Raw genomic sequence first — 140820 nt, 5'->3', positions numbered from 1 at the left:
ACAGTTTATTTCGTTTTGATGTCCCCAGGGGCCATAAACATCATCCGTTCAAATTCATATACAGTGTGTCTATAAAAAACGTTTCAAGACATTGGGATACGGATCCTCACACCAAAAGAAAGAAAATCGTTTATGTGGCTTCACCTCATAGAGAAGATAAAGAAGATATTGTGGGATCACCTCTTCAACATGTTGTCAGCACGTTGACAATATAAACTCCAGGGATAGGGTGGGATCAAAAAGAAATTCATCAAACGGTTCCAGTGTCACGACCCATTTACTGAAAATAGTTCCCTCATGTCAATCAGCTCAGGAGTTGATAGCATCAACTGCTACAAAGCATAATGAAAAAGGCTCAGCTTGCAAGAAAATCATAAATAGGCAAGCCTATAATTACCATAAACCGTGCAGAATAAAAGAAAGTGGTGACCTTGGGAGCTGTGAAAGCACCAGCAAAGATTAAAGAAGAATCTGCCACCATCAGTCAGTACTCGATATTCCACATTAAATCCAAGCATTAATTTGAATCATACTTTGGATTACAAATAGATCTACACCCACTAGCGCTGTTTGATGACGAAAGCGTGATGTGGAAGAGTCGAAAATCTGAACTATTCATGCTGTTCACTCCAATCAATGTGATAGTTGAAATGCTACTTGGGATGCTGTTGCTCGTAGTGTTGAAGAGGATCCAAATGTGTCGATTCGTCACCGTGCACAGCAATTGGCGATCTGTCCATCAAATCTATGGAAGATTTTACTAACGGATACAATAATTTTTGCCTATATCTTACAAGATTCAGCTGCAGCAAGAATTGAAACGATTTGAAATATTTTTTCAGGTCAAGTTTTTGTCAGGTGAGTTATTGACGGAATGCGTCCCCAGCTGCTGGACAGGGTGTTTGAAAATTGGACTGCTATACTAGGCTTCCTACGGGGACGTAATAATGTTTAGAAATTATTTTTAAACACTAATGTCATTACACTGTGGGATTATATTTAGGAGCGAAAAATATATTACACCATGAAAGGTAATTTGAAAAATGATGAATGTGTCGAACAGGATACCTGTCAGAAGTGTTACGGGTATTCAAGGCATGATAGTCTCCGCACGGTCTCCATCCATTTTCTCCTTTTGATGCCAGATGCAGGGGTGAACCCCACGGACTGTCTGATGGACGTGCTGTACCACATTTTACGATGTCGGTGAATTGAATCTTCGCAATGTTGAGCTTTTCCGGGACCACCCGTCGTGATTGGCAGAATACAGGAGATCCTGGAGTTGTGGGTATGTGATGTCCTTCTGGTGCTTCACTTCTGGAGGCAATCCTGGAGGGCGAGTGATTTCAGAAAATTCAAGTAAGATTTTAGATAGGGGAGAAGTAGTGACTAAGGAATTTACACTACTTTGAGTCGTAACGGAAAGTCGTTCTCCTGTAATAAGTCTAGTTTCGGCATCATGAAATTGCAACAAACGACATTCAAGAAGCAAATGATAGTAAATGAGGAAGTCAGAGGCAATGAAAACTGACATCAGCAACTGTGAACTGCCACGCAAAACGACGGCGAAGACCTAGGTCCAGTGTCATAGAACAGGTAACGTAAGACTTGATGGTACTACCGTTGGTGGCACTTAGTTCAAAGTCTAGATGCACGACGGTCTCGTAGAAAACGCTTTGGATAACATGATACTTCAGAGACAGTGTCGATCAAGATCTGGAGTTTAGACTTTCGATCCGAGACGAAAATTCTGCGGCTGGGTGCTTGACAGTCAGTTTCCCGTGTATGAGCAGGTAGAAGTACATTTCAACGCGTTTTACTTGTATGAATCAGAAAGACTAGCATCCATACAAAATTTGGGTAATACAAGGGACCCCAATGCTGAAAATATACCCCTTGTAAAGCCTACAATATTTAGTGGTAAACAGCATGAGAATGTTTCAGAATTTCTAAAAAAGTACGAACTAGCAGCTAAATGCAATCGATGGTCAGATCGAACTAAACTAGATTTATTTGGAACTTACACAACAGGAGTAGCATATAAATGGTACTCTGATTTTATGGATACTCAGCCCACCAGTTCTTGGGATGATCTCAAAAGTAACTTTGAAAAATCATTTGGCCAAGCTGGATTCAAATTTGACCTTCAAACTACCCTTGACAACAGGATTCAGAATGAAAATGAAACACCCTTACAATTTTTCTTTGAAGTTCGTAGCTTGTGTAGACAAATAGATCAATCCATGGACGATGAAAAAATAATCAGTTACACTATTAAAGGCTTACGTCCTAACTACTTTGATGAAATTGTTAGGATGGAAAGTTCCAATTTGCAGGAATTCCAAGAAAGACTAACTAAATTACAAGCCATGCAAGCCCTCGAGCAACAAAACACTAGAAAATACAATTTGCACTATGGATTTGATTATGTACAAAGCGTTAACCCTGTTGAAAATTGTACCAGCACAATACAAATTCCCAAACCAAAGAGTGTACATTTTGACACAAATTCAACTCAACAACAAGCTAAAACACCTGAACTACTAAACGCAATAACTGATTTAACAAAAGCTGTAAATGATTTGAAAGTGAATTATAAAACTAGCAGAGATCCATCACCCAGGATGGATATATCTCAGGTTAAGCATGATTCTTCGGCTCGACATTATAGTCGATCACCCAGAAGAAACACTGGTCAGGCATATTACAGGCGAAACTCACCTTCTCCAGGACGGCATTATAACAGAAGAGAATACTATCCAAGCTATAACCAAAAACAACCACATTATTATCAGAGAAACTACACGTCCAACTACTACAAACACCAGGCGAGACGATTCAATTGTGACATTTGTAAAATGGATAATCACTCAACTCAAAACTGCTATTTTAATAAAAGAAATCCATCTGCTACAAGTTTTACGGTCCGTAACCAGGACTCAAACAGATCGAGGCCCAGAAGCAACAGTTATGACCGAAATCGGAACAAATCCCCAAGCCAACCTAATAAAAAAAACTAGGTTGTTGGCGGGACGCCCGGAACGAATCTCTTAACCAGGCATCTCGCCATTGGCATAATAAGTCCTACGACAAAATGTATACACAGAACAGCAATAATCATGTTTTTAATGATGATTCGTCTCCATACCATGGTGAAACATTATGTTATGAAAATAAAAATAACTACCATCAAGTCTTATTTCCTGGTAAAACATACAATGAAACATTTCCCACATTAGATGAATCATTCAAGTCAAAGCGTAAACAAAACTACACAAGTCGACAACTAGAAGACTTGGCAACACTGGTTGAATCAAACAAAATGGCAACACTGCCGTGCGTAACACGAGATGACATTGTATACAACACGCATTCGCACAATTCCATGAGTCCGCAAGGTCGACAGTGCAGCGACTCACTGATTACCTCCCCACTTGAGATAACACCTTCTTCAGTATCCGTGCATGATGTAAACAAACAAGAAAATGATATAGGTAATATTTCGGAAACTACATTAACAAATGAACAATTACTGTTAACTCAAGAACAGGAAGTTAACTTTCAAAATCAGTCTTCAGTAATAAAATCAGATAATGTATCAACCCACAAACTTCTATCACTAGATGAAGCAAGTATATTATCTCAAATTATAGATAACAGTAATGAAAAGGCAAAAGCCGAAACCTTAAACCTAAGGAACCTAATTAAAACAAATCAAAGAGAATCTAAATCTGTTCTAGTAGAAGTTTATGACATATTATTTGGGACCAAAGAAAATGCAGCTTGCTCTACATTAAACTTTAATGTACTAATAGATGGGCTAAGCGGCAATTTGCAATGTCACATTGACACAGGCACCAATTATTCATTCATTAATGCAAACTTAGTAGGCAACAGAACTATGCAAACAGATAATTTGCCCAAAATAGTATCAGCAAACAATCAGCCAATAGACATATTAGGTCGAACTTCCTTAGTTATAATCATAGATGATAAACCCTACACCGCATCATTTTTAGTAGTACATAACCTAGCACTCGACTTAATAATTGGAAATAAATTTCTACTGGAACACAACATGGAGATTTCCTTCAAACATAAGGAAATTCGTATTTACAACAGCAAAAGAAACATTTATGATATCATTCCTATGTCCACGTCTTGGATACTAAATTTGGGTAAGAAACATATTCTTTCGTCCATTATTGACTCGTCCAATACAGAAGAAATAACTGAAGTTAGAACAGACAAAGAATATTTTGTAAAGCCCAGACAACATTTAAAAGTAATTGATTTACCAAATAGTATAAACACATTTGAATTTGAACAGAATTTGGATCTTCAAAATAGACGAAAATTACATGTATACATTGGCACTGACTTTCATACTGACACAAAATGTATTCAAGTTTACAATTCAGGAAGCTCTTGCAAAAAGATTAGGGAAAATGCTTTATTAGGATATTTGAAAACTGGTTTAAACCCAGCAACGCAAAACCCCAATCATCTTCAGCTACAAGTGCAAGTATACGGAGTAACTATGTAAACAGAACGTTGTCTCAGCCTCAAAACCCAGACAAAACTCAAGTAACTGACAAAAACGGCGACAAGTTAAACATCAATCCTAACTTAACCGTAGACCAGCATAATCAAGTAGCCAATGTTTTAAACAAATACAAACACATGTTTACGAACAAAACAGAGGATCTCACACAATCCACATGGCCTCCTGTAAGATTAAAACTTAAAGAAGACGCAAAACCTTGTTATATCCCTCCCTACAGACAACCCTTATGTGAAAAACAAGCTCTTCAGGAAGAAATAGATAAACTGCTTAAAGCTGGAGTTTTAGAGGAAGCAACTGAATACACAGACTTCCAATCTCCTATATTTTTAGTCACGAACAAAGATAAAACTAGAAGATTAATATCTGACTTACGTCAAATAAATTCAAGAATAGCACAAGAACAATTCCCTTGGTTTCAATCGACAAAGTACTAGCGTCTTTATCTGGCATGCAGTACTTTACCAAAATTGATGTAAAAAATTAATTTTTTCAAATCAAAGTAGATCCTAGAGACAGACATATTTTGACTGTTGCATCTGAAATAGGAAAATATCAGTATAGAGTATTACCTCAAGGATTGTGCAACAGCACAGCAATATTTCAAAAAGTATTAAACAAAATATTATCAAAACATTTGTTCTCAAAAGTTTTGAGCTACTCTACATTGACGATCTGGCAATTCTCGGAAATTCATTTCAATCACAGCTAGATAACTTGGAAACGATTCTACGAGAGTTGGACAAGTTCAACATAAAACTGAATACAAACAAGTCAGAGTTCATGTCTGAAAATATTGAAATCTTAGGCCATGAAATAACAAAACACGGAATTAAACCACTTCAAAGGAACATAGACGCAATCTCCAAAATTGAAAGGCCTAAAACAATCAAACAAGTTCGATCAGCGCTGGGCGCATTTAATTTCTTTAGATCACATATTCAAAATTTTGCCGAAATAGCTGTACCGTTCACTAACCTCATTAAAGAGTACAACAAAAATAAACAGTTTAAATTGTCGCAATAATGTGAAAACGCCTTCAATAAACTGAAAACCATAGTAACCACAGCACCTCTTCTCGCTCACTTTAATCCTAACTTGGAAACTAGAATTTACACAGATGCAAGCAATTTTGCAATTGGCGCTGTTCTTTGTAACTACGACCCAGAAACCAAAAAAGAAAATCCTGTCCAGTACTTCAGCAGAAAACTTAAACCTACACAGCTTTCCTTGAGTGTAAGTGAGAAGGAATTTTACGCATTAGTAACTGCATTAAACCGATGGAGAGAATATTGCCTTGGGAGAAAAATTCATATTTATACAGACCACTCAGCACTACAGTTTTACAAAAACTTCAAAGGTTCCTCCAGTAGATTAACAAGATTAGCTCTTCATATTGCCGATTATGATTTGGAAATTAACCACAAGACAGGAAAAACACTCACACTACTAGACTTTCTTAGCAGAAATCCTATTTCCACAGAAGAGAAGAATGAACCGGATACAATAGAAATTGAAACCCTGAATGCATTAATTCATGTCGACTTAGCAGAGCTCCAAAGAAAAGATGACAAGATTAACAAACTTATAATTGAAATTGAGAAAAGCAAGAAATAAATTTAAAAAATTCAAAATCCTAAATAACATTCTTTACAGAACAAAGGAAGGGGTAAATATAAATTATGCAGTAGTACTCCCTCCACAGCTGAGAGCAGAAGTACTTAAAAACTTCCATGATGACCTTATGTCAGGAGGACATCTAAATGCCGACAAGACGTACAGAAAAATGAAAGATAAATATTATTGGTACAAAATGAGGAATGACATTGAACAATATATAAGATCATGTGATAGCTGCCAAAAGCGAAAAACTCCTAACCTAAAACCTGCTGGTTACCTACAACCCATTGCCCCAACCCTCAACCCTTTCACTAGAATACAAGCAGACATAATTGGACCTCTTTGCCCCAGTAATAAATATAAATATATTCTTTGCATTACTTGTGTCTCCACAAGAATGGCTTTTGTATTTCCTTTAACATCAGCTGATGCACCCTCGGTAGCCAAATATTTGTTAAAACTCATTCTTACTTACGGTGTATTCAACATTTTACAAACCGACAGAGGCACGACATTTACAGCGCAAGTAATTAACAATTTGCATACAGCTTTAGGCATGTGCCAGATTTTCTCATCAAGTTATTCGCCTAACGTGAATGGCTTAGTTGAATCCTTTAATAAAACTTTAATTAACATAATTTCACACTATGTAACGCAAAAACCTTCACAATGGTCAAGTTACCTGCAACAAGCAGTCTTTGCATACAATAACACTCCTCATAGTTCCCATAATTATAAGCCTAGTTACCTGTTTGGATTTGAGCCGAAAATGCCAAGTGACACACTTTTAGTTCTCCCAAACACAGAAAAAGATATTTTAGATAGTTTAAAAATTATAGAAGATGTGCGAAAAACAGTTCCTAACTTGATAAGAAAAGAACAAGCTAAACAAAAGCATTATTATGATAAATATAGAAGGGATTTAGAATTTAAGTTAGGAGACGAAGTTCTTGTTTGGTTTCCGAAGAACTTAAGGGACAATACAACAAAGTTTTCTTATAAATATAAAGGTCCATTCATGATAATAAGAAAATGAACTCCAGTATCCTACGAAATAGAAATGCTCAAGAATGGCAAATTAGTTAGAGATAATATACATGTACAGAGATTAAAACTATATCATAGGCGTGATCACATTGAGTAAGATTAAAACAACTGTGCTAAAAGTAAGTAAAGAATGTGATAAACAACAGTATTTCAGTGACACCGAATTCATTTAGAGCCTAAATAACTGTTTATTTTTTCCTTTGTAACGATTTCTTAGAGAAACAGTCAATACACGTTAAATATTAATACAATAATATAAACAACCTTGAACTAAAATATAAGTTTTTCCTTGTTATAAGATAAGCAACTTAAGTTTGTAAAACACAACCACACTTCACGCACGACCGAAAACGGAGACTCATGTAAATAATTGTAAATAAAGTGGCCACTGTAGAATAGGAAATATATTTAAGAACACATTATCGTATTTTAATCATTATCTCTAGTGAACTCAGTGTGCTTCGTTATATTAAACAAAACGTGATTACCATGTCAATATGTTGAGACTTAACCATGCAATGTATAAACGACAACTTACATGACAAATACATTCCCGATAGTGACGCCTTAAGCATTAGTTCAATGCAATATTGTAAATAAATACTTGGCCAAGACAATCATTATATACATGAGGATATTCATGACCTCACATTATGAACACTAACAAAACTAGTTTGACTAGACAAAAAAAAAAACCTCTTAAAATAAGAGAATTTTCTCACCATATTATGTTATTAGCCTGATCAACTAATAATCGTAATTATTTGGCTAGGGAAATTATTCTCTAAGACAAGAAACCACTATGAAGACTGAGCTCAGCAATTAAATAATACCAATATGAGACTAGTAAAGTCATAAGTCATATAAACTTATAACTTATACATATAAGTTTAAGTTTACTTATATGTAGTTATATGTAGTTATATATGTAGTTAACTTTATATGTAACTAATACATATAACTTAAGTCAAAAAGGATAAACTAATTTGTATATATATATATATATAGAGAATTATAGAACACTATAAACTTATTAAAATAAAGAAGTAATAGATAAGAATGTTAGCTAGGAATAAAGGGTTTTAACACTCATAAAACAAATAATTTTGTAGTTTAAACATATGTGTATAACAATAAGAACAAGGAACAATTATCAGCAATTCGTGTCACTGAAACTACTCTCAAATGTCAAAATAGTTCAAATCATATTAGTTATTAGCTCACTCATTATTCTTAATAAAAGGGGAAAATGACCAGCACATAAGTAGTAAAGCAGCAGGATTTTTTCTTTGTTTTGTAATTACAGCTCAGCTCAACAGAGACAACGCCAACGAGTGACGAGTCCACAACGCGCCGTCATCAGAACCTGACCTCCTGTCATCTGCTCTACTACGGCGGCGACCCCACGTCATCTGCTGAGTCTGACCAACGCTGCACAACAACACACTGCACCACCTGATCTCTACCCGCTGACCTAGAAACTCAACCACAATGAACTCTTACACAATGGGACTGTGTATTTTAATCATCTCAGTCTTGTCACTATCATCAGCTGACATACCTATACATATAATCTCCGGTGTGCAATTCACAGAAATCCCAACTAACATACCCTACCACTCAACTACACAGCTCCTTTATAAATTCCCTTATCACACTAAATCTTCTTACGAAATTCCAACTTCAACTACAAGAAAGACAACCTGCCAAAATTCCTTCTTCAATTCAAACAAATTCTGTACCAACCAAAACTATCTTCAAGAAATCCAAAATCAAATCAACTCAATTTTTAATACCAACGAATTGAATCTCGATCCTAAATTCAAATTACAATCTTACAACACCACATCCCGACCACGAAGAGCGCTTGACTTCATTGGATCTGCATTATCGTGGTGCTGTAATACAGCCACCATGACTAATCTGAAAGATTAATCTAAAAACGAAGAACAAGTAGATAACAAAATGAATGACCTGCTTGACTATGTGAAAGAAGAACATACAGATATTACACTGGCCGAAGAAAAAATGAATAATTTTTCAAGTAATATAGATCATGTGTTAAAACAGCTGCATGATTCCCTAAACAAATACGAGAGGACCATCCAAGAAGATATTAATATTACAAGCACAACAATCGATGAAAAGATTCTCCAAAACAACCTCGAAATTATGTCCTACATCTACTTGACCGCACACTACTCATCTCTCTACAAGGTGGAACAAGACTGCCAACACAACTACATACCGGAAGATCTCCTTAATATGCAAACCCTCCAATCAGACTTAAAAAAACTCTCATCAAAACTAAAACCATTCAATCTAACAATTGCCCTTCCTTCTTCCAAACTATTCCAAATTTATGGTCTACCTATTGCCAAATGTTATTTCGAACAAAATAACCTTATATTACAAATCAAAATCCCACTGATTCCTTCCAATACTTCATACAACGTATACTCCTACAACCCTTTACCATTAAAGTGGGAGAACAACATCTGCAAATTGGTGGAACACAACTTCATCACAATAAAATCTTCTTCAGCACCCACAGTTATTGTCGACACAGATGACAACCCTCATTGTAACTATCGTTCTTCTAATTTATGCCTCATCCCACGTTATTCATCCATTTCCTCGCCAGCCTCAAAATGTGCAAAATATCTAATTAATGACACCAACATTTCTAAACTTAAGCATCACTGTGAATTTCATTGCACCCCTGCACCGGAACATCCTATTGTCACCGAGTTAAACGTAAATAAATTCCTGATAACTAATTATAACCATCATTTACACATAGTTTGTAATAATCATGAGATGACAACAACCCTGCCAGAAATTAAGTTTGGCACGCTTGAAATTGAACTGCCTTGCAATTGTAAATTATTGGACGGATCTGACATAATAATTTCTTCTATAGTTCCATGTGACTCCAGAGACTTTTCTTCTCCTTCAGCCTTTCATCTTGTACCGCTTCCTTGGACAAACCTAAATCACCTAAAAATTGATCCTTTCACATCTGATAGAACAGAATTTCTAAACATCAGTTCTTTTTTATTACCTGCCTGGAATATTTCTGTCCCTACTTTCTCTACAAATAAATTAGAAAGAGTATCACTGTTCAAACATATTAATTTAACAAATACTTGGGCTGACATTGTCGATGATAAAAGAATCATGTTATATATACTAATAGTTTGGTGCATAATTTTAACATTACTGCTACTTATAGCTCTCTACAAAATTCATATTCTTACAATCAAACAAGACCTTCAACCACCTAGATTGCCACCTAGACTTCGTCCAGCACCCTCAGCTGCATTTATTCAAAATTCTTCCTTTTAAATTTTGCACCACGCCAAACCCAGTTTGTCGTTTTTAAGCAGGGGGGTGTAACTACAACATATTCTTCCACAGATCTCAGTAATCCTATCCATGACTTCCCGTCCGTCTATACATTTCCTGTCCCACGGTGGTGTAACGTTCAGCTGCCGATGCATCAATCGTGGAGAGAGACAGAAGACAATCTGCAAGCTATGTACTTTTTGACATCTGCACATCAAGTCCACGTGGACTGTCTTAACCAATCAGAGAAGATTAACCAACGATCACACCCTCTGATTGGCTGTCTCTATAGGCGGACAGGGGGACGTCTATTCCACCAAAAACCCAGGAAAGGCAGTCTCCAGGAAGTCTTCGGTCGGGTCACCGCGTTCGGGAGTCGAAGTTTTCGGTCGCGAGTGATTCGCGAGGTGAAGTGATATTTTAACCATGGCCTGTTGCCTTTAAAGGCAGATTAAAAATTATTTTGTGAAGTGTCCAGTGCATCAACCCAAAAGTATGTCAATTTTATAATTATTTAATCTAAAAATGTAAGTCCTGCTCGCTTACTCAGGGATAATTAATTTAAGGCTTTAGAAGTTAGATTTTCAAACTTTGTTTTAATTCTATTCAATTTACTTCCTTATTTTTGAAGGTTATTTAATATTTTATTTTTTTGTTTTACATTTTTAATTCATATTAACTCCAATTACCAATTTATTTGTTAGGATAAAGTATAATTTTACCTTATTCATTTGTCTATTCACTGTGCTGGTTCATTTCCCCTTGTTTAACTGTATTCGATTTATATGTATTATCATTGTATTTTGTTTGATTGACTTTAGCTTCTCCTCTTTTTAATAAATTGTAAATTAATTTAGTAACTCTAGTTTTATTCACAGTCCCGGCCCTCACGCAATAGCCAAGCGAGTACTTTAACTAATCTTCTATTTACTTTTCTTACAAAAAAACAACAAAATGAGTTACAACTGCAAGTCTTACTTCAAGGCTTTTCAAATCGACACAAATACAGTTTTATTGTAAAATTATCTGATTTAAATGCATACCATTTAAATGCCTGTAATCAGATGAGAGAATTAGATGGTTACGTGGTATTAACAAGAAATTTTCTATATTAAGTCTGCCAGAATTTTTCTTTACGCGTGTAAACAAGCAGAACTGAATTATATATTCAGTTTTAATTGACTACTTGATTCCCGTACATAGGACGGGCTAACAGCTAGTCTTACTAATATTATAAATGTGAAAGTTTGTGTGTTTGTTTGTTTGAAGTTCAATCACGCATTAACTACTGGAAGGATTGGGCTGAAATTTGGCATGATGACAGCTCACATTCCCGATTAACATATAGGCATATTCTTATCTCAAAAATCCTTTCGGGCTCCGCCCCAGTGGCTCTGTAATTCCCCATGTTAACCTTATGAGTATTCATAATTTAAAGGTAAGTACCTGGGGACCGAGCTTTGCTCGGGGAAAATTATTAGTTTACTCTGAAAAGTATTACAGATACATTAATCCACTCCCAAACTCCAAACTGCTAACCTTCACTACTTACTTCACCACTCCCTACGTCGTGGACCTGTTTGCCCTCCTTCCCTATACTATTTAAGAATTGCAGACACATAAATGCCACAGACAGTTCCCACACTCTGCACTGCTAGCATTACTACTTCCTACACCATTTCCTATGTCATGGACATGTTTTACTCCCTTCTCGTAGCATTTTAGGATTGTAGATACCTTTTAATGTAATTCCCATAAACAGTTCCCAGACTCCAGACTGCTCACCTTTACTACTTCCTTCACCACATCCTACGTCGCGGACCTGTTTCTGTCCCTTCCAATGGCATTTTAGGATTGCAGATACCCTAATCTAATCGTCATTAACAGTTACAACACTCCGGGCTGCTTGCCTTTACTACTTCCTTCACCACTTCCTACGTCGCAGACCTGTTTCCCTCCATTCCCATAGCATTTTAGGATTGAAGATACCTTAATCTAATCGTCAAAAACAGTTCCCACACTCCGGACTGCTCACCTTTACTACTTCCTTCACCACTTCCTACGTCGTGAACCTGTTTCCCTCCCATCCCATAGCATTTCAGCATTGCAGATTCCTTGATCTAATCGTCATAAACAGTTTTCAAACTCCAGACTGCTCGCCTTTACTACTTTCTTCATCACTTCCTACGTCGTGGACCTGTTTGCCCTCCTTCACTATACCATTTTAGAATTGCAGATACATAAATGCCACAGACAGTTCCCACACTCTGCACTGCTAGCATTACTACTTCCTACACAATTTCCTACGTCATGGACCTGTTTTCCTCCCTTCTCATAGCATTTTAGGATTGTAGATACCTTAATGTAATTCCCATAAACAGTTCCCAGACTCCAGACTGCTCACCTTTACTACTTCCTTCACCACTTCCTACGTCGCGGACCTGTTTCCCTCCATTCCCATAGCATTTTAGGATCCTAGATTCCTTAATCTAATCGTCATAAACAGTTTTCACACTCCAGATTGCTCGCCTTTACTACTTCCTTTACCACTTCCTACGTCACGGACCTGTTTCCCTCCATTCCCATAGCATTTTAGGATTGCAGATTCCTTAATCTAATCGTGATAAACAGTTTTCACACTCCAGACTTCTCGCCTTTACTACTTCCTTCATCACTTCCTATGTCGCGGACCTGATTCCCTCCCTTCCCATAGCATTTTAGGATTGTAGATAACTTGATCTAATCGTTATTAACAGTTCCCACACTCCAGACTGCTCACCTTTACTACGTCCTTCACCACTTTCTAAGTCGTGAACCTGTTTCTCTCCCTTCCCATAGCATTTTAGTAGCATTGCAGATTCCTTAATCTAATCGTTATTAACAGTTCCCACACTCCAGACTGCTCACCTTTACTACTTCCTTCACCACTTTCTAAGTCGTGAACCTGTTTCCCTCCATTCCCATAGCATTTTAGGATTGCAGATTCCTTAATCTATTCGTCATAAACAGTTTTCACACTCCAGACTGCTCGCCTTTACTACTTCCTTCATCACTTCCTACGTCGCGGACCTGTTTCCCTCCATTCCTATAGCATTTTAGGATTCTAGATTCCTTAATCTAATCGTCATAAACAGTTTTCACACTCCAGACTGCTCGCCTTTACTACTTCCTTTACCACTTCCTACGTCGCGGACCTCTTTCCATCCCTTCCCATAGGATTTTAGGATTGCAGATTCCTTAATCTAATCGTCATAAACAGTTTCCACACTCCAGACTGCTCGCATTTACTACTTCCTTCACCACTTCCTACGTCGCGGACCTGATTCCCTCCCCTCCCATAGCATTTTAGGATTGTAGATAACTTGATCTAATCGTTATTAACAATTCCCACACTCCGGACTGCTCGCCTTTACTACTTCCTTCACCACTTCCTACGTCGCGGACCTGTTTCCCTCCATTCCCATAACATTTCAGGATTGTAGATTCCTTAACCTAATCGTCATAAACAGTTTTCACACTCCAGACTGCTCGCCTTTACTACTTCCTTCACCACTTCCTACGTCGTGGACCTCTTCCCTTCCCTTCCCATAGCATTTTAGGATTGCAGATTCCTTAATCTAATCGTCATAAACAGTTCCAACACTCCGGATAGCTCGCCTTGACTACTACCTTTACCACTTCCTACGTCGCGGACCTGTTTCCCTCCATTCCCATAGCATTTTAAGATTGTAGATTCCTTAATCTAATCGTCATAAACAGTTTCCACACTCCAGACTGCTCGCCTTTACTACTTCCTTCACCACTTCCTACGTCGCGGACCTGATTCTTTCCCTTCCCATAGCATTTTAGGGTTGTAGATTCCTTAATTTAATCGTCATAAACAGTTCCCACACTCCAGACTGCTCACCCTTACTACTCCCTTCACCACTCCCTATGTCGTAGACCTATTTGCCCTCCTTCCCTATACTATTTTAGAATTGCAGATACATAAATGCCACAGACGGTTCCCACACTCTGCACTGCTAGCCTTACAACTTCCTTCCCCATTTCCTACGTCATGGACCTGTTTTCCTCCCTTCCCATTAGATTTTAGGATTGTAGATTCCTTAATTTAATCGTCATAAACAGTTCCCACACTACAGACTGCTCGCCTTTACTACTTCCTTCACCACTTCCTATGTCGTGGACCTGTTTTCCTCCCTTTCCATAGCATTTAAGGATTGCAGATACCGTAATCTAATCGTCATAAACAGATCTCACGCTCCACACTGCTCCCCTTGACTATAGAATCGAGTAATCTTCAGTATAATCTTTGCTCAATAGTAACTGATGTTTTTTTCCTTTTGTACTGTATTTTGTTTTGCTAGTATACTGTGGATAGACAAATTACAAGTCTTTTGTTTACTTTTTCCTTGTTATTTAATTCAGCCAACATGGTTACCTAGCAACTCATAAGACTAATGTTAAAAAAATGTGATTTTCAGTTTCATTTTTCTACGTAATTAGATTTTTGTTGGCATTTCTAATTGCAGTAAACTCATTTTTAGGCCAGAAATAAACTATATACAACATTTGAAGAAAATCGTCGGAGCCGTTTTCGAGAACTTTCTGCAAGCAAGCAAGCAAGCAAGCAAGCATACATACAAGCAAACATTGCTCGTATTAGAGTATAGGATTAAAGAATTTAGTCAGCTGTTTCAACTAAAAAAGTTGGTTCTATGATATGAAAGCGTTAAGAAGTTATACAATTTACCAACAGGGTGCAGCACTATTATTTTTTGCATTTATGAAAACTGCTAATTTAAACTAAGCAGCAACAAAAAACTGTGATACGCAATGAAAACTGTCAAAGTAGGATTGTTTACAGTTTTTTTGTATGTTTATGTTTTTAACTTCTTGAAGAATTTGTGATATTTTGCGAATTTTTTATAATTTTTTGCTCTAATGTCTTGTTGAATTGTTAAAACATGATGGCTATGGTAGATGTGTAATACTATAGTAAACTGTAAATTTAAAGCAGAAGCAAGTTTTATCAAACTGTGTTCTCCCCCATTGCAAACGCAAAGCTTGAGTATAACTGCAATAAGAATTTTATACTTATATGCCAACCCCGTACGAAAAACGGGTACTCTACTAGTACAATAATAAATTAGTGTTTTTATTTTTGAATACATTAAATATAGTTTAAGGTGTAAGTTACATGTTATATTTAACCTAAGCTTTTTGTTTAGTAATAAGGAAATACTTCCTCTAAAATAATGTAGATACTACACTTTAAATGTTGTAAATACGTTCACCGAAACCCTAAAAAGTAACCAAGTAAAGTGACCAATTAATTGAATGTAGTGCTTAAACACATGCCAATGGATAATAACACAGCCGAGTGATCTTTCATTTGTAACGAGTCTTTGTCCTAGGGGGTTAAATATTTGCTATTTGGCCGCGCACCGATTGTTGAGGTAAGCAAGCGGCGGCGGTGAAGCTAGCGAGCGCCCTTTGACCCGGCTTATCAGTGCCGATAAGCCTGGGATATCCTAGATTTTCAGGATAGCCTAGGACGGACATTCTAGTGGTGGATCCCGTGCAGTGAGGAAGTTAGTGTGGGTGCCTTGTGGAGACGACTGGTGTACTGGTGTATGTTGATGGTGACATCGGAGTACAGTGATACGAGTGACAGTGAGTGTCGGTGTTAGTTGGGTGTTGTGACCCACTTGTGGTGAGTGGACGACTTTTATTATATTTTGTTTTAAGAATTGATAGTTGACACTAAAAACATTCATCTCTGATTTGGTTGCGAGAGAGTTGTAACCGTGCTGGTTAAAGCCTGATGGTAGTTGGTATTTACAGGTGTCAGGGTATAATCCTGTAAGTATATTCCTGACGGTTCTGGGCAGGTGCTAAAGTGCAAATAATATATTTTATTGAATGTAGTAGATATTATTTTGCGTTGTACCAAGAGTTAGTTTTACATTACTAATAACTCTGAGGCCCGACAAACCTAGGCTGCACGATTTAGAGTGCGTAGTTGGAAGCACGTGGCCAATAGGCTAGTAGCTAATATTATTAGCCTATTCAGAAGCCCAGCTAAGTAATATAAAGTTGGTAGTAGCAGTAGCAGTAGCAGTAGTAGGGTTGTTATTGTTTAATCATTTGATTATTTTAATTTAACCTGAACAGCTTGTTTAGTAATCCAACACGTTATCTTGGTAGCTTGGATAGCGGAGTACCGGCTATCAGATAATATAATTATCTAGTGTTTGGAACGTATTTAATATTTGTTTATCTGCTACTAAGTAGCTCAATAATTTAATAGTAGTGCAATTGACATCGAGTTTAGCTTGGTATTTATCGAGACCAGCTACTAGAGGTGTAGTCACTCTGCATATAGTATACTTGTATATTATTATATGGTATTATTATTGAGTGAACTGTTATGGTGGTTAGCTTGGGCATGAGAATTTTGTATTGGATTATAGTGGCCTAGTAGACCCCGCCTGGTGATAACTCGCGTTGTGGTTTTTCTTGGCAAGTCGTCGTGTAACTCACTGTGTTTTAGGCACTCTGGGCTTAACTATTGGATAGTTAGGACAAAGCCCGAGTTGCGTAGTCAGCAACGACCCCCTAGGAGAGTGGAGAATCGGCGTAAGCCTGGTGGTGATTATTGCACGTTTGTTTTGGTGACTTGTTTTTGACTTGTTCACAGTGCCCGTGTATGAGCCAGTCCTATACCGGTTAGACCCGGCTTTTGGCCTAGTGGTTTCCCTGACCTTGTCGCAGACCCTGGAACTTTACCCAGCCATTGTAGGCCGAGCTATCCCCGGCAAACGTTTGCGACTGCACTTACTTGTATTATTTTTCCAGTGCGAGAAAGTAGCGTCGCAAGATGGCGCCCGAACAGGGACTGAGGTTGGCAGTGGTGCTGAGAACTGGTTTAACGGCGCCCGAACAAAATAATTTTATTTGTGCAGATTTGCTGCGGACTTGTCAGAAATAATTTTTAACACCTCAAAAATACTCATTTTTAGCTTTTTACACAAAAACTAAAAATTAATTGTAAAACTCCACCATAAGAACTATACCCCAGGCCTAAACTGTGGTGAGAGGTCAGTGAGGAGCCTGACCACATTATACCACGGGAGGTGGAGGTGGGTCGGTGCTGTCAGGACGCTACTTTACGCCAGTCTATGTAGCTCCGCCATGTGAACTGTACTGCAGGTCTACACTGTGGTACGAGGTCAGTGAGGAGCCTGACCACATCAGACCACGGGAGGTGGGGTTGGGTTGGTGCTGTCAGGACTCTACTTTACGCCAGTCTATGTAGCTCCGCCATGTGATTTGTACCGAAGGTCTACACTGTGGTACGAGGTCAGTGAGGAGCCTGACCACATAAACACTGGAGGTGGGGGTGGGTCGGTGCTGTCAGGACGCTACTTAACGCCAGTCTATGTAGCTCCGGCATGTGATTTGTACCGCAGGTCTACACTGTTGTAGGAGGTCAGTGAGGAGCCTGACCACATCAAACCACGGGAGGTGGGGGTGGGTCGGTGCTGTCAGGACGCTACTTACAGTAACGCCAGTCTATGTAGCTCCGCCATGTGAACTGTACTGCAGGTCTACACTGTGGTAGGAGGTCAGTGAGGAGCCTGACCACATCAAACCACGGGAGGTGGGGGTGGGTCGGTGCTGTCAGGACGCTAGTTGCAGTAACGCCAGTCTATGTAGCTCCGCCATGTGAACTGTACTGCAGGTCTACACTGTGGTAGGTGGTCAGTGAGGAGCCTGACCACATCACAACACGGGTGGTGGGGGTGGTTCGGTGCGGTCAGGACTCTACTTTACGCCAGTCTATGTAGCTATGTCATGTGATCTGTACCGCAGGTCTACACTGTGGTAGGAGGTCAGTGAGGAGCCTGACCACATCACACCACGGAAGGTTGGGGGTGGTTCGGTGCGGTCAGGACTCTACTTAACGCCAGTCTATGTAGCTCCGCCATGTGATCTGTACCACAGGTCTACACTGTGGTAGGAGGTCAGTGAGGAGCCTGACCACATCACACCACGGAAGGTGGGGGTGGTTCGGTGCGGTCTGGACTCTACTTTACGCCAGTCTATGTAGCTCCGCCATGTGATCTGTACCGCAGGTCTACACTGTGGTAGGAGGTCAGTAAGGAGCCTGACCACATCACACCCGGGGAGGTGGGGGTGGGTCGGTGCTGTCAGGACTCTACTTTACGCCAGTCCCAGTCTATGTAGCTCCGCCATGTGAACTGTACTGCAGGTCTACACTGTGGTAGGAGGTCAGTGAGGAGCCTGACCACATCACACCACGGAAGGTGGGGGTGGGTCGGTGCTGTCAGGACTCTACTTTACGCCAGTCTATGTAGCTCCGTCATGTGCTTTGTACCGCAGGTCTACACTGTGGTAAGAGGTTATTGAGGAGCCTCACCACATCACACCACGGGAGGTGGGGGTGGGTCGGTGCTGTCAGCGTCAGGACGATACTTAACGCTAGTCTATGTAGCTCCGCCATGAGAACTGTACTGCAGGTCTACACTGTGGTAGGAGGTCAGTGAGGAGCCTCACCACATCACACCACGGGAGGTGGGGGTGGGTCGGTGCTGTCAGGACTCTACCTTACGCCAGTCTATGTAGCTCCGCCATGTGATCCGTACCGCAGGTCTACACCGTGGTAGGAGGTCAGTGAGGAGCCTGACCACATCACACCACGGGAGGTGGGGGTGGGTCGGTGCTGTCAGGACGCTACTTTACGCCAGTCTATGTAGCTCCGCCATGTGAACTGTACAGCAGGTCTACACTGTGGTAGAAGGTCAGTGAGGAGCCTGACCACATCACACCACGGGAGGTGGAGGTGGGTCGGTGCTGTCAGGACGCTAATTTACGCCAGTCTATGTAGCTCCGCCATGTGAACTGTACATCAGGTCTACACTGTGGTAGAAGGTCAGTGAGGAGCCTGACCACATCACACCAGGGGAGGTGGGGGTGGGTCGGCGCTGCCAGGACTCTACTTTACGCCAGTCTATGTAGCTCCGCCATGTGAACTGTACCACAGGTCTACACTGTGGTAGGAGGTCAGTGAGGAGCCTGACCACATCACACCACGGGAGGTGGAGGTGGGTCGGTGCTGTCAGGACGCTACTTAACGCTAGTCTATGTAGCTCCGCCATGTGATCTGTACCGCAGGTCTACACTGTGGTAGGAGGTCAGTGAGGAGCCTGACATCACACCACGGGAGGTGGGGGTGGGTCGGTGCTGGCAGGACTCTACTTTACGCCAGTCTATGTAGCTCCGCCATGTGAACTGTACCACAGGTCTACACTGTGGTAGGAGGTCAGTGAGGAGCCTGACCACATCACACCACGGGAGGTGGAGGTGGGTCGGTGCTGTCAGGACGCTACTTAACGCCAGTTTATTTAGCTCCGCCATGTGAACTGTACCGCAGGTCTACACTGTGGTAAGAGGTCAGTGAGGAGCCTGACCACATCACACCAGGGGAGGTGGGCTTAGGTCGGTGCTGTCGGGACGCTACTTAACGCCAGTTTATTTAGCTCCGCCATGTGAACTGTACCGCAGGTCTACACTGTGGTACGAGGTCAGTGAGGAGCCTGACCACATGACACCAGGGGAGGTGGGGGTGGGTCGGTGCTGTCGGGACGCTACTTAACGCCAGTCTATGTAGCTCCGCCATGTGAATTGTACTGCAGGTCTACACTGTGGTACGAGGTCAGTGAGGAGCCTGACCACATCACACCACGGGAGGTGGGGGTGGGTCGGTGCTATCAGGACGCTATTTTACGCCAGTCTATGTAGCTCCGACATGTGAACTGTACCGCAGTTCTACACTGTGGTAAGAGGTCAGTGAGGAGCCTGACCACATCACACCACGGGAGGTGGGGGTGGGTCGGTGCTGTCAAGACGCTACTTAACGCCAGTCTATGTAGCTCCGCCATGTGAACTGTACCACAGGTCTACACTGTGGTAGGAGGTCAGTGAGGAGCCTGACCACATCACACCACGGGAGGTGGGGGTGGGTCGGTGCTGTCAAGACGCTACTTAACGCCAGTCTATGTAGCTCCGACATGTGAACTGTACCACAGGTCTACACTGTGGTAGGAGGTCAGTGAGGAGCCTGACCACATCACACCACGGGAGGTGGGGGTGGGTCGGTGCTGTTGGGACGCTACTTTACGCCAGTCTATGTAGCTCCGACATGTGAACTGTACCACAGGTCTACACTGTGGTAGGAGGTCAGTGAGGAGCCTGACCACATCACACCAGGGGAGGTGGGGGTGGGTTGGTGCTTTCAGGACGCTACTTTACGCCAGTCTATGTAGCTCCGACATGTGAACTGTACCACAGGTCTACACTGTGGTAGGAGGTCAGTGAGGAGCCTGACCACATCACACCAGGGGAGGTGGGGGTGGGTCGGTGCTGTCAGGACTCTACTTTACGCCAGTCCCAGTCTATGTAGCTCCGCCATGTGAACTGTACTGCAGGTCTACACTGTGGTAGGAGGTCAGTGAGGAGCCTGACCACATCACACCACGGGAGGTGGGGGTGGGTCGGTGCTGTCGGGACGCTACTTTACGCCAGTCTATGTAGCTCCGCCATGTGAACTGTACTGCAGGTCTACACTGTGGTAGGAGGTCAGTGAAGAGCCTGACCACATCACACCACGGGAGGTGGAGGTGGGTCGGTGCTGTCAGGACGCTACTTTACGCCAGTCTATGTAGCTCCGACATGTGAACTGTACCACAGGTCTACACTGTGGTAGGAGGTCAGTGAGGAGCCTGACCACATCACACCAGGGGAGGTGGGGGTGGGTCGGTGCTGTCGGGACGCTATTTTACGCCAGTCTATGTAGCTCCGCCATGTGAATTGTACCGTGTGTAGTAATGGTCGCATCCGTTCGCGTGTTTGTTAATATATATTTTTTGATAATGTTTTATCTTATGATATAATTATCAATATAATACTGGTATATATTTAGTCTATAATAAAATTTGCTCAACTGGTTGAAGGGGCTACAGCGATTTAGTGAGAGAAATTGCGAATTCCTTATAAAATTATTAATTTACACTTAATATTTTACCTGAGACTATAATAAATAAATTTCCTAATATTGCCAATTATTGTCATCTAATTGAAATTTATAACTTTTAAGAAAACATAAGACATTTGATGTAAATTGAATGCACGATAGAAAAATGTAAACAATAAAAATTAATTACTAAATAGTTTTCAAATTTGAATTACGAAATATGATTATAATACCATACATTTTTGCATTAAGGATACGTCTTTCAACATAACTTTACAACTATAACATTAATAATCCATTGTTACCTAATTTCATTCGTTAGGCCTGTTCTTTAAGATGTCAAACAGTGCTATACCGAGTGATATTTATAGTAGGATAAGTTAAGAATGCTTAATAGTATTACAACAAAATGAAAACAAATAATCCATCATACTTAAATTGTAAAACATAAACTCTCCAAGTACTGGCCAGATTCTGTAGAAGTGGCGCTCTACAGGGTAAGATTAGTTACAAACATTACACCTTACGACATTTCAAGTAGTAGGCCTACTACTTGAAATGTCCATATCATGTGTTTGATGCTTTCGTCAACACCTGGTTAGTTGCATTATGCATCATTAGTATGAGAATAACTCTTTGACGCAGAACCAAGCAAGTGGCGACTCTCTTGCGAAATAAATATTTTGTATATTAGGAGGGAAAGTATTTGAGAATACCCTTACAACAAAATTGAAAGTAACTAACTTGTCACCAACTCACATATAAACAGCCATATACAGTAAGTGGTTCTTAATTGTTTATTCAATACTAGAATGAATATCAATGTAAGCTGTTACTATACTAAGAAACCAAATTTAATTTTACACCCAATAGTTTACACTGTATACTTTAGTAAAATTTATTGTAGTTAAATGTACATATTTTCATATATTACTTTGGAGAAGATTTTACTTTAAGGATAGCAACTTGCAATATAAATTAGAGAGGTTAAGTCCCACTCTACTGTACAATGTTTCATAGGAAGACATTTTCGACTACATGGAAATCACTCATTAACTGGGTTAATCTTATCTGTTTTCTATTAAAGGACAATGGCAAATTTGTTCAATGACAAGTTATCTACCTTAAATTCGCACGAGCTATTTTAATGTGCAAGATTAAAATCGCAGAAGAATGACGGAAAACTATAACTCTAGTTTGGATTATTACATAAATGAGGTGAGTGCAGTTGTTTTCTTATTATTATATATATCACTAGCTGTTGTACCCGTGCTAAGGAAAAATAATCGTACAACATAAAGCTCACCGTAGTAAAGAAAAAAAAACAGTTTATATTGATTTCTCTTATAATTGATATGTTTTACCGTAGCTACTGAGATTTGTTTAAAGTTCAATCTTTACCTGCAGATCAGTGTGTATATATCACAATAATAAGCAAAAATAAACTAATGGAAAACTTGTATTACCTTGTGTTAGAAATCCAACCACTATTATTGTTAATCAGGGCACAAATTTCATTAATTTAAATATAAATCAACAACATAATACATAACAGTTATTATTTTTAATCGTTCCATAGTTCAAAACGTGTATGTATTTGCATTTTACATCATTATTTAAAGCATTGAGTAAAGAAACATAGTTGCGTTACAGATATTTAATTGATTTTAGAAACAAAAGTGAAATGCGTGCAGCTTAGTTTTGTGATATTCTCCATAGTTATCAATTCAATTATCAATTATCAATCATTGAGATGGGGACGCCACCTATTGAAATTAAAGCAGTGTTGTAAAAACACAACTACTAAGGAGATTTCTGTAAATGTAAAAAAGCGAATGTGAAGTAGACGATAGAAGAAAATATAAGTAGTAGTTACCTCTGGACGGAATAAAATTAGGTAGGCCTATAGTTGAAATTTAGTTTGTAAATTGAATTAAAATACAAATAAAAGTGCAAACATTTTTGAGTCAGTTAAATTTTTAAAACTCTACCAGTACATAGGCCTACATCTGTTAGTTTTTAAAACCTATTAATCCTGATCCAAACAACTGATTTTGTTTATCAGCTCAAATTTGTAAACAAAAAGCTACCACATCAAAATTATTCCAAAAAATGTATACATTGTAATAATCCTTCAGTTTCCATTAAAATAAGTATATTTTTATAAATATTTTAATCAAACTCTTCTCATTATCATACAACTTTAGAATCTTGGGAGCATAACCTGTACCCCTTAACCTCTGCTGTTTGAACTGTCAAATTATAGTGTTTACAGCTGACTTCAATTAGGCTAATATTTTTTACTATTTACATTCTTCCAAAATGTAAACATTGAAACTTTGGAATCCCATGGGGCGTAGCCCAAGGTAAATATATAATAACAGGGATAGGCCTATATGTTAACCAGGGATATAAGCTACCTTCATACACAATTTTATTTCAATCGGTTCTGTGATTCTTGCGTTATAAAGTAACAGACAGACACACACACAAACACACACCATCTCATTTTAGCGAATTTCCCATATAGGGAATAAGCTATTACCGAATTACTCATAGTAAGACCTGGACGCGGGACCGATTTTTTTTTCGTTTTGAGGTCCCTAGAGGCCAAAAACACCATCCATTCAAATTCATATATATATAATATATATGTATAAATAAATAAATATATATATATATATTCACATATATATATTTTTTACATATTATGTGTGTGTGTGTGTGTGTGTCCGTTAGCACGATAACTCGAGCAAAAATGATCCGATTTTGATGAAATTTGGTACAAACGTGTAAACCTACGTTTATTCGAACGAGTTCGCGATGCAGCATGATCGGACCATGGCAACGATGGTTTACGGGGGGGTTTTTATGGGGTAAAAATAGGTTTTCCCCATTTTTGACCCAAAAAACATAAAATTTAGCAATTTATTTCCAAACCATGTTGTAGAGCTTAAAAAAACAAATAATTTAGTATATTGAAGCGTTGTTATGCGCCTAATGGTTACGGAGACAATTCCAAAAAATTGTAAATTTAAATTGTTGTTCTTGATGTTATTCTTATGGAGAATAAGTAAACTGTTGTAGTTTGCTTGTTTAGAAACATATTTTGATCAAATTTGGAAAATGTTTTTATTTCTTACTAACTATTAGCATTTTACAAAAAAAAAACCCGTTTTCCCCTCCCTGATGCAGCAAATCTAAGTACTTGTTAAACCAATTCTATTTAAATCGAGGATAAATGTTATATTTTTAAGTAGACATTTCAGTGTAAATCCATTCAGTCAAATGGAAATTCGCTTAGTCTGCAGGTTTGCTGCGGCGGGGGTATTTATATATTAGTATAGTTTATACTACAACACAGGTTGTTTTGATGACTGTAGTTACAAGCTTTAAATCCCCTGGACTTGTGATTGGTAATTTAATATTTTGTTTTACAAGATTCTTTTTTTTTCATAAGAATAACACAGGACCTAATTGCTTGCGCTGGCTACCTAAAAGCTTTATAAAACTTTATAAGCAAAGAAGGGTAAGTTACTACTGTACGTCTATGACAAGCTTTAGGTTAGAGACAATGCGATAGTCATTATTATCCTCATTATTGTAAATATTAGAATTAGTAATTGATGTATAGTATAGTATATTTGTATTGACCTGGCTGGCCCAATAAAATGATTTAGCTGCTGAATTTACTTGTCTTGGCCTACGTGTTTGCTTTTTAAAAGTCTACTTACTATCGTATTATTATGTTTGTAAAGTAATAGTGTATTAAAGTAACCGAATTTAGCTTCGTTTAAATTAATAATTTGTAATTCTACAAAGAAAATTATTTAGTGAACTCTTGTGTATATTTTACGAATAATGTATGGAAGAATTTTTGAAATAATTTGTAGTACATGCAAAGCAGCAATAGTTCATGGAATTGTTACTCTTCCCTCAAATATTGGTATACATTTAAATGGATATTATATGGATTCACGTTAGGTTTGGAAGGACTAGTTTAAACTTTAAAAACATGGTATAACATGGCGGTAATGAACACTCTTAATTTATCAGGCAAAGTTTGTGAGTCTTTGGTCCATTCTTCTTTATGTCAAATTATACTGTACTCAATGGAGCTTTTAATATTGAAATAAAAAAAACTTCATACTTGGTTAAGCTCGCATCTCAAAATGTCAAGCAGAATGTAATGTTTAATTTGTTTCTGAATTCGTTGCTAAGCTAGAAAACTCGCATTCATCAAAAACCGACGTAGTAATGAAAAGAATTAATCTCCGTTACACGACAACATCTGTGTACCTTTCACATTTTATACAGATTATTTGTATAAGTGTTCCTTTTAGTCTTTTCTTTTAAAAACCCAATGGACTAATACATCTCATAAATATTTATTACCATTATAATAAGCTCACAAAAGTAACCCACTAATTAATAAAACTGTTATTGTCATTTAAAGTGCTAATTACGTTGTCTCCCATCGATATCCTGGAGGGGAATAGGTATATTGCAGGCCTACCTAGACTGCATGTTTTTTTAATATTCAATCGAAACCACGATTCGTTTTTTTTAACCCTCATTATCCTAAATCTACGTATTTTAGTACATATTATTAGGCTACTAGACTTAAATTTAGCTATGTAATAGCTATTTACCTTACAAGTGTAGTAAGAGCGTTTTTACATCACACACTTGCGTAACGTGTAATGTACAAGATTTTACCTGACCCGACAATATACAGGAGGTTACGAACAATATTTTTCATTATCCATTTCACTCATCTTCTAATAGTAAAGGCGGGTTACACACCGGTGTCGCGGATATGATGTCGCCGATATTTTTCGTGTCCGCGACATGCCCCTCGAAAACCAACCTATGTTATCTTATGGAGCTTTACACACCAGTGTCGCGGACACGTTGTCTGCGACTCGTGTCGCAGACGCGTGTCTCGAGCGAACCAACCGGTCGGTGTTTGGACAGACATGTCTCGTGTCTCTTGGGCCCGCGCATGCGCATAACACGTTTCTAGTAGTTTCGGCGCTGTCACTTGGTCTTGGTACTTCTGTTTTGTTTTGTGAGTTGAGTGGTGGGTTTACTCGAGTGGTGGTTATATTATACTAGAGTCAATGTGAATTGACTGGACAACTGATTATCCTTCCAATAAGGATTGGTCCAGAACTCTCTTCTCACATTTACTGTTCGTCGTCGTCTTCGTCTCCGTAGCATCAGCAGCAACAACACACCATCTTCTTCAGAGGATGACATTATTAAAACTGATGAAAAACTGAACTGATTCCCTCTCATGTCGCCAGCACGTGTCCCTTCTCCCATGGTTGCATTTTATTACGTGTCGCAGACATCATGTCCGCGACATCAGAAATATCGGCGACATAATATCCGCGACTCCGGTGTGTAACCCGCCTAACGTTCATTTACAAACAAACGCTAGGTTAGGAAAATACTTTAAAGCATAACAATAACATTCAAGCGAACAGCTGATTTCTAGCGTTGAACGTCGTTGGCTCCATAGAGGTATAATTTTTAAGTTAAGCACTCAATGTTATTTAAATGGGTTTCATTACATCACCGAGTGAGTTTTTTTTCAGCTTTACATCACTCGAGAAGCTTGAATGTTATTGTTATGCTTTAAAGTATTTTCCTAACCTAGCGTTTGTTTGTAAATGAACGTTACTGTTAGAAGATGAGTGAAATGGATAATGAAAAATATTTTTCCTACAGTCACCCGACAAAGTTGGCTTCCTTGTACTGTTTATAGTACAGAAAGCTGCTAATTGCTGCATATTTATACTTTGCCGTACGGTTTATACTTTGCCGTACGGTTTATACTTTGCCGCATATCAGGATTCCAACGAAACAACACAAAACAGCGTGGTTCCATTATGCACGTAATCCTTTTACGCTTGGAAATAGGTTGGCAACACTTAAAGATAATTATACTATGAGCAGCTGATTGACTATTATAACTACGATTTAACCTGCCATTTCGTGTTTATAGTTTCGGTATTTCTGAACTTTCTGGACTTTTCTTTTAAACGTTTTTAAAACCTTCCTACGATCTTAATAAACAAGAAAATACCTTTTAAGCATTTTTCTTTAGGCGCGGAAACCACTTCAAATTACAAAAACATATGGAACTATATTCTCAAAACGCGGAGCACATTTCTTGCCGAGGAAAAATAGCGGAGTGATATGGACCGCGAGTACTACTTTCTCTAGGGCACCATTTGACCATTTGTGTTGCCAGCTGAACCTAAAAACGTGTTGCATAGTGTTTGAAAGACTAATTATTTATATGCTTTATAGTGACTGTAGGAAAAATATAATGTGTAACACGAGTGAAAAAGGCCTTTGCTGCACTCGAGATCATTCCACACTCGCCTGCGGCTCGTGCGTAAACATTGCTCTCGTGTGCAGCAAAGTGCCACTTTCACCACTAGTTACACAAATAACTAGTTCGTAACCTCCTGTATATTGTCGGGTCAGGTAAAATCTTGTACGTTACACGTTACGCAAGTGCGTGATGTAAAAACGCTCTTACTACACTTGTAAGGTAAATAGCTATTAACTACTACATGTACGGATTTATGTTCCGTGCATGTACTAATGTTTGGATTACATGTAAATATTATTAATTTTACATAATATTGCCAGATGGTAGGAGATCATAGTTTTGGAAACACTCATTTTACCAAGACATTGTTTGAATACCAGCTAATAACACAGATAGAAGCTTGATTCGTATTCAGGTTGGCATCAAACAGAGTGTGTTAGTTTAATAAATAATGGTAGTTAGTTATTTTTGTTAACAGTTACAATATGCACCATAAAGAGTCAATTTTCATTAACTGTTTCGTCTCTTGTTTACTATCTACTGACCGTGATTAAACGTTCAATTAAAGAAAAAGGTGTTATTAAATAACAATTCATATTTTAAACCATTATAATGAAAGTTGTTTAGCAACACTCCGTATCCTCTTTAGTTACCATTTGTCACTTCGCTAATTCATAAGCTTTAAAACGGCATCTAAATCGTAAAAATCAGAAGTAGGGTGGGCGGAAAAGGGTTGTAACATAGAAAACCCTCATTGAGTGGAGCGAGCGAAGCTCTTATACTAAACTCCTGCTTTTGTTTTACAAATATTCCTCCTGACTGGCTAAAGCGATCTGCAAGTATTTGAGCACAGTCAGTAACCAACCATGGGAAGGTATAAATCTGAAATGGTACAAATCGGACCACAGGGATTTTCCCTACGTGAATTTACACTTTTAGAAATTTAACATGGGCCTTATGGGTTAATTGGTTGCCATGAGGGTATTTGCAAGATAACAATAAAAAGGTAGAACAAAAGTTATAACATGTCTTTTGTGTTTATCAAAAAATCATCGAAACTATTTCTATTGTTAAGAAATAGAGAACAAAAGGAAAGAACAGCAACAACAAAAGGGAAGTTGGATTAATACCATTGAGCATTATTTGCTACAAAATGTATAACCAATTAGGATTTTGAGCCATTGGCGTTTAATACTACAAGTAGATATTTCATTTACATGAACCAGAATACAATTTACTTTGAATACTGCACATAGGTGTTTCATTTATGTGAACCAAATATATAATTAACTTTGGATACAGCAATTAGACATTGCATTGACGTGAACCAGATGCAGTATTGACTTTAGATACTGCAAGTATAGATGTCCCATTTACAAGAAACAGAGGCATTGACTTTGGATACTACTTACCGTATATAGATATTTAGATTATAAATTATTCTTTTACTTGTGAGAAGAATTACTTAAAAAATGTATATAATGAGATTTTAGGATTGTAAAAATGTCTATACATTGCAGCATTTTATACAGTATACACCAGCGTTTCCCAAACTTGTTGGTCTGGCAAACCACCACCTTGGAATTGTTTCCGTGGCCCAGTTATTACATACAGACAATAGGTAGACTATGCCCACAACTGTAGCATAGATTGCATAGAACAAATTGTAAATATCATAACATGTTTTTGGTAGTTCAAAACAAGTAGTTCATTACAGTACTAAGTTCAAAACTGCTTCGAAAATAAATAATCCTAAATGGCATCCACTTTCTATTTACTAAGAATTAGTAAAGTTTCAGTTTAGTAAAGTTAGCATGGGAATATTATTATAAAAGCCTATATAAATCCGATATGTCATACCTTGTTGTATTCTAAAGACGTAGTAAAAGCTCACTGCCTTCCTCAAATTAAGTGTAGTACGACATGGAGGGTGCTCTAAAAAACAAAGCGCGCGCCTTGAGCTAATGACTTCCCCCAATCCAGCGATGGATGTTGAGGAGGGAGTAGAGGGGGGGGAGAGTAGCCAGAAACTCCATCATAGTACAGGTCATCAGACTAGATTGATTGTCAACTCACAAACATGCATTCATATACAATTTCAAAACAATATACATTATACATAGATCACGTATCACTTTAGCATAATACTTAAGATTAAACCAATATATGCCATCCCAAAATATTTTGACACGTCTACATCAAGTACTTTAAAAATAAACTATACAGTATACTATATAGTGCTATATCTATATACTATAAACACTAACCATATAATAAATATATAAAATAACGTTACATTCGGTGGGTTGGCTCTTCCAACCGACCGATTTTTCATAATTTTGGCCATAATTCATAATTAAGTATGGACGCACAGATTTGCCATTAAGCATCGGCATTCATTTCTCTTACGTATATTTCGAGTTATGCACAAAAGCAACTGCCTCCTTGTACATTTATTATGGGTGTTAAATTTGGTTTTTAATTTCCGAGCTCGTTTGGCTCTTCTACCTCAAACTCAAACTAAAATATCTTTATTTTTGACAGTCGTTACAAACTGCATAATAGCGTCAACAAAATTTCTCTTATAAATAAAAACAATCTAACCCGACCGATTTTCATAATTTTGGTCTTAAAATAAAGCTATGAAAGCACATATTTGTCATCAAGCATCATCATTCATTTATCAACTGTATTACCTACTCGACCAAAATACATAAATTTGATTTTTTCAAATTATTACTTCAATTCGAGAATTTTTTTAGCCGTTCTCATGTATGTTTTGGTCTAAGAACATTCAGTGAAATACCAGCTCACTGTATTTGAGCAATTGATTATTCGCACGTAGCCTATCTGAATCACAAACATTGTTTTAGGACTTATTTGTTATAACCTTAAACCAAATCTGTAATGGTCCAAGGCCCCACTAGAAAAAAACAGGCCATGCTGCAGCGCGGGCAGTGCAACGCTACGTCACAGTGGTGGATAGCTGTACTTAAGTTGCCAGATGTAAATATAAAATTGTAAACATGTATTAAACAAATATAACCTGTGGAATGTTTCGTTAGTATTTTGGTGATGTCGTTGTGTCTTGCGCTACTCAGTTTTTTTGGTACGATGAAATATTGTGTATAGTAAAAAATAAAACATGCCGTACTGTTGTTGCGTCCCAGGTTGTCGGAGCAATTACTACAAGGACAGAGAAAATGTGCCAGTGCCCATTTTTTCATTCCCAAAAGACCAAACTAAAGCAAATGCCTGGACAAGTGCAATACACCGTAGTGATTTTAAACCAAGTTCGAGTTCAAGAGTTCGACGAAAGGTTCATTGTAAAAGAAGACTCTGTGGTTCGGCCTGACGGGACGGTATTGTGTGTTCCTCGAAACCGTCTAAAGCTCACAGAAGATGCAGTACCGTCAATATTGTACAATGAGCCAATTTACATGTCAGAAACATTACACTTACCTACACAAACTCCAACACAGTGGGTAATTGAAGGGGGACAAAGAGTTTTAAGCCAACAGGAAGAAGAGCAGTCAAAGGACATTATCGAAAGCTTCATAAGTTTAAAAACATATTTGAAAAGTAATTGCGTCCCTATTGTAAAAAACGTTAAGTGCAATATTTTTGACGATTTTCTCAATGTATTTAATGTAAAATATATCAATGTACATGTTCCAAAGATTGAGGTTTCCCTAGTAATAAAGAAAGACTTGTCGTTTGTTGTAACTAAAAACGACTTTGTAATTAACAATATCACTAACACTTGTCCTGTAATCTTTTCTGAACCAAACAAAATTAGTCGTATTTCTGAACTTGATGCCTTATGTGAGTGGTTGTTTGAAAAAGACTCTTCTGTAATAATTACTACAACCGACAAAATTCAGCATATAAATGAAATTATGGATGAACTAAGTGAATCAAGTAATGATGAAGTAGTTTCGAGAAAACTTACTTTTTATAAAGAACAAATAAATCTAGTTTTCCAAAAACAAATTAGGTATTGTGCTAGAACTCTAATATGGTTTGCAACTATTTTCTTTTGTTTCCCAGCTGCATACAAAAGTATAAGGAACTCTAATTTTTTAACTATGCCTCATCCAAGATACCTAAAAACGTTTACATCAAATGTTGGAAACGGGTGTTCGACTTTTGATCCTGCTCATGTTAACTATTTGAAAACTAAATTCAAATATTTGGAGGATCACGAAAAAATAGTTAACCTCCTTGCTGATGAAGTTTACGTTAGACCCGAACTCAGTTATCAGGGTGGTAAATTAGAAGGGGTAGTACACGAGTCATCCAAAGAAAGGGATTCATCTGTACAGCTAGCGACAACTATACAAACATTTATGATCACTAGTTTATTTTCTAGAACAAAAGATGTAGTAGGTTTATTCCCATGTAAGGACCTTGATGGAAAATATTTGCATAAATTAATTTTGCAAATAAATATTAAAAATGCTAACCACTATAGGATACAAAGTTTTAAGCATAATAACAGATAACAACTCATTAAATCGTAATGCTTTTGCTAAACTAAATGGTGGAACATTAATGGCAAGTTTTATCAATCCTTATGATAACACAGGCAAACAAAAAGTGTTTCTTCCTTTTGATTCTGTGCATCTATTCAAATCGATTAGAAATAATTGGTTAAATCAAACGGATTGTAAGCAAACATTTATATTTCCTAAATTTGAAAACTTTGACGAAATGTGTACTGCAAGTGTATCTGACCTCAAATCACTTCACAAACAAGAAGAAAATAGTGTAATAAAGCTAGCCCCTGCTTTAAATAAAAAAGTGCTGCATCCTACATCCGTTGAACGACAAAAAGTAGACCTATGTGTGAAGTTTTTTGACGAGAAAAATGTTGCAGCATTAAAGTATGTTAAATCTAAATATAATGTAAATAACGAGGGTACTATATTATTCTTAGAACTAGTTATTAAATGGTGGAAAATTATGAACGTTTCTCATGTGTTTAAGGGTGATCGTTTTAATGATCCTTTTTGTCAGCCCATAAGAACTCTAAATGATGAAAACTTTCTATTTCTTCGGCGGTTTGTTTTGTGGCTTAGTAAGTGGAATGAATTTAAAATACAGGGTGAAAGAAATCATAAAAAAAGTAAAAGAAATGGGAAGCTGACTGCGGAGACACAACTAGCTCTACAACATACAACTTCCACTATAATAGAGATTATTGAATATCTGAAGAAAGACTGGAGTGTGGACTACATACTATTAAGTAAATTTCAGAATGATCCCCTAGAAGAAAGATTTGGCCAATATAGACAGATGAGTGGAGGTTGCTACCATGTTACCGTTCAACAAATCTTAGGTTCAGAAAAAAAACTTAAAACCGTTAGTATTATTGAGTTGTTTTCGGCCTCTAAAAAAGAAATAAAAATTTCAGACCTGCATATAAATATTGATAGCATAAATTCTAATCCAGAAATGGAAGAAATCGATTGCAACGAATATTCTGAATTTGAAGATATTTATGAAGACATTAGATTTATGGACGTTAGTGACAACGATTTAGTGTGTCTCACCTATATTGGTGGATATGTGTGCTATAAACTGTTAAAAGTGAACAAATGTAAAATATGTGAAGTAACATTACTAAACAGGAATAAAGACACAATCGTTTCAAATATCAATAATGAATATTTGAGAATCGTTGACAGAGGTAGCCTTAAGTACCCATCAGATGATATTGTGAACATTTTAGCCGTAGGTTTGAAATTGTTTAAGATGATTATAAGTGAAAGGTATGAATATGCCTTCGTAAGTTCAAAATGTCAACGAAAACTTTTAGTACATTTAATTTCAGATGCAGTTGATTTATTCTTTTTAAATAACATAACGACGGTGTGTGCTTTTTACAATTTTCCACTTATGAACAAATGTATTACCATTTTTTGTAATATTCTTTTGAATAACTATTGTAAATGTTCTAGAGAAAAGTTATCAGTAAAAAAGTCAAACAAAAAACGAAAGCTTGACAAATTAACACAATAAGATCGTAAACCTACATGTGTTTAATAAAATACTTAAAATCTTATCACTGTTTAAATTCATTTACCTACATTTAGTACACTAATTCTGTATTTTTAAGGAGAGATGATTTATCAGAATTAGGTGGATAACTCATTACACCATTTTAGTATATTTACATATTTTTCAAACTACTCTAAGCCTAATGCGAAGAACTAATTGCAACATCAGTGTTCCAATTATAGGTAAAAGAGCGATACGGCGTAAACATAACCTACACGCAATGTTTATTGTGCTTTTGAAGCCTACAGACGACGCGTACCGTCAAAATCTGTCAAACAGCCAGCTTATTTACCTAAAACATATGGGATATGAGAGTGAATCCATCCACTAATGTGACGTCATGAATTCTGCAGCATGGCCTGTTTTTTCTAGTGGGGCCTTGAATGGTCACACGCATGTATTATTACGTCATCTTTTTTTTGCCATTTGTATATAATTGCAATGTGAAATGTAAAATGGTGTTTGCCGTATACAAATAAATAAATCTGTTAAATACTCTACTTAAGAAAGTATGTTTGATCTTTTACTATTGATACAACTTCTGTATCCAATAGTTAATGGTTTTATCTATGACTGTATTTATTCGATCAGTCGTCGTTTCCAAATTGCGACTTAAATGTAAACCTAAATCTCTGTGGCATTTGATCAGCTGTCATCATACGATGTTTTTCTTTGTACGTACTGTGTTTATGTCGTGGCTTGATTTTTATATATGCTACGATTCATGGTTGTTTACATTTACGTTGTTATTTTGTAACCACCATGGCAACCCATAAGACCAGAAAATGTTAAAATTCAAAAAAAATTTAAGTGACTTTAAAATTATATAGGCACTATCAGAGTACCCGTACTTCGTACGGGGTTAAATTGCTTATTGCAGTTATACTCAATCTTTGCGTTTCCAATGGGGGAGGACACAGTTTGATAAAATTTGCTTCTTTTAATTTACAGTATACTATAGCTATCTACCAATTACCCATCTACCATAGCCATAATCTAGCAATTCACTAAGACAATAGAAAAAAATAAATTATCAAAAATTCGCAAAATATCACTAATTTATAGGAAATTAAAAACATAACTGTAAACAATCCTACTTTGACAGTTATCATTGCGAATCACAGTTCTTTGTTGCCGCTTAGTTCAAATTAGCTGTTTTCATAATTGCAAAAAAATAATAGTACTGCACCCTGTTGGTAAATCTTATAACTTTTTAGTGTTTTTCATGTCATAGAACCAACTTTTTTAGTTAAAACAGCTGACTAAATTCTTTAATTCCCTTTAAATATGAATACTCATAAGGTTAACATGGGGAACTACAGAGCCACTGGGGCGGAGCCCGAAAGGATTTTTGAGATAAGAATATGCCAATATGTTAATCGGGAGTGTGAGCTATCATCATGCCAAATTTCAGCCCAATCCGTCCAGTAGTTATTGCGTGATTGAACTTCAAACAAATAAACAAACACACAAACTTTCACATTTATAATACTAGTAAGATTATAAAAAAATTTACCTAACCCGCCATGTTAAACTTCCCTATCCCAAGCGTGATGTATACAACTTCCTTACTTATCGAGTGATGTAAAGTATCAAAAACTCACTCGGTGATGTAATGAAACCCATTTAAATAACATTGAGTGGTTAACTTAAAAAATATACCTCTATGGAACCAACGACGTTCAACGCTAGAAATCAGCTGTGCTCTTGAATTTTATTGTTATGTTTTGAAGAATTTTCCTAGCCTAGCTTTTGTTTGTAAATGAACGTTACTGTTAGAAGATGAGTGAAATGGATAACATATATTCGTCTGTATTGTTGGTCCTGTATATTGTCGGGTCAGGTAAAATCTTGTACGTTACACGTTACGCAAGAGCGTGTTTACATCACTTAGGTAAATTATGCAACTCGCTTCCGCTCGTTGCACAACCTTCACCTGCGTGATGTAAAAACGCTCTTACTACACTTGAAGGTAAATAGCTATAAATTTGTTACGTCTAAACCATCCATACATTTGACAAAACAACCTTGGTAAGTTTGGCTAAAATATGTTCAGCCGTTATGGAGAAGTGTTATAAAGATTTCATTGAAGTTGATCCCAAAGAGCTTCGCTTCGCTTTGCTCAATAAACAACATTTTAATGATATAATGTTAAGTTACGTTGTTAGTTACGATTTTATATGTTTTAAGGACCTCTTTGAACACTATGTTTAAAGTATTAATATACGATTTTTGTTTTGATGCCTTTGTGTTTACACAGGCATAGTTTTCATTGAAAAAGCGCACCCTTGACAAAGCCACAAAAACTGAATGTGTTAAAAGAAACGGGGTCTGGCACGTAAATCCTTCCCTTCGTTAGCGTCTGTCCGTGTGACTTAAAGTCATGGCAAAGGTAACTTGCGTAGTATGAGAATTTGACCGGAGTCAGCCGACTTGGCTTTCATAGTGTAGGTGCCCAAGTGAGCTACATAATAGAGTTATTTTTAGCATGGGTTTATGAGGTAACGAACGTAAAGGAATGAATGAGTTAAAAAAAACTTTAATGGATAAAACAGAGCGTTCTACTTCCCTTGGTAAAGAACCGAATGAAAAACTGATATAAACCGTTTCCTGTCGGTAACAAACTCGACGTAACAACATAACCATTAAAACCTGTAATAAAGAAAAGATAAGAGGTGATGTTTGAAGATGGAATTCTTAAATATAAATAGGCTAGAATGGATGCTAGGTATACTAAAATGAAGGCTATGTCATAAATAATAAATATAAAAGCTAAAGTATCCATGGGGGAAGGCTACTTACTTTTGAGTTGTTCTGGTTTGAACATCTTTAAAGTGTATAATCAGATTTTATCTCCGGAGTTATTTCTCGTAGAAAGCACATACTAAGAATGATGGTCGTCATGTAAAAATAAATCACTTGGATTTGAGGGTTAAATATTCGATTGTTTTGATTAAAGTTATTCAAATGTTTCAGCTGATCGAACAACGTAGCATAAATAAACATTAAAGACTAAACTACTTGCAGAATGATATAATAGATCGTTAAAAAACAAAAAAAAACTAATGAAAAATGAGTGATATAATCGACTATTTGATACTGAAGTTGCATTAATAGTCAAAGGTGATATGTATATTTTTCCAGAGTGGTTGGTAAACAAATCTTTAAAATGACACCTTATTTATGGAAATTGGTGAAGATTAAGGAAGTTATCGCGTACCGACAAAAAAGTACTTTAGAAATTATATAGATATTTTCTATTTAAATAACATTTATTTTAATAAGTACTTAGGTTTGCTGCTGCAGGGAAGGTTCGTGAGGTTCGTTTTGTTTGCTGAAATGTTGATAGCGTAGTATGAAGTAAACAAAATTGCCAAATTTTATTAGGATATATCCATAAACAAGCAATCTACAACAGTTTATATTCTCCATAAGAATAACGGGAATTTTAAATTTAAAATTTTGGAACTATTTCAGTAACCGTTAGGTATATACAACGTATGATACAATCTATACCTACAATACAATCTATGATACAAACACGTTTCACATACTAAATTGTTTCTTTTTTTAAGCTCTACAAAATGTTATCAAACGAAATTGCAACATTTTATGTTTTTAAGGTCAACAATGAGAAATCCCAATTTTTACCCTATTATACCCTCCATAAACCCACGTTGCCTTAGTCTGACCTTACTGGTTCGCTAACTTATTTCAATAAACGTAGGTTTAAATGTTTAAACCAAATTTAATCATAATCTGACAATTTTTATCGAGTTATCGCGATAACGAAAACACATAAGCCTATACAGTATATGAATTTGAACGGTGTTCTTGGCTTCTGGGGACTTCAAAACGAAAAAGCAATAATAATAGGGTAATAGCGTATTCCCTGTATGGTAAATTGGCTAAAAGTGTTTTTACTATGGCCAATCCGAATTTCAAACATTGTTCTTGGTTAGAAGTACTTTTAGTGTATTGTTAATACAATAACATGGACCTAATAGAGGAAAGTGTTAAATAGATAACACGTAATTTATTTTTCGTTATTTTTGCTGTATACGTCAATCCTTTATGTCAATTATGATATACATACTAAACTATTGTGCATTGTTGTTTGGTAGGATACAAATAAATATAAAAAACAATTTCAAAATGTAATATTTCAAACCGATTTCAAACAATAACCATGCAGTACAGTATAAGATAATATTTAGAGATTGGCGATGTACCAGTAAGCTTTGAAATTTCAATGAGGAGTATACGTGTAAATTAAAAGTCTGCAGTTTGATACTGAAAACATTTAATTCTGACCTCTTGGTAGAGTAGATTGAAACTGTAAAAGTGCTTTCATTACTGGCGTGTAAAGGATTGAAAGGCAAAGCGCTGGCCTCACCCTCGCCACACAAATGAGAAGTATTGCAGTGATTTGTACAGGTATACTTTACACGCACATACAGTACTATACGTTACTTGCCATGAATAGACAACTTTATACTTTACTTTTTTTAATACTTTTTAATACTTTATTGAGCGGAGAGAGCGATGCTCTTATACTACACTCCTGCTTTCGTTATACAAATACTCCTCCTGACTGGCTGAAGCGATCTGCACGAAACTGAGCACAGCCATAGTAACCAACCATGGGAAGGTATCTGAAATCGTACAAATCGGATCATAGGGCTTTTCCCTACGTGAATTTAAACTTATAGAAATTTAACATAGACCATATGGGTTAATTGGTTGCCATGACTGTATTTGCAAGAAACAACAAAAAGGTTAACTAAAGTTGTAACATGTGTTTATCAATAAATACTCGAAACTAGCACATTACGAAATAAAGAACAAAAGGGAAGTTGGATTGATACCGTTGAGCATTATTTGCTACAAAATGTATTACTAATAAAGATTATGAACCATTGGCTTTTGATATTACAAGTAGACATTTCATTTACATGAACCAGACCTACAATTTATTTTGAATATTGCACATAGGGATTCCATTTAAGTGAACCAAATATATAATTAACTTTGGATACAGCCATTAGACATTGCATTGACGTGAACCAGATGCAGTATTGACTTTAGATACTGCAAGTATAGATATCCCATTTACAAGAAACAGATACATTGATTTTGGATACTGCAAGTCAACATTTAATATTTATGAATACCCGATGAACTATTGACTTTAATACTGCAAGTAGACATCCGATATACGTGAACCAAATGTACCATTGACTTTACGTTTACATAGGTACTGCAAGTAGACATTCTATTTACTTGAACCAGATTTGTCATTGACTTAAGATACTGCAAGTAGACATTTAATTTATGAGAACCACATGAACCATTGACTTTATATACCTACTACAAGTGGACATCTCATTTACGTGCACCAAATGTACCATTGACTTTGGATACAGTAAGTAGATATCCCATTTACGTATAACATAACTAGCATTGACTTAAAACGTTTTGATTAATAAGCATGCTCCACTCAATGTTGCAGGCAGACAACTGCATTGTAAACCTAGTTCTGAAATAGCAACCATACGAATGTATGTAGGTATTTTAAGCCAAGTATGGATGGGGTTGAGTGTATGATTAGTAGAGCGATCTTTTAGTCTTGTTAGGGACTAAGGCCGACATATTCCATAGACACAGCATTAAATTAATAGCTTATCCAGCCAATGGCAACTAAGGGACCTAGATTTTAAAGTGGATTCCGAACCAGATGTTTTCCTTGTAATTAGCGAATTGGTCTAATTATCAGGATGGTACTGCGGATAGTCATAGTACTCACTAGTGCAACGTTAATCCACACCAGGGAGTATCTCATCCACAGTGCATGCCTATAGCTATCCACAATTCGTGACCTCCTAGTAGCTGGATTACAGGACGACGCCACCGTCCAGTCTAACCTAGAATAACATAGAATCGGCTAAAATCTAATTGTACTGCTTCATAATTAATTTTTACCTAACCCGCCATGTTAAACTTCCCTATCCCAAGCGTGATGTATACAACTTCCTTACTTCTCGAGTGATGTAAAGTATCAAAAACTCACTCGGTGATGTAAAGAAACCCATTTAAATAACATTGAGTGCTTAACTTAAATAAACGGTATCAGCATTCTGACACATACTTTCTCCCATAAGTTTGTCAACAACCTTTATCATGTGTAAGCGGTGAGAGTAAATATACGGAAATGGGATTTGTACAATTTTCTTCAGAATTTAAAGGACTATAACATACTAAATTGATATCAAAATCTTTCGAGCCAATTTTGGGAAAATCTGATTTTCCGTTATTTTATGGGGTTTTTAAGGGAAAATAACATAATTTACAATAACTTTTGAACCGTAATTTTTACAGAGATGGGATTTGTACCATTTTGTTCAGAATATAAAGGACTATAACATACTAAATTTTTATCAAAATCGCTCGGGCCATTTTTGGGAAAATCATATTTTTCCGTTATTTTATGGGGTTTTATGGGAAAATCCCCATTAAAAATAAAAATTTCTAAAAAATGAAAAAACTATCAAAATTGTAAGGACCTTAACATATTATGTTAAATCAAAACCGGATTTTTGTCTAAAATCCTATTTTTCGTTATTTTATGGGGTTTTTATGGGAAAATAACATAATTTACCGTAACTTTTGAACCGTAATTTTTACAGAAATGGGATTTGTACCATTTTGTTCAGAATTTAAAGGGCTACAACATACTAAATCTTTATCAAAATCGTTCGGGCCATTTTTGAGAAAATCCGATTTTTCCGGTTTTTTATGGGTTTTTATGGGAAAATCCCCATTAAAAATCAAAATTTCAAAAAAATGAAAAAAAAACGCCTGGAGATACCATGGATTAGAACCTACATACCAAATTTCATCGAAATCGGACCACAGGTGTAGTCTCTAGCTCTGTACACATCCAGACACACAGACACACAGACACACAGACACACACACCCACACACACACACACACACACACACACACACACACACACACACAGACATCACTTCGAAAACCACTTTTTTGGGTCCAGGGGGACCCAAAACGAATATATCCACTCAAAACTCAAACTCGAAAATTTTGACGAAAACAATACTTTCTCCATATACTATGGTATAGGGGGAGAAAGTAAAAATATAACTCTATGGAGCCAACGACGTTCAACGCTAGAAATCAGCTGTGCGCTTGAATGTTATTAATATGCTTTAAAGTATTTTCCTAACCTAGCTTTTGCAATTTTGTTAGTAAAAGAACGTTACTGATAGAAGATGAGTGAAATGGATAGTGAAAAATATTGTACGTAAACCCATGTATATTGTCGGGTCAGGTAAAATCTTGTACGTTACACGTTACGCAAGAGCGTGTTTACATCACTTAGGTAAATTATGCAACTCGCTTCCGCTCGCTGCACAACATTCACCTGCGTGATGTAAAAACGCTCTTTCTACGCTTGTAATGTAAATAGCTATAATAGGTACCGGTAGCTTAATACCTAGAAAAATACAACGACGTTTGTGGTAAATATAATAATTACATAGACAAATAAATATAATTTTGTTTGGACATCATAAAATTACATTGCATGGTTTTGTCGTGATTTTGTTAGTTTAGTAGTTCAAAGAAAATACATTTATCCAAAAATCTATTTACATATTACTTATTTAATGCGCAAGCAGGTTTTTTGTGACAATTACTCCTTCGAAACTACTGAACCGATTGACATGTTTTTGGTGTCATTGAAAAGAGCGTAACGTGAAGTTGTGCAGGAAACCTTCTTTTTGGGAAAATAATTAGAGAGTGAGTCCATGGGGCCCTTTAAAGTTTCATATTTCTCCGTAAGATTAACATGGGAAACAAAAATTGTTATGAAACTCCAGCTGTTTTCAGATACGGTGGTAAAAGTGAGAAGAAGAACATATGTTAATTGTAAACAGTCAATAAGTTTGCTAATTTAACAGTTTGCTACAAACATTTACTGACTTGGTTTAAATGAAATATTTAACATTTGAATTTGGGTTGGCGTAAATACTTTAATACTTTTAATAAATACTAGCTGTTACCCACGGGCTTCACCCCGTTTGACATCATAAGTATTATCATAGACTAACCAACACACAAGGGAGTATGTTTTATCTATGGTATTATTAAAACTATTGATTGGATAAGTTAACCTGAAATAAACAAAATACAGTAAAAGAAACAAATAATCACACCTGATTTTAATAAGGTAATAAATTGAAAGAATAACAAACAAATAAGTACAGCTGAAGTATTTTTAACATTAGGCATATGCAAAGTTCCCTTTAGAAAGGAATTACGACCTTATAGGGCAATTTATGAAATAATGGATAATTTTGCGCAAGGTTTCTCGTCATGACGAACATTTTAAGTATATGGTTTATGGGGGTGTGACTTGTAGTTTTCTCAAAAGTTCATGGGTACTTTTGGCTTTATATATAGACTAGTTAACCGCCCGTGCTCCGCCACGGGAATATTGTCAGCAGCAAAATAAATAATAATTAACAAATACTGTTTATTTTTGTATTTTATTTAGGGGTTGTTTAATTTTTTACATGAAATAGAGCTGATAGTTTGTCTGTATAAACTATTTTATGTTAATTAAACCGATATATTATTTTAACCAAATGAATGCTTTAAACCGATATATTATTTTAACCAAATGAATGTTTTAAACCGATATATTATTTTAACCAAATGAATGTTTTATATTAATTCGAGTTTCATTTGAAAAATAAATAGTATACGAACTGGGCAATGCTGATAACCTAATAAGCAGCTATTTATGATATTTAGATAATTTGTTCAAGTATATTCCTATATTCGTAGTTTTTTTTCATTACATTTGTTGTATGGAATAAAGATAGTCACTTAGCCTACATGTAAATCACGCATCAGCAGTTGGTCGCATTTCACGAATCTTTGACCCATACTGTGAGTAAAAGCTGTGTTTACGTCGTACATATGAAGCTGGGCATACTTAAAAATAAGTTAACAAATAAGTAGATATAATAGAAGAAAGATACCTCACTTTCGGCGTTTTAGAGGCACTTTTAGGGCACTTTTTATAGGGGAAAAATGAGAAAAAAATTGAAGAGCTTTTTTTGGCCACTTTTTTTTAAAGACCCAGCTCTCGACCTATACACCCCTATATAAATTGTCTACTTTTTTAATACTGAAAAACACGTCTGGAAATGGTGAGCTTTTTTTTGGCCACTTTTTTAAAGACTGGCTATATTTAGATCTCGTCCAATACAAGCCTATATAAATGTTCAAACTCCATTAAAATTTCAAATCCACATCCATTCCCATGTATATGCGAGGTTTGTGCGTGAACTCGGGCATGCTCCCGGCTTATGACGCGCTCCCTTGGACATCCTTAGTGGAAATCCATGAGTTCTGGCTACTTGGGAACCCAAGCCATTTGACATACAACGAATCACCCTTTCTCCTAATTATCTTCTCTACCAAATACATGTCCTTATACTTGGTCTTTAACAACTCCTCTGTATAGAAGCCTCCCCTGATTATATTGCCATTTTCATCTTTCAAGATATAAGTCACAGGCTTTGTATTCTTAACTTCTGCTATTGTAAATAGTTCCCCTGTCCAATTTGGAGTATAACCTTTACATTTATAAAACATGTTTATACTTGGAAATCCTTACGCTATCGCCTACCTTATATCTTGGCTTTTTAACTTGCACTATTTAAGAAGTCAACCTCTCATGCACATATTTACTATTCTTAACATTCACTTGGTTAGGCTTCATTCCTATAGATCTATGCACTTTATTATTATATTTTCGAATTAACTTTGGAAGTAAATCCAACCATTTATAACTCCCCTGAGCACTAAATTCCCTATATAACCAATTCTTTAAAGTTCTCTGAAACCTCTCCACAATTGCAGCCTTAGTTGTAGAAAATGTGTGATAGTGATTAATATTTAATTTTTTCATTAGTTTGTTAAAATATTGATTAAAAAATTCTTTTCCATTGTCAGATTGAATGTTTTTAACCCCCTTTGGTAGAATGGTTTTAATGGCTTCTGTAACCACTAACCCTGTCTTATTCTTTAGTGGAGCAGCATAAGCTTTTTTAGAAAATGTATCTATTAAAGTTAAAATATATTTATTGCCAGAATTTTCTCTAGCATAGATTTGCATATCAATTAAATCTATTTGTACGGTTTCATTTATACCTAATACTTTGAAAGACCTTCTAATGAAATTCTTTCTTGCAGGTTTATGAAGTTCGTATGCAATTTCATTCATTTTTTATAACATCATCCTTTCCTGTAACTCTAAATACATCACCATTAGCCCCAATCAATAGATTATCTTCCATTCTTTTAAATACATAGTTTTCTGGTATATATGGTCTATTATCTATATACTTAAATCCACTCAAAGATGTGGGTCAGCAACTAATAAATCAGGATTATATTCCATCAAATTAAAATTTTTTTCTCCATATACAAATTTTGATCCATCGTAATGCATAGATTGTGACATTAGACAAATATCATCCAAATGTTCCCCCTCTGGTAGATTTCTTATAAATTGTTTTTTGGCATCCCAACATTTTTCTTTTTTATCAAAAGTTATAGTCTGTTCTTTTATAACACAGTCAGTTTCATCAATGGCAGGTTTAACACGTATTAACCTTTTACTATTAAAACTCCAATAGCCTGCTTCCATTTTTGGACCTTGTGAAACATTCACAGCATCTTTACTATCTGTACCTTCCATCAAATTACTAATTTTCTGTTTCTTTGCATTCCAAACACCATTCTCTGATTCTAAAAATTCATAATTATTATCGTCTTGTACAAATTTACCATCTTCTTTTCGTATTAAAGTCTGTTGTAAAGTGGACATATCATCTAAACTTTCACCCTTTTCTACATTAGTAATTTTCCGTTTCTTAGCATTCCAAATACCATTCTCTGATTCTAAAAATTCATAATTATTATTTTCTTGTACAAATGTACCACCATCTGTTCGTATTAAAGTCTGTTGTAAAGTGGGCACATCATCTAAACTTTCACCCTTTTCCACATTAGTAATTTTCTGTTTTTTAGCATTCCAATTTTTATTCTTAGATTCTAAAAACTCATATTTAGTTTTACCTTGTAAGAAGACATCACCTTTTCTAGTTAATGTCTGTCCCAAAGTTGATACATCATCTACAAACTCCCCATCTTTAATATTACCAATTTTACGGTTTAAACCATTCCAACTATCGTCTTGTAAATTTAAAGTAGGTTCACTACTAGCCCTGGGTTCTGCAGGCTTATTATATGGATTATATAAACGATAAAATTTATCTATAAACTAGCTGTGTACCCGTTCTACGCACGGGGATCTTATAATATTCAGTTGAAACCTTCTTATATAAAGAACAGCAGTTGGTTTGCATATTTTAAGATATGCTGGCCAAACTATTATACATAGCTTCATTTTATGTTGTTTTTTGTTGTTCCGGATCGGTATGACAATCAATAAAAGGTTAAATTACCTCTGTGTCTGCCGGTCGATCCTATAACGGTAGGCTTACTTTTATTTTTACTATCTGATCTCGTTTGCATGGCTCAATCACGTCCTGGTTGAAGTTCGTTCGCTACGCTCACTCACCTGTATGTTGGAGCTCGTTCGCTGCGCTCACTTTCCTTCAGGTTAGCTCGTTCGCTACGCTCACTTGCCTTCAGGTTAGCTCGTTCGCTACGCTCACTCGCCTCCAGGTTGCAAATTAGCTGTTGTCATAAATGTAAAAGAAATAATAGTGCTAGTGCTGCACCCTGTTGGTAATCCTTGTAACTTTAATGCTATTGAACATCACAGAACAGAACCAACTTGTTTAATTGAAACAGCTGTTAAGATTCAATAATTTCATTTCTCATAAGGTTAACATGGGCTTCCAGAAATTCCACGTCAAAAATCGACAAAAACTTGATTTTCAAGGGTTTACTGTTAAATATCTAACTGTCTCATATTCGATGAAATACGTCTAAAACCATCTCATATATGTATAGTATTTGGAAAATAAGTTTCAGGCGGGACAGTGCTATAGTTATTGAGGAGTAGTTGTAATAAAGTGCGTATTTTAGCGTTACCAAGAGAATGACAGATAGGCAGACAGACAGACAGACAGACAGACAGACAGAAATTGAGATAAGGTTTGATTCGGTTTCTCTGACCTATGAAATGTAAAAATAACCAAAAAGTTCATTATTCTAAGCAATGTACAGACAAAACTCTAATTTTATTTATATAGACATATTTTTATTTAATAAATAATTCCACTTTCTCTCAATTCCTCAATAATGGAATCTATTTCATTATCCACTCCTGAGTTACCGGCTTGGCGACTTAGCCAAAGAAGTCTTAACCTATCTACAAGCTCATTAGGACCATCCCAATAAATATAGTCTATTTTATTACCAGTCACTTGTCTCAAACCTTCACCAACAGATTTAAAAAGAGGTTTAATTATATTAAGATATTTAGTATGTCTATTACTTGAAATTGGTGCACCATCTTTGTAACTCTTTAAATGTCCATTTGTAGCTTCCAAAATTTCTTTATAATTTTGCAAATCAGCCGGAGTATAATCCTCAGGTTCTTTTAAAGTTAACAATTGCCACAAACCTTTTGTCCCCTTGTAGGTTTTATTTGCAATTGTAACATCATCATTGGCAATGTCAACTTCCTTATTTCCAATAAAAAATTTATTTGCTTCTCGTCTAATACCATATGTAGTGTCTGTCATACTACTTTTACTGAGGTAATTTCCTAAATAGTCTGATGCTAAAAGACCAAAATCTAATTTCTGTGGGGTGGATTGCTGTAATGGTTGTAATCTTGGTATTATTGGTATTCTAGATGGAGTCATTGGGAGAATCTCCATTCGAGGCCTCTCTGTTTTGGCGATTTTTTTTTAATTCTTGTAATGGCTCTATTAAAGGTTGGAATGTTTGAAACCTCTCTTCAGCCTCTAGAAACTTGCCACGTTTTAAAGCTCTATATTTCTCTCGTATTTGATTTGCAGAGTCAACCAATTCTTGTTGAATGTTTTTCATCTTTTATTTATATTTTATTTATCTCATTTGATAAAGGATTGTACTCAAACACTTTATCATGTATTATCAAACAATATGCAGATGTATTTGCTGGTACATTTTCTGCAGTTTCAATCTCTAATTTAATATCAACAATTCCTTCCTTCACTGTTTCGTTCTGTCTAGAACAGTCTATTACAATTAGTGGATATTTCTTCATAAACTCAGCCCTACTAATCATAGGATCTGGGATAGTATTATAGTAAGTCTCTCTAAACCTCATAAACATCTCATAAGCTTTAGAGACATCTCCATTTTCAAAGTCAAGATTTAAATCACTATAAGGATAATATTCAGAGTTTAGAAATACTTTGAGATTTTTTAATTTACAGTGATCAAATTCATCAGTTCTTTTTCGTGCATTATTATCCCTAGCTGTTTGGAAACCAAATATAATATACCTAGGCTTCTCCAAACTTGAAGATGTCTTTACTGACCATGTATGTCTTGTAGTATTGGGATATGATGGAAGTTCATGAAGCTCTAAACTTCTAAATGCAATTTGCAAATTTTTATTTTGTAATAACATCTTTTGTAATTGTAACTTCTCCCCATCTGATGGTATTACATGTGGCATCACCCATTGAATTGAGTTAAGTGTAATTTTAGGAATCATATCAGCAGTACCACTGGCTGGAGCACTAGTGGATGTTAATATACAATTCAAATCATTTTTGGATCTTTTCAATACCAATTCTTGTTTGACATTTACTAAAACCTTATTAAAATCCTCAAATACACCCATTAACAGTTCTAATGGCAAACATGTACTAAACTTGCCACTTTTATGGAACTCTTTTAAATTCGTGTCAGAATCAAATGCCACATTTGTCAATTTAGTTGTTTTATTATAAGAGCTCAATATTTTCATAAGACTAGAAATTCCTGGGTTTCTTACAATGTCTATTTCTTTACCTGCAACTTCATATCTAATTTCATCAAATAAGAATGCAAATGCATTATTTATAAAATGACCTTTATCATGATTTTCAATTTCTCCCTTAATATACAGATAACTCCTACATGGGAGAGTTAGCAAATCTTGATTATTAATACATATTCGAATTTCATCAGAATTATTTATTGCCAAAGTGTTGTGGGGAACATAGGAGTGATTTGTAATTTTTACCACACTATCGTCGAATTGGGATTTCCCTGTAACGTCTAGAAAATCTTCTTAATTTTTATTAATATAAAATTTTTACTTTAGTCCTATTGATCGTAGGAACCTAGCATTTTGTACACTTATAGATAAATTCTTATAAATTCTCATATCTTTTTTATATGACAAGTAATTGTAGTTTCTTCTCCATTAAAGTCAATTGCCTTGTCATGCTGATCGGCAGATGTAATACTGACAACATCTAAACTTCTCTTATTTACAGGAAAATATATAATATTTCTTGGAACTTCAATAATTTTGTAGCCAGGAGGAGCTTCTGGATAAAAGCTATGTATGGTGTGTGATTTGTTTCCATTTAAATAGGACCCGTTTGCAATATTACATTTTACTCTAATCACATTTACATTATTAATGTTTATTTTATTTGTAGATTCAAACTGAACACCAGGAGTAGAAACACCTTTAAATCCCAATAAAACAGACCCTAAACATGGCTTTGTAAAATCAAACACGTGGCTAGAAAGTAATGTCGCTTTCATAGTTTTATTATTAGCTGTAAGGAAAAAGTCTGGGATTTTCTTTTGAATTTCCTTTGCAAGCTCAACCACCTCATATGTTCCTTCAGAAATTTCTATTGTAACTGGAGCTTTGTGGTCATAATAGAAAACATCATCACCTTCTCCAATGGTTAATTTGTTGCCTTTAAGTTGATTTAATTTTGGAATAAGCCCTTTGAATAAAAGTTTGACTTTAGTATTAATTAATGCTTCTCCATTCTTATGTATTATAACTTTAAGTTTACCATCTAATAACTGGTTTAAATCATCAACTAAGATCTCTCCCTTTGGTAATGTTTTTTTCTCTACTTTGTAATATGTTAAAGTATTAAGTGGTTTTTTTACATTAAATATAGAATTATAACTTTGAAAATCTACTAATCCAATTACATAATCATCATTTAATTCTATGGGAGGAAAGAACACTGACTTTAGCTCTGGCTCTGTACCCGAAAATGTTATAGTAAATGAATCCATTTTTATAAACAAAAATTTTTTATGAATGATAAACATAAAATTCCACAAATAGAAATATTTAAATCTTGTATTTGATCGGTTGTATAGAATATTTTATGTCCCTCAAAATATTTAATTACTTCTTTTGGAGGTTGGATTCCAAATGGGTCAAAATAAATTACAATATCTTTATTTTTACGATATGCTGTCCAATGTGTGCCAGATGAACTGTCTAAATTAACTATTCCGCACTCTTTTACTTTTGGTGTTAGATTTTTTAGCTCGTTTTTTAGGTACACCCACCGGAAGTGAGGCACGTCTTTTGCGGCCTCTAACAGCTGGTAGTTGTCCATCTTTTTTTATTAAATTTTAATCCCATTCCCATCTTTGCTTTTGCCTTCATCAAATTTGTCACCGCATAAGCTGCAGCTCTTTCAGCAAGATTTGCGTCATTCGCCGTTACTCTAGTCCAAGCTAAGTCTGCTAATCTCATGTCTGCTTTGTTCCGAGCAGCGGTATCGGGATTATTCATGTAGAATATGTCATGCTCTTTACAATAAGAGTCTAACTTATTTTTTGGAGGTACATTTTTAGCTAAATTCTCACGAATATTTGTTCCAGGTCCACAGTATTGATATGTTGGTATTTTAAAATTAAATGGAAGGTTATTTATAAGAGTATTCAATAACCCTCGACCCCTGTAAGGCTTTAAGAATAAACCTTTGCCTTTTTTACATGTTTTCTTATTATCATTTTTTACAATTTTTATTATATAAAAAAATGTCTTTTATTCAACAAAAACATAAATTTAAAATAGTACATACTAAGGAAAATATACCAAAGAAGTTGGGTCTATTTCCTACCAATATTCGATGTGTTATTTGTGGTCCAAGTGGAAGTGGGAAGACGGTTGTAATTTACAATTTAATTGTGAAAAAGGAAGGATTAAAATTTACAAACTTATATTTAATATCAAAATCTTTAGAACAAGAAAAATATAAAAAAATAATTGAAATATTTAGTTTGTTTGACGAAGTGAAATTACACACGTTTACTGACTGTGAAGTCACACCAAATGATGTCGAATCACAGTCAGTTGTTGTATTTGATGACATAAATAGTCCAAATATTACACAGTTTTTCTCAATGGGTCGACATAAAAATATTAACTGTTTTTACCTGTGTCAATCTTACTGCAAAGTACACAAACATTTACGTGATAATGTAAATTTCCTAATATTATTTAAACAAGATGATTTGAATTTAAAACATGTATATAACAATCATGTTGGTAATTTTTTTTCATTTAACCAATTTAGAAATCTCTGTCATCAATGTTGGGATAAAACTAAATATGGCTTTTTTGTAATAGACAAAGAAAGGTCAAAAAATAATGGCAAATATAGATTTATGTTTGATCAATTTTATAATGACCAAGTGCAAGAGTATTGATACCATCTTCCAGAATAAACCTCTTGTCATCGTCAAATGATAGTACTTTCTTGTTCATGGTTAAGGTTTGAAGATGATGATTTGTAGATTTAATTCTTGTCACATTCTCATAGTAATCTTGCCCAGTTGCAAGACAGTTCAAATAATGTTGATGTCTGAGAAGATGTTTAACTGTAGCACCATCAGCTCCTTTAGTCACACCTTTACCTCTAACTTAGTCACAACTTTACCTCTAAAGATTGCTGGTCTTCTTCATATAACCATTTTAGAGGAATATCAGAATATAACTTTGGTCTTAAACCACAATATTCATACATAATATGACCATCTAATTCGTCTTTAAACTTGCCAGTGACTTTTTTATTTTTATCAGAGTATAAGAAATGGTCTTTACTATATCCAGAGGTATCAAAATAGTGCAAGTCACATTCTATTTCCTTGTAAAAATCCTCTGTAACTATAGAATACATTAAAGAATCTGTATCTGTCATAAGAAATCTTTTGTTCTTAAATTTTGACGTATAATTATAGTGGAAATCATACATTATTACTTTACTAATATCCAAAATGGTCATTCCCAAATATATAGGTTTATTAAACTTTACAACTAATTTATTTAAATGTATAGCATGTAAATTGTTATCGAACTTTTTGCTACAGTCAAACCTTGGATTAGTGACATATTTTGTTAATAGTGACTCATCCTTGAGATATATATCACGAAACTTGCGTTGGTTCATAATTGTTCGACCAAAGAGACTATTGTTTAACAATTTGTAAAAGTCTTTTTCAAAATCATTTTCAGCACATTTGCGTTTTTCAATATTAAAATTAATATAGGGTGCAAGCCATTTTGATTGTCTAAATTTTAAAATTCTATGGTATTTTGTAGCAACCAAACCCAATTCCTCATATTTTTGTAATGCTTTATAATGTAAAATATATTTAGTTTTGTCATTTAAATTAGGTATTAATTTGCCATTCATTTTCTCAGGTGCTAATGGATAGTCATTATGTGAATCATGTAAGTTTTTATCATATTTTAAATCTAAAATGTATCCAAACTCATATTTTTGATTGTATTTGTAGTCTATCTCATTCGTCCAACGAAATCCATCCACGGGTAGTGTCTCACACATAGCTGTAGAGTATAGCGAGTTACAATCTAAATATATTAAATACACACTTTCTTAATTGGGATCATAATGTTCGCCCATATATTTATTATTGGCTTTAGCGTAACGTGTGGAAATCATACTGACTCCTCCTCTGATTGCACTTTCTATGAACAAATGCATGTCAATATCTTGAAATAATTGTAATTTTATACCAGTCATTCTAAGACAGGCCTCCCATGTTAATCCAGGGAGTGAATACATATGTATGGGGTCAAGTTTGCAATCCTTTAAACACAGGTCTCTAAATGTCTCAAACACATCAGCCAGTAGCAATACATCTGTTTTAAGATATAAATCATGATATTCTTGTAAATTGTTTATATTAAAATGGGTCCAGACATGTTTTGCATGTTCATATTCATTGGGAGAGATATGTTCTTTAGTTAAAGTACTGTAAAATGTTTCAATTGGAGGTAGAGACTCTGCAAACTTATCTGGTCCTGTCATATATTCATAGGGAAATACGCCTTTACGTTGTAGTAGTGGATTGTCTATGAATCTAAATGTATTTAAATTGGAAGCTAATTTGTATAATGGAAGGGACAGAAATTTATAGGAATCCAAAAATACTAAATCATCAATAGAGAATGAAATGTACTTTTCCATATCGTTGGCTATGCAATTTAATTTACGATTAAACTTTCCCAAGTGTTGCATTATTAAATGTCCATCGTAATTTTTCAAGTTATGGAAGAATATTGGTATTTTCTTTATTACTTTATAGTTTAAAATTACAATCATTGTGGGCAGCTCCACGGTATTGGCCATTTGAATGACAATGTTCCCGTACCCTATCAAAATATAGGGGCTTTTCGCAAATATGACAATGTGTTGAGTTTTGGAAAGATGCCTCTTGCTCAGGAGTCATTACAAGAGGAATATATATCGCCATTTGACTTTTAATGAAGTCATAAGTCTCAAATAATCTTTCGAAAAACACATCCATAACATTTTCGCCACTATATAACTCTTCAGAAATAATCTTAGAATCTTTTACTATGACAAATGCAAATCCAGATGGAGTATGGTTGTTAGAGTTTATAAAACATTCAAAATCTGCATAAATTACAAATGGGGCTTTAAGTTGATATTTATAATTTTTAAATTGTAATGTATTTTGTTTAGACATTTCCACTCTTTGTGCATCAAAGTTCTTACAATATGTTATATGACGTTCTAATTTATCTTTGGTGTAAAAATGTTGTAAACAAAACTTGCAAAAATGCTTTTTACGGTTATCTTTTGTTGACCGTAGCATTAACCTATTAAAATCACGAATTAAACAGTAATGTGATTTACGACCTTGTTGTAATAATAATAGATCTATATGAGTGTTACTATTCAGTTTGGTTCTTCTTAATGGATATATACATTTATCATATTCAACCCCAAATACATTAACACTTATATTATTTTGTCTTTCAAATTTATCTATATCAGATATTTTAACAGGATACTTTATGTTTGTCATATTTAACTGATTTTCATAGGGTGCATATTTCGATACCCTTTCAGCATTTTTAGCATTCCTTGGATGTAAAGCTGCTAAAATTGACCAAAGGAAGCATTTATTATCAACATTTTTTATATTTAAAACTGCATGTTTTGATTGAATACTTTTTGGTGTGGGGATATATGACTTTGGAGTTAGGGGCTTATACTTGTAAACGTGCAACTGCAAATATTTAGTATAGTCATATATCCATCCACTACCTTCAGCTTGGTATTTGTACATGGAAGTGTCAATCTTTAAAAGAGAATTTTCAATTTGATGCTTTAAATCTCTCTTCTCAATGGTTAGGATAGTAAGGCTTCTAAAATCTGCAATACATTCTTTCTCATTAACTAATTTTCCATTTTGATCCGTTGAATATTTTATAAATTTGATTCTCCTTACTAAAGTCCATTTTATCGGTAGAGGACAAGACTGAAGAGTACTTTTAAGTTCAGTTTTAATCGATTCACCAACAAATTTAATCATTGTATATGGACATTTGTTACAAGAATTTATGTGTCTTTTAAAATGACCAACAACATTTCTTTTACAGAAATTACAAGTCTTATGAGTTTGTAATATATGAGATTTTAGAGCCATGTTACTATCACAGATTATATCACAAACTTTGCACAGTTTCACCTTCATTTTATGTATTACCTTGTAGTGGCGAATCAGGTTGCTTTTTTTGGAGAGCGATGCGAAACAATGTTGACATGTAGTCTTCATTTTTATATATGTAATTAAAAAATAGGTTGGCATCTTCTATATAGTAGAAATTACATTTTGACAATTTCAATTAATGAGAAATAATAATTTGAATCAGAATTTTATATTTTAATATTCAAAACAATTTCATACAATAAGATTTGGCAATTGTAATTTTCTAAATCAAAACTAAATCCAAAATCTTAAATAAAAAATACTTTTTTAGCAATTCAGATTGCTGAGTCTACATATATACAGAGTGAGTGTTACCTATTTTAAAGGGGACTTGACAAAATTATACAGTGAGTATAATTCGGTTAAGTTATTAAATAATAACTTGTACACACTTTTGACTCAAAGTCCCCCCGTGAGTGAATTTGGCTAAGTTTTTAAATAATAACTTGTATGTACATTTTTGACTCAAAGTCCCCCCCCCCCCGTGAGTGAATTTGGCTAAGTTTTTAAATAATAACTTGTGCACACTATTGACTCAAAGTCCTCCGGTGAGTGAATTTGGCTAAGTTTTAAAAAAATAACGTGTACACACTTTTGATTTGAAATCCCCCGGTGCATGAAGTTTGGCTAAGTTTTTAAATAATAACTTGTGCACACTTTTGACTCAAAGTCCCCCCATGAGTGAATTTGGCTAAGTTTTTAAATAATAACTTGTATATATTTTTGACTCACTTAAAAATAGTAATAACAAAATAAGTTACTTTTTTTTGGATAGAGAAGCAGTACACAGTTGACATGTAACTAAAAAAACAAAGTTTAGCATCTTCTATATGGTGGAAATTACATTTTAGACAATTTCAATTAATGGGAAATAATAATTTAAATCAGAATTTTAAATTTTAATATTCAAAACAATTTCATACAATAAGATTTGGCAATTGTAATTTTCTAAATCAAAACTAAATCCAAAATCTTAAATAAAAATACTTTTTAGCAATTCAGATTGCTGAGTCTACATATATACAGAGTGAGTGTTACCTATGTTAAAAGGGACTCGACAAAATTATATAGTGAGTATAATTCGGCTAAGTTTTTAAATAATAACTTGTACACACTTTTGACTCAAAGTCCCCCTCATGAGTGAATTTGGCTAAGTTTTTTAAAATAGACTTATATACATTTTAAGTTCCTTAGTGACTGTTCAAAATACTCTAAGTGTTTAAAAATAGATTTATATACATTTTAAGTTCCTTGGTGACTGTTCAAAATACTCTAAGTGTAAAAAAATAGACTTATATACATTTTTTACAAGTTCCTTAGTGACTCAATTCGGCTAAGTTTTTAAAAATGGACTCGGGAAATTAGCTATACTCCTAAGTTAAAAGAAATACAGAGTATGAGTACAAGCAACAATTACGTCACCAATTGATCCCATGACCCGACACGCGACAACATATTACAATAGTCTAGCTTAGATGTCAAAGACTTACCAAAACAAGAAGATCCAGGTGGAAGAGTTAGTGATGATTCCGTAGAATGCCCCCCTTATATACCACAAAATTGACTAAATTAATTTAGAACTTAACAATGGAAATTGAACAAACTGAAATTGAACAATTGAATAATTGAGGTCAATCAATCAAACATATTTGGTAATTGTCTAAACCTGCCCCAGACAGACTGGCGCCAGACAGGCAGAGAATGTTGACAATTGGTTTTGATTGGGGTCATTAGGTTACACTCACAGTCATTCATTTGAGTCAGGTATAGTTTACGCATAGCCATAAGCGTGCCCGAGTTCACGCACAAACCTCACATGATTTAGAAAATATACATGGGAATGGATGTGGATTTGAAATTTTAATAGAGTTTGAACATCTATATAGGCTTGTATTGGACGAGATCCAGGTCTTTAAAAAAGTGGCCAAAAAAAGCTCACCATTTTCAGACGTGTTTTTCAGTATTAAAAAAGTAGACAATTTATATAGGGGTGTATAGGTCGAGAGCTGGGCCTTTAAAAAAAGTGGCCAAAAAAAGCTCTTCAATTTTTTTCTCATTTTTCCCCTATAAAAAGTGCTCTAAAAGTGCCTCTAAAACGCCGAAAGTGAGGTATCTTTCTTCTATTATATCTACTCAAATACACTTTCCTTGATCAAAGTCGTGTGTTAAAAACAGAAACTCCAAGTTTAATAATTGCATACTGAAAGTGAGGTTATAAAAATAATAACAAATGTCTGACAAACATTAAACAGCTGACGAATAATTTATAAACTGTGTATTATATTCTTCAATAAGAATTGTATTGACTCGACCTTTAAAGGGCTGTAGGTCGTAGCCCCTAGAAAAAACGTAAATTCTAAGGAAGTTCGGCAAATCTACACACTATCCCCTTTAATTTGAGACAAAAAATCTTGTAGATCGGTCCAGTAATTACTGAGAAAATAGTGTTACAACTGTGTATTAAATATATAGATTACAATGGAAAAAGGCGAGAGAGCCTGGATAATATGATATACTACAAAAACTGAATTAAACACTGTTCTGTATTTCTTAGTAATCGTTGAAAGAGCCAATTTGAAAACTATGGAAACATAGGAAAGTCATAGAACCCCACCAAGGAGATTTGTAAAAAACACAAAAAAACATGATCAGCTTTTGAAACATTATAAGATATTTACAAGAAATGTTGATTATATCGATCTGTTATGTACATCTTGAGTATTTCCATAATCTTTGAGTTGAATCATTTAAAGTAATCAGAAATTATGACTGTTATTCGTTTTTAAAATAACGCCTCTAAAACTTAGCATTTGCTCGAATTCGAGCAACAGGTAGGGACACTACTAAACTATATATTTATAACGTTAACTTTGCTTCTACCAGGAGCTCTACACTCTGAAACAAACTGCATAATGTGACCATAACAAAATCGTGAACATCAGCGTCTCCTGGGTTCGCGGAATCATCATGGACATTTACCGCGATCGTGTACTCGCGACGACACGACGCGACGCGGTGAAATCGCCCCGTGGAAATCCCAAATTGAAATTAATTGTGTTGGTTTGGTAGTTAAAAGAAAATACATTTCTCTAAAAAAGAACTCTAATACTATTTGTATACTACTTCTATTATGAAAGTTAACTATAGTTATTTGTGCAACTAGTGAGAAAAGTGAGCAATTGACTCACTCGAGAGAAATCCTTACTCACGAGCCGTAGGCGAGTGAGGAATGGTTTCTCGAGTGAGGCAATTGTACTTTGAACTCGAGTTGCACATTATTCTTTTCCTACAGTTACCATAAAACAAATAAATTTGTGAAGAAACATAACCTATTTTTACACAGAAGTGAACTTTTAATATAACATTTAATGTGAAGTGACAAATACAACAGTACAACAGCTGACCAGCTGATTTACAGCCAGTGCTGCCAACGTATTTCGCGCGCATACGACGTTGCCTGCATGTTACGCGCTCACTATTTCGTGCCTTCACGTTGCAAATCTGGAGTGAGACAATGTTAACATTGTCTCACTGATGAGCGAACTGGCCACTTTGCTTTCTCAAATCAGTGAGAGAACATGTACATTGTTAGGTAACTGTAGGAAAAAATTTATACTTATGGTTTCAATCCCTTTCATACGTACTTCAAAACCTAGATCGATAGGAATGATTTACAATACTTGTATACCCAATATTGTAATAGATACAACACCTACTATTTTTATTCATGTTGAAGCCTTCCGGAATTGGTAATCAGTTATAACAGGTTACGTACCTTGACGTCCACAATTCCTCAGTCGAACTTCCGTTGACTAGTTTCGACTACTAAGTAGTCATTTTCAAAACGGAACGTAAAAATATCTCATTCATTGAATGACGTCAAATCTTCTTAAATACATTGAACACAAAGAGAACACGAACACGGTAGACTTTTAACATAGTTGGCCAGCCGTCTATGAACGTCCCTGAACTGGTCGACGATGACTGTCGAATGTACATAAGAAGATTTGACTACATTCAATGAATGAAATATTTTAACGTTCCGTTTTGAAAATGACTACTTAGTAGTCGAAACTAAACGGAATTTCGACTGAGGAATTGTGGACGTCAAGGTACGTAGCCTGTTATAACTACTATTTTTGTTTATTTAAAGAGTTAAACGATAAATAGCCTACTATTATTATTCAGGCACCTAATACGACATGCAATATTCGCACATTACAAATTTGCTTTGGTAGTGACGTTCACTGGTTTAGGCGAACTTTACAAAAAGTTGTCGTTTTCGGGTTGACAATGACATATTTGATTGTGTCCTATTTTTTGTCCCTGAAATAACCACAGAAGTACCATTACTCAAGAGGAGTTTACAACGTGTCAAGGCAAATACAGATTCTTTGAATATCCCAGGAGAGATGTTTTATTGTATAAAATAAATTATGGATTTGCAAGAAACTATGTGTGTGTTTTGTGTACAACAACTTCGTTCTCTGTTCATCAAATGCTGTTCATTCTTATTTGGCTGTTTCAAACTAAAATAATCTTCAGTAAACTTCTATATTGCTATCATATTAGACTTCTAACGTTTATAACGTCGAGCTATCTTTGAGCTCACCCACGAATACTTGAAAAGAACCGATATGGATCATAAACATAAACAAATGTCGTTGTTTTGACGTGAACTGCCAAAACATATGTTAATGCTATTAGTAAAGGATTCGGGCCAACAACGTCATTTTAGCGAATTTCCCTATAGGAAAGTACCTATTACCGTAGGTGGCAGGGTAAAACTTAAACCCGAGACCGATATTCTTTTTCATTTTAATGGACCCTAGAGTATATACATAGAAATCACGTTCACGTGAACGTGATAACTTGAGTAATTTTTGTCCGATTTTTATGAAATTTGGTTTGAAGGTGTAAGGTGGAATAAACTTGAATGAGTTCGCGAACTAGCATGACCGGACCATGGGACCGAAGACGGGGGGGGGGGGGGGGGGGGTCTATGGGTTAAAAATAAGTTTTTCTCATTTTTTACCCTTAAACACACAAAATTTCCCAATTTCTCTCTAGACCATTTTTAAAAATCAAATAATTTAGTACAGTATATCAAAGTGTTTTTGTACGGTTATTGGTTACGGAGAAAATTCAAAAATTGTAAATTTAAAATTGCCATGTTATTTTTATGGAGAATATTGTAAAATGTCGTAGTTTGCTTGTTGGGTATATGTTGGTCACACTTGGTATATTTATTTATTTGTAATATTTTACTAAAAAACACACTTTATTAGCCTCCCTGTAGCAGCAAACCTAGGTAGGCCTACTCGTTAAATCTACTGTTATTTAAATAGATTTAATATAAAACTAGCTGTGTGCCCGTTCTACGCACGGGGATCTTATAGTAGTCAGTTGAAACCTTCTTATATTAAGATTAAGAGCAGCAATTAGTTTGCATATTTGCAGATATGCTGGCAAAACTATTATATATAAACCTTCGCAAATACAGTATCTGACAGTTCAAGCCAAAATAAATGCTTCGCAATTAAATGTCGCCCGGATCGTGTTGGTCCATATGTCCAATGATTAAACTTAAAAATGTTTTATAGATCCATGAAGCGTAGCCCTAAAGTAGGCCTATAATTGAAAGTTACTTTCCACATCGGTTAACTTAAACGTATTTAAAGTACTACCTCAACCTCACCATTTAACACTTTATTCCGGTTGACATTTTCAGTATCAAAGGTGCTCTTGTCCATTCCGTGAAACACTGAGAAATAAGGACATTAATGCGTTACCAACATACAACAAAACAACACAATACAACAATCCAACAAAGGCCACGAACTATTGATACATAAACAATATAAAGGCGTAAACAATTCATGATGGTTTGCCCAACAAATGTTTTACTCAAATAAGTTGTCATTTTCTTAGCATACCGGGTAAGCTAAGATTTGGAATCCAGGCAGAAAAAGCAAAACTTATACAGAGTTAAGACATCACTTAAATTGAATACGGACGGCTCTAATAAATAAGGTGCAACACCAACGATATCAAATTTGTAAACTACCGGTTCTAAGGAAAAGAACCAGTACCTACGTAAGAACCTACCTAAGAATTACAGTAAATCGGACCAATTAAATACGTTAATATCTAGCTTCGAGGTTATTGATCTCTTGCTTTTGGATTTTCTCGTAAAAAGTTATAGCGTAAACTTATCGGTGTCAGTTTGAAAAAAAAGCAACCTTACCCAAACAACTTTTTGTTATTTAATAGATTACGCATTCTCTAAACAATGATTAGTATATCTATTTACATTAGAAGGAAATGTGACGAAAATCACACAATGTTGGGGTTTTGGTCATTTGTAATTTTATTTTTTAAGTAGGTAGGCCATGTATTCTATGGAAAAGTACCGGTATCAAGGATCGTCGTCAAAAAGGTTGTTATGAATAAATATGTAGGCTTACGTACCCAAGATATGAGCTATGGGCCTATTGGCTGTATGGTCCAGCGATTGCATCACACGGTGAGTAGAAACAGAAAGTGACACATTGGAAAAGCGAGTTTAGCACTTCCTCTGTAAAACCTCTGTTACAATCACCCACTGCAGTTGTGATTTTTTACTTTACACTTTACACAATCGCCATTGAAGCGCCGTCAATGAGTGGAAACCTTTTTTGTAAGCTATTGGCGACGATCATTTCAGTGTCACAGCCCTATACAACACTGATTCAAGGTTCAAGGTCTTCTTCTTTCTGGTTGTCAAAACTCAAGAAACATTTTATACTCAAAGAATTTCTGGTTCCGATTTGGACGATGTCTAGTTATTTAATTTCATTTACGGTTACACTATTAGACTATATTATTGCACTTGCGATTAATTAAATCCGTTATGTAAGAAAAACGTTTTTAATCTCACTTGGTTGGGATTTGCTTTCAAAACGTGATTCGAAATAGTTGCGGTATTTGTAAACAGCATTTGTAAACATGTCATTGACAGCTAGAAAAAATAATCTTGATCCGAACAGCTGTTCGTTATTTCATAGACGATTCTGTGATAAAAATTGAACGAAAATTTGACAAAAATCGCACAAAACTGCATTTTTGAACGTCCGTAATTTTATTTACAAAGTAGTGAGGCTATATTTAAATCACTAAAGACACTCTCGCCAATCCAGTGAATACATTAAAATGGCTTGGATCTTGATATGTACTCTGGTTTTCACGGAGAAGATTGCGTAAAATGCCATCTTGAGTGTTACAGACAAAGGGACAGACAGACAGACAGAAATTGAGATAAGACTCGTTTCTGCTTCTTTAATGTATAAAACGTAAAAATAACCTAAAAGTATATAATTCTGAGCAATGTACAGACAAAACTCTAATTTTATTTATATAGATCAATTCAGGCAAATGGAAATTCGCTTTGTCTGCAGGTTTGCTGCGGCGGGAATATTTTATGTTCATGATTCATGCTGGGTTTTATTCTAGTTTTCGTGGGCTCACCTAACGTCACTCTGGAAGACGTAGTTTAAAAAACCACAAACACTCATACAAACACAACTTAACCTAAAAACTGTGGATATCATCTTTTATATTATTAAAATAATTTTTTTGGATTTTTGTGTGCAGCAAATCGACCCCAAACTATTTATTTTTATAGGCATATTGGGTATCAATTTAAAGCTATTATCCTCTAGATGTGCCTTTTGCGGGTTAGGATGATATCTCGTGAAAGCACTTCGTCCTACAGGCTTTTAAAATTTCAGAGATTGTGCTGAATTCTGTCGTCAATCATCTGAACTGTTTCAAGTTTACATTTATTTACATCAAACAGATGGCCATAATAAAATTTTGTTTACATCCAAACGACAATGGGGCTATCTGTAGTTGAGTCGCGGGAAGACTGCCCCCGGACAACTACCACCCCAAGCAGGTTCCTACGTCATGTTGACTTCAGAGTTCGGGGGGGGAGGGCAGTTTTCCAGTCACGGACACTCAAGTTTCGTTGTCAAACTGTTCTAAACTAACTAACCTAACCAACCAAACTTGCGGTGACATTTCAAAATTCTGTTTGATATCCCCACATGCCTTTTCTGTTAGTTATCAAACGGAATAACTCGAATTAAAATTACAATTACACAGCACCACATTTTGCAAGGGGGGGGGGAGTATTCCAGTCGCGGACGCTGCTGCCATATTATGGGTTAGTTGGCAGGTATCGTGACGTCGTGCTACTGTATTTGTATAAAATGTAAAGAAGAACATGACTTAATGATGGATTTTGTGTTGTGATGGGATTTTATGTTTTAATAGTATGTTTTATTGATGTTTAAGGGAATTTAAGTAAAATGTTATTTGTATAAAGTTTAAAGAAGAAAATCGTTGAATTTTGTGTCATGACAGAATTTTGTGTTTTAATAGTATGTTTAATTGATGTTTCAGGGAATTTAAGAAAAACATTGTAATGCTATATTTGTTTAAAATGTAAAAGAAGAGGTTTTGTGCATTAATAATATGTTTTATTAATGTTTTAGGGAATTTAAGAACAACATTGCAATGTTATTGGTTTAAAATGTAAAGAAGATATTTTGTGTTTTCATAGTATGTTTCATTAGCATTTGTAATTTTACTAAGATGCCTCGACGAGATCGCGCACGCAATGAAAATAATAAGGCACACAATACAAATAATACGGATATGATGAGAAATAATAGTTTGTACCCTTATCAACTAAATATCAAATATATAACGCATTTTAAAGTCACGAAGTGACGCATGCTGCTAGTACAAATTAAATAATAATTACAAACAAAAGGTTGAGCCATCTTAAACAAATGAATTCATTTATATAATCGCCAAATTTGGAAAAAATATCTAGGCTGCATTTATATTTTTAAACTTAAATATTACTTTTCGTAAACCCAAAGACATATCCCATGTCCTCTAGGACACTGTCTACCCACCAACAGCTGTATCTTGTACTCTGGCATACTAAAATCAACGATTAATTGGTTTACAACCCTTCCTTCTTACTCGTGCACACTTGTTTTACCACTGTCGTCATCTATACTATTATATACAAATCTGGTGGTGTCTGTCTGTATGTGTGTTACTATTTTTTTTTTTTTTTTTTTTTATGGGGAGGAGGTAAAAATCCATTTATGCACACTGAGGTGCTCAATGGCCACTCAGTAGTGCCGGACTCCCGCGGGCTCATTGTCCCCGGACTACCGGCTAAAAAACCCCCTCGTCTCCTAGGACACTAGCCTGGAACTGTTTCGCACATTACTTCGGGCTAGGCCTTTTATACTACGCCCCTAGGGCTTTCCTTCTGGTTTCCTAAGAAAACTAAGGCCGATCGAGGTCGACCTTCTTATCCCGAAGTATGGCTTCGACGAACTGCTTTACACAGTTCCAGTTTCCTTCCCCCTGTATCATAGCTCCAACGATGTTGTCGGGAGTAATGTCGACGCCGATCTCGGAGATCAAGGAGGCTCGGCGGACATGCCACCTGTCGCAGAAGAAGAAGGTATGCTCAGCCGTGTCTGCAATGCCTGGACAGTACATACAGTCCGAGCTGGCAGCCTTCCCCATTCTGTGCAAAAAGGCCCGAAAGTACCCGTGACCCGAAAGAAATTGAGTCAAGTAGTACCCAACCTCACCATGCTCCCGTTCCACCCATGGTCGGATGCTAGGAATGAGCCTGGCGGTCCAACGTCCCCGAGACTCGGCTTCCCATTCACGCTGCCAGCGGTCGAAACTGCGGTTGCGTTCTTCTCTGGCAGCAGTCTCTCTATCTACTTCAGGTCTCCTGTGGTAGATCGCCTGTCGCTCCCTCGCGAGATGAAAGACTATGTGTGTTACTGATAGGCACATAAACTACTGAACTGACTGGGCTTAAATTTTACAAAAATATAGCTGCTATACCAAAGACTATTATAGGACTATTCACACTTCGAGACTGACCGTGGGCTTTGCCCCTTTGGCTTTAAAAGTTCTGAGGTGAGGATTTTAAAAGTAAATATTGATTGGTCTCCATGGCTGCCATGAGAACACACACAATGTTTGCAATTTGCTATGCCACCCAAATTTAAACAAGCTGAACTGTCAAACCACATCAATTCACAATTCCACAGCTGGTTTATAAATAGGCATATAATATTCTCTACAATGATGTGACATGTTTATTTATTCTTATATTTGATGGTTAATTGATTATTGGTTTTATGAAATAAGTGAGATTGTTTATCTATTGCTGTATCCAACTCTAATTAATTAATTGAAATTTCGCTAATGTGAATGATTGTACAGTATTGAAAGATTTTGGTGTAAAAAGTAGTGAAATTATAAAGTCACATTTACTTGAATCGTTTTAATATGTTTGAACACTTAAAATGTGTTTAGAGTAGGGCACGGCACACACACCTTAAAAATTGAAACTTTTTCTCAAGGAGATAATTAATTTATATTTTTTCCATTTCGAGATAAATAGTGTTCAAATGTGTGTTAAATCACACATTTTAAAATCATAATTTCATATTACTACCCATAGATTAGTTATGATGTTTTACAACCCAGAGGTGGCTACTACCTATCTATATTATAACTTTTGACACTTCCTGTAGATTTCACATTATATTCTAATGATGAATAACTTTTTACGAGCGTTCCATGGTCATTACATGTATATTTTCAACCAAGTTCCTCTTAACTTAACCGACCCTTGACATAAAAATTGTTTGAATGACGTTAAATTTCCTAATTTAAAGCTGATATACAAATACTTCAATTTAAAAACAACAATAAAAAACTAAGTTGTATATGCACTTGCCTTTGGTGCATGAATAGTAGGAGTTATAAATAGTAGGGCTAAGTATGTTTCTGTTTGTTTTAGTAGTAAGAGTGTTAATATTTTTGTTTGTTCATATAGTACCGGTATATAATGAGATATTTTTATAATCAATGCTCAGTGAGCAATGCTTTTTAGAAACAAGATCACATGTTTAATTTTATCATTTAAAAGTAAGTAAAAGCTTTGAGTATTTTATTTGTTTTATTGTTTTAAAAAGTTTTTTTATGTAGTTAGTAAGATATAAGTTTTTGATAGGTACATTTATTGAAATTTAATCTTATTTTACTCTTTTTTTTAGCGAATTTCCCATATAGGGAATAAGCTATTACCGTAGGTCTCATGGTAACACCTAGACCCGGGACCGATTTACTTTTTCGTTTTGACGGCCCCAGAGGCCAAAAACACCATCCGTTCAAATTCATATATATATATATATATATATTTAAATATGTGTCCGTTAGCGCGATAACTGGAGCAAAATTGATCCGATTTTGATGAAATTTGGTACAAACGTGTAAACCTACATTAATTCGAACGAGTTCGCGAACCAGCATAATCGGACCATGGGATCAGGGGTTTATGGGGGGTTTTAAGGGGTAAAAATGGGTTTTTCTAATTTTTGACCCTAAAAACTTAAAATTTCTAAATTTCTCTCTAGACCATTTTGAAGAGCTTAAAAAAACAAATAATGTAGTATATTGAAGTTTTTTTGAATGTTCATTGACTACGGAGAAAATTTTAAAAAAAATGTAAATTTAAAATTCCCATGTTATTGTTATGGAGAATAAATAAACTGTTCTAGTTTGCTTGTTTATGGATATATTTTAATCAAATTTGGCAATTTGGCTTATTTCATACTAAGCTATTAATATTTCAATTGAAAAAACACACCTCAACATCTTCCCCGTAGCAGCAAACCTAACTGCTCACTAAAATTAATGTTATTTAAATAGGAAAAATCTAAAAATTTATAGGGAATATTTTAGTAGAAATCAAGCCGGGTAAATGGAAATTCGCTTAGTATGCAGGTTTGCTGCGACGGGGGTATTTTCATGTCAGATTTCAAAAAGCACCATTTAAACATACATCAACCCCGGACGAAGGACGGGTCCTCTGCTAGTATTTAATATCAGACACATGCTGACATTATTTTGGTTAAGACATGTTCTTACTAGGTATACTTGTATTATCTGCATAGAACACAACCGTTCATTTGTTCCTTACCATCATGTTTAAGACCCAGTGGCAGTGGGGTGAGCTGCCTGGCGTGGACCCAACTGTCCACTACCTGGTAGGGACCATGCTGGCGATGGTTGGGACCTTTGGTGCCTTTGGAAACGCCCTAGTACTGGTTGTCTTCACCAGGTAAATGTACGCTGCATCAAACAAGCCTAAACTGATTACGTAGATAGAATAATAGTGCATGTTTAAAGTTAATCATCATGAATTTCCACACTGATAGATGGGATTTGAAAATATGATTGGCCACTTTAATCTTTGTTCCTTGTCTTTGAATACGCATTTTTTATTGGTCGCCTTTGAATACGAAACAAATTGGAGCTACATGGAACCTACTGTTGTTTTGCAGGTTCCGCCGACTCCGTGGACCGTTCTCTGCCTTAGTAGTGAACCTCGCTGTCGCTGACCTCTGTACGTCTTTTCTACACTCCATGGCTGTCACGTCCTCGTTCTACAACCGATGGGTGTTCGGTAGACTGGGTTAGTGTATTCTTAAAACCTTTACCACTTTTTCACCCTTGTACCTTAGGCATAGTTTTTTGTTTGCATATTGATATTAACTAGAGGTCGTCCAGTGGTCGAAAACTCGACCAAAAATATGTAGGCCTACAGTTCGATTTTTTTAGCTAAAAGTGGTTGAGGTAAGTTAAAATATCTTTGAAGATGAGCCTTTTTGGCTGTAGTGAGGTGATCATGTGTTCAATGTTCACATGACAATCTTTGAGGGTACCTAAATAAAAACAAACAAACTGACATATTGTCAATTAGGGAAAACGTTGTATTACTTACGAAATAATGTTCATTTAAGTTCAAACGTGGTTCAAACTAATTAATTGAGTGGAGCGAGCGTCGACTCTTATGCATTTCGTAATACGCAAACTTCTCCTAGATGGCTGAATCAATCGTTTTAAAATTTTGCATGGTGATAAAAACTATATCGGTGAGTGCCAACATCTATATGGCGTTACAAAAGTCTCTCGGGAATCCGCACCACTGGGTCTCAAAGTTTCAATGTAATCCTTAATGAAGCAGGATTTGACATATAAACAAAGACATATGATCAGCTGTTGACTTTTGTTGAATGCAGTAGATAAAGAAATAGCTGATAGCATTATTCCACAGATATTAGAACAGAAACGGTATGGTTTATAAATATAATCAAATAACGACACTACCTTGAGGTCCGTGACGTAGGAAGCGGTGAAGGAAGTAGTAAAGGTGAGCAGTCTGGAGTGTGGAAACTGTTTATGACGATTAGATTTAGGTATCTGCATTCCTAAAATTCTATGGGAAGGGAGGAAAACGGGTCCGCGATGAGGAAGTGGTAAAGGAAGTAGTCAAGGTGAGCTGTCCAGAGTGTGGGAACTGTTTATGACGATTAGATTAAGGTATCTGCAATCCTAAAATGCTATTGGAAGGGAATGAAACAGGTCCGCGACGTAAGAAGTAGTAATGGAAGTAGTAAAGGCGAGCTGTTCGGGTATGGGATCTGTTTATGACCATTAGATTAAGGTATCTGCAATCCTAAAATGCTCTTGGAAGGGAATGAAACAGGTCCGTGACGTAGGAAGTGGTGAAGGAAGTAGTAAAGGCGAGCTGTTCTGGGTATGGGATCTGTTTATGACCATTAGATTCAGGTATTTGCAATCCTATGATGCTATGGGAAGGGAGGGAAACAGGTCCGTGACGTAGGAAGTGGTGAAGGAAGTAGTAAAGGCAAGCAGTCCGGACTGTGGGAACTGTTTGTGACGATTAGATTAAGGTATCTGCAATCCTTAAATGCTATGGGAAGGGAGGAAAACAGGTCCGCGACGTAGGAAGTGGTGAAGGAAGTAGTCAAGGCGAGCTGTCCGGAGTGTGGAAACTGTTTATGACGATTAGATTAAGGTATATACAATCCTAATATGCTATAGAAAGGGAGGGAAACAGGTCCGTGACGTAGGAAGTGGTGAAGGAAGTAGTAAAGGTGAGCAGTGTTGAGTGTGGGAATGGATTAATGTAACTGCGATGCTAAAATGCTATAGGAAGAGACTGTAGACTGTAGTTAAAATGATTACGAAGCACGAATCGATACATATTTCGATACATGCAATCGTTTACAATAGAAATTTACAACTGAGTTGACAACAGCTGATTTTTACTCCATAGAGGCTAAAAAATATTTTTACTCCCTAAAGAGTAAAAATGCTACTTTAGACCCGCAACGCATGCATTAAAAACGGCTGTTTTTACTGCAGTATGACAAAAAACAATATAATATGAACCCTTGATAACTCCGCTCAATTTTGTGGATGCCTCTGCGAACGCCACCTAGTTGTGACCTGCCAAGGGAATAGGGACCTTAACTTCCAAAAATTCAAAATTGAGTTATTGGTATATTCTTAATCTAGACTATTAACCAAACACACTGATGAAAGAATTATTAAGATATCTTAAAAAAATGCCAAAGTTATAGGTGTTTAAAGTTTTTATTTTAAAATTGTTAGTTTTAAGAAATCGCGCTCCAAAGTTTTCTAATTTTCAAGCAAAGATATTTTTTATACTACTTGGATTATTTGCCATGTTTTACATATCATTTTGTCAGGAATTTAAAGCAGAATAATAAAATTGATGATTGAATTTGAGATAATTATTTACATTGTTAGCCCACTTATCACATATCTCATATCACACATCACAGGTAACATATAACACAAATCACAGATCCACGATCACAGATCACAGGTTACAGATCACAGATCACAGATCACAGGTAACAGATAACACAGATCACAGATCACAGATCACAGGTCACACATCACAGATCACAGATCATCGGTAACAGATAACACAGATCATAGATCACACATCACAGATCACAGATCACAGGTAACAGATAACAAAGATCACAGATCACAGATCACAGTTCATAGATCACAGTTCACAGATCACACATCACAGATCACAGATCACAGGTAACAGATAACCCAGATCACAGATCACAGATCACAGATCACAGATCACAGATCACAGATCACACATCACAGATCACAGATCACAGATTATCGGTAACAGATAACACAGATAACACAGATCACAGATCACAGATCACAGATCACAGATCACAGATCACAGATCACAGATCAAAGATCACAGATCACAGATCAAAGATCACAGATCACAGATCACAGATCACGGATCACAGATCACGGATCACAGATCACAGATCACAGATCACAGATCACAGATCACAGATCACAGATCACAGATCACAGATCACAGATCACAGATCACAGATCACAGATCACAGATCACAGATCACATATCACAGATCACAGATCACAGATCTCAGATCACAGATCATTGTGTAATAAGACACAAAAACGAAAGGGACCTTAACTTCCAGCCATTTAAAAAACATTGGGTCCCTTTTCTGCAGCTTGCAAGTGTTTGGAAATTAATTATTTTAACCATGTTCTAGGTTGAATTCAAGTGTGTAGTTGACTGAATATTGTTTAGAAACATACATAGAGTAAGAAACTATCAAAAACAGAACATGTGATTTTTTGACCTAAACCACTAAAACTGCTCGTACTGTAAAATGTTGTCCTGGAAGATAAGGTCCCTTTTCCCTTGGCATGTCATTGTCTGATTTATTAGAAAACATTCAATATTTAGGCTTCTGCATTTTATAAACCAAACTCGAATCTTGATTCCTTGGCCTATTGTGGGTCAAAACTCAAAACATTAGTCCATAAAGGTTTATCTCGTCATCTCGAGAGTATATAATTCTGACCCCTATCTTGAAACCCTTAAAAGCTGGGTCTGGGTCTTCCAAAATATTTCCAAACGAAACGTAAATCATCATTATGTCCCAACAGATTATCATGTGTATCCCAGTCACAGAAACTACATTATTCTAATATAATAATCGACATTAATTTTACAAGAAGATTATATATTTTAATATTTGCTCATGTTAAATTAATTATTTTCAAAGCAACTATCACGATCACTTAATTTGAAGACAATAATTGGATAACAATTTATTCATTCGTTGATTTGGAATTAGGAATCGCGTCTCTATTTCACAGTAAATATTCTCTAATGACCATGTGATTTTATTAAGCTACTTCATAGTATTATATTAAAATCATTAATCAACATTTTAATGAAATGTTTAGTAAGTATATTTATTTATTGTCAATTAAAAGAATAGACCTATTATGCCACTTTATTTGTTTTGATTTAACCTCAAAATTTGACACGTATGAAAGCATGATAGCACCAGCACTAAAAAGGTCCATCTTCAAAGATATTCCACCACAGCTTAACCGCTTCTAGCTAAAAAAAATCCAATTGCAATGTACAGTCTTCTCTATTTTTCACCCTACACTGTAAATAAAACATTTGACTGGAATTTCTTACATTTGTTTTGACTTGTGCTTGTGTTACTTTACTTGTGTTTCTTTTGACAAATCCTTCAAAATGAGGGGTCACTCAATAGGGGTTGCTATTTGAACAAAATAAATCACCCCTACCCCTTACCGGTACCCTGTTAGGGGGGTTAAAAAATATGTCTTATGTAAACAATTACGGAACTTCTGTCAACAATCAACGCCACAAACAGAATATTTATATCTATTTCGGTTTAAAAAATACAGATTTGTTTCAAGACTTAATTTACACACTGTATAATAGGAGAATGTTTTTTTCTTATGTTATTTTGTCGTGCCGCACGAGTTCACTAGTAATGTGGACCGATTACTATGTATTTAAAAAAGTACTATTATAATGTTTTAATTTGAATAATCTTAAATGTGTTCACTTTGATTACATAATAGATGTTTGCTAACTAACTTATCCAATAAATATTTAACTCAGCCGAGCAAAGCTCAGTCAACTGATACTATAGTATAATTTGAAAACATTTTATATGTCACAGATTAGTACAGGTAAAATTATACTAAAAAAGCAGTAGAAAACATCAACATTGGTCCGTTCGTGAAACTTGAAGGAAACGTAGTAATTACCATTAGGTTTTGAAATCTGATGAGTCCCTAGTGATTGTGGGGGTGGAAGTACCATTTTATGGGGGTTAAAGTTTATGGGGGTAGTGATTTTGAGAAAATTTTTATTTGTGGGATCCAAGCAAATGGGGTGTCGTTTTCTATGTTTCTTAGGATGCAGAATCGAGAAAAAACATAATACAACCGGCAGTTTATTACAAAAAGCCTAATTTATTCATGAAAAACTAAATATGACAAATTAATTATGATAAAACTAGCAACAGAGCCCGTTGTGGAATAAATACAACGGTCTCTAGTAAAATAATGGTAGTGAAATCCATACACCACTTTACTCACTAATATTAATGGCACAGATTAAGCACATAACATTAGAATTGCATACTTAACATAAGGAACTCACTTTAAACACAAATGCAAATTGTGAACAGCAACATTTAATCAAAGAAAAATCAATTAAATAACAATGTAACAATAAGATGTTAAATTGTTAACACATGTTTCGTATGTTTAGATTATGCATATTGGTAAACCAATTATTGCCATCTATAAAAATTATTGGGTTTTCCTTTCCGAGTCGGGTTAAAGGTCGTCTACCTGACCTATTTTCATAATTTTGGCCTTAAACTAAAAGTATGCAAGCACATTTGTCATCAAAGCATCATTGTTAATTTATATAATGTATTACTCAACGAAAAAATATAAATTGGATGTTTTAGATTTTTCACTCCAATTAAAGATGTAGGCCTATTCCTGCAGTTATAATTACATTACCCTATATGCTTTGGTCTAAAAACCTTTAGTGAAATACCAGCTTTCATTTGAGCTATAGATTATTGAGATTCCAACTTATCTGCAATCAATTATACATAACTCAAATTTTATTTAAGCTATTTTATATGTCTTGGTCTTAAAATACTTCAAAGGATTTCACTTGAGATATTGATAGTCTTAATCAGTGAAGTTAAAGATATACTTTATCGCTCAATTAGAAAACATTAATTTAATTATATTTTGGATATGGAATTTAGTTTTGGATATATTTACTCAATTCTAATTACGTTATTCTATTTGTTTTGACCTAAGAACTTTCAGTAAAATACCAGCTTCCGTATGAATTATTGATTATTAAGATCGGACGTACCTAAAGCAAACTGCTGAATCACAAACAACCCAAATAACAAAAATAGAGTTATAGATTATCATTGATTTTCAAACTTTCATAATTATTTGCAAATCTATACGAATTAAGCTTTTCAATTACCTATTAATTAATTAAATCGGTTCAGTAGAACTGTAGATTTAATTGTACAAAGTTTAACAACAAAATCTTTAGTTCAGTATTTTCTCACCATTATAAATTTGGAGGTTGCTTATCGTTTTTGAAAATAACTTTGAAATGGTGCGGAAATCGACCAAAGTAGAAGGTGAAATTCTGATAAAGAATAACATTTTCTACAAATTACTATTATGTATTTCTGGAAAATACTCAATAAAGGCAGCCTAAAGTTGGCTACAAATATAAACTTGTAAAAATAATCTTGAGAAAAATGGCGTTTTTAATGTAATATTGTTTATAATTATTGTTTTACCTAAAATATGTAATAAAATCAAACTTTCATAATTATTTGCAAATCTACACAAATTAGGCTTTCCAACGACCCATTAAGTAACAAAATCGGTCCGGTAGAAGTCTAGATTTAGTTGTACAAAGTTTGACAAAAATATTTCTAATTCAGTATTTTCTCCCCACAATAAATTTGGAGATCACTTAGATTATTGCCAATAACTTTGGAATGGAGGAGAAATCGACCAAAGTGGATGTGATAATCTGAAAGAGAATAAAATTTACTACAAATAACTACTATGCATTTCTTGAAAATGATTAATAAAGGCAGCCAAAAGCTGGCTACAAATAGAAACTTGAAAACAGAAACTTGAAAAAAGCAGTTTTTAATGTATTTTTGTTATTTTTACATTTTTTTACCACAAAGATTTATTAAAATCACACTTTCATAATTATTTGCAAATCTACATGAGTTGGGCTTTCCAATGACCCATTAATTAACAAAATCGGTCCAGTAGAAGTACTCCAGTAGTCCAGTAGAAGTATTTAGTTGTACAAAGTTTAACAAAAATATCCCTCACTTAGTATTTTCTCATTACTATAAATTTGGAGGTTGCTTAGATTATTTGCAAATAACTTTTAAATGATAAGGAAATCGACTAAAGTGGAAGGTGATATTCTGAAAGAGAATAAAATTTCCTACAATTTGATACTATACACTTCTTGGAAACGCTCAAAAAAGGCCGCGAAAAGTCTCACCCAAATACAAAGTGGGAATAACACCGTTTTCAATGTATTTCTTATGGAAAACATTTGTTTTTCCATTTTTCACCACGAATCATAACAAACACAAATTTTCATAATTATTTGCAAATCTACACGAATTAAGCTTTCCAACGAAACATCAATTAATAAAATCGGTCCAGTAGAACTCTAGATTTAGTTGTACAAAGATTTTTTAAACTGAATTATATATAGAACTAGCAACAGTGCCCGTTGTGGTTAAATACAACGGTTTCTAGTAAAGTAATGGTTATGGAATCCATACACCACTTTACTCACTAATATTAATGGTACAGTTTAAGCACATAACATTAGAATCACACATTTAACATAAGGAACACACTTTAAACATAAATGCAAATTGTTAACAACAACATTTAATCAAAGAAAATTTAATTTGATAACAATATAACAATAAGCTGTTGAATTATTAACCAGCTTCCATTTGAGCTATCTATCTATCTATCTATCTATATATATAAAAGGCAAAGCCCTCACTGACTCACTCACTCACTCACTCATCACTAATTCTCCCACTTCCCATTTACCTAGGAGGCTGAAATTTGGTACACTGATTCTTCAGCCATAAAATAGGAAAACTAAGTTGTTTTTATTTTTATCGGACTCTCGGGCTCCGCCCCAGTGGCTCTGGAGTTTCCCATGTTAACCTTATGAGTACTCATATTTAAATGGAATTAATGAATCTTAACAGCTGTTTCAATTAAACAAGTTGGTTCTGTTATATGATGTTCAATAGCATTAAAGTTACAAGGATTACCAACAGGGCGCAGCACTATTATTTTTTTAAATTTATGACAACAGCTAATTTGCAACCAAAAGGTGAGTGAGCGTAGCGAACGAACTTCAACCTGGAGGCAAGTTAGCGTAGCGAACGAGCTAACCTGAAGGCAAGTGAGCGCAGCGAACGAGCTCCAACATAAAGGTGAGTGAGCGTAGCGAACGAACTTCAACCAGGACGTGATTGAGCCATGCGAACAAGCTCACTTATGAAGTTAAACGGGGCGAAGCCCGCGGGTACAGCTAGTCTATATATATAATTCTGTAAGACCAAAATTTTACCAGAAAATTGTGGACGTCTGGTAAGTCGCAGAAAAGTGGGAGGGGTCTTAAATTAAAGTTCTTGACCCCAGGGACTCGGGAAAAATAGCAGAATTGCAATAAAGTTACCAGAAAACTAGATATAACGTAAAATATCCATCATAAGAAATGCATGGGGACTGAAAAACGTCTGCATTCTATCAGCTGTTACTTATTTATTTGCAATGTTTACATTTTTTCCGAAAGTCAATGCTGGTAAATAATTTTTTTTTTTTTTTTTTTTTTTTTTAACAAGTATTTATTCACAATCTATTCTATACTAGAATAATAAGTAAATTTTATAACCATTTTAACATGGGTTAGTTACACTCCATCAAGTGCACTAACATACAAAAACTTTTAAAAAGTTCAACTAAAAACGATTTGGAAGGTCTATTGGATTAACTCTTTTGAGCCTATATGTAGCTTCACTATTGTCGAGGAGGTTAACTGCCAGGAAATTTGGATGGGTTTCTAATTTTCTTTGGTATTTTTCACTTCGTTTCTTTATTTCTTCTTTAACATAGGGTAATTTTGTATCTTGATGAATTACTTTATTTGTGACAAACCAAGGTGCTTGTAAAATTTTTCTCAGTGTTTTCGATTGAAACCTTTGAACTATTTCTATGTTTGAGTTGGAAGTGGTTCCCCAGAGTTGGATACCGTAGGTCCAAATAGGTTTCAATATAATTTTGTATAAAAGTAATTTATTTTCAACAGATAATTTTGAATTTCGACCAATGAGCCAATTTAGTTTGTTTGTTTTTAAATTTAAATGAAGTCGTTTGTTCCAAATGTGTGAATGCCATGTAAGCCGTCTGTCGAGATGCATACCAAGGTACTTAACTTCGTTGGATTGTGGAAGCATGACATTATTCAATGTTACTGGGGGACAAGTTCTTGTAGACATAGTAAATGTAACTTGAACAGATTTTGTTTCATTTACTTTAATTTTCCAATTCTGTAGCCACTGAGACAAATCGTCTAATGCAGACTGAAGGTTTGATGATGCCAGAATAGGATCCTGATTTGATGATAAAAAAGCAGTGTCGTCTGCAAATGTTGCAACCGTAATACCCTGAGTACTTGGAAGGTCATAAGTGAACAAAATATACAAAATAGGCCCAAGAACACTGCCTTGTGGTACACCTGATTCAATTTCATGCACATCTGTAACTATATCTTGATATTTAATTTGAAAAAAGCGTTCGGACAAATACGATTTCAACACTCCATAGTATGTATGGGGCAGCAAAGTTTTAATTTTGAACAATAATCCTGTGTGCCAGACTTTATCAAACGCCTGGGCTACGTCCAAAAAAGCAGATGAACAAAAACGTTTATTTTCAAGATCTTCCTTGATTACATTAACTATTCTATGCACTTGCTCAATGGTGGAATGCCTTCGGCGGAATCCAAACTGATCGGAAGGCAACAATTCTTTTTCGTCAATTATAATTTGAAGTCTTTTTAAGAAAAGTTTTTCAAAAACTTTAGAAACCACAGGAAGAAGAGATATAGGCCGATACGAGGATGCTTGATTTAAAGGTTTACCAGGTTTCGGAATAACAACAATTTGTGAAACCTTCCACTGTATTGGGAAGTATTCAAGGCGTAAAACTGCATTGAAAAGTACTGTGAGGAAAACTATTCCTTTTCTAGGAAGCTCTTTCAACACTTTACCTGTTATCAGATCATAACCGGGGGCTTTTTTGCCGTTTAAATCGTCTTTTATTACTTTAGCTACTTCAGATGGTGTGAACATTTTTATTGGTAAATCAAGTTGATTTGGAGAATCGAGGAATTCCAAAATTTCTTGCTCAACATTTGAATTAATATTATATGGCTTGAACACTTCCTTGAAGTATGAAGCAAATACATCTGCTTTCTCGATGTTGTTTTTGGCCCAAGAACCGTCTTCTTTTAGAATAGGTGGAATGCAAATTTGTGGACGTTTTAAGTTTTTTGTAACTTTCCAAAGGGAGTAGTCACTAGCTTCAGATGGAGAAAGGTTTGATGTGAAATCTTGAAATCTGTCATTGTTTAATTTAAACAGTAACCTTTTTAGTTGTTGTTATATACGGAGTCGGCGTTTTTCGGCAATTTTCCTATTAATTTCAATTGGATAGTGTATTCCTGATTTTAAATTATGTTTATTCTGGTCTGGAGTTGCTCTCCAAGCGGAGTCAAAATGAATTGCGTTTAATTTTTTTTGTTTTCCGTTTTTATGATGAGTGAAGTAACTAGACAGGGTAGGGGAAGACCTGCAAGACGTGGAAGAGTGTCCAGGAATTCAACAGACTTAAGAAATGCAAAAGAGAACGTAATGTAGGGGCCAAACTGTGAAAGAAATCCAGAAGCTGTTTTACAACCTGTCTTTAGTAGAACGCTGGAAAATGAGTTGAGTGTCGTTTCTCACAATCTAGGTCCTCCTAAAGCACTTGCATGCATTGTGGCTCATTTCACTTCGCAGAGGAGGCCACAAATGGACATTTCAACGCATGTTGTCACAATGGACATGCCACAACCACAAGTAAATGACGAACTATAAGAACTGTTTTTACATGATTCGAACTTCATAAAAAACATAAGGCAATACAACAGTGCAATGGCTATTGCGTCGCTTTCCGCTACACCAAAAGAGATTCCGGGAAATGGGCCTTACTGTCTTAAAATTCAGGGACAAATTCATAGATATATTTCTGACTTACCACCGCCAATTGGGGAGTTGCCTTCATAATAATTAATAATAATTTTAACCTTTACATTTGGTTCTCAAAATGGAAACTATAACAGAATACGTAAGATCACAAAACAAATCTTCAATTTTATACTAGAAATGTTCAATGTTTTTGGCTGTATGATTTCAGCTCTGATTCGTCGCTCTCCGGGCTCAGGCCAACCGTGTGCACATTTCCATTTGTATAATGTTGTGTTATTGATTTAATCATTATTTTATAATTGTAGACTATTTCATTGACACATTAGAAGAAACTAATATACGACTCCAACGGAAGGAAAACCAAGATATAAAACAAGAAACACTGTTAATTTCAAGTAATATAAAATTGTGATAATATTAGAAACATATTTAGAATATTTGTCTTTTTATATACAATTTTTTTATTGTAGTCTAAATTAGGGCTATGGCCCCTACAGGCCACTAGTTGATTATTAAAATCGGACTACCTAAAGCACACTGCTGAATCACGAACCAACAATAAATACAATAGTTTTAGTACCTATCTGCAATCAATGATACGTAACTCTATTTTTATTTAAGTTATTTTATATGTCTTGGTCTTAAAATACTTCAAAGGCTTTCACTTGAGATATTGATAGTTTTAATCAGTTAAGTTCAAGATACTGTATCGCTCAATCAGAAAATATAAATTTGATTATATCTTGGATTTGGAATTTAGTTTTAGATACATTTACTTAATTCTAATTACGTTATTCTATTTGTTTTGACCTAAGAACCCTCATTGAAATACCAGCTTCCATTTCATTAAAGCACGCAGCTAAATCACGACTAACACAAATTGTTCAAAAAATTGAGTTATTTATCATCGATTTATAGCCAAACGATCTTGCTTGCAACCTCAACAGTACTTTCATAATTATTTGCAAATATTCATAAATTAGGCTATCCAACGACCTATTAATTAATAAAATCGGTTCAGTAGAACTGTAGATTTAATTGTACAAAGTTTAACAACAACATCTTTAATTCAGTATTTTCTCACTACTATAAACCTGGAGGTTGCTTAACGTTTTTGCAAATAACTTTGAAACGGCGAGGAAATCGACCAAAGTGGAAGGTGATATTCTGAAAGAGAATAAAATTTCCTACAAATTACTATTATGAATTTCTCGAATATACTCAATAAAGGCAGCCTAAAGTTGGCTACAAATATAAAATTGAAAATATAAACCTGGAATAAAAGGAGTTTTAAATGTATTATTTTTATTTTTTATTTTTTTACCTTAAATAACTAATAAAATCAAACTTTCATAATTATTTGCAAATCTGCCCAAATTAGGCTTTCCAACGACCCATTAAGTAACCAAATCGGTCCTGTAGAAGTCTAGATTTAGTTGTACAAAGTTTAAAAAAATATATCTAATTCAGTATTTCCTCACCACTATAAATTTGGAGATCACTTAGATTATTGCCAATATCTTTTAAATGGAGGGGAAATCGACCAAAGTGAATGTAATATTCTGAAAGAGAATAAAATTTACTACAAATAACTACTATGCAATTCTTGAAAATTCTTAATAAAGGCAGCCAAAAGCTGGCTACAAATAGAATCTTGAAAACAGAAACTTGAAAAACCCAGTTTTTAATGTATTTTAGCGAATTTCCCTATAGGGAAGTAGCTATTACCGTAGGTCTCATGGTAAGACTTAGGCCCGGGACCGATTTACTTTTTCATTTTGATGTCCCCAGAGGCCAAAACACCACTCGTTCAAATTTTTATATATGTATATATATATATATATATATATATATATATATATATATATGTGTGTGTCCGTGAACACGATAGCTTGAGTAATTTTTATCCGATTTTGATGAAATTTGGTTTGAAGGTGTAAGGCGGGATAAACTTGAATGAGTTCGCGATCCAGCATGATCGGACCATGGGAACAGGGTTTTATGGGGGTTTTTATGGGGTAAAAATTGGTTTTTCTCACTTTTGACCCTCAAAACACAAAATTTCCCAATTTTTCTCTAAACCTTCTTAAAGAGCTTAAAAAAACAAACAATTTAGTATATCAAAGTGTTTTTGTACGTTTATTGGTTACGGAGAAAACTAAAAAAATGGTAAATTTAAAATTCCCATGTTATTCTTATGGAGAATATTGTAAAATGTTGCAGTTTGCTTGTTTATGGATATCTTTTGATCAAACTTGGCAAATATATTCATTTTATACTAAGCAATAATTATTTTACTTAAAACACACACTTTATTAGTTTCCTTGTAGCAGCAAACCTAGGTACTCGTTAAACCTAATGTTATTTAAATAGATCAATTGAAAATCAATTCAGCCAAATGGAAATTCGCTTAGGCGTCAGGTTTGCTGCGGCGGGGGTATTTGTTATTTTTAATTTTTCACCACAAATATTTAATAAAATCATGATTTTATAATTATTTGCAAATCTACATGGGTTAGGCTTTCAAATGACCCATTAGTTAACAAAATCGGTCAAGTAGAAGTCTAGATTTAGTTGTACAAAGTTTAACAAAAATATCCCAAACTCAATATTTTCTCATTACTATAAATTCGGAGGCTGCTTAGCTTTTTTGCAAATAACTTTTAAATGGTGAGGAAATCAACCAAAGTGGAAGGTGATATTCGGAAAGAGAATAAAATTTCCTACAAATTGATACCATGCACTTCTTGGAAATATAAAAAAAAGGCAGCTAAAGTCGCGCCCAAATAAAAAGTGTGAAAAACACCGTTTTCAATGTATTTCTAATGGAAAACACGTTTTCTTTAATTTATCACCATAAATCATAACAAAAACAAACTTTCATAATTATTTGCAAATCTACACGACTTTCCAACGACCCAATAATTAATAAAATCGGTCCAGTAGAACTTTAGATTTAGTTGTACAAAGATTTATAAAACTGAATTATTTATAGAAATAGATAGATAATCCAGTTAATGTCAATTATTACAAAATTGATCATGAGTCTGTGTCATATGTTAAAGCTGTGAGGAAAATTAACCTAGAAACTGGAAGTTACGCCTCTTTAACCACCACGTGTCATATAGTTCATCAACTACTAATGCATCATCACCATCCATGGAATCGTCAGGGTCTCTAAACTCGTTCTTCTCCATCATCGTCTTGACTTGACACTGACAGCTTAGTAGTGGGGGTGGGTAGCAGAAAAATATTTCAGTTCTGGCGGTGATCCTGCAGCTTAGGGTGAAGATAATATATAAGACCAAGAATGTAAAACCGCCCAGACCCCATGTTGTGTAAATAATAATAAATAAAAAGGACAAAATCAAGTTTAATTAAAGTTCAGCCCATTTTGGCATACATGCATAAAAACAGACTCATTACTAGTCATTCCTCTTTTCCTAGTTGGCAATCCTGCCAGTGACGTAGCATTACCTACTCTTTTTTCCTCTTATCTCTTCTTCATGTCAATGTCAATCTACATTCCCGCCCGCTACCGCTTATCACGCACCAGTTTGTGCCTTGAATTTTCTTATACCGTGATCGTTTTTAAACTCAATAATTAATCATCGTGTCTCGCCTCCGGGATTCTCTTTGTGTCCGTGAACGACGTTATCCACAACCCCACTACGGCAGGATGATCTTCGCTGGACCAAGGGGCCCCTGAGAATTCTACACTCCACACTCCAGGCCGCCGACCACGCGGCGGAGAAGAAAGGATCGGTCGTGAGTGATACTTCAATTTTACTATTAGATAAGACTTCATTAATTATTTTCTTTCAAGTTTCAGATGTGTCATTTTACTGCTCAATTATTTCAACGTCATAATACAATACAGTCCACTAATTAAATTACGTAACTAATTCAATTCTCAAACAATCCATAACATATTTGGCCTTACGAGTCGGATTATAAACTATTTCACTATGGATATTGTTATTCAATCAAATTCATTTTAACTGAAACTCAGTTTTATTTTAATCATCCAAAAAGTAAAGCTATGAACATTTCAATCTCGAACAGGAATTTTCATTCAAGATAACAAGTGTCGTGAGTTTGCCGGTATTTCCAAAAGTAAATCCAACAACGATTCAATCCAACAGGGATGCCAATCGCTGGTGCACAAACTATCAATATCCCTACTTTTCCCACTTATCCCGTACGTTTTAGAAAAATCCCCGCTCAAATAAAAATCCCTGAAAATCCCTAAAAATCCCTGAATATCCCTTAGGATCTAAAAATATCCCTGCATCAAAAATTATCCCTATTTTCCCGTTTTTACCTTTGTTTACATTTTTAAACAATGAGGTTATATTGACATTTATTAATGAGTGAAATTTATTGAAGTGAATTTTCCTGCCATTTCATTTAACTTGTGTACACTCATGAAGATTGAAATTGAAAATTGACTCTTTAAAAATTACTGAATATAACTTGAATTCTCTGTGAAACTTATATCCTCAAAATACTATTTATATTGAGGATTTTACATTTTATTTTATTTCCTGAAGAAGCATATTCTTAATTATTTTTACAATTCAAGAGGATTTAAGATTGATCTACTGCACACATTATCCTTTGTTAATCAGTGCATAATACATGCAAGTTGATAAGCTCACAGTAGAGATTGAAGATTGTTTCTACAGTATCAATATTGATTAAATTTTAATTACTCTGTACAACTGGGAATAACTATCAATAGATGCATTGAAGAAAAATATTAATTTTACGGTCAATTTATTTACTGCATTGAACATTACCTCAATTCTAGCACTGTGTATCCTACTATTGAATATTATCAAGTCAATATGTATGAATGAATCTGATCTCTGTTCATATGCTCATTGGATATTAAGCTTAGCCTATTACTCTATTTATATTCTGACATTTATATGCATTTTCATGTGTCAGTAATAATTTCTTACTCAATTTCAATTGAACTAATGTGTTCTGAGAATTTCCTCATTGCTTAAATAGGCTAATTAATTTCTCTGTGGTATTTTTACAATTATTAGTCCTACAATTATTGGAGTTTGGAATAGTGAGAACATGCTTTACACAATCTTTTGTTGCCAACCGCTAACTTCAATTTTATGCACGTAGTGTCCATACTATTTGCCTTGTAATATTTATGCAAACAAAATGCCTCCATTGCGCTTTTGTAATTTTACCAAGCAAGCTTTTCTGATAAAACTAAGGTTGAATTCTTTTGAACAACAAGTTACTGCATTCTCAGAGAAGACGGATCCTCTACTAGAAGCAGACTTAGCAAAAATCAAAATTATTGATGAAACTGCTACAAAGAAATGTAATGATTTTGAGTCAATGGTTAGTAAATTATATAGTGCTGATAAACCAGATGAAGATATTAAGGATGCTGATGTTGTTAAACTCCAAGATGATATCTCTGATCTTTATATTAAAATCCACAGCCTCTGTGCGATTCTTGTTCCCAAAGCGGATCAACCAATCTGGACCAATCTTATTCCAGTGTCAATAGTGGTACAGTAGAATTTACAGGTGTAAAACTCCCTACTCTTAAGCTAGGTGAATTCTCTGGCCAAGCTGACAAATGGATAGCTTTTTATAGCTTATTTGAAAGCACTGTTCACAAAAACTCTAAACTCTCGGATGTCGAGAAATTTACCTACTTGCTGTCTTGTCTACATGGAGAGCCATTAAATTTGATAAAATCATTGCCCATCACTGCTGCCAATTATCATATTGGTTATCAGCAACTGATTAAACGCTACAACAATTCTAGGCTATTGATAACACTTCACATAAATAATATCATTGATTTGCCTTCTGTACATAATAGCTCTGTAAAACAAATGAGATCATTTGTGTCATCCCTACAGGAAAACATTAGTGCCTTGCGTGCCTTAAACGAGGACCTCAAAGATGAGAGCATATTTATGACTATATATCTCCTCAGGAAATTTGATAATGATTTCAGATCCAAGTTTGAACATGATAGGACTGATTCACAACAGGTACCAACCATCAATGAACTCATTGATTTTATTGAAACCCAATGCAATCAACTAGAGGCAGCTAATCTCTCACTTGTACCTTCAAGAATCTTAACCAACGCCAGTATGCAAAGGAGTTCTTCGAGTAATCAAGTAGCATTCAAGTCTACTCGTGGATCTTACCAAAACCGCACTGCCCTACTGACTGCGCAAAATAATTGTAACTTCTGCTCTTCGTGTGATCATGTCATATACAAATGCTATAGATTTTCTAATTTAACCCCAGCAGATAGACTAAAGTTTGTACAAAGCAACTTATTGTGTAATAATTGTTTGGGTCAACATAATGTCAGAACTTGCAACTCTCTCCGATCTTGTAATATATGTCAACGTCGACATCATACTATGCTCCATTTGAATGCACAAAGCAACCATCAACCCTATAACCAATGTCTCAACAGTTCTAAACAATATCAATCAAGGAATAATCCTCGTAAACATACCTCTGATGGCTCAAAACCTAATTCTGCTGCTAGCAATGCCCCTTCTGAACCCACACAGAGCAATACCTCTGCAACTAAGGACTCTACATAAAATGCTACAGTCTTAGTAGGTTTATCTCATTGCAGTAACAATGTAGTTCTACTAGGAACAGCCCTAGTAAATGTATGCACTCCCAATGGAAATAATATTGTCGCACGCGCTGTGCTCGATAGCGCTGCTCAACAAAGTTTTTTCAGTGATTCATGTGCACGCAGATTAGGAATTTCTCGAGTAAAATCATTAAGTCATAAAATTCTGGGAATATCATCTGCTACTGTCTCCACTAAAGGACTCTGTTTTTTGAACATTACTTCAATGAGAGGCCACGTGGTATCGAAAAATCATCCAGTTGTTGTACTCGATAACATTACTACTAACCTACCTGCTTGCCACATATCAAGAGAGGTTAAGGATCGTACATTCAACCTTGTTCTAGCTGATCCTACTTTTGATACGCCCGCTCCTGTCGACTTACTAATTGGCGCTGATCTCTTCGCCAGTACGCTAAAGGGTGATGCAATCCCTCTTGGTGATGATATGCCAACTGCACTGAATACAGTCTTTGGCTACGTATTGATCGGCAATACACCTGTCGAACCTGTAGAAGGCTTTTCATCAATTAATCTACTGACAATTACAAATACTGATCTTCACCAGTCAATTCAGAAGTTTTGGCTTCAAGAAAATGTGCCTGATGCACCATCACTTTCTCCAGATGAACTGAATTGTGAAACCCAGTTTAGAGAAGGTTATAGCAGGTGTAAAGATGGAAAATTTCAAGTACGTCTACCATTCAAGCAATCTCCCTCAGTTCTTGGGAATTCTTCTTCTTCTGCCCTTTGCATTTTCAAATCATTGGAAAATCGACTAAACCGCAACCCAGAATTAAGGAAGAAATATGTAGATTTTATGAAAGATTACGAAGACTCAGGTCACATGGTACGTTGTTCATCACCTATTGCATTGGAACAACCACATTTCTTTCTCCCTCATCATGAAGTTCTCCGAGGAGAAAAAATTCGTGTAGTTTTTAATGCTTCTGCTGCTACCTCCTCTGGTCTGGCACTAAATCATATTCTTCACTCTGGACCGAAACTACACAACGACATTCCAGCCATCATCATGGGCTTCCGCCAACACCGCATTGTGTTTACATGTGACATTCGTCAAATGTTTAGAAATATTTGGATTCATCCAGAGGATCGTAATTTCCAATTGATTTACTGGCGATATGATGTATCACAGCCTATACAAGTGTACAAGCTTACTACTGTCACATATGGCATGGCTTCTTCGCCTTTTTTGGCAAATCGGGTCGTGCAACAGCTTATCGCTGATGAAAGTTCAAACCACCCTCTAGCAGCCAATGCTCTTCGTGGTCAAATCTATGTCGATGATGCTTTACTTGGAGCAAATACCGAAGAAGAAGCTCTAGCGTTGCAGGATGATGTAATTAGGTTAATGTCTAAAGGTGGCTTTCAACTCAGAAAATGGATTTCTAACTGTCAGAACATACTAAATGCAATACCATCAGATCACCATGGCGTACCTCTACAGTTCTTTTCAGAGAAAGAATCATCATGCAACGTTTTAGGTATAAAATGGCTTCCAGAAATTGATTCACTTTCGTACACTGTTACAATTCCAAATCTACCACTAACCAAAAGAGCAGTTCTTTCTGCTATCGCTCAACTATTTGATCCAATGGGTTTGATCACTCCACCTTTGTTTTGGGCTAAAGCTTTCATGCAAGTCTTATGGACTAAAGGATTGAAATGGGATGATCCATTACCAAGTGAATTATCTTCACAGTGGATTTCATTTCTGAAGGAGCTACCCTCGATTGCAGAGATACAAATACCTAGGCATGTAGATACTTACCAAGCAAAAAATATCCAAATTCATGGTTTTTGTGATGCTAGCGAATCAGGATATTGCGCCTCAGTGATTCTTAGAGTTGAAAAGGAGGACCACGGAGTTACAACCAATTTATTGATAGCAAAGTCTCGTGTTGCACCGCTAAAGCGTTTATCTCTACCACGCTTGGAACTTTGTGGAGCTCATCTCCTCTCCAAACTAATCCAATATTGTGTCTCTTGTCTTAGCACATACTTAACGATCAATGAAGTGTTCGCTTGGTGTGACTCAACTATCACTTTATCATGGATACATACTCCTGCCTATCGCCTCAAAACCTTTGTCTCCAATCGTGTGGCAGAAATTCAAGAAACTTCTACCCCAATAGTGTGGTCTCACATCACCTCAGAACAGAACCCAGCTGATTGTGGATCTAGAGGACTCCTCCCTTCGCTATTGGCCAACCACCCACTTTGGTGGACAGGACCTGACTGGCTCAAGCTCTCTCAATCACTCTGGCCCACTACATCATTCAAGTTGTCATGTTCACATTCACTTCCAGATATAAAACCTGTGCAACCAACTGCACTGCAAACTACAACATTACCTCAGTTGGAACTTCTTACAAGATTTTCTTCATGGACAAAGCTGAGACATGTAACTGCATATGTTCTACGCTTCATCAACCGCTGCCGAACTAAGATCTCCTTGAAATATTTCAAGCCAGAATCGTCTACTCTTCAAGATGTTCCATTGACTACTTCTTCAAGACTTTCACTGCAAGAAATCAACAAAGCTACAGTTTACATTCTACATCTAGTACAACAAGAATCCTTCTCAAACGAAATTTCTGCTCTTAAAAAAGACCAGACTCCTTCATTACCTCTTCAGCGTCTTTTGCCATTCCTGGACAAAGATGGTCTTCTCAGAGTCGGTGGACGACTGTCTAATGCCTATTTAAACTTCAACTCCAAGCATCCTATACTGTTGCCTAAACAGCACTTCGTCACAAATCTGATCATAGACTACTACCACATTCTCTTCCTGCATTGTGGACCTCAATCACTACAATCCCTCATCTCTCAAAGGTATTGGATTTTATCCGCAAGAAGCAAGATAAGGAACAGAATTTTCCGCTGTCTACGGTGCTACCGCATCAAACCGAAGGTCACTGCGCCCCTAATGGCTGACCTACCCGCATCCAGAGTTCTACCTTCAAGGGCCTTTGAATCTTCAGCTGTCGACTTCGCAGGTCCCTTCAACGTCAAGCTTTACCCTGTTCGCAGATTACAACACATCAAAGTCTACCTCTGCCTTTTCATTTGCATGACAACAAAGGCCATCCACCTAGAAGTTGTGACAGATTTGACAGCCGATGCTTTTTTGGCCTCATTGACTCGGTTTATTTCCCGTCGAGGACTTGTCAGGAATTTACACTCAGACAATGCCACAAATTTTGTCGGTGCTGCTCGACAACTCCGGAAAACGATAGAGATTATTCTGCAATCCCATCCTGTCAACATTTGGCTTCTTGAGAAGGAACTTACCTTTCACTTCATTCCCCCTAGGTCTCCCCATTTTGGAGGACTTTGGGAGCGTGCCGTACAAAGCGCTAAATATCACCTACGTAGAGTCATAGGTGAGCAAGTTCTCACACTTGAAGAATTCACTACTTTAACATGTAGAGTTGAAGCAATGCTAAATTCACGCCCAATTACCCCACTGTCATCAGATCCATGTGAATTAGAAGCTCTAACACCAGGTCATTTCTTGACTTTTGGACCTCCTGCTCTTTTACCTGAAACGGATCAGACAAGTACTCCTATGAACCGTCTCAAGAGATGGCAATTGGTTCAATCCGTTGCACAAAACATATGGAAACGATGGCAACGCGATTACTTGTATACCTTGCAGAATCGCCCAAAATGGACAACTCCCCAGAAGCACATCAGCCCTGGCGATCTTGTCATTCTTCAAGAAGATAATCTCCCTCCACTCCAATGGAAAATGGGCAGAGTTATTTCCTTATTCCCTGGAAAGGACAATGGTCCCAGAGTTGCCGAAGTAAAAACAGCCTCTGGAGTCTTCAAACGACCAGTAATCAAACTCTCCCTATTACCATCGGAATGAAGACATCAGGATCTACATCCTTCAATTCTCATACCCCCTGTTTTATTTAAAGTGTTTTTTGTTTGATTTTAACCAGAAAAACTCTTATTTAGTGTGCAGGAGCACAAGTTTCTCTTTTTCTTTTTTCTTTTGAAGATGTTCTGTTGAACCTGCCGGTTCAAGGGGGGCCGGTATGTTGTGTAAATAATAATAAATAAAAAGGACAAAATCAAGTTTAATTAAAGTTCAGCCCATTTTGGCATACATGCATAAAAACAGACTCATTACTAGTCATTCCTCTTTTCCTAGTTGGCAATCCTGCCAGTGACGTAGCATTACCTACTCTTTTTTCCTCTTATCTCTTCTTCATGTCAATGTCAATCTACATTCCCGCCCGCTACCGCTTATCACGCACCAGTTTGTGCCTTGAATTTTCTTATACCGTGATCGTTTTTAAACTCAATAATTAATTATCGTGTCTCGCCTCCGGGATTCTCTTTGTGTCCGTGAACGACGTTATCCACAACCCCACTACGGCAGGATGATCTTCGCTGGACCAAGGGGCCCCTGAGAATTCTACACTCCACACTCCAGGCCGCCGACCACGCGGCGGAGAAGAAAGGATCGGTCGTGAGTGATACTTCAATTTTACTATTAGATAAGACTTCATTAATTATTTTCTTTCAAGTTTCAGATGTGTCATTTTACTGCTCAATTATTCCAACGTCATAATACAATACAGTCCACTAATTAAATTACGTAACTAATTCAATTCTCAAACAATCCATAACAACCCATATAAAGGCCATACCACACCGACACCCGTCGCTACCACCACGGGACTACCGCGCGCAGACGCACACCGACATCCACCGCTACCGCCGCGGGCCGCGGGACTACCGCGCGCGGACGCACACCGACATCCACCGCTACCGCAGCGGGACTACCGCGCGCGGACGTTTTACCTCGAGCCATGTCACAGCTCAACCGCGTCCGCGGCGGTAGTTTTGATGTGATTTTCATTACAATTTGTTTTACGTTATAAGTCCATCTTACCTATTTAGTATGCCTTGTATATTTTCTATTTTATCATTTTTTTATCAAAGTGTTTTTAGAAGCAATTGAATGTTTTTTTTTATTTGTTAGTGAACTTTAAAAAGTGAACTCAAATTTTTTTTTTAGACCATATATTTGAAGTGCAAGTATTTTAAATATGGTTGAGAATAAAATGATCCACTTTCGGTTGTTTTTTTAACGTTATTTTTTTCTACACTACAAAGACTAATTACTTGTTAATAAAAACATGCATTGGAATATCTCTTTAATCCAGTTACGAACATTTCAAAAGTATTGGCATTTTATTTGCTAAGCCTTCTATTCAAACCGCGTTAGTTATTTGTGTAAATAGTGGACAAAGGAAGTTTGCACTCGTGTTACACATTATATTTTTCCTACAGTTACTATAAAACATATAAATAATTAGTCTTTCAAACATTGTACAACACGTTTTTACGTCAGGTTAAATCCACGAATACTAGAAAAGACTTTGATTAAATCCAAACATTGAACGAAATGGGAAACGCTGTACCAGCTGATCGTAGACGTAATATCTTAAAGTGTTGCCAACCTATTTCCAAGCGTACACGGATTACGTGCATTAAAAACATGCTGTTCTGGGTTGTTTGGTTGAAATACTGGTGTGTGACAAAGTAAAAAGTGTGCACCAAAGTAAGTAAATGCAGCAATTAGCAGCTTTCTGTACTAAAATCAGTGCAAGAAAGCCAACTTTTGTCGGATGACTGTAGGAAAATTTACATTGATTGCACAGTTTTGTTTGTTGCAAATTAAACCAGTTTTTGAAACAATAACAAATTTTTGTCCTACAGTCACTTGACGAAGTGGACTTCCAAGCACTGATTATAGCACAGAAAGTTGCTAATTTCTGCATTTACTTACTTTGGTGCACACTTTTTACTTTGTCACACACCAGTATTTCAACCAAACAACACAGAACAGCATGTTTTTAATGCACTGTTTTAATCTACTGTACTTACTTTTGGCACAAACCTTTTACTTTTGTCGCACATTTTTTTTTGCCATACACCAGTATTCCAAAACAAAACAGCGTGTTTTTATTAGGCAAGTAATACGTACGCTTGAACGATCAGCTGGTGCAGCGTTTCCCATTACGTTCAATGTTTGGATTTAACCTAACCTATAAACGTGCTGTACAGTGTTAAAAGACTAATTATTTATATGCTTTATAGTAACTGTAGGAAAAAATAATGTGCAACGCGAGTGCAAACTGCCATTGCTCCACTCGAGAAACTTTCCACACTCGCCTACGGCTCGTGGACAAACATTTCTCTTGTGTGTAGCAAAGTGCCACTTCGCCCACAAGTTTACACAAATAACTAATTTCCTACAGTCACCCGACAAAGTTGGCTTCCTTGTACTCTTTATAGTACAGAAAGCTGCTAATTGCTGCATATTTATACTTTGTCGTACGGTTTATGCTTTGTCGTACGGTTTATACTTTGGCGCACACCAGGATTCCAACGAAACAACACAAAACAGCGTGGTTCTATTATGCACGTAATCCGTGTACGCTTGGAAATGGGTTGGCAACACTTGAAGATAATAATACTATGAGCAGCTGATTGACTTCTATAACTACGATTTAACCTGTCATTTCGTGTTTATAGTTTCGGTATTTCTGAACTTTCTAGATTTTTCTTTTAAACGTTTTTAAAACATTCCTACGATCTTAATAAACAAGAAAACACCTTTAAAGCATTTTTTTAGGCGCGAAAACCACTTTAAATTACAAAAACATACGGAACTATTTTCTCAAGTCGCGGAGCACATTGCTTGCCGAGGAAAAAATAGTGGAGTGTGATACGGACCGGTGACTACTTTCTCTAGGGCACCTATTTGTGTTGCCAGCTAAACCTAAAAACGTGTTGTATAGAGTTTGAAAGACTAATTAGTTATATGCTTTATAGTGACTGTAGGAAAAATATAATGTGTAACACGAGTGCAAAAGGCTTTTGCTGCACTCGAGATCATTCCGATCCTTGTAAACCTCGTGTGCAGCAAAGTGCCACTTTGCTCACTAGTTACACAAATAACTATTGTTTACGTCAACGATATAAAAATTGACAGGAAACATTACATTTTCACCGTAAACAATCATGGATTTTTTCCTAGTGATAAACATATCACGAAAACAATTGATTACATAGTAGTGTAGTGAAAGTAAAATACAACAAACATCAACAAACTACATTTTATTTGATACTGTATTACTTATAAACTTAAAATGGCTTGCCCATTCAAGATGCACCTTTGCGCATGCGCTAGACAAAACTGCAGATTTTTCAAAGTGCGCTCCAGCCGCGGTAGAGAGCTCGGTGTGGCACATCGATGTATTACATCGATGGTGTGGCATTGTCATCTTGAGCGTCACAGACAGACAGTCAGACAGAAATTGAGATAACTCGTGTTTAGGCTTATGATCGCATGAAACGAAAAAATAACCGAAACATTTCTGATTCTAAGCAATGTACAGACAAATCGTTAATTTTATTTATAGACGATTAAATTTTGGCCCTTTCAGTTTCTATAAAATTCAAAAATTGTATATTTTTAGGCCTACAGTGCTAAATGTGATAGTAAACGTGATCAGGCATTGGTTCCAACATGGATTCATCTCCTTGTGTTGGCCATGGTTGATTGATGGACTCACCGTTATCAACGATTAATTATTGCACGTAAAAACTGTGTGTTCAAAGTAATTTTGAAACATTATCAATTATTTTTAAATAGGTACTAAATACTAAGTTATTTTTCTCTTGTCAAGTTGATATGCTGGATGTCAGTTTTGATATATTTGTTGCCAACAACATCAGGACGACGCCGTCTTCACTATAACCTGGCAAGTCCAACCAAACCGAGACAGTGTGAACAACAAAACTCAGCAACAAGCGCCATCTTGAAGGCATGCATCTCATAAATGTTTAATCCGAGATTGGAGAATTTAATCCATTCATTTCAATGATTGATACTACGACTTAACACGTTGTTTTGTGTTAACATTCTACTTTTGTTAACGCTTGGATTTAACCCAACCTAAAACGTGTTATTTAGTTTTTGAAAGGAGAATAATATAAATTATTGCTTTGTGGTAATTGCAGGAAAATATGTGTAACACGAGCGCAAAGTGCTACTTGACGCACAAATAACTATTAACTCAAAGTAATTAAAATGACAGCTTAGTGGTAGGTGCTAAATTAAAAACATGAGAAAGGCAAGGGGTGAAATCCCACAGGAGTTGTGGATTGAAGTGCGTTTGGTATTGGTGCTACCATTCAGTGCACTCTAATGTTTTCTTCGTCAAATCGCTATTTTGAAGTATTTCAACATCCAATTGGAGGGCAAATGAAGTTAAAATTTATTATTTTTAGTTATACGATTTATTTATTTAATTTGGAGAGAATACTCTATATAGCTATTGGTAAATACAAATTGAAATTACTCAGCCCTTAATCTTGCGTATTAATATTAATGCAAGTACCTACAGTGTTATAAAAGACAAAGACGAGTGACGATTTTTACAGAAATCGTTTTTACGCAAAGCGAAAACAAGTGATTTTTTTATAAACAAATATAGTTTACTGTTGCCACTTCAGGCAGGTTAATTTACCACGCTAAGGTTAACATTTAGTTTATTACTTATACTTGAAATCGCTCTACCTAACACACAAATTGCAGTGAAAATTCGTTGTACGTGTGTCACTGAGGACGAGATTATTTATACCCAAGTAGCAAAAATCGTTGGCAAATCGTTGGCCCAACGTTTCTGTCGATCGTTGGCCAACGGTATGTTTTGGCACTCAGTCTTACGGTTGGCCAACCAACCAATTTTTGCGGAAGGGCCAAACATCCCATTGGGCATAAACATAAAAAACACAAAATAATAAAGATTTTGTATGCAAAGCATAATTATGAGTTGAGTAAATTGATTAAATAGTTAATACAAACTTATTTTGAAAATAAAACTAAATAAAATATTTTGCCCGGGACAGGTCTTGAACCCGGTACCTTCGACATGTGAACCTCACGCCTTACCTCTGAGCTAACTGTGCTTATTGAATATGAGTGTTTTCAAGTGGTGAAAGAGTAGCCGACAGGTGCAATGGTCACAATTAATACTTTAAATATTTTTGATGCTACAGTATAATATGATTCTGTTAATCTGTTTAAGCCTAAAGTAGTTGAATTGTTTTTCTGGTAGTTGAAGAGGATACTAGTATTTGAATATAGATTATTTAATTACCATTAGATTAGTAGGCTACTGTTATAATTGATTGTTATATAATTAATTAATCTTTTCTCTATAAATATTAAAAACTTGCTTAAATAGGTTAAAGAATATATAAAAAAATAATTATAATAATTATTATATGTTAAGCAGGTGTTCCCCACTGTATCTAGTATCACAATATCATCTGACTACATTCATTATTGATCCAAATTTTTACAATATTTGTCTTATATTCTGCTGCCATAACATTTATGTACTTTTAAATAAATCAATTTGTTAAAATTCGTTTTAGAATGTTTTATACTTAAACCCAACGAAGGCCCAACGATTCTTTCCTTTGTAGGGCCAACGAATACCAGTTTCCGTTGGGCCAACGTTGGCAAATCGTTAAAATTTCTGCCAACCATTTCCCAACCGTGCCGACCATTTCCCAACGTTGGGCCAACGATGTGTGCTACTTGGGTATTTATTGTATTGTAATTGTATTTGGAAACAAATATATCATACTAGCTGTTCTACCCGTGCTTTGCAACGGGAAGAGGACACAAAATAAAAACATTTCAATCTTTACATCTGTTGCATATAATAGTTACACATCCGCCAACGCTTTTAGAAACAAAATTCAACTTTTATAGCCTTAATAGAAACGTTTAAGTTATGACTTTTAAATCTGGTAAGTAGTGGATACCACCATTTTGGTTTTGATTAATTTTAAATCTTGTGTAGGCCATCGATGTATAATAACTCCCGATCGATGTATAATTTAGAGTTATTATACATCGATGGTGTAGGCTGATATGATAAAAACTGACCAAATCTTTGAATAAAACTTTAACATACATGATTTACTATAATGGTTACTTATCTCTCTTATTAGGGAGTTACTTCATCTCCCTTAATAACATATCTTTTATTATATTGACATTTTAAATTTCAATTTGGAAGTTGCAAAAATACTAAAAATGAAATTTCTTTTAAATTTCACTCTTCTTTATATAAAATCAAAAGTTCTTCCATCTTCAGTTTCTTCAATCACAACAAATCATTAGCAAAAATAAGTCAGCTGTTATAAGCTTTAGAAATATTGCTGTTCCTTATCAATACAGTCTTTTTAAATATTAAAGAAACTATATCTAGAGTTACTATAAAAAATTCTAAACAAATAATTTAGCATTTAAGACAGCAGACAAAACTAATATGATTATCAAAGCATCAAGGACTAAAAAATGTAATAGCAATTACAGTATATGTTTCATTGCATCTCTGATTCTACTCTACAAAAATATTAACAAACATCCTTAACCAGTTTTTTTAATCAGTTCCATCGTCCATTGCCTTTACATTTTTACACTTACCATTAAGTAAACATAGTAACAGATATTTCATTAATTTTAGAAACAAAAGAACACTGTGTACTGCTTAGTTTTATGATTAATCCTTGGTTTAATTTAATCAGTGGTGTGGCAAAACACAAATAATAAAAGTATCAAAAAAAGTAAATATGAACTGAAAGCTATGTTAAGGTAAAATAAGAGTATTTTGTATTACCATTTGATAATTAAATATAGTTACACATATACAACAGATTTTAGAAAACAAAAATCAACGACGTACAATTTAGTTATTGATGATATTCTTTGGTTAAATTAAAGCATAGGTTTAGCAAAGCACAATAGCTTAATTTACCTAAATATACATATAAAAAACTATGTGATTAGCAAGTTATAATAAGTTAATCTAACACATGTTAAGTAGTTAGGATTCATTTAAAGTAGCCTCCAAATTCATACAAAACATCTATACATTGTAATTTGCATACTGTTTCCATGAAAACATGTCAATAACATTATTTTCATAACTTAGACGCTTTAAAAAATCCAAAGCAGAGCCGGAGTTGATACAGCAACGGTTATAGAATCTAGTTTTTTTTCTGTATAATCATTGACATAGTTTTAGAATAAATAAACCATGATAAAAGTTTAGATTAAAATAAACCTACCTCATAGTTATGGAAAATATTATATTTCATTTATTTTTATCAGCTGTCTGAAATTGTGATATATGCAGTTTAGCAGATCTTCTTGTTTACATTTAAATGTCAAAGCAAATGTAAATAAACATTGTTAGTGTTCTCATCGCAGCCATGGAGACCTATCAATATTTACTTTTAAAATGTTCACCTCAAAGCTTTTAAAGCCAAAGGGGCAAAGCCTACGGTCAATATCGAAATGTGAATAGTCCTATAATGGTCCTTGGTATGGTAAGTATATTTTGTAAAATTTAAGCCCAGTTGGTTTAGTAGTTTTTGCACCTATTAGTAACACACATACAGACAGACACTATTAGATTTTTATATTATAGTATAGATAGATTGAATACAAAACTTAATGTTGACTGTTCGATCTTGATTATAACAACCCGCAGGTAAAAACAACTTTTGACATAAATTATTTAAATGTAATATTTAAGTGGTTACTGTAACTATGTAGCTAATTATTATTATTGTTGGTGGTGTTGTGCAGGGTGTGAGTTGTACGCCGCCGGGGTCGGCCACTTCGGCCTACTGTCCATCGTCACTCTGGCAGCCATTGCTGTAGAGAGGTACCTCGTCATCACAAGCAGACCACTGTCTAAGAGTTGGAAGATTACGCAGTATAGCTCCAAGAGTGTAAGCACCAAGCTCCGTAACGTAACTCAGTAGGCCTATACAATCCATAAACTATAAACATCTGTGGATTGTCTGTGGCGAATGTTATGTTGAAAGGAGTAGAGTTGAATCTCATAGAGTAAGATGTTGTAAAATTAGAAATTTTCCTCTTATTTTTAGAAAACTGTAAAGCTGGATAAGACATAACAATGCTATAGTTTACAATGAAACACTCTTTCATCCAATAAGGTGAGTTTGGCATCATCGCTCTCTGTCGGGGGCTCAACTCGACGTAGGCTACACTTGTGTTCTAAAACTGGCTGCAGCTTTAACATAGGAATGTCTACTTCCATCTAAGGTTGAACATACTCCGCCAAAGTCAACCTACTACTGTTTACGATTCAAACTAACTACTAGCCTACATTAAACTAAATCAAACAACACTTCTTTACTGATTAAAGTTAAAAATTTTAGATTTAAATTTGAAGTTAAGCTCATAATGTGACATGAGCAGAAGGTGAATAATAAGCTACCGCTACCACAATAGTGTTTTAATGTGTAGCTTGGTATGAAAATAATATTTTCGACCTGTTTTCTTTGCATGTTTATCACCTGCCAAAATTCATCGTTACATTGTTTATCACGGAAAAGAATGTTTTCATCACTCTGTATTTGAAAATAGCTCATTTCCATACAGCTGAGATCTTCGAAAATCGTCAATTTCCGTACCCCAAAAACAAATAGTGATCAGCTGACTCTTCCTGACATAAACATTACTTTCGCAACACAAACAATACTTTGCCTGACATCAAAAAAATTACAACAGAAGTTTTATTTTTATTTTTTTTTAGTTTGATGAAGTAGTTTTTTTATAGTGAAATGTATCGTTCAATACTCGTTCGTCAAGAAAGCCCCATTTCGGGGCGAGATACTGTTTTACATGCGAGTCTTAGTTAAACTATTTACCATGTGACAGTAATTGCTATCTTTTGGATTTTGCCGACGTAAACAAACAAAGATTTGTTATTTTTTTGTCAATTGTTTCAATTTGCTGCAACCAAAACTGTACAAACAATGTAAATATTTACGTTAAATTGAAAGCATGACCTAAAAAATTCTATGAGTTTTTATTATTCCTAACTGTAATAAAGAAATGTAGAATGTCTGTTTTAGTAAAAAATATATTTGTAGTTTAGCGAAAAGTAACATGTGAAAGTTGGTCCATAGAAATTTTCCACCATATTTAAAGTGCTCGATAAATATGACACTTCAAACATATGGTCTCAAATATACAGGGTGTCACAAAAAAGTGTGATGGGCTATACAGGACCTAATTCTACATGCAAAAATAAGTCAAAAATGAAGAATAAATTTTTTTGGATTTCGGCTTAGTTTAGCCGTAATCCGCCATTTTGTTTTTTGGGGAAAATATTTATTATTTCTAAATCCCTTTGAGATATTTTTACGAAACTTGGCAAAATTGTTTACACTTTAGTAAGTAACATTTTATAAAAAAAATTATTGTTTTAACTTTCCAAATTTCAAAATGGCGGCCGTTTGAATTTTTTAATGCCAAATTTCATGAAAACCGGTACCTAAATCAAAATTTTGTAAGAGACAAAAGTTTTAGTATTTATTATGACAAATCCAACAAAACAAAAATGAATAAAATCGGCTCATAAATAAAGAAGCTGTGTTTATTTTAGTAATTTAGACTGAAATTATTAATATTAAAATGTATTAAATGTAATGTAATAATTTATGTAACGTATTAAGTAATTTCAGTCTAAATTACTAAAATAAACACAGCTTCTTTATTTATGAGCCGATTTTATTCATTTTTGTTTTGTTGGATTTGTCATAATAAATACTAAAACTTTTGTCTCTTACAAAATTTTGATTTAGGTACCGGTTTTCATGAAATTTGGCATTACAAAATTCAAACGGCCACCATTTTGAAATTTGGAAAGTTAAAATAATAATTTTTTTTATAAAATGTTACTTACTATAGTGTAAAAAATTTTGCCAAGTTTCGTAAAAATATCTCAAAGGGATTTTGAAATAATAAATATTTTCCCCAAAAAACAAAATGGCGGATTACGGCTAAACTAAGCCGAAATCCAACAAAATTTATTCTTCATTTTTGACTTATTTTTGCATGTAGAATTAGGTCCTGTATAGCCCATCACACTTTTTTGTGACACCCATAATGACTCACTTTCTATGAAATATACTATAATAACTGAAAATTGATGCATTTTTACGAGTAATCAAATGCAGATATAGCAGAGATACGAAATTCACAACTCATCTAACCTTAATTTCATTAGTGGAGCAAACGAAAGTCGGTAAAGGTGACTCACTCAACCGAAGTTGAAATATTCATTTCTAACAGTCAATTAATTATGAAACAGGAAAATTCACTGTGTTCCTAGTAATTAACTTAACCTTCTGGCTAAACAATACATTCATTCACAGAACGATGAGAATGTCATGAATAAAATTCTCCAATTACTTTATGTCAGAAACTTGGGCGAACAATAAGTTTTAACAACTGTTAAGACCTTTGATAAGTTGCGAAGTTACTAAAACAATTCAAAAATAAGTAATCATTACGCCTTCAACTCTTTCTTTCTCAATCTAAACCTTTGAAACAACAAAGATCTTGTAAGAGACTTGGTTCTGTAATCCATCTCCCCAGTCTTTCAACAAGTATTGTCCCAGGAGTAAGGTCTTGATTATATAAAGTTCTTAACTTAAACGTTTTTTTAATTGTTTTTGGCTTGTACCTTTCTTTAATACTTTTCTTATTAAATGGCGACCATACAAAGTAGGTATTTTTTAGCCAAGTATGAATGGAGATGAGTGTAGGATGATTGGTGCGATCTTGTAGTCTTGTTAGTGACTAAGGCCGACATTCCTTAGACACAGCTGTTAATTAATAGCCCATACAGCTATAAGGGACCTACAGTTTATAGTGGAATCCAAACCACATTTTTGCCTTGGTATATACGAATTGGTCTAATTATAAGGATAGTGCCGAATGTACCATGTTAGGATTCTTAAAACATATAACTCATCAAACACATCTTAGCATTTTGATCAAATTTGGCAAATCTGTTTATTTTATCCCTACTAATAACATTATGTAAAAATACCCCCGCTGCAGCAAACCTGCCGACTAAGCGAATTTCCATTTGCCTGAATTGATTTTCAATTAATCTATTAACATTTATGTTTAACGAGTACCTAGGTTTGTTGCTACAGGGAAACTAATAAAGTGTGTTTTTTTTATTAAAATATCAATAGCTTAGTATAAAATAAGTAAATTTGCCAAGTTTCATTAAAATATATCCATAAGCAAGCCAACTACAACATTTTACAATATTCTCGGCAAGAGTAACATGGGAATTTTAAATGAACAATTTTTTTAATTCTCTCCGTAACCAATAACCATACAAGAACACTTTGATATACGAAATATTTTTTTAAGCTCTTTAAAAAGGTCTGGAGAAAAATTTATAAATTTTGCGTTTTAAGGGGAAAAATGAAAAAACCCATTTTTACTCTATTAAACCCCCCGTTAAACCCCGTTCCCATGGTCTGATCATGCTGGTTCTCAAACTCATTCAAGCTTATCCCGCCTTACACCTTCAAAGCAAATTTTATCAAAATCGGGCAAAAATTACTCAAGTTATACTCCAATTTGAACGAATAGTGTTTTTGACCTTTGGGGACATCAAAATGAAAAAGTAAATCGGTCCCGGGCCTAGGTCTTACCATGAGACATACGGTAATAGCTACTTCCCTATATGGAAATTCGCTAAAACACACTTTTTCTCTTCCCCGTAGCAGCAAACCTGAATATTCGTTATATCTATTGTTATTTGAGTGGGGAATGAATATGTCTTGTTTATGGAAATATTGTAGTATAAATTCAACAATACAAATTGAAATTATAGTTTAGTCTGTAGAGGGTGGTATTTTTATAAAGAATTCTGTCACGGTTAATCGAATTGCCAATCATCGAACATAACCATATCAAAACAAATTTATTAAAATGTGCTTTTTCCAATTTTGGCATGCATAGTTTCAATGTTGAAACAAACATTAAAGTTCTACTGATAGACGTAAAGTAATCTAATGATGGGAACATCAAGTATATCTTTAAAAGCCTCGTTTACACACGGGACCAGTGGGCTAAGTCAGTGGTAGCTGAAACGCTTAAACTGCATGCCTGTCTACTGGCCTCGTGTAATCGTGGCTCAGCATAAATATTATCAAAAATTTTCAGTCAAAGGTTTTAAGATTTATCCCTTCCGATAAAAAGAAAAATCTTCAAGATGACAGTAAAATTCCGCATGTTCAAGATGAAATAACCAAATTCAGGGTAAAATGCCCAACCAAGCTCACCAAATCACCAGGCTCCGTCCTAGACAATAGTTTTGCTACGTACAGACTAAGAAACTCATGTTTATAGACCTTATCTCGCATATATTTTAATTTAAATTTTTGTATGTGAGATATTAATTGATAGATACTAACAAATATTTTGTTTATATAGTTATTTATTTCCAGATTTTTCAAAAAAGCAGAACCCGATTACTGTAAATAAAACTAAAAACAGACCCAACAACTCCCAGGAACACCTTACATAGTAAATCTGTTATCTATATAATCTTGGCTGACATAACTTTAATAGTGGCGTAAAGACTGAGTTATGATGGTGTATATTTTGTTTTGCCAGCATCATGTAGCCTAACACATGTAGCACATGTAACAAGTTGACTAAAGGTTCTAAAATACAGCACAGCAGACTGACGAAGAATTTACATGTTGTTCACTTTGTTGTTTGTAACTTTTGATGGATTGGAGTTCATCAACATTTTACCTGACTTTTACAGTCGCAACACACATTTTTAAATATATTTTCATCCAAACCAACATTTATTTTTACCATAGGCAACATAAAATATTACAAAATAAAATCTATTAATTTTTAAGGGATTTTTGATCAGTTAATGTTACGCAAACATGTGGGGTGCCAAATGAAAGCTCTTACAACCAAGAGTTTATATTCTGGGTCAGAACAAAATCCCCCCTCTGGGATTCTCTCCATTTGTTTTCAAAGTCTCTTTCTTATGCAAGTTAGTTCTTTTTCTATTTAATCAACTCATTTCAAAATTAATAGTTTAGAATTTCAATGTTCTTATTATGTTTTTATAATTTAATATTTAACTATTTATAGTACACGGAATGCATTTTAAATAGAATTATTTTAAGAGTAACTAGTTTGAGGAGATTGAGGGCTGATTTATACTCTGCTTATAAGTGGCTGCATCTATATACTTTCCATTGCATCTATTACTTATCTTATCTGACCACCGCGACCTCGCCGTCGTCACTGAAAACATAAGAGGTTTTCTGCCTCACTAAAACCATCGATATATAACTACTACTTGTAGTACTACTACTATAGTAGTTATATATCGATGACTAAAACACGCATCTATTTTCATATATCACCTGCCTCCTATACTATAGACCCTAGTCAGATGTCTTTCATTTTCTGTCTTTCAGCTTCATTCAAGGTACTGTATTCCAAGTCGTATTCTACATTGTGATAGATACTCCTCGAAATACACTGTTAATAGTTTAAGTATCTTCTCTCCTCCACCTATGGTATGCACATCTCAGCCTATTGGACAGCGCCACTATATCTGGGTTTTTATACATTTCTCTAAGCTTTTTGTACTTAAGTATTCTCCAGCCTTCGTTATTTTTGTTGGTCCATGTATTTTTCTTATCACTCTTTTCTCAAACACAACAATAAATCTTTTTCTGATTCCTTGGTCAGTGCCCAAGTTTCTTAGCCATACACTACTACTTGTATAGTTATGGTATGGTATACATTGATTTTGGTCTCTACTGACAACTATTTGGACTTGGGACGTTTTCTAGGGACCAATATACCTACTACAATGTTGTCATTTTCTTTACCAACTAACATTTTGGTATGCCTAAAAACAGTAATTCGAATTTAAAGAACTATGAACTCCGTAACCCTAACTTGAGTTCATCGACATTTTGTAAAAACAATCCCTAGCATGAGCTCAAGTTTGAATAGCATAAACGTATATTCACGCAGATTATATTTTTGAAAATATTTAATTATATACAAGTGTTTAAGAGTTTAAAATTGCACATTCCTGATAATTCAAAACCTTTATGGTAGGAAACAAATAAAATAAATTTAGTAAGATCGTAAAAATATCTAGTTTTGATGATCTACACTTATGTAAACAACTTGTATCGTAAACATTACAGTGATTGTTGAAAGCCAGATGTTAGTCAAACCAAATTATGTTGAACTGAATCTAATTATAGACCCATTCTAATTTTAAAATGGGTTCGCCTATTGGGTCTGAGTATGATTGGAGTGTCCAATCGAAATCGATCACCACTTACCATTTTTTTTTTATATATTTACCGTCTTGTGAGTAACAGTATAAGCGTAAATATATGTTTTAAGTGTTACAAGACGTATCTTTTATTTACTTTCCATTACATCTTTAGCACCGTTTTATATCTAAAATGAAGTTTATTATCAAATGTGCTGGAATTCACACACATACACTTACAAAACCAAATAAGGTATAACGTATCTTGATCATTAGTTAGCATGGTTCTGATTTATTTAATAACAAAGCTTTCAATCTTCATCATGTAATTTGCTTCAAATTAACCGTTTCCTTTTATTTCGTCCCAAAAATATACTCTTTGTTTTGCTGGGGCCACGGTAGTGAATGTGTTAACTATATGTGTGTACCGATCATTAGGTACACATGCTCATTATTATTTGTAATGTTTAGTAAAAATATATTTATCCCTTCACAGTAATTATTAATCCAAGCCATTTTATATTTTTGCGCTGGGGTAACAAACATTACATGTTTCAAGATAAACGGATGTTGAAAGTGCAAGTCAACATGCTATCCATTTGTAAAATCTGGTGCTTTTGACCTTTGTTTCAGACTGGTAACATTTAGAGTTTGCTGATCTAGAATAAATGTTTCTCTTTTATTTCACGGTCAACTCTACGATTTCTTTGTGCTTTACAGTTTGGTTATAGTTCTAGAGCAGAGAAGATGATGTGTACAATACATTGTCATTCTTCGAATAAATAGCTCCAAAATAAGTCAAATACGAAGGACATAAAGCTACTCGTATTCATAGCAAACAATAAACCACTCTGTATATAAACCAGATGGAACTATCCTTTACAACTCCAGCTGTTTCACAAGGAGATCCATGCGTTGCCGATTTATCATGGTGCGTATTTGAAGGCAAAGATGGGTGAAGAAGGAGGGTTGAATTAGTGATATGATAGATAGCCTGTTGGTTGTTTATCGCTGATCTGTGGCAGGTGTGTGTGCTGACCTGGGTCTACTGTCTGGCGCTCTCCGTGCCACCCCTGCTGGGCTGGTCAAGGTACGTCCTGGAGGGCCTCCACACATCCTGCTCCTGGGACTACACGTCTAGAACACCGGCCAACAGAGCCTACTACATCTACCTCCTGGTCTTCGGGTTCATCGTGCCTGTCGGAGTCATTACATATTGCTACGTCTTCATCATGACCACCATACTGGCACACAGTAGAGGAGTCTCTACCAAGATAGATGGTACAATTATCAAACTAGTTATGAGGAACAACTGTACACTAATAGTGTAAAGTATGTGCTCAATAAGTTATTTTATTATTTTATTTATTATTTTGTAGCTTTATTTATATAACTGTTGTACCCGTGCTTTGCAACGGGAAGAGGACATGATATTGAAACATTTTGATCTTTACTTTACATCTGTTGTATAAAATAGTTACACATCCACCAACGCTTTTAGAAACAAAAAGCTAATGGCTTTTAAATCTGGTAAGTGGTGGAAACCGCCATTTTGGCTTTGATTAGTTTTCAATCTTGTGTAGGCTGATATAAGAAATCTTACAAAATTTTCGAATACCATTTTCAAATACATGATTTCAATCTTGAAGTTTCAAAACTACTAATTATTAAATTTTACTGAGCAAAAGATTTTAAGTCAACCTTCTTCAAACTAAATCACAAATCCCTCCATCCTCACCCACAACAAATCATTAGCAACACTAACATCAGCTGTTAGTGTTATAAAAAGTATGTTATAAACGTTAGAAATATTGTTATGCCTTATCAATAGTCGTATGAAATATTAAAGAAACGATATCTATACAAATGGTAAATTATTAATTTAGCGTTAAAGGTGGCAGACAAAACTAATATGATTATCAAAACATCAAAGACTAAAAAATATAACAGTAAATACAGTACAGTCATTCAACGAATAAAATATTTCCCATACAGTACCTCATCGGAGTTATTATTAGTATGTTATCTGGTATCTCTTCCTTTGGAAGAACCTTTAAATAGTATTAAAATCGTATTGGTGGATCTTTTGTAGTTAAACACTTGTGTGATTTCATCAGTGCAGATTAATCAATGATTTTATTTGAACAAATTATCTGTTTGTTGGGAAGACACGTTCTAACTTCAAAGGGAGGTATATCCGTTATAGAGTACTTAACGTTGAATGCACAACAATTGGGCCCCTTACGTCAATAAACGACTACCGCAAACAGCATATTTCTATCTATTACAGGGTTTAAATAAATAAAGAAGGAAGTTAAAAAAACACTCTGTATATTATTTTTTAATAAATAAACACCTGCCTACCTAATGCACTTTCTTGCAGAGAGTGTAACTTTACAACCCAACATGGTCAGTGGCGAGCACGTCGATGTAGGACATCCCCTCGCCTCGTCTTTCCGCACAGCAGAGATCATCTTAGTGTTGGTCGTCTTGTTTCTCATCTCCTGGACCCCTTACGCCTTAGTTACGTTGGTTGCGCAGTTTGGCGACCAGAAGCTTATAACTCCCTGGGTAGCCGCTCTCCCTGCGTTCTTTGCCAAGGTATGGTTCATGTGGTTACCGTTAACTCAACTTTAACAGTCATTGAAGATTAAATGACATAAAACTGTTCATTTTAACATGTTTTAGAGTCATTGATTTGAACTATGCAATCTTCTTACAATATTAAAAACGATACTAAAAGCGTTTTAGGTTTCAACTCAAAATGTGCTATATTTCCTTTTAGTAGTATTTTATAATCAAAATATGTCTAAACAAAAACCGTCTCTAACTTTCTTTGTTACACATATCGACTTTGAATAGCACAATCCTATAGTAAAATCAGAAGCATATTTTAATGTGCGTAGTGTGGACGAATTGTTTTCTCTTACTTTGGACCATTTCTACGATTTTTACTTGTCTGTTTGGTTAGAAAACCACAAGGCAGGTTTAATTATTAACGGTATAAATAATCATACCGTTTTATATGGTTTAAATTGTAATACCGTTTTATATGGTTTAAATTGTCATAAAATAAGTTAAATCACTAATATCAAAAACTAAAAACTCTCTTTACAAGAACAGGACGGAAAACATTGAAATTGTATACAACTGGTCTTTAAGGCTGACAAATCTAAGGGAAAATGTTTAATTTATGTTGCAGGCGTCTGTGGTGTACAACCCCATAGTGTACGGGTTGTCACACCCTCACTTCAGGAGCGCGGCGCGGAGGTTCCTCCGTCATTGGTGGGCCGGGTCCTCCTCTTCCCTCACACTCACCTACTCTCATCATCTCACTCTCAACAAGTAATCATCCTGCTTGTATAGTGTTGACTAAAACAAAAATACGTTATCATTGACTTACTCTCAAATATCAGAACTATATAAGCCAATACATTATTGTTTGACCCCTTCAATACCACTCCATAAATAAATATGCAATTATTACATAAATCAATTGTAGGGACATAAAGAGAATCGTTAGAAACGCTTCCTCAGTTTCATTCACAATATGTATAAAACTTGTGTTTCACTACACATAATTGGGATACGGATATGACAAGGAAAGGTAACGGGCAGGAATCTATATTAATTTGAAACTGTTTTTCTTTGTGGCAGCTAATTTGAGAGAACGGCTGGGCGTAGAAACTCGGTAGAAGTGTCGAAAGAAAGGTCTTGGTCTGTAGATGAGCCATCAAAAGAGAAACGTGGTAAATTCCTTCGGGGCTCTGCCCCAGTGGCCTTTAAATTCCCATCCCATGTTATTCTTATGGAGGAAAAACGGGGTTTTGTCACAGCTAATTTGAGAGAACGGCTGAGTGTAGAAACTTGGTAGGGGTGTCTAAAGAAACGTATTGGTCTGTAGGTGAGCCCTCAAAAGAGAAACGAGGTAAATTTCCTTGGGGCTCTGCCCCAGAGGCCTTTAAAGTTCACTCAGCAGTTTTGTTTACATTACGACCATATGGATAATTTTACACTACTTTTAATGAACCAGCTGTTAATATTAAAACTGTATTTAAAGGTCTACTGAAACTGTCAAAATTAAATGTTTACACATTATTATTTATGATTTAAAATTGATTCTCCACTGCATGGCAAGTTTTTATGGTTTCAACAAAATGATGAATTTATGATACGTTTTAAATGTTTTGTTCAAAAATCTATGCTTTATTGCTCTTAACAAATTTGAAATTTTGAAATCAGTGTGACATATCAGTTTCAAAGGAACATATAATTATTCCTTATCGGGTTAGCTTATACATATTGTAAGGTTCAAGAATATTATTGAATTCAAGAAAGAAGACCAGAAATTCATTCATTGGTTTAAAAGTTTTCGATGATCGGGTTGAAAATTGTGTCATAGATGAGTACATTGAGAATGAGAGCTGTGTTCAAGTTTTGGAATAGGTTTACTACGGAGTATGTTTCATCTATGGTTTTGGTGAAGTACGGTAGATAAATTAATGTCAATTCAGGTATTAAAAAAAATGTGTACATGGTTTTTACTTTGATGTACACATCTAGCTAGGTCGAACAACGCCTCTAAACCTCACTACATACAACAAATTCTGAAACACAACAGTGCCATCACATCTCATCGCATTTGCATCATTTGTTAGGTACCAAGGCTGGACTAGGTTATGGATTTGGTTCTGCAAATGTTCAAGATTTGTGGCCAAATTTCCTACAATTATGGTTCATTCCATCCACGAAATACATGCACAGCTTTATGTAATCGATATGGCCAAGTCAAAACGACCCCATAAGTTAATCAATTAGCAAGTAAGTACAGGATGATTAAATACATGGGTCCATGTGGCAAGAGAAGGAGTTAAAATTGCTTGGATCGAAGTAAGAATGTTACTGCTTTCTGGATAATCAGATATTTTTATCGAATAAAAAAACTGATTTAATATGCTAATAAAATTCTGTATGTTTATAACCAAAGATGAAGATTCACTTATAAATCCGAATACAATCTGAATGATTTTCCTAAAGCAGATGGAATTAGTCGTTAGTAATATTGACTCTTTCCGTAACATGATAGACTAATTATATGAACTCCTTCTCCCATGTAGTGAAAGTGACTTTGACATGAAACAAACTCATGAACAAACATTTGTAAGAATTCTAAAAAACCTTTTGGGCAACCTAAAGCCGATAAAAAGGTAGGAAATATTGTGTTAAACGAATTCATCAATCACGTTTTTTTAGGGAACTCAATCGTCATACTTATTATTATGCTTATCCTTCCTCATTTAACTAAGATTTTAATAACTTCACTCTATCTATCGCAGTTAGCTAAATTTACATAAAACATCAAGATTAACCGTCGATTTCGACGGGGTTCCACAAGTCTATATATTAATTTGAAACTGTTTTTCTTTGTGACAGCTAATTTGAGAGAATGGCTGGGCGTAGAAACTTGGTAGAGGTGTCTAAAGAAAGGTCTTGGTCTGTAGATGAGCCATCAAAAGAGAAACGTGGTAAATTCCTTCGGGGCTCTGCCCCAGTGGCCTTTAAATTCCCATCCCATGTTATTCTTATGGAAGAAAAACGGGGTTTTGTCACAGCTAATTTGAGAGAACGGCTGAGTGTAGAAACTTGGTAGGGGTGTCTAAAGAAAGGTATTGGTCTGTAGGTGAGCCCTCAAAAGAGAAACGAGGTAAATTTCCTTGGGGCTCTGCCCCAGAGGCCTTTAAAGTTCACTCAGCAGTTTTGTTTACATTACGACCATATGGATAATTTTACACTACTTTTAATGAACCAGCTGTTAATATTAAAATTGTATTCAAAAGTCTACTGAAACTGTCAAAATTAAATGTTTACACATTATTATTTATGATTTAAAACTGATTCTCCACTGCATGGCAAGTTTTTATGGTTTCAACAAAATGATGAATTTATGATACCTTTTAAATGTTTTGTTCAAAAATCTATGCTATATTTGCTTTATTGCTCTTAACAAATTTGAAATTTTGAAATCAGTGTGACATATCAGTTTCAAAGGAACATATAATTATTCCTTATCGGGTTAGCTTATACATATTGTAAGGTTCAAGAATATATTATTGAATTCAAGAAAGAAGACCAGAAATTCATTCATTGGTTTAAAAGTTTTCGATGATCGGGTTGAAAACTGTGTTATAGATGAGTACATTGAGAATGAGAGCTGTGTTCAAGTTTTGGAATAGGCTATTTACGGAGTATGTTTCATCTATGGTTTTGGTGAAGTACGGTAGGTAAATAAATGTCAATTCACTAATTCAGGTATTTAAAAAAATGTGTACAGGATTTTTACTTTGATGTACACATCTAGATAGGTCGAACAACGCCTCTAAACCTCACTACATACAACAAATTCTGAAACACAACAGTGCCATCACATCTCATCGCATTTGCATCATTTGTTAGGTACCAAGGCTGGACTAGGTTATGGATTTGGTTCTGCAAATGTTTAACATTTGTGGTCAAATTTCCTACAATTATGGTTCATTCCATCCACGAAATACATGCACAGCTTTATGTAATCGATATGGCCAAGTCAAAACGACCCCATAAGTTAATCAATTAGCAAGTAAGTACAGGATGATTAAATACATGGGTCCATGTGACAAGAGAAGGAGTTAAAATTGCTTGGATCGAAGTAAGAATGTTACTGCTTTCTGGATAATCAGATATTTCTATCGAATAAAAAACTGATTTAATATGCTAATAAAATTCTGTATGTTTATAACCAAAGATGAAGATTCACTTATAAATCCGAATACAATCTGAATGATTTTCCTAAAGCAGATGGAATTAGTCGTTAGTAATATTGACTCTTTCCGTAACATGATAGACTAATTATATGAACTCCTTCTCCCATGTAGTGAAAGTGACTTTGACATGAAACAAACTCATGAACAAACATTTGTAAGAATTCTAAAAAACCTTTTGGGCAACCTAAAGCCGATAAAAAGGTAGGAAATATTGTGTTAAACGAATTCATCAATCACGTTTTTTTAGGGAACTCAATCGTCATACTTATTATTATGCTTATCCTTCCTCATTTAACTAAGATTTTAATAACTTCACTCTATCTATCGCAGTTAGCTAAATTTACATAAAACATCAAGATTAACCGTCGATTTCGACGGGGTTCCACTAGTGTCTAGGTGAATGCTGTCTGTGTGTATATTCTGTTTTTACACTAGACAGGACACGTCATGGCCTTCATAAAATCTGGGGAATCCTCAAAAGAACATTCAATTGGCTTTTTTTTTTGTCGTGGCGTTTACCTGTGTTGCGATAAAAATTATTTACTCAGTCCTGTAACAGCTGTATATGTAATTCTGAATATTGTAATGTTTGTTTGTTTAAGTTGTTGTGTAAACAAACTACCAGTCTATTAAAATGGTCTCTAACAGTGTCTTATATTTCTTTTATCCTACTATTAAAATCGGTTTATTACAACAACCTTGTACTACACTAGGTAGGAAAGATAAGGAAGGAAACTGTTAGGACTGGGACAGAAACTTTGCGGTTGCAATGTGCAGTCGGTAGGGAATCGTTTGGCTACCTGCACTTGCGCACTGCCGAAAGAAAATTGTCATGCTAGTTACCTTTCCGAGCCCGAGGCCCGTGTAGTGTAGCCCTAGAGCCAGAATTTGTTTGTGTCATTTCCTTTCCTTTCCGTAAACCGTCAGTTTAGTTTCCTCTCTTGTGTAGCCAAACCTAAAAGCCAACATTGAGAGCAATTGTCTGTGTGCATTGTTATCCAGTTCTGTAACTCACTCTGATAGGATCCGTGTGGAGCGTGCAGCAGCCTCTAGTCCCGGCAGCGCTCGCAGGTTGAGTCATGTTGCCCCCCGTGACGTCAACATCGACCCTGAGTGCCATAGTGAGCCTGGACCAAGGTACGTAGTAGGCCTACACCACTAGGGAGTACTCTAAGTATAGGTACTGTACAATCAAACTGTAATTAAATAACCCTACAAATAGTCATGTTCAAGCCCTTAATTGAAAGCTCAGTTCAGACGCTATATCAGAAAAAATAAACCATTCAATAATAACAACGCCTCGGACGTATTTGAAGTTAAGTCTGAATAAAAGCTGAGCATGGTTGTATTTCAACAGCTTTTTGTATACATCTCCTACTAAATCCTGAACAAATCTAGCCAAATTTTGTCAACTCACAAAAATAAATATATAGCTCACATACATAATTATGTCTACTCTAGCAACATACAAACATTAAGCAAGGAAAATTTGAAAGTCGTTTTACATTTTAAATCTTAAACCAGTTTCATTCATTAGCACATTGTTGATAATTAACAAAAACCGAAACAATGAAAAGCAATGTGCAATACAATTTGGATAAATATTATACATGAATGTTAGTGCAACACTTAAAATAAGTTCATGTTTATGTTTTTTACAATTAAATTAGGCTATCATTTTATTCTCTAAAGTATTCCAATTAAAACCCCGTTAAAATATAATTTGTCAATAATTATCAATAATTATCGATCGAAGTGAAGGTATGGGGTAGCAACCCCTAGGTGCATAATTTAACCCAACTATGAGTGATGGATGGGTGTAGAATAAAGTGTGATCCAAACCATATGATGACGGAGGCGACGTATGACTGGACTGGTCGTTTCAAGTTTACTACGAAACATAAGCCTACTGTAGACAATGTTCTATGTGTTTTGCAGAGAGAAGACAGCGATGATTATAGAGGCAACGTACCACTGGACGTAGTAGGACTGGTCGTGTGAAGTTGACTACCAAACCTAAGCCTACTGTAGACAATGTTCTATGTGTTTTGCAGAGAGAAGACAGCGATGATTATAGAGGCAACGTACCACTGGACGTAGTAGGACTGGTCGTGTGAAGTTGACTACCAAACCTAAGCCTACTGTAGACAATGTTCTATGTGTTTTGCAGAGAGAAGACAGCGATGATTATAGAGGCAACGTACCACTGGACGTAGTAGGACTGGTCGTGTGAAGTTGACTACCAAACCTAAGCATACTGTAGACAATGTTCTATGTGTTTGCAGAGAGAAGACAGCGATGATTATAGAGCCAACGTACCACTGGACGTAGTAGGACTGGTCGTGTGAAATTGATTACCAAACCTAAGCATACTGTAGACAATGTTCTATGTGTTTGCAGAGAGAAGACAGCGATGATTATAGAGCCAACGTACCACTGGACGTAGTAGGACTGTGTAATCAACCTTAAAGTTAAGAATACAATGGAAACTCCATGTACAGTATCGAAACTTAAATTTATTTAATTTAAATACAAAATTGATGGTAAAAGAAATTAAGGGGTTCACAATACAGTTTACAATGAGTGGGGAATGAATTTAATAATGAAAGCTTTAGGCTAAGCCTATTACAATAGTTCTAAAGGTTTAGGTGTTATAATTTATTGCATGGATCTTTATCTCAGGTGGGGTGATCGAGCGGCATTTGAATTTAATCTTGTGATTTTATATAGCCTAATTAAAATTTTGTTTTGAAATATAAAATAGGTTCAAATTATTTTCTGATTGGTTGAATTAATGACTTGATTAGTGTTTCTTGACTTTTAAATTCTGGTACAAAATGTTCAAAAGTTAGGCCTAAAATGTTTTAATGGCTTCCAAGTATAGAAAATGTCTACTGGAGTGATCTAACCAAAAATTGATGTCTTCTTCACGGTAAATTTCTTGATGTAGTAATTATTAATGTTCTTAACATGGACGGTTCTTCTTTAATCGAATTTCAATAATTTAGGTTCAAATATAGGCACTTTTTCATAAATTTTGATATTAAGATATGTAGTATTAGTCGGAAAAATATAGGATATGACCTTAAATAAATTGCAAGAAAACGTTTTATTGTTTTATTTTGTAAAGTTGGGTTTGCAGAATGATATACTAAAAGTTGCCACGAGAAAACCACTAAAATCAGAATTAAAAATGGCGGCTTTTCCAACATTGGACAAACTAAAAAAACATATTTCACATGCATTTGTTATGCACATTTTTCGAGATGTTAACTTGGGACCACCGCCTGTATTTATTGGGTGGTTAGTACTTCGTTTTGATAGGGAACATGTTTTTGGCCGCCATCTTGGATCCGCCATATTGGACATTGAAAATGTTTTTCAATGTAACGATAGTGTTGTGACACATCATTACCAACTAAATTTTTACACTGATTTCAATGCTGAAATCCGTTTTTAAATATCTTTATTCATTTAGAAGATATATTCAAACGAAAACTCTCCACCATACATTTCTTATGGACGTTTTGTAGTTTGATAATGGTTTTAAAATTATTTTTCTTATATCTCCAGTTCTTATTGACGCTTGTAGTTCGTTCTAGGCTTAAAATATTCTGTAATGTAAGGGCTTTCATTTGAGCTAGTAGTGACAATATGGCAAAGAGTCGTCACTTCCGGCATTTTTTGGCCCATTTTTAGAGGGTATGGAGACGTTTATTATATAGGGGCACTGGAGACGTTTTAGAGGCTATATGTTGGCATTTTTGCATTTTTTCTTCGAGAGCTTTTTTTGACCACTTTTTTAAAAATCCAGCTCTCGACCTATACAAGCCTATATCAAATATTCAATATCAAGCTAAAAAAGCTATTTCTTATATTTATTGACCCTTACAAGTGTAAATGTAAAGTAGTGACAATAGGGCAAAGAGTCGTCACTTGGGGCGTTTTTTGGCCCAGAACTTTTAAAATTTTTGGCGAAAAAAATGTCCGAAGCCCTAGGAGCTTTTTTGGCCACTTTTCTTAAGGACCTAGCTCTCGACCTAATCTACTAATCCAATTACATAATCATCATTTAATTCTATGGGAGGAAAGAACACTGACTTTAGCTCTGGCTCTGTACCAAAAAATGTTATAGTAAATGACATCACCCTACTCCCTCAGCTTACAAATGTACTTGCCCTCAACTTAAAGGCAACAAATTAACCATTGGAGAAGGTGATGATGTTTTCTATTATGACCACAATGCTCCAGTTACAATAGAAATTTCTGAAGGAACATATGAGGTGGTTGAGCTTGCAAAGGAAATTCAAAAGCAAATCCCAGACTTTTTCCTTACAGCTAATAATAAAACTATGAAAGCGACATTACTTTCTAGCCACGTGTTTGATTTTACAAAACCATGTTTAGGGTCTGTTTTATTGGGATTTAAAGGTGTTTCTACTCCTGGTGTTCAGTTTGAATCTACAAATAAAATAAACATTAATAATGTAAATGTGATTAGAGTAAAATGTAATATTGCAAACTGGTCCTATTTAAATGGAAACAAATCACACACCATACATAGCTTTTATCCAGAAGCTCCTCCTGGCTACAAAATTATTGAAAACAACTAAATTGTCAAATGTGGCATTTGATTCTGACACGAATTTAAAAGAGTTCCATAAAAGTGGCAAGTTTAGTACTTGTTTGCCATTAGAACTGTTAATGGGTGTATTTGAGGATTTTAATAAGGTATTAGTAAATGTCAAACAAGAATTGGTGTTGAAAAGATCCAAAAATGATTTGAATTGTATATTAACAACCACTAGTGCTCCAGCCAGTGGTACTGCTGATATGATTCCTAAAATTACACTTAACTCAATTCAATGGGTGATGCCACATGTAATACCATCAGATGGGGAGAAGTTACAATTACAAAAGATGTTACTGCAAAATAAAAATTTGCAAATTGCATTTAGAAGCTTAGAGTTGCATGAACTTCCATCATATCCCAATACTACAAGACATACATGGTCAGTAAAGACATCTTCAAGTTTGGAGAAGCCTAGGTATATTATATTTGGTTTCCAAACAGCTAGGGATAATAGTGCACGAAAAAGAACTGATGAATTTGATCACTGTAAGTTAAAAATCTCAAAGTATTTCTAAACTCTGAATATTATCCTTATAGTGATTTAAATCTCGACTTTGAAAATGGAGATGTCTCTAAAGCTTATGAGATGTTTATGAGATGTTCAAACATTCCAACCTTTAATAGAGCCATTACAAGAATTAAAGAAAATCACATCAGAGAGGCCTCGAATGGAGATACTCCCAATGACTCCATCTAGAATATCAATGATACCAAGATTACAACCATTACAACCATTACAACCATCCACCCCACAGAAATTAGATTTTGGTCTTTTAGCATCAGACTATTTAGGAAATTACCTCAGTAAAAGTAGTATGACAGACACTACATATGGTATTAGACGAGAAGCAAATAAATTTTTTATTGGAAATAAGGAAGTTGACATTGCCAATGATGATGTTACAATTGCAAATAAAACCTACAAGGGGACAAAAGGTTTGTGGCAATTGTTAACTTTAAAAGAACCTGAGGATTATACTCCGGCTGATTTGCAAAATTATAAAGAAATTTTGGAAGCTACAAATGGACATTTAAAGAGTTACAAAGATGGTGCACCAATTTCAAGTAATAGACATACTAAATATCTTAATATAATTAAACCTCTTTTTAAATCTGTTGGTGAAGGTTTGAGACAAGTGACTGGTAATAAAATAGACTATATTTATTGGGATGATCCTAATGAGCTTGTAGATAGGTTAAGACTTCTTTGGCTAAGTCGCCAAGCCGGTAACTCAGGAGTGGATAATGAAATAGATTCCATTATTGAGGAATTGAGAGAAAGTGGAATTATTTATTAAATAAAAATATGTTTATAGATAAATTTTATCGTTTATATAATCCATGTAATAAGCCTGCAGAACCCAGGGCTAGTAGTGAACCTACTTTAAATTTACAAGACGATAGTTGGAATGGTTTAAACCGTAAAATTGGTAATGTTAAAGATGGGGAGTTTGTAGATGATGTATCAAATTTGGGACAGACATTAACTAGAAAAGGTGATGTCTTCTTACAAGGTAAAACTACATATGAGTTTTTAGAATCTAAGAATAAAAATTGGAATGCTAAAAAACAGAAAATTACTAATGTAGAAAAGGGTGAAAGTTTAGATGATGTGCCCACTTTACAACAGACTTTAATACGAACAGATGGTGGTACATTTGTACAAGACAATAATAATTATGAATTTTTAGAATCAGAGAATGGTATTTGAATGCTAAGAAACGAAAAATTACTTATGTAGAAAAGGGTGAAAGTTTAGATGATGTGCCCACTTTATATCATTAAACAAAATCTGACAATTTTAAAATGAGTCATGGACCATAATTTAACATTAAAATGTATTTATATTGAAATTTGTCTTTAGTTAAAGACGTATATCCCCAATTCTAAATAACTCCCAAAACTCTTTATAGTCTTAAATAATTCGCCAAATTATTGACTTTTATTTTAGCTATGGATTACTTTCCGGGAGTTATTAGGGTTTGGGATATGTCCTTAACTCAAGACAAATTTCAAAATAAATACATTCTAATGTTAAATTAAGAACCATGACTCATTTTAAAATTGTCAGATTTTGTTTAGTGATTAATAAAATAAAAGCTAAACATTCACTGAGTAATTTGAGACCAGAAAGAACTTGGTGACGTATTAACAACCCGAGTTATAAATCTTTTAATAAAAATATATTTCTAAAAAGTTAAATTTAATATTGTTCTGAGGTTCGTAGCTGGTCTTTAACTCGTCTGATTTTAATGATCAAGAGCTCAAATGAAAGCCCTTACATTACTGAATATTTTAAGCCTAGAACGAACTACAAGCGTCAAAAGACCTGGAGATATAAGAAAAATAATTTTAAAACAATTATCAAACTACGAAACGTCCATAAGAAATGTATGGTAGAGGGTTTTTGTTTGAATATATCTTCTAAATGAATAAAGATATTTAAAAACGGATTTCGGCATTGAAATCAGTGTAAAACTGTAGTTGGTAATGATGTGTCACAACACTATCATTACATTGAAAAGAATTATCTATGTCCAATATGGCGAATCCAAGATGGCGGCCAAAAACATGTTCCCTATCAAAATGAAGTACTAACCACCCAATAAATACAGGTGGTGGTCCCAAGTCAATATCTCGAAAAATGTGCATAACAAATGCAAGTGAAATGTGTTTTTTTATTTGCTCAGTGTTGGGAAAAGCCGCCATTTTAAATTGTGAATTTAGTGGTTTTCTCGTTCACCGATTTTTGGCAACTTTTAGTATGTCATTCTGCAAACCCAACTCTACAAAATAAAACCATAAAACGTTTTCTTGCAATTTTTTAACGATCCCTATGTAAGTTTGTTTAGTTTGCTTGGACTATATCCAAATTACATCTTCATACTAGCTCAGCTCTTTTGAAAGTGATGCAGGTTTGATGCATTGTTGCACTCACATATGTCAATGCTGACTTAATCACAGAGAATCGTAGGCCACTGTTCACACATATATTATAACAAATTTTATTTGCTTAGAGCTATATTTGAATTTTGAAAAGTTATTTAAATAAAATTATATTGAATTTGAAGCCATTTTGATAAAAAAAATTATAGGCTATTATATATTTACATGAAATTAGGTTATTTGAAAATTTTCGATATTATATTGTTTCGAATCAATTACCCATTGGTCTGTTTGGTCATATACTATACGTTTGATAAATTGACATATTGATAAAATGAAAAACCTATGGTGAAAATTAAATTATCTATGAAAAATATAAGTGGAAATATTGATTTGTTACAACTGGTCGTGTGAAGTTGATTACCAAACCTAAGCCTACTGTAGACAATGTTCTATGTGTTTTGTAGAGGTAGAGAGAAGACAGTGATGATTATGGAGGCAACGTACCACTTGACGTAGTAGGACTGGTCGTGTGAAGTTGACTACCAATCCTAAGCCTACTGTAGACAATGTTCTATGTGTTTTGTAGAGAGAAGACAGTGATGATTATGGAGGCAACGTACTACTGGACGTAGTAGGACTGGTCGTGTGAAGTTGACTACCAAATCTTAGCCTACTGTAGACAATGTTCTATGTGTTTTGTAGAGAGAAGACAGTGATGATTATGGAGGCAACGTACTACTGGACGTAGTAGGACTGGTCGTGTGAAGTTGACTACCAAACCTTAGCCTACTGTAGACAATGTTCTATGTGTTTTGTAGAGAGAAGACAGTGATGATTATGGAGGCAACGTACCACTGGACGTAGTAGGACTGGTCGTGTGAAGTTGACTACCAAATCTTAGCCTACTGTAAACAATGTTCTATATGTTTGCAGAGAGAAGACAGTGATGATGATGGAGGCAACGTACTACTGGACGTAGTAGGACTGGTCGTGTGAAGTTGATTACCAAACCTAAGCCTACTGTAGAGTTTGTTCTATGTGTTTTGTAGAGAGAAGACAGTGATGATTATGGAGGCAGCGTACTACTGGACGTAGTAGGACTGGTCGTGTGAAGTTGACTACCAAATCTTAGCCTACTGTAGACAATGTTCTATGTGTTTTGTAGAGAGAAGACAGTGATGATTATGGAGGCAACGTACTACTGGACGTAGTAGGACTGGTCGTGTGAAGTTGACTACCAAATCTTAGCCTACTGTAGACAATGTTCTATGTGTTTTGTAGAGAGAAGACAGTGATGATTATGGAGGCAACGTACTACTGGACGTAGTAGGACTGGTCGTGTGAAGTTGACTACCAAACCTTAGCCTACTGTAGACAATGTTCTATGTGTTTTGTAGAGAGAAGACAGTGATGATTATGGAGGCAACGTACTACTGGACGTAGTAGGACTGGTCGTGTGAAGTTGACTACCAAACCTAAGCCTACTGTAGACAATGTTCTATGTGTTTTGTAGAGAGAAGACAGTGATGATTATGGAGGCAACGTACTACTGGACGTAGTAGGACTGGTCGTGTGAAGTTGACTACCAAATCTTAGCCTACTGTAGACAATGTTCTATGTGTTTTGTAGAGAGAAGACAGTGATGATTATGGAGGCAACGTACTACTGGACGTAGTAGGACTGGTCGTGTGAAGTTGACTACCAAATCTTAGCCTACTGTAGACAATGTTCTATGTGTTTTGTAGAGAGAAGACAGTGATGATTATGGAGGCAACGTACTACTGGACGTAGTAGGACTGGTCGTGTGAAGTTGACTACCAAACCTTAGCCTACTGTAGACAATGTTCTATGTGTTTTGTAGAGAGAAGACAGTGATGATTATGGAGGCAACGTACTACTGGACGTAGTAGGACTGGTCGTGTGAAGTTGACTACCAAACCTAAGCCTACTGTAGACAATGTTCTATGTGTTTGCAGAGAGAAGACAGTGATGATTATAGAGGCAACGTACCACTGGACGTAGTAGGACTGGTCGTGTGAAGTTGACTACCAAATCTTAGCCTACTGTAAACAATGTTCTATATGTTTGCAGAGAGAAGACAGTGATGATGATGGAGGCAACGTACTACTGGACGTAGTAGGACTGGTCGTGTGAAGTTGACTACCAAATCTTAGCCTACTGTAAACAATGTTCTATGTGTTTGCAGAGAGAAGACAGTGATAATTATGGAGGCAACGTACCACTGGACGTAGTAGGACTGGTCGTGTGAAGTTGACTACCAAATCTTAGCCTACTGTAAACAATGTTCTATATGTTTGCAGAGAGAAGACAGTGATGATTATGGAGGCAACGTACTACTGGACGTAGTAGGACTGGTCGTGTGAAGTTGATTACCAAACCTAAGCCTACTGTAGAGTTTGTTCTATGTGTTTTGTAGAGAGAAGACAGTGATGATTATGGAGGCAACGTACTACTGGACGTAGTAGGACTGGTCGTGTGAAGTTGACTACCAAATCTTAGCCTACTGTAGACAATGTTCTATGTGTTTTTTAGAGAGAAGACAGTGATGATTATGGAGGCAACGTACTACTGGACGTAGTAGGACTGGTCGTGTGAAGTTGACTACCAAATCTTAGCCTACTGTAGACAATGTTCTATGTGTTTTGTAGAGAGAAGACAGTGATGATTATGGAGGCAACGTACTACTGGACGTAGTAGGACTGGTCGTGTGAAGTTGACTACCAAACCTTAGCCTACTGTAGACAATGTTCTATGTGTTTTGTAGAGAGAAGACAGTGATGATTATGGAGGCAACGTACTACTGGACGTAGTAGGACTGGTCGTGTGAAGTTGACTACCAAACCTAAGCCTACTGTAGACAATGTTCTATGTGTTTTGTAGAGAGAAGACAGTGATGATTATGGAGGCAACGTACTACTGGACGTAGTAGGACTGGTTGTGTGAAGTTGACTACTAAACCTTAGCCTACTGTAGACAATGTTCTATGTGTTTCCAGAGAAAAGACAGTGTTGATGACGGAGGCAACGTCCCACTGGACTGGTCGTATGAAGTTGACTACCAAACCTAAGCCTACTGTAGACAATGTTCTATGTGTTTCCACAGAAAAGACAGTGTTGATGACGGAGGCAACGTACCACTGGACTGGTCGTGTCAAGTTGACTACCAAACCTAAGCTTACTGTAGACAATGTTCTATGTGTTTCCACAGAAAAGACAGTGTTGATGACGGAGGCAACGTACCACTGGACTGGTCGTGTCAAGTTGACTACCAAACCTAAGCCTACTGTAGACAATGTTCTATGTGTTTCCAGAGAAAAGACAGTGTTGATGATGGAGGCAACGTACCAATGGACTGGTCGTGTAAAGTTGACTACCAAACCTAAGCTTACTGTAGACAATGTTCTATGTGTTTCCACAGAAAAGACAGTGTTGATGATGGAGGCAACGTACCACTGGACTGGTCGTGTCAAGTTGACTACCAAACCTAAGCCTACTGTAGACAATGTTCTATGTGTTTCCAGAGAAAAGACAGTGTTGATGATGGAGGCAACGTACCAATGGACTGGTCGTGTCAAGTTGACTACCAAACCTAAGCCTACTGTAGACAATGTTCTATGTGTTTCCAGAGAAAAGACAGTGTTGATGACGGAGGCAACGTACCACTGGACTGGTCGTGTGATGTTGACTACCAAACCTAAGCTTACTGTAGACAATGTTCTATGTGTTTCCAGAGAAAAGACAGTGTTGATGACGGAGGCAACGTACCACTGGACTGGTCGTGTGAAGTTGACTACCAAACCAATGCGTGGACATGGTTATCGCCATCACCACTACAGCTCTGGTAAGCGATTTTACTTAAATTATAAAAAAAAAATGTTGAAATCCTGAAGATTTATAAATTAGGAATCTTACACGCTAACTTGCGTTGGTTTTATGGTTTTACCTTTGATTCAATAGTCAATGGTTTTACTAACACATTGCATTTCAACACATTGATTTATAGTTTTGAGGTTAACGGTGAATGGTTGGTTGCCATAGGCTGAGATATATTTTCTCTAGGTAATTTGGAGTAAAATTTCATTCTTAATGTGTTCATTATGTTAAATAGATGATCCCTAGATTGTATTAGAATTTCTTATGCTAGTCCCAATTATATCTATGAATATTTTCAAGCTGTTTACCAACCTTAAGTTTTAAAATTAATTTACTTTGTTGTAGTAGGAACAAACTCGTTATACAATGATGACGATCTGAATGTTGCATGACTTCATATCGTTTCCCATACACAAAGACACAGCTAAATCAGTGCAATCGTTATGGCAATTATTATTACTTTCGCCTTTTAGCGAATTTCCCGTATAGGGAATAAGCTATTACCGTAGTACTCATGTTAAGACCTGGACCCGGGACCAATTTACTTTTTCGTTTTTAGGTCCCTAGAGACCAAAAACACCATCCGTTCAAATTCATATATATATCTATGTTTGTGTTGGGATTTTTTACTCGTATATATATATCCGTTAGCACGATAACTCGAGCAAAAGTGGACCGATTTTGATGTAATTTTATACAAACGTGTAAACCTACATTTATTCGAACGAGTTCGCGAACCAGCATGATTGGACTATGGGAAGGGGGTTTTATGGGGTAAAAATAGGGGTTTCCCATTTTTGACCTTAAAAACACAAAATTTTATAATTTCTTTCCACACCATTTTGTAGAGCTAAAAAACAAAAAAATATCATATTGAAGTGGTGTTGTAAGCCTCGTGGTTACGGAGAAAAAAAAAATAAAATTTAAAATTCCCTTGTTAATCTTATGGAGAATAAGTCAGCTGTTGTAGTTTGCTTGTTTATGACCATATTTTGATCGAATTTGGAAAATAGTTTCATTTCTTACTAAACAATTGACATTCTACAAAAAAAATTACCCTCCCTGTTGCAGCAAACCTAAGTAGGCCTACTCGTTAAACTAATTCTATTTAAATAGGGAATAAATGTGATATTTTTATGGAGACATTTTAGTTTAAGTTCAATCAGGCTAATGGAAATTCGCTAAGTCTGCAGGTCTGCTGCTGCGGGGGTATTTAATACGTATGGTCAGCTTTGATTAAAGTTTACCACATGCAGCGGATTCAATAGACGATATTCAACCCAGTTCTTTTAATTCACGTAATTCACCTGAACACACTTCCATGGTTTTTATCACGAAAACTTAACTAGGACCGTTATGGACCATAAACATAAAAAATAACGTTTCTGGTCCGAATCCTATACTAATAGCTTTTGCTATTAATACAACCTAATAGCATTAATATATGGTTTAGACAGTTCCATTTTTAAATAAAGTTTACTTTCGGACCAGTAACACCATTTGTTTGTGTTTATGATCCATATCGGTACCGTGTCTGTTCAAGTATTTGTGGTTTTTATTGTATTACACAATACCTCCGCCACAGCAAACCTGCAGACTAAGCAAATTTCCATTTGCCTGATTGAATTAACTCTAAAATATCTCCTTAAAAATATCACATTTATTCCTGATTTTAATAGCATTAGTTAAAAGAGTACTTAGATTTGCTGCAACAGGAATGGTAAAAAGTGATTTTTTATGTTAATAGTTTAATATGAAATAAATTCATTTTTCCCCACACAATGATGTTTTTAGCTGTTTTACATACGTTAACTGGTGGCTGAAAGTTACGTTTTGCTGGCCATGCCAGCTGTCATCGTCATTTGGGGACCGAGCAGGTTTTTACCAGCGAGCAAGACATCCCTAGGTCCGCAAAATCAGCTGCCCGCTTACGTATCTATGGCATTGCAATAGAATTGTTTTATTGTTACCACTGCCTAACAACTATTTTTTTTTCGCTGATTCCTCAAATTATCTCTTTACATAACCTTAAGGTTGTAGTTGTGTTGACTATCAGTGTGCATTATGATTGTGGTGATTATAGTGGTAATAGGGTAAAGTGTGGTGAAAAATAGCTTCCAAATTTGATCAAAATACTGTATGTTCATAAACAAACAAACTACAACAGTTTACTTATTCTCCATAAGAATAACATGGAAATTTTTAATTTATAATTTTTAGACATTTTCTCCGTAACTATTTGGCGCAATACACATTTTTTTTTTTTTGTTTTTTAGCTCTACCAAGTGGGCAATAACGAAATTGCAAAATTTTATGTTTTTAGGGTCAAAAATGAGAAACCCCAATTTTTACCCCATAAAATCCCTCCATAAACCTCCGTTTCCATAGTCCAATCATGCTGGTTCACGAACTCGTCCGAATAAATGTAGGTTTACTCATTTATATCAAATTCCATCAAAATCTGATCATTTTTGCTCGAGTTATCGTGCTGACGGACATATATATGATTTGAATTTATATATATATGACATATATATATATATGACATATATATCACATCTATGAATTTGGACGAATGGTGTTTTTGGCCTCTGGGGACCTCAAAACGTTAAAGTAAATCGGTCCCGGGTCCAGGTCTTACCATGAGTACTACTGTAATATTCCATCCAATGATCAAAAAACATGTATGCCAATAATCTCACGAATCTCGGACATTCGTCTAGATGAGTTTCATAAATTATCTTTGAATGTGGTCGAGAAAACAAGTACAGTAGAGGGTTTCTTGTAATTTAAATACCAATAGCTGTTTCATAATATAGACAAATCGTTTCTCTTAAAAGGCCACTGGGACAGAGCCCCAAGGATTGACCTAGTTTCTCTGTTGATAGCTTTTCTACAGACCTCTACCTCTACAACACCTCTACCAAGTTTGTAAGCCTAACCGTTCTCCAAAATTAGTGGGGGGGAAAATACTACTTCTTTTCTCTATAAGAAATACATGGGAAGGTAAATATAAAGGCCGCTGCTACAGAGCCCCAAGGGAATTGACCTTGTTTCTCTTTTGATGGCTCATCTACAGACCAAGACCAGTGGTATGTATTCATTGCCAAGACCCATCACTTTTTTTTTTGTTTTTTTTTTTTGTTAGGGAGGTGTAAAATGCATTAGGCACACCCTCAGTCCTTGAGGGTAGTGTGGGACTCACCAGTTCTGGTATACCCACTAAAAGCACCTCCCCCCTCCACTCACTTATGTGGGAGGGCGATCACAGCGAGATGACACGTCTCTGCTGCCGGAATGAATCTTGGAGTATCTGAAACAAGACTTAGCCGTGTTTGTTGAATAACTGACATAGGTCTACTGTATTTCTGACTGACTTGCTGTGCGTGAAATTTCTAACAGGTTTTAAAAACTAGCTTGACCTGGTATGCAATGGGCCGGAGCTGGGCTCGACGTACCCGGTGTGTGTCGGGGCGTGGTGACTCTGTTACGGTGGATCATCCAGGACGGCTGCAGGCCGGGGTCTCCAGTCCTCGGCTATGTCATAACGCCTGCAAAGGTCGGAAATGTGGTCGTGTTCCGATTGCGCCGCTTTTTGGAACAAACGGCTTGCCTTCCGGACCGTGAACTCCTCCAGACTTGGGATTCCTAAAGAGTTTCTGATGGTAGCGTTGCTGACAAACCATGGTTGGCGGGTGATGCGTCTGAGCGCTTTCGATTGGATGACCTCCAGCCGCTTCCTGTGTGTCCTGCTGGCCAGGGCCCACCAAGCTTCTGAGGCGTACATCATGCAGGAGCGGACTATGAGCAGGAACATGCAAATCTTAGTGCTAAGTGGCAGAGGAGTCCTCGGGGCGATCATCGGCCAAAGCATCGCTTGGATGGCAGTTGCCTCGCTGACTTTCTTCCTCACGTGGTCCCCGAATCGTAGCTTAGAGTCTAGTGTAACACCTAAATACTTCACCGTGTTCTGCCAGGGTATTTGCACCCCATCAAGCTCGATTTCTGGTATGGCTGCCCCAGGCATCCTTCTACGTTTCCTGAAACAAATGGCATTGCTTTTGTCGGCATTAACCTTTACCCTCCATTTCTGCAGCCATGGTGATAGGGCGTCCATCTGTCTCTGCATGGTCCTTGCGGCCTGGGTTGGTCGACAGCTCCGACATTGCAAGAGAGCGTCGTCTGCGTAAAGTGACAGGGTCACACGTGGGATTGTCGGCATGTCATTTGTGTAGATTAGGTAAAGGACTGGGCCTAGAACGCTGCCTTGGGGGACTCCGGCCTCGACTGGTCGAACTGTGGACAGCTTACCCTCGACGAACGCTTGGAACGATCTTTCCTGAAGGTAAGATTTAAGCAGGTGAACAGCAGACTCGGGGATGGGTGACTGACTGAGCTTATAGAGGAGACCTTCGTGCCATACTTTGTCGAATGCCTTGCTGACGTCTAGGAGGACTCCGACGGAGCACAAGTTTAGATTATGGTTGTCTACCAGCATGTTGAGGACCCGTATGAGCTGCTGAGTTGTTGAGTGTCCCCGCCGAAACCCAAACTGCTCCGGTCTGATGTAGCCATCGAGGAAGGGAGCTATTCTGGTGAGGAAAAGTCGTTAAAAGATTTTGGAAATGACCGGGAGAAGGGAGATCGGCCTATGGTTTTGGGGAAACAGGTGGTCCTTCCCAGGTTTAGGTATGAGGATGATCTTCGCCGACTTCCAGCAGGCCGGAAAGTGTCGGAACCTAAGAGCGGAATTAAAAAGGAGCTGGAGGTGCATGCAGATGGCTGGGGAGGCCGACTGGATGGCCTTTGTCCCGATTCGGTCTAATCCTGGAGCCTTCCGCGGCCGCAACCGTCCCACTGCTTCCGGGACTTTCTGTAAGGTGAAAGGATCCAACTCATCTCCAGGTTCCTCCTCAAAGAAGTTCTCCATGAAGGACTCCACTCTGACTTCCGTCCTCTCGTCGAATATGTCCGGGTTGGTTTGGAACTGGTCATGCATAGTGTTGGCAAAGGTTTCAGCCTTATCCTGCGCCTCGTAGACCACAGCGTGTTGTCCATGAAGTGGCTGAGATTTAACCTTTATACCTCGAATCTGCTTGGCTGCCCTCCACACGCTACCTCCTTCTGTGGAGAGGGTGCAGAGGAACTGGTCCCATGTTGTAGTCCTGAAATTGTCAATTAGCTCCGATACCACCGTATTTTGTCTGTTGAGCTCCCTCTTTGTCCTCGGGTTCCTGTTGGCCTTCCATCTCCTTCGGAGGGCATTTCTAAAAGTGATCTCTCTACGAACATGCATCGGCAGAGTTTGCCGCACCGGGCCCGAAGTCGCCGAGCGGGAAGCGTCTGAGATTGAAGAGGTGAGGATTTCATGCATAGAACTAACATGCTCATCCAGTTCTTCCCTGGTCGAAGGAGCAGAAGGAGGGCCCATTCTCTCGTTCACTAGCTGCTGGAACAGCACCCAGTCCGTCCTAATCATGCTGGTGGTCATGGGCGATCTCGTGGACGGGGTTGCGTCTATCGAGTAAAGGATGACTGAATGGTCAGATGACAGGGCCTCGATGCAGGATATACCCACCTGAAACGGAAATTCCTTACAGATAGCCAAGTCTAGTACGTCCGGCCTGTGAGCGTGGTTTGAAGGGTGAAATGTTGGCTCGTCTGGAGCAGCGGCGTAGACGTCCCCATGCCGGTCCAGGAACGTTCTGAGTGATGCGCCTCTAGGGTTCGGGTAGCGGGAATTCCAGGATGCATGCTTTGCGTTTAGGTCACCTGCGATGAAAACTGGTCCAGCTGTTGCCAGCACTGCTGACAAGGTAGGCTCATCTAAGCGGTGTCGTCCTGGTGGTTGGTATGCAGCAACAAGTAGTACCTCCTGTCCCCCTAACTGTATAGTTATACCTGTCGTCTCCATTGCACCCGTGGCAGTAACTGAGTGGTGGTGAGTTACCCGGCGGTGTACTAGCACAGCAGTTCCCCCTCCGGGGTTTCGGCCGTGCGGTCTCGGTGGTCGGTCGGTTCGGTAGGTGGTGTAGGCTGGAATTCGGAAGTTGGCATCTGGGGTGAGATGGGTCTCGCTCACCAGGACTACGTCTGCGTCAAGCTCTGAAAGAAAATAGTGGAGAGCGTTCCGTTGCCTGGACAGGCCACAGGCGTTCCATATCACCTGACCAAGACCTTTACACACCTGTACCAATTTTCTACGCCAAGCCGTTCTCTTCTCTCAAATTAGTGTAGACAAAAAAAAGTTTCCAATCAAATAAGCAAGAGGTCGTCAAGTGGTCGAAAACTTGACCAAAAATATGTAATGTACAGTTTTCAAATATTTTCACCCCACACTGTAAATAAAACATGTGATTGGAATTTCTTCCATTTGTTTTGATTTTCTGTTTATATTTCGTTGTTATTTCGTCACCAGGATGACAACCCATTTTTTTATTTACAACTTATTTTAGCGAATTTCCCATATAGGGAATAAGCTATTACCGTAGTACTCATGGTAAGACCTGGACGCGGGACCGACTTTTTTTTTCGTTTTGAGGTCCCTAGAGGCCAAAAAAACCATCCGTTCAAATTCATATATATATATATTTATATATTTATATATATATATATATATGTGTCCGTCAGCACGATAACTCGAGCAAAAATGATCCGATTTTGATGAAATTTGGTACAAACGTGTAAACCTACGTTTATTCGAACGAGTTCGCGATCCAGCATGATCGGACCATGGGAACGGATGTTTACGGGGGGTTTTATGGGGTAAAAATAGGTTTTTCCCATTTTTGACCCAAAAAACATAAAATTTAGCAATTTATTTCCAAACCATTTTGTAGAGCTTCAAAAAACAAATAATTTAGTATATTGAAACGTTATTATGCGCCTAATGGTTACGGAGAAAATTCCAAAAAATTGTAAATTTAAAATTCCTATGTTATTTTTATGGAGAATGAGTAAACTGTTGTAGTTTGCTTTTTTATGAACATATTTTGATCAAATTTGGAAAATGTTTTGATTTCTTACTAACTATTAACATTTAAAAACACAGTTTTACCCTCCCTGATGCAGCAAACCTAAGTACTTGTTAAACTAATTCTATTTAAATAGGGAATAAATGTTATATTTTTAAGTAGACATTTCAGTGTAAATCCAATCAGTCAAATGGAAATTCGCTTAGTCTGCAGGTTTGCTGCGGCGGGGGTATTTTTTATTATTTTCGTGTGCTTATTTTTTATTTATATTAGCCTATTTTAATTTATAAAGGGATTCTGCACATCTACAGGAAAGTATCCTTCCAACAGTATGCGTAGATTTCCCTGCGATCTACACGAGCTGAGAAAAAAGGTTTTAAAGAAACATGCTTGCCTATTAAATATACAGTGTGGTAGAAAAGTCCCTGAACGGTTTAATATAGTTTTTACCAATACAGATAAAGTAATGAGATTTGATATGTCAATAAAAGTCATAAATGTCTACTTTTTAAGCTATTATCACTTTTTTACCCCTTAATGGGGACGGCCCACTAGAAGTCAGATTAAATTCTTAAATAGCAGCATAGGTCGAGTTTGGTATCTAATTAAAGGTCTTAGTTATTAGAACACATTGCCGCAAACCCAAACTCAAAAGGACAACTAAGTAAACAATGAAAGCTGTTCAAAGATTCATTAAATTTGCAATGATATTATTACGCTACCTCCTCAAAGGGTTAAATTAGGAAGAAAATCGTTAACGTAAGCATAGCTCTATATGCACAACAAATTAAAGGTATTAAATAGTAGAATGCAATAACGCAAATTCGAGCTCAATAGTAATAGTGAGTAAAAAATGGCAGCCACTCAGAGATTCAAAATGGCAGATTTAAGAAATATTTGAAAGGCTACCATTTTTGACTAAATTTTCCATTTGAGTTCGGGTTTGCGGCAACGTGTTCTACTAACAAAGATCTTCAATCAGATACCAAACTCGACCTATGCTGCTCTCTAAAATTTTTTTCTGACTCCACGTGGGCCGTCCCCCTTTAGGGATAAAAAAAGTTTTAGTACCTTAAAAGAGACAGTTATGGCTATAATTTATAAACCAAGTCTATTTGTTTATCTATATTGGTAAAAAATATATTAAGTTAAACCGTTCCGGGACTTTTCTACCACACTGTATAGATAGATAGGCTAGTTACGTTATAGACCATTTGTATTGATTTAAATTATGCAGCTAAATTGGTCAGAGTTTTAGGAAATTTAAGCTCACTTAGCAAATAAACAAACAGTTGAATGCGTGTAGTCAATTAACCACTGTTAATTATACCCAGGTTCCGTGAGTAGTGCTCGACAAAACATCAATTGAAATAAAAGTCTTTTGAAACACGAACTCACCGCGTAATTGGAAAGGATAGATTCGAATCAAATATCTGTTAGAGACGAATGGGCTTTGCAATTCTCTCAATTACCGAACAATCTGGCCTTATTTCGCCGTTACGCTTTGTTAATATTAAAGGGTTTTATAGGGGCTAAATGACCTGCTTTTCCTCGTTGATTGTTTTTGTTGTTTACAGTTAAACGCTTCTTAATAGAACTTAGCAGTTAAATATCAGTGTATCACTCAATTTTGTAGAGGACAGTTGTATGACTTGACTGTTTATTTGCAGCCAACACCAGTGAAGGGATGGAGACTATAGGCACCCCCACCCCCGCCCCCGCGCCGCTGGATAAAGCCAAGTCAAGGACCAGTGAGTATAGAAGACCCTGAAACCAGCGCGGATCTGTAGTGAACCGTCCAGTGTAGATAGATATATGTAATAAGTTACATAATTGCTTACATAACATCTATGTAAGGACCATGTGACTATTTAGGCTATTAGAAAAGCGTTCTCTAAGGTATGCACAGTAACCTATTCTTCCATTTTATTCCAAATTGAAAATAAGCTACCAAGTGTGTGCAGTTTTTATGTAAAGGTAAATTTGCCTGAATATCATAATCAACCTTGTGACATATTTAGATTAATTTACCTAATATAAAGATACTAACTTTACCATACAACTCACACATTTTTTTTAAAAGGAATTTAGTTTTATTTAACTTTAATTTTATTTAAAAATGTTTGTGTTTTCGTTGTAAAACTAATGTTTCAATTAAAACCATGCATGGTTTGACTAAGAACGCATGCATGGATGGGTGTGTGTTACAAATTCACAGATATTATATTGTGCTAATCATGTATATGTGCATGAAAATTTAAAAATGAACAGATTATATAGCGATAGCAAACTGATCAAACTCAACTAAAATATCTAATTGTAATTAGTCTTTAAACTAAAATATTTAAGCCAAGAGTTGGCAAAGTATAAACGTAAAAGGATTACTTTTGTAACCAGCAATAAAATAAAGTATATAAATTTGTTTGAATGATGATCTCGTGGTACTTACCTGCCTTTGTTTTTTGCTGTTTCTGACTTTTTCTATGTGTAAACTCTCGTGATAACAACGTTAAAAGCTCAATATTTTAAACCACCAATCGTCATATCAACCTTTTTTAGCTTTTTATTTTAATTTGATGAAAATACGTACATACTCTTACGATGGATTTATTTGAACGTACCTATATGTAATTACTTACTTTTTTCTTCAACAATAAAGTCAATGGAAAGTTGCTAAATTTGAATTATTTACTCCTTTTCATAGAAACATGTTGAATGTTGCCTAGCTTATGTTAAGGTAGTATTAATCAATATATAAAAAAATTTCTATATAATCTAAAATATTTATTTGGTTAAGATGATTATGATCAAATATCAAATATCATCATAATCTCTTGGGAGGTAAAGCCTCCCACCATGACGTGTCCTGTGCTGGGAAAACTCATCGCGAAGAGAAAGCCTCTCGCGTAAATAGTCGGGCTTACAAATAGACCAATTCAGCACGTCAACAACCTGCACATGGCTTCAACAGAAAGCAGACTAGCTACTTCTCAAAGGGGAGAGACATGATCAATTGTTTTCAAACAGAAAATGAAACGGATTGTGGAGTTTTGCAGACGTCGCAACCGATACATGTCTTCCCGAGAAATGCTGTTGCTATATGCAGGGAAGCAGTAGTAAAATACTGACAGTATTAGTGACTGCACGAGCTAAAGTTTTGCAGCCTCAGGCAACACGCCTCTGAACCTATACAAGCCTCGTAGTCTCCCCAAGGCTTGCTAGGAAACACAGGTGACATGATCTGAGAAATTCGCGTGTCTATCAATCACGACGCCAAGAGTCTTTGCCTTCTCACACACTGCCAGACTCCGGCCGTCGAGACAGACAGACACTCCATCATCTCTCAAGGTCTGCACTTGGTCCAGAAGCACTGTATGCAAGACAGTGCACTTTTCAGGGTTTAGTTTGAGCCCGTTGACAAATGACCACTTGGAGATGCTCCAGGTCAGCGTTGAGTTAGTCAATTGCTTCTTTCATGAAAACAGGCTCAAAAGACAAGTGCAGCTAAGAATCGTCTGCATACAAATGTGCCGTAAAGTTTTGTACACAGCTAGGGAAGTCAGCTGAGTAAAGTGTGTAGAGCCCAAGCAGCTGCCTTGAGGAAGATACATAATAAATAGTCGTGCTTCAGAATTACCACACTCGCTAATCCCCCCCCCCCCCAAGCTGGGCTCAAACGACCTGTTTGACGGGGGGTAGGTTAGTTCCGCATTTGCAACCTACACTAATCCGGGTCCCGTAGGGTGGGTTATAATCTGGTAGGTTAGTTCCGCATTTGACGGCTTCAACAATAGATCTCTTGAAATTGTTAAGATCAGTGAAGCGTACAAAAAAGCCAGTCAACCGAAATAATCCATAAAAATAAGCAAGTTATAATTGAGTTAAAGTTGAAGTAGCATGTTCCAGTTGTAGCGATTTCTCTAGTTTTTTACCATAGCTGATGCAGATATTTATTTTACCGATCCCAGCCAGTCAAATCATTATCAATTCAGTATGTACCATTAAACTATGTATAGCCAGCCACCTGTCATGTGAAGCCGCAATCTCTGCTGCTTAAATACGCATATTACAAAATTCTAATAACTCAGTTGGTAAACTAAACCTGTCACAGGAAAAACTTTAAACTTTGTCAGCATCTTATAACATATTAAAAATATAAACAAAACTAGTGTACCTGTTGCTCGAAATCGAGCAGTTGTCTAGTACCGGCACTACAGAAGCTATATTAAAACTAGTAGTCATAATTTTCGATGAGTTTAAAAGACCCTATTAAAAGCGTATGCAACTAATGGAAATACATAGGCTGATAATAACAGTTAAAATAAACACGTATTGTAAACATTGTATCATATTTCAGAAGCTGACCTTGTTTTTACTGTTTTCGAAAAATGATTCCCGTTTTACCCATAGCCGCATAAAGCGATACTGATTACAAATTGCAGTCATTTTTCTTAAAGAGTTATAATTGTTCATCAAGTATTACTGATATCCTGCACTAACAGTCTGTCACAATTTAATATGTAGAGTTTGTATCATTAATATTCCGAATTTTCTAATTCCGAATTTCGAATCGGATACAAGCGTATCCAATCTTTGGATATTTAACTTAAATATGTTCAATATTCATTCTACGTCGGCTTTTAGTGAGGCTAATTACCCTTGTCTAATGGAGTGTAACCCACCTTTGTCAATATAAATGCGGAACTAACCTACCTACTTAAGGGGCCCACCAGATTCACCAGATTCTGATGTCTCATTTCCAAGTCTAGTAACCTGCAGTCAGTCGATGAGATCAGATCGAATCCAGGTAGTGATTTACATGCTAAATCCAAAATAGTGCATTTTATCAATCAGCATGTCATGATCCATTGAGTCGAATGTCTTAGAGTAGTCAAGCATAACCAATGAACTGTATCTACCTTTATATTCAGCATTTTTCATATCACTAAAGAGATTTGTCAATGCAGTACAGGTGCTATGGTTCTTTCTGAACCATGACTGCAATTTAGGTAATATATAATCTATATATCTAATTTCGTAAGCCCAAAATTTTACAATGAAATTGTGAGCGAACGGGAGGCTGTAGCAAGCTGGGAGAGGTCTCATTTTAAAGGTCTGGGCATGAAGTTTTGAGGAAAATTATTCATTTTTCTTAATTATGCACCAAAAGGTTGTTACGGAATAAAATAATTCACTTTTAAATAGCATGGGAATCTAATTTTCCTACAGTCACCCGACAAAGTTGACTTCCTTGTACTGTTTATAGTACAGAAAGCTGCTAACTGCTGCATATTTATACTTTGCCGTACGGTTTATACTTTGCCGTACGGTTTATACTTTGTTTCCCATTAAGGTTCAATGTTTGGATTTAACCTAACCTATAAACGTGCTGTACAGTGTTAAAAGACTAATTATTTATATATGCTTTATAGTAACTGTAGGAAAAAATAATGTGCAACGCGAGTGCAAACTGCCATTGCTCCACTCGAGAAACTTTCCACACTCGCCTACGGCTCGTGGACAAACATTTCTCTTGTGTGTGGCAAAGTGCCACTTCGCCCACAAGTTTACACAAATAACTAATTTCCTACAGTCACCCGACAAAGTTGGCTTCCTTTTACTGTTTATAGTACAGAAAGCTGCTAATTGCTGCATATTTATACTTGGTCGTACGGTTTATACTTTGTCGTATGGTTTATACTTTGTCGTACGGTTTATACTTTGGCGCACACCAGGGTTCCAACGAAACAACACAAAACAGCGTGGTTCTATTATGTACGTTATCCGTGTACGCTTGGAAATTGGTTGGTAACGCTTAAAGATAATAATACTATGAGCAGCTGATTGACTATTATAAATACGATTTAACCTGTCATTTCGTGTTTATCGTTTCGGTATTTCTGAACTTTCTGGACTATTCTTTTAAACGTTTTTAAAACATGCCTACGATCTTAATAAACAATAAAATACCTTTAAAGCATTTTTTTAGGCGTGGAAACCACTTCAAATTACAAAAACATACGGAACTATATTCTCAAAATGCGGAGCACATTTCTTGCCGAGGAAAAATAGCGGAGTGATACGGACCGCGGTTACTACTTTCTCTAGGGCACCATTTGTGTTGCCAGCTGAACCTAAAAACGTGTTGATAGTGTTTGAAAGACTGATTATTTATATGCTTTATAGTGACTGTAGGAAAAATATAATGTGTAACACAAGTGAAAAAGGCCTTTGCTGCACTCGAGGTCATTCCGCACTCGCCTGCGGCTCGTGGGTAAACATTGCTCTCGTGTGCAGCAAAGTGCCACTTTCACCACTAACAAATAACTATTTATGTTTTTTTTATTTAGTGTAAAAACAGCTGTGATTATAGAAATTGAATAAATCATAACCACACCTGAATGTGCATTATTTTGTTAAAATTGTTAGTGAAGTAGTAAACAACACAAAGTGAAAATTAGATATCTTTTGAAATCTTTTGAAAAAAACAATTTGATACTTTTAAACTTAATACTTTACAATGGATTGTTCCTTTGCACAGTAATAATGTATAATGTCGGAAGACTACCACGCAGAGGTATTGTTCTTCGAAATAAGAACAACAGGCACCAGATTTGGCTCAATATTAATGGAAGAAGAATAAATGAGCATCGGATGAACATGAATTTATTCCTGTGTATAGATTACCATTTTTAAATGAGATTGCATTACACAGCGTAGGACCAATGAACGATGGTTGCATTAATTGTGGTGTATTGCGCAATTTGATTTGGTGAAATTGTGGCGCAAGGCCGAACAAAAGTTGGCATTTATTTGAAAAACCCAGTGTTTACCCATGGTCAACTTTATATTGCTTTTAGATGGGTATAGAGGCCAGATGGTGTTAAAATGGTACTATAACCAAATAAAGACCAAGGAATCGACCAAAAGTGATACCATACAACAAATGTTGGTCCAGAGAGATTTTGTTATAGAATTAGCATTTTACAATCTGGATTATGATATTATCTCTATGTGTTTTCCTAATTGAATTTGTCTATATTTAAAGAAATCTATATAGATTTAATTAATAGTCATGAAGATTGTTATTGGAAAATGTTCCTTAGTTGTATTATGATTAGAAAGTTTATATTATAAACACACCACATGTCCTTTGGGATTTTTATTTTAAACAGAGCAGACATATCATAATATACAAAAATGTTAAATGATAATTCAAGGTAGTGTAACCCATGAGACTAATAATTTGTACAAAATAATTACTAGAATATAGGGGCTATTTCCCCTACAAGCCACTAGTTCTCATTAATAAGATCCATTAGCTGATTAGTAACAATCTTCTCCAAGATTTTTGATATTGCTGGGACTGATATTGTTCTCAGGTCTTCCATTTTAATGTTTTAGGAACTGGTCTGACGATGTTTTTCTTCCACGCTTGTGGGAATACTCCATTAATTAATGATTCATTCCCTAGATATGTTATTGCTTGAACGGTAAACGGACTCACAGCTTCGGCCATATCAATAGAGATTTCATCACAGCCTACTGCTTTGGACTTAATATTGTACTTAAAGATTTATATAATAAAAATATGAAACGAATTAAATTATTAGCGAGACTAAGCGAGTCCCGCTTGGGGGGGGGGATTAGCGAGTGTGGTAATTCTGAAGCACGACTATTTATTATGTATCTTCCTCACCGCAGTTATTTCTTTGCTTTATTGATACACTTTATCTTGTATTATACTAGGTATTCCAGTGCAGTATTTAGAACTGATGGCCACGGCCAGTTAGAAGATTCCAATAACCAAAACGTTGCTAATGTATTTGTCATGTTAATTTATATACACAATGATTCAAACTGATATTATTACTATTGAATGCAATTTGTATTTGTATTTATGTTATGTGCATACTAATTGATATTTAATATTACTCTAGGGTGTTAAACAGTTAATCAATAGACACAATGAATAATAATAGATTGAACTTAATTGCAATAAATTTTCCCAAATGTTTGCTCTAATCTACTAGTTGTTGTCAATCTTTTAGCTAACATTTTAATTTCCTTTACGTCTATAACACCCCACCTCAAACTCATTGCAGATAACTCAAACAATATATTTGTATCGCAGATTATTATGTGTATTAAAAATAACACTTTACCAATAGCTTTAAAAAAAAAACTGTACATTAATTAGCTTAATACCATCATACGTAATATAATACTTAATCTATGATATTAGTATAATACTACTATATATACTAATATAATATTATTGAGCGAAGCGAGCGTAGCTCTTTGGGATCCACTTCAATGCAACAAATAAAGCAACATCACTCAATAACGGCAGAACACATTTCAGCTAAACTTAACCAGATTATTTAGACTAATAGTGAGATGGTTAATAAACAAACAAATTTCAATTAGATAATGCTAATGCAATTTAAAACGATCTTAAAATTTCCAAATTTTAACATTAGGCTTATGGGACTAAAGTAGCCATATGACAGTTTTTGTTTACAAGAAAAATTTAAACAAGAGAACCATAAGGTATTTCTGAACTTTATAGACTTTTCTTTTAGACGTTTTTAAACCTTTCCTATGATTTCAATAAACAAGAAAATGCCGTTAAAAACATTTTTTTAAGGCACGGAATTCACTGAAAATCGAGAAAATATACGGAACTACTTTCTCAATGCAAGGAGCGGAGGGATACGGACCAGTGACTACTTTCTTGGGAACCTATTTGTGCTGCCAGCTGATTAGAAACAGCCAATGTTAGAAATCAGGATTTAATAAGCGATATTTTGAACCGAATCGAAATCGATATTTAATCCGATAATACATCACAGGTTATATTATGTTGAATTACATCGACGGTGCAGTAAGTTATTACACTTATCTAATTTAGGCATGTGGGGAAGGTAGGTCGGGGTTTATGAGTATTCGTGACTTCATTAAGTGTTTTGAAATAAGGTAAGATTAGGGAGGTAAAGTGTAGGTTATAGGTAGGTGATCGAGTTGTTTATTTGTGTTGCACCAAATAAACTGATAATATTTTCCTGGCCAAAACTACCATAATGCACTTTTGGAAGAGGTATCTGAATAACAAGATGTAGTAAAAACAAATCTGAATTATTATAATTTTAATCAATAAAACCAGCATCTATTGATTTTTTTTTACATTTAGTTACTTACAAATATCAAATCACGTTTGTTCCGCTCAACTGGCTTTCACCTCTCTGAAAGCAACCCTAGTATAACAAGAACTGTGTTATAATCGGCGTTTTAAGGGTCCTTTTTTGTAAAGCGGAAAAACATAATTTCAGTTTTTTTACCTATTTGGTAATTTGCAGTTTTCTTGTATTTTATAAAATGCTGTTTATACATTAAATAATAATCGCAAACTAAATATTATTTATTTTAGGCCTACCTAGTGATTGTGGATTTCATGTAGATTTTTTGAAATATTTGGTTTTACAATACCTTTATCAGTTCCAAAAGTAACCTTCGTCAACGTGTTACATGTTTCGGCGAGCTGCCATTGTCCCATTGTCAAACACTTCATTACAGGAATATGTAGATCCGCTTGAATAGCTTCGTTCTCACAACAACATTTACACACGACACGTACGACATAAAAATAAATACTTTTAGTTTGATAAGCCTATCACGAATATACATCATTGCCGGTACACGAGCGGGAACAGTGTCCCAGCTCTATACAACACTGAGTCAAGGTCTTCTTTCTGGTTTTCAAAACTCAAGAACAATTTTATACACAAAGAAGCTCTGGTTCCTGACCTGGATGATACCTAGTTATTTAATTTCATTTACGGTTACACTATTACACTATATTATTGCACTTGCTATTAATTAAATCCGTTATGTAAGAAACCGTTTGTAATCTCACTTGGTTGGGATTTGGTTTCAAAACGTGATCGAAAATGGTTGTGGTATTTGTAAACAACATCTGTAAACATATCAGTGACAGCTAGAAAAAATAATCTTGATCCGAAAAGCTGTTCGTTATTTCATAGATGATTATGTGATAAAAATTGGACGAAAACTTGACAAAAATCGCACAAAACTGCATTTTTGAACGTCCGTAATTTTATTTACAAAGTAGTGAGGCCATATATTAATGGCTAAAGACACTCTCGCCAATCCAGTGAATACATTAAAATGACTTGGATCTTGATAGGTACTCTCGTTTTCATGGAGAAGATAGCGTAAAATGCCATCTTGAGTGTTACAGACAGACAGAAATAGAGATAAGACTCGTTTCTGCTTCTTTAATGTATAAAACGTAAAAATAACCTAAAAATATATAATTCTGAGCAATGTACAGACAAAACTCTAATTTTATTTATATAGATATACTATAATAATACTACTATACGTAATACTAGGGTTGCTTTCAGAGAGGTGAAAGCCAGTTGAGCGGAACAAACGTGATTTGATATTTGTATAAGTAACTAAATGTAAAAAGTCAATAGATATACTAATGCTTGTTTTATTGATTAAAATTATAATAACTCAAATTTGTTTTTACTACATCTTGTTCTTCAGATACCTCTTCCAGAAGTGCATTATAGTAGTTTGACCAGGAAAATATTACAGTAGTTGGAATCTAATATTAACATCCAAAAAGGGCATTAAAGTATAAAAAAGAGAAAGGAAATTTAACATTCAAATTCAACTGTAGCCTACAACAAAAACATTGGACTTCATTTTTCACCCTTACAATCGGTTAAAGTATTTAAGTATAAAAAACAGTAACTATTAAAAAACTAGTATTAAAGTATAACAACAGGAGGGGAAATTTGACATTTAAATTCAACTGTGCAACATAAAGATTGGTCTTCATTTCAACCCTTGCAATCGGTTAAACTCAGCTTTGTTTGCTGGAAATAATTTATGATGGTTAATACAAAGTATTCTTGATTGAGGATATGATTGTAATGTAACTGGAATGTAGGTCTTCTACCATTATAAGGACGATTTAGGGACGGCATTTTAATACTGGCCTTAATAAAACCATTGGCCATTGGATACAGAAGATTTTGATGAAAAAGCTGGCTACAAATTTAACTTGGAGATGGAATGTCTAGTTGTATTGATAGTCAAAGATGAAACATAGGCCTACAAAAAATATAGGGCTATTTTAATGTAAGACTCAAATGTAAAACACCTTTAAAAGACTAAAATGAACTGAATTATCAATCATGTATTTCAATGTGTAAAAACGTAAAAACTGCAAAAAGACTACTGTATAAATTATTGAACAATAAAATAAGATGGCTGAAATGTAGGAATAAACATAAGTAATAAGTAAACATCGCATTCAGCTGATTTAAGTGAAAACAGCATAATAAAAGAAGGGAAGACATGCCTTAAATAAACAATGTAGATAATATAATTAGAAATTAGTAGCATACTTCTGGAAAGGCCTAGACAATTATCCATACCGTGGTTAAAAGTGTACTTCTATAAGTCCAGGTAATTAATTATTTACTTATTATTACGGTTGTAACTGGACGTATGTATAGTCCGTGGCTTGGGAATCAAATAACAGTATTTATATAGGATAGGCTACTGTTATCAACATTTGAAATTACTGAATTGTTACCAAATTACTGTTTCACAAAATGCAAATTCCATTTTCAGCCGAGCCATTAAAATGAGGATTTGCCAAACAATTATTAATACTAGAGGTCGTCCAGTGGTCGAAAATTCGACCAAAAATATGTAATGTACGTACACGCATTGACTATTGGATACTGAAATAGACATTCCATCTATGTGGACCAGCTCTTGCCATTTTTTTTTTTTTTTTTTATAACATATAGTTATGTGAGCCAGTCACAGAATGTGTGTCTAAAATCATATTTTCTAACTTATTTTGTCATAATAATAACAATAAGTCATTCCATAAGATTGATTTAGTAAAAAAACATCGTGTATTCGACAGAAATTAGTCATTTAGATCAGCGCAATATGTTGGTGGCTCATATCAACGACGACAAATTTAATTTTAAAACTGGCTACAACTTTAACATGGGGATGTAAGCAAAGGAGTATGTCTATCCATGGTCAAAGGTCCAGACGTTTCTATTTTCAACCCACACTGTAAATAAAACATGTGATTGTGATTTGTTCCATTTGTTTTTATTTTCTGTTTATATTTCGTTGTTATTTCTTCACCAGCATGGCAACCCATAAAGCCCATGTTTATTTTATGTTTATGTTATTTTATTTTATGTTATATTTATATTACACGTTATGTTACAGTTATGTTACGTTATGTTACAGTTTATGTTATTTATGTTATATTTGTTTATGTTATATTTTATGTTTATTTTGTAATTTCAAATTAATTTTTTTGTGCTTATATTTGAGCCTATTTTAATTTTTAAAGGGATTCTTTACATCTACAGGAAACTATCTTTCTAACAGTATGTGTAGATTTTCCCTACGATGCGCGCGAGCTGAGAAAAAAGGTTTTAAAGAAACATGCCTGCCTATTAATATATAGATACATTATAGAATAGTATTTAATTATATACAACTTTTCACATTTCATAAATTATATGTTAGTTTTGCTATGGTCAAAGGTCCAAATCCAAATGTTCTTTTCTTTTGGTTTTTACGTAGTAATTTGCTAGAATCATTGCCTTATATAAAGTCAATGCTAGAATACTGTAGATGGTTTGTTAAGACCATATGCAAGCATTTTTGAAATCGATTCCCCGTTTAACCAACTATTCCAAAAGAAAAAAAATTATATGGTGCAACACAAATAAACAACCCGATCACCTTCCTATAACCTACACTTTACCTTCCTAATCCAACCTTACTTCAAAACAATTAATGTAGTCACGATGAATACTCATAAACCCTGCCTTCCCCACATGCCTAAATTAGATCAGTGTTCAATCTGCGTTTTATTAATAAGTGTAATAACTTTCTGTACCGTCGATGTAATTCAACATAGGTAATATAACCTGTGAGGTATAATCGGATTAAATATTGATTTCGATGCGGTTCGATATATCGCTTAGTAAATCCTGATTTCTAACATTGGCTGTTTCTAATCAGCTGGCAACACAAATAGGTTCCCAAGAAAGTAGTCACCGGTCCGTATCACTCCGCTCCTTGTTTATGCTCCGCGCATTGAGAAAGTAGCTCCGTATATTTTCTCAATTTTCAGTGAATTTCGCGCCTTAAAAAAAACGTTTTAACGGCATTTTCTTGTTTATTAAAATCATAGGAATGGTTTAAAAACGTTCTAAAGAAAGGTCTAGAAAATTCAGAAATACCTTATGGTTCTCTTGTTTAAATTTTTCTTGTAAACAAAAACTGTCATGGCTACTTTAG

General features: G+C 35.5%; 1 protein-coding gene across 1 annotated transcript; it reads left to right on the top strand.

The window, feature by feature from the left end:
- The first annotated feature begins 21495 nt into the window (after positions 1–21495).
- LOC128997346 (melanopsin-A-like) lies at positions 21496–123780 on the top strand. The gene is made up of 11 exons (XM_054422987.1): positions 21496–21634; positions 22726–22856; positions 66231–66358; positions 66582–66712; positions 95723–95868; positions 103274–103529; positions 104632–104849; positions 105451–105593; positions 110072–110185; positions 119587–120431; positions 123632–123780. Exons 2-11 carry the CDS (start codon positions 22812–22814, stop codon positions 123778–123780), a joined length of 2175 nt encoding a protein of 724 aa, XP_054278962.1. The 5' UTR covers positions 21496–21634; positions 22726–22811.
- The last annotated feature ends 17040 nt before the right edge of the window (positions 123781–140820 follow it).

This window comes from Macrosteles quadrilineatus, unplaced genomic scaffold (assembly GCF_028750875.1).
Source record: "Macrosteles quadrilineatus isolate MER2022 unplaced genomic scaffold, UCM_ALF_1.0 Scaffold_1__1_contigs__length_201487025, whole genome shotgun sequence".
NCBI classification, from domain to species: domain Eukaryota; kingdom Metazoa; phylum Arthropoda; class Insecta; order Hemiptera; family Cicadellidae; genus Macrosteles; species Macrosteles quadrilineatus.
This window is presented reverse-complemented; position numbering and strand designations above follow the sequence as displayed.

What these genes read in the sequence shown, in the direction of transcription:
- LOC128997346 (XM_054422987.1), top strand. Translation starts at nt 22,812, where the DNA reads ATGACGGAAAACTATAACTCTAGTTTGGATTATTACATAAATGAG. An exon ending in GTACTGGTTGTCTTCACCAG is followed by an intron (nt 66,359 to 66,581) that starts GTAAATGTACGC and finishes GTTGTTTTGCAG; the next exon opens with GTTCCGCCGACTCCGTGGAC. An exon ending in TCCCTGCGTTCTTTGCCAAG is followed by an intron (nt 104,850 to 105,450) that starts GTATGGTTCATG and finishes TTTATGTTGCAG; the next exon opens with GCGTCTGTGGTGTACAACCC.